A 144,179-nucleotide genomic window follows, 5' to 3' on the forward strand; every position below is an offset into this window, starting at 1 on the left:
CTATAAAGCCTTCTACTGGGATGGAATAACTAACTTGTGACTTCCTTTTGAAGTTTAGGCTCCCCGGCCGATGGTGAAGCTCTTTGAAAAGCAGAAGGGAACATAACTCCCCATAGGAAACCCCCTTCAATTAATAAACACCATTTCTACTTTATTTATCCATCATCTGTTTTACATACAGTAATAGTTCAAATTTATATTTTCTTCATTTTAAGGTGGAATTAAGGCCAGATTCCCATCTTGATTTGAGGAGTTGATCTGCATTGTAGTGCAAGGGGGGATTTCTTAATACAAATTTTAAAAGGCAGTCGCACAGAAAAGGGATACTCGACAGCGTAAAAAACAAGAAACACAACAGAAACAGGATGTGCAAAAATGTTTCCGTGCACCGGATAAACATACAAAAGAAAAACACACAAAAGGCTACAGCAGGGGCTTAGTGGCTGTCAGGATGCAAGTATTGAATGGGTAGAAATACACCTATTGATATGGAAATATTAATATGGTGGGATATTTCTGTACACGGTGAATAAAATATAATAATTATAATAATAATAATAAGTATCATAAGTATCATAATAATAATAATAATAATAATAATTAAAATGATTATAAATTATAAATAATAATTAACATAATTACAGCTGCCGGCATAAATGCACTGGTTCCAGGTGAGTCGTGTTAGTGAAACACACCATCACTTCCTACCGACAAATATTTGAAATTTCCGAGTTCCCATGGCACGTAGCATCGGTCTCGTCTCGACCTGGTGCAGATCCTGCGCGGAGCAACCAACCAATCCCCTCTGCTCGGACAGTCAATAAACGGATTGTATTTCGGGAGTTTGTGCCTAATTTTCCCTTGTGTGCCGTGTCAATGCAATGCAATGATGATGCAGCGACGGAGTGAGGACTGTCTGTGAGCCATCAGCACTCTGCAGTGTTTCCACGTGGCCGTCTGGTACTGTGTCGCGCAATGATGACGCAATGACGCAGTCACAACTCTCTGTGGCCAGTCCCTCTCGTGAAATGCAGCATCACTTCCTGACCGACACGAGTTACAATTTTCTGAGCTCCCACGGAACGCAGCATCGGCTCCCGCCGTCTCTCGCCTCGACCCAGCGCAGATCCTGTGCGAAGCAAGCAACACACACCAATGGAGTCTGCGAAAGCCCCCCCCCCCCGGAGCCACACCCTGCACACATGTTTATAACGAATTGGACGATGACGTCACCACGCGCCCCGGTCCACGACATCAGCCCGCCCCCCCCCTTCGCCAACCCGCGTATCTTCATTCGGCTACTTCTGGTATGTCGGTTCCGCGTCCTTCAGAAAATGTCTTTTTCACTAATTCCTGCACCAAATATAGATTGATGTGGATCAAACTTGGACCACAACATGTCTGGACTGCCCCGAATCCGACGATGCTTCGTTCGTGTCCGTGGGGTCGGCATTTGCTGTGCGCCACGCACTTTTACCAAAATGCCTTGGAGAAAAAAGAAAAAATCCAAACAAATGGGGTTTCAAGTTAAAGAGGGAGAAATGGGATCACACAGCAACAGGTGTGAGTTGCACACATGTTCCAAAATGTCGACTTGGCCTGATGTGCCTATGTGAAAAGTGCGACTGCCAAAACACAGATAAGCTGAATAATTCAGTCATCTAGTGGCCAACAACATCAAATATAAGACATTTGTTTGAAATGGCATGGAGGTACGGACCAAGTGTTTCAAGTTCCAAATGTTCAAGCGGCAATACTTTCGGCCGGTGGCGGCCATATCGTTGGGACTTTCAAAACTCTTTTGATGACATTGAACTATGCGAGTCCAAGGAATCTAACAAAGTTGGTTTGGTTGAAATCGGACAAATGGCCAAGGAGGAGATGTCAAAAATGTGTTTTTCAGAAAAAATTGAAATGGCAGAAAATCTGATTGAGGAAGCTAACCATAATAATGATAATAATAATAATAATAATAATAATAATAACAATAACAATATGTAACGGTAACGGTATGGACCCGGCTAATGACAGACTTATGACTACCTTATTACAGTGTTATTGTAGAATATTAAACAGTTTATTTCACAGTTTTTTCGTGGGTTGTAGTGTGTGTGTGTGTGCGTGTGTCTGTGTGTGTGTGTGTGTGTGTGTGTGTGTGTGTGTGTGTGTGTGTCAAATCTCCAGTGATGTGCAAGATAGAGGCAATTATTTTGTACCACGATGACAGATAGGAAAATAAAATGTCTCATCCTTTAAAAAAAATAGATACAGATATCAGAAGCATCATTTTGTACAAACCAACACAGACAGTATGACCTTGCATGCATCACCGCAGAGCCATTCCATTCGTAGAAGACATTTGAAGGTTACACCATAAAAAATGTCTCGAAAAAAGTTTCAGAGAAGCTCATTAGGCAACGATGAGTTCCCGGGGAGTTTTATTTTCTCCTGTCCAAACTTTTGGGAGGAAACTTTGGGGTACGCTGGCAGACCAGGGGAGGTTGGACGGAGGTTATCAATGGCACAACATATGGGCCTGTTCCTTGACATTCCTACTGTACACAATTCAAAATCAGAATTCAGAATTCCTGCTGCATTCTAACCGCAGCGTGCGGTGCATCCGCTGCACTTGAACAGGTTGGAATATAAAAAAATATATACAGTGTATATCACACGTGCACTATTAGCATTCCAACTGGGAACGGACTTCGTTGAATACAGTGAGACGTAAAAAAAGGAGTTTCTGCAAAAGGAAAAGAATCTGCACAGAGTCAGTGAACATTTCTCGCCTAGAGCTTTGTCACTGGGATACGGTGGCGAAATAGTGTTTGGAATGACAACCAGGATTTGTACAGGGGGATTCAAGTTCCCCAGTCCATATTTCCTTAGCGTTAGTAGCGATAGAAAGAGACAGACAGAGAGAGAGAGAGAGACAGAGAGAGAGAGAGAGAGAGAGAGAGATCTGGGCTCTACTGCTTATCGCTCTCGGCGAGGGGTACAGCAAACATAGGCGTACTTTGTGAGTTGGAAATATAGAAGTGATGAGCTTGAATCCCCCCATTGGATAGAAGCGTAGAGCCCAACAGGTGGATTCAGGGGGGGGGGGGGGGGGGGCGGGGTGGAGGGAGCGCAGCCAACCAGGCAGGAGGATAGTAGGATAGGAGGGACTGGCTGCTTAAATTGGCTGGCCAAATTAGGGCGTGGAGGCATGTGGCGTCGTCAAGTTGTCTGACAGAAGTAGCGATGAATCATTTTTCTGCTCTGGACTTTCTGAAAATGGCAGCTTCATAACACACCGACATTATATCGGATTCATTAATTGTAACGTCCAACATATTTAATTAAAACAAGCGTGATTTAAACCCATTCACAATGCCCCTTTAATTTAGGTGAAATACTCTGTTTTTTCCACTTTTTAAGCTCTACACAGAGAAAGCATACACGGGGTTTCAAGTTCTCCAGTCCATATTTCCTTAGACTTGGTAGAGATAGAGAGAGAGAGAGAGAGAGAGAGAGAAATAATACCTGACAAATAATAGTTTGAATCATAGGACCGAGCAGGCGTACGATCAGTACCTGGCAACCCGTAGAGTCAGCTGTTTGTTGTCTCGCAGCAGTCAGCCATCTTGCTGTCCTTGCTTCTTTTTCTTTTTCTTTTCTTTTTTTTTTTTTCCTTTCCTGGAGTGAAAACGCTGATGTTTGTTCCCATGCCTATGGCGCTCAGGATTAAGCAGCGAGAATCTGCAATTCAAATGCAATTATGTCCTTTTCCCCTCTATGTCTGGAAACTCCATTACCCAATGAAACTTTATCTTTTTATTGGAATTGCGTGGCGGGAGAAATGCCAGTGTTTTCCCAATGATAGACCATTTCATTATCAAAAACATAATTGGACACTTACGGCAGCATGAGTGTATTGTTACTGAGTGTTTTTCATGGCATGGAGTAAGAAAGGGAAATGTTAAGCTCTCAAATAAAAAAAAACCTATCTACTATCTTCAATTGAAGGACCCGGGTTGGATTCATTTAAAAAAAAAATGTTTTGCCCTTGTTGTACAACGTGTGCCTTGCATTCGGTAGTAACACTTTAATAAGACTGTCATAACACTGTTATAACACTAATAAGTTAGTCAAACCCATCTGTTATTTACCGTGTCCTTACTGTTGCGTACATATTATTATTATCATCGTTGTTATTGATCCTGGTCAGACATATCCAACCATGCGCATATTTATATTTGTATAGTTACCCTTACTGCCACTGAGCGCCTGCCATAGCCTTTTGTGTTTTCTTTTATCTTTATCTGGTGCACAGAGAACATTTTGTCCATTCTGTCAATGTTGTAACTTTTGTTTTTGTTTTTGCGACTGCGTTACTTTGCTATGCTCCTGTCTGTTTTTATTGTCATTATTTTTTTTTAATTCATGAATTATTTCTGTACTAAAATGAAAACCGACCAACTATACCGCAACAAGATCCTTGTAAACGACAATTTTGCATTAAAAGAGTTTAACTTGAAAAAAATAAAAAATAAAAAAGACAAATAAAATATAATAAAATAGAATAAACAATAAAAAAAAACCATACATACATAAACATAAATAAAATTAAATATCGCCAAATACAGAGAAATAGCAAAAAAAAAAGAATTCTGATTAAATATCAACAATTATATTCGGGGCACTGTACTCCCCACTGCACCGCACTGCTTCAGTGAGGAGTTCCTGCTCCCTAGTTGACCATTAATGACCACAAATCAAACACCTCTGACCCCTGGTCGCCAGGATGCAGTCATATTAGAGCCCATAATGTGCCACAGATTGGGACGGGCCTCACAACCACCACTTATTGCTCTATGTTTATCGATCCACACACGCACACGCGCACACGCGCACACACGGTGTGTATCCGCTGCAGCATGTTGATAATAATAACCCCTTCCATCTCTGTCAAAAGGTTTGATGGCTTAACCGTGCTGCGCCGGGAACTGCCGGCAAACTAGTTAGCGGGGAGAGGAAAGAGAAAAGAGAAATAGCGGGGGGGAGGGATGGCGGGATGGGGGGTTGGGGGGACGGGGGGGACGTGTGACAGTGAGAAAGACCAAATCAGAGAGCGAGTGTGCGTCCAACCTGTGGCTATCGATCCGGGTTCATCAAGCCGTCCCAGGACCATCGATTTGGACCCACATCCACTGCCATCGATCATCGTCACACCGGGTGGGGGTGGTTGGGGTTGGGGGGGGGGGACAGAGACTTCGACTCAGCAACACTTTATTACTCACCGCACGATGCAGCCTATGATCCATTTTAGTTCCTTCTGGCTGGACCTCCACTAATATCCATCCCTATATATACAGTACATCTATATAGGCTGTATAGGGTTGAAGGGCTGCCCAGTGTAGCTCCATTTCTGTTACATTACAGAGCCGTGTGCAGCGCAAATCCCACCTAAAAAAAAAACCCTGAAAAGATTGCATGTGTTGCAAGATCAAAATTGCAAGGCTGCACCGATTCATATGATTCTACAGTTCCGGCGGAATATCAGAGAGAGAGTCGCTCGGTAGAACAAGTCGTTTTACCACTTTACCGAGTCGACGATTGCTTTGCCGACTCTTTGTTGATGTGATTCGGTCGGTTTGAGGCGCAGCGGACACGCGAGGTGCTGCGGGGAACGACGGACGAGGGTTGACCGTTTTCAGTTTGGGAACTGAGGATTCACTCCCTCGCCCACTCCCTTTGTCAGAGTGGCTCCCGAGTCATTTCAAACATTTGTTCCCTATGAACGAATCGTTTGCGTGTCTTGCACGGATAACGAGTTGGTCATGACAATAACAAGCACGGCTCTACGTGTTCCTGACGTGGGGTATTGTGCCGTGGGATTATTCAATTGCAAAAAGTGTGCCGTGTCAGAAAAAGAAAGGTTTGGAAACGCTGCATTCGAGGACATAATGAGTAATAAGAAATACGGTATCAGAGTTCATACGGTCAAGTACATTTTCATACACAGTATGATCAAAAAAATGAAAATGAAAATCGAAATAAAATAAAAACAGCCAAAATATACAAGACAGAAATGTTGATTGATTATATGTAATAATATGATTATATGTAATAAGTAGACATAATGTGTGTTTTTGAAATGAATGCGAATTGGGGAAATGTGCTTCCACGAGCATCAACGACGGTTTACTAAAATAAACTAAATGAGGCTAAGCTGAAGTGTCGGTGCTGATGGGCTCCTATCTGGAGTGCCGTGTGTTCTACCCACGCTGATCATGTCACTTGATTGGACTCACCGGCAGATTTTTATAATGGCATTTAATATAACATTCTACTGGACGGACCCCTTTGTGCGGTGGATCGATGCAAGCCATAGATTCATTAAGGTGTTGCACTATTCATCTTCCCTACAACTTGCTCAGGGCATTACTTAGTATCTGCTCTCTCTCACTCTCTCTTGCACTCTCTTGCTCTCTCCTCGTCCCTTTGCCCTCCCCCCGCATATAAAGAAAAGTTGAAATACATGGACACAATAACCCGGGGGCAGTTAGCCGGTAATAACGTGAGGATTGTTCAAATATAATAATAATAATAATAATAATAATAATAATAATAATAATAATGAAAATAATAATAATCATCATTATATTATACTCATCATCGTAATGAATATAAATAATATTAGCATTAGTGTTCATATTATTATTAACATTGCTATTTTTTCATAAAGATCCAAGAGAGATCCAGAGAGGATTAGTCTGGCTGTAGTGCTGGTGCCAAGATATTAAAAACATTTTTCTTTTCTTTTTTTAATTTCCCTTTCCATGAATCATATTCTCAATATCTCAGGCAAATGACATCTCTTTAATACAACCCCCAGCCGCCGAGGTCATAAAATATACAGTATATGAATTATTACATTTGAACCTATGCCAAGAGCGAGCGAGCGAGCGAGCTGGAGAGCATGTTTAATAAATGCCTCGGCGCAGACTATTTGATGAACTGGGGGGTCACTGTTTGATCCCTGGCAATAGGCCGGGCCCTCATAGCACGTTTTTTTTCATTTTATTCCTAAGTGTCCTGGTACAGAGCCCAAAAAGGGGGCTGGGCTCGGTGGAGCCGGTCGTTATCGGGGCTGATTGCACTCCGCCTTCGGTCACCATCTGCTCTGAAGAGCCACGGTGACGACACTGCCGGTGCTTCTACATGTGCAACTCACAGCAAGTCAGGAGCAAGAGATAGAAATCAGAAGAAGGAATAGGGGGGAAAAAAATGAAAGAAACTGGTTTGTCAAGCCCGCTTCAAACCGAATCCGACAAACCAGATGTCCTTTCATTCCAATGAAATGAGTGGACTTCATCATCGCACACGAGAGGCTGCGATGCGGAGTTTGCTGTCTAGAGCGTTTTTGGATGATGTTTTAAAAATCCATTGTAACTAAATTTTAAGGTCAATCATTGGGTTTTTTTGGGGGTTTTTTTTTTGCACCTCCAACCAACTAAGCTTTCAAAATTGGGAATCCTGCAAAACCAGCTAACATCGTTATATTGTTTTCTTGAATGCACCGCATTAGGGAATGGTATGTTCCAAAGAATGGTGTCCATATTCCTGTGTCAAAGGATATGTTTGAATTAAAATTTTAGACTACAAGATACATATAATAATAATTACATTAATAATAATAATAATAATTATTATTATTATTAATGTAATTATTATTATATGTATCTTGTAGTCTAAAATTTTAATTATAATAATAATAATTATTATTATTATTATTATTATTAATAATAATAATAATGTTATTATTATTGACAATAATACTATTATCATAATTTATTATTATTATTATAATAATAATTATTATTAATAATAATAATGTTATTATTATTGATAATAATACTATTATCATAATTTATTATTATTATTATTATCATTATTATTATTATCATTATTATATATTACGACCTCGTTTAAACCACAATGTCACAAACACTTTGTAGTTAAAGTTTCATCAAAATCGATAAAAACTACCAAATTTGACCCCGATCACAGACAGTCCAATGCATTTCACGCCAAAATATGTCTAACCCCGGCTCAAAGTATCTGTAACACAACAATGACATATCCTGACACTTTATGATGTCATCATACTATTTACTTTAAATGTGCAGGTTCTGATTCAGAATGTCCATTCGCGCCGTGAACAGTGTGCAGTGAAGACTCCGTCGATCTGTAGTAGTTAGACATTACAAACTATGTATTTACGTATATATTGAGGTACTTTCGTACCTGGTAGATGTCTGTAGATCTGTTGGATTGATATTTTATCTCTTTGGGCCCCATGTTTTTGCGGCGTCGTCTACAAAAACTTGTGACCACGTCGAGTCAAGTCCACTCGAATGTGCGACTGAGTGATGTGTTCAAAATCCAGCGAGCAGTTACCAAGCCGTGCAATGGTAATTACTCACAGAAATACCATAACATTTTTCATATTTCATGGAAACTTGAAAGATTGAGTACTATCGTAAATCTCCGTACATACATAAACCTATGTCATAATTGACGCACACAAGACCCAACGTAACCCACCATCACTGAGACTGCACATGTACTTAAATACAACAATGTAAGTTATGACAATGGCAAGGTTTGGTTTAAAGTAAAAAAACAATCTCTTTTAAAGAACATGTATAAACAGTTTCCTACAGCTAAACGTAGCGGATTTAGATTTATAGACAGAAAGTGTTGAGTGAAGTTCCTCCATAATTACGGTAACACGTACCTAAAATGAATAAAGAGGACCCTGTGTATTTCTGCCTGCAGCTATATGTAGATTAATAATAATAATAATAATAATAATAATAATAATAATATTATTATTATTATTATTATTATTATTGTTATTATTATTTTTATTGATTCATGTTGTCCCACAATGACCGCACAACTGAGATGATAGTTACATCTTTGATTGGAGTGTGGAACGTGTGGAAGAGCTTTTTATAATCGGCAACAATACCATGTTTGAAGATGTAACTTACGGGAACAGCAGAGCACAATATGCTGTTTGCAGGTCGCAGGTTCATCCTTTGTGGCAAAACAACAGGAGCTTGGAACAGGGACGTGATGAGATATCGTCTCGTCGGCTTCAGTCAAATTGCCTCGACAAATGATAAGTGAAGAGGCGAGGTTTGGAAATCAGGGAAGCAACTTCACAAGAGCCTCCACTATCTGCGCGCCGGCAATTACATTCTACTTACCAGGACTCCTTAAGCTTTATGTGTCACTGAAAGAAACATGGTCAGCTTAAAGAAATTGCAGAGATTTCAAATTGAAGACACTTCAAGTCAAAAACAGTTGTCGAGATTGGGCAAAGATTACAGCGGCTTACAGCGAACCACCCAGTACCTACAAGCAATGTCAAAGTTGTGAATCACGTTGGAATGGAACATTTTTAGTGTTTCAACTATAAAAGATGGATGGCCTCACAAATAACACAAACTCTGGTCCTTTTTTTATTTATTTTAATTTTATTTTTTTTACTTAAAACCGAGGTGTGTGCAAGGTGTTCAGCCATGGGATGAGTGATCAGATTTATAGCTGCACTTTTAAATTGGTGTGAGGAAAGGTGTGTAAACAACAGAAAGATGAAATCCACTTCAAATAACTCAAAATGTGTCATCAACATAATCTATCCTTCATTTTGACGTTTTTATTGAATGCTTTCTCATGGTTTTTTCCATCTCTCTGTTTCGTTCTGTTTCCCTCGTGTTTGAGAATTCGCAAGAATATCAGACCTTGAAGTAATGATGGTTATTTTAACAGTCAAGTAAAAGTATACTGTACATGTATGATGGATACGGTAACGAGTGGAATGAACTATACTGATGATATCGGTCCATTGAAGTTAAAATAATAAAAACAATTAGTTGACAAACTAGCTTGTTCAACAGCACCGGGGGGGCACACGTTATTAAAAGAAAACAAAAGTTTTGCCAATTCAACCCCAATGTCGAGTCATGAGTCATGGGATGACATGTCACAAATGTCCACAATACAGTGACAGGCAGGGTTTGTGCTTATCATGATTACTTGACCTAATTTCCATCCAACGTCCCTGGTGCGCACCATACATGAGATATCGCAATTAGATCAACTGTTGAGCTTTGCGTGAGTGAAATGGCGGTTTGGAAACTGCCAAACTGACTTCTCTTCAAATGATCAGAAAGGTCATCTCGGTCTTGCTTGGTGGATATGTGTAAAGCAGACTCGTATGACTGGCAGTGGCCTCACCTGGGCTCACAAAACTGAACAGTGAATCGCCAGCGATATTATCGGTGTTTCCCTGCTGAAGTTGCCATTTTTTGCTGTCTTTTTTCTATTTCTATATTTTTTGTTTCACGAATATAAGTTTGATTATGATACTTTCTACTGTCTATCACTAGTTATAGGGTGAGGGTCTGACACATCCTGTGAACAGATGAATCTGAATCGGACAGCCTTTAATAGATCCCCCCTTGAGGTAATTGGCGGGACTACACCAACTACAGGGTCGTTTCCTACTTATATGTATATTATTATATATTTGAGTATATATTATTATATATATTGCAAAGAAAAATCGTATTTAGGTAAATAGAAATTCCCATAAATACCTAATAATATAGCGCGCCATAACTAAATTGAAAAGAACACCACAAACCAATGACACCCACCCCTCTGCTCCCAGAACTTTCCAAAGGTGACGGGCCCCCGGGGAGCCTGGTTCCTGTTCTGTATCCTCAAGATGTGGGAAGATGTAGATTCATGCAAACATCAAATCCTTTTACATATACATCTGTTAACTGTTGTTCTACGCCGTAGATCACGTGACAGAGACGGTATGAGCTACGCTAATTAAGTGCCGTAATGAAACAGGTGAAAGATGAGCGGGATGAAGAGCTACTGCGCTGTGTGCTGGATCATGCTTTCTGAAACAACATGAGGGTTTCGTAATGACACGCACACACACACACACACACAAATGTCATTAAAAACATGTCTCGTTGTGTAACCGCTGTCAAACACATGATTACAATCATGTGTTAAAGGCCACACTTGTTATCTGCACAGTTTCTACCCCGGCAGAAGACAGACAGACAGACAGACAGACTGATAGATAGATAGATAGATAGATAGATAGATAGATAGATAGATAGATAGATAGATAGATAGATAGATAGATAGATAGATAGATAGATAGATAGACTGACAGGAAGATAGACAGATTGATAGACAGACAGACACACAGACCCATAGATGGATAGATAGGTCGATAGATCGATAATGAGCGAGCACTTTCCTGCTGTTGCTGCAGTGTGATTTTGGAGATGCTGGAGCACTTGCACTTCTCTCCTCTAGGTAGCAGCAGAGGTCCATCCAGGGCCTCCACCAAAGTGCGCTCTCTCTCTCTCTACCTGTCTCTCTCTCTCTCTCTCTCTCTCTCTCTCTCTACCTCTCTGTCTGTCTCTCTCTCGCTCTCTCTCCCTCTCTCTCTCTCTCTACCTGTCTGTCTGTCTGTCTGTCTGTCTGTCTGTCTGTCTGTCTGTCTGTCTGTCTGTCTGTCTGTCTGTCTGTCTCTCTCTCTCTCTCTCTCTCTCTCTCTCTCTCTCTCTCTCTCTCTCTCTCTCTCTCTCTCTCTCTACCTGTCTGTCTCTCTCTCTCTCTCTCTCTCTCTCTCTCTCCCTCAGGACGGGGGACGGGGGGACAGGGGGTGGTCTCAGTGAAATGGTTCCAGGGGCCACATACAGTAGCATCTTTCCTGCTTCCACACCCACGCACTCCCTCTCTCACCCCCCCACATCTCTCTTTCTCTCTCTCTCTCGCTATTATCACTTTATCCATCTTTTTTGACTCTTTTCCCCCACTCTAACCCCCCCATTACCCCCCTTTTGTTGTCAATTCCTCTCTTACCGATGAATTCAATTCAGTTCAAAAGGCTTTATTAGCAAGGGAAACACGTATTTTTATTTCCAAAGCAAGTGGAAAACGACAGGAAAAATATGAGCAAATAATTATTAAAAATAATAATAAATGTATAATAACAAAGATAATTGAAGAAATACATTAAATTAAAACAGAGAAATGTAAATGTTGCAGTCAAAAAAACCCAAATACAAATAAGTCAAGGTCACCTAAAATAAAAATAGAAAAATTTTAAACAATGCTGTTAAAGAATATATACTGTACAAATAGGCATAGTAGATAACCTTAAATCCAAACAGGGGTAAATATTGCTGTTAAAATAAATAAATAAATCTACCTCTATATATACACACACACACACGCGCACACACACACACACACACACACACACACACACACACATATATATATATATATATATATATATATATATATATATATATATATATATATATATATATATATATATATATATATATATATGCACACATATATGCATACAGAAACATTTATAAGTATAAGTAAATGTAAGTATAAGCAACTTAATATATACAATAAAAATGTGTAGGTATGTAAATAGCTATAAGGAGATGAGGAATGGGACTAATGACTATGGAATGCAGATGGACGTGAAAAAATTGCAATTAAAATAATAAGTATTAATGGGTAAGCTCAAATATAAACATGTATTCACTGCATATACATGGAGAAATACAGTGGGTCCTTTGTTGTACTTGAGGTAGTATCATATTTTTCCTCTCCCTCCCTCTCTCCTCAAATCTCCATGAAATGAAGCTGTTTGGAAAGCCGTGCTCTCTGATGTCCTCATTGAGGATGTGTGCGTTGGAATGCCGGGCCATGTGAGGATAGCCCAAATAGTGTTGGGTGTTATAAAGGTATGAAGGCCTAGCCACCGGTTTTAAAAATAGACGGTTTCCCCTTGGCCAGGAAACATTAAACAAATGACTCTTCAGCCGCTGGCTGACTTTGGAAAAACAATTTGGGGGTTACACGATATACTGTTCCAACTAAACATCCCAGACACTTTGTTTTATCTACTGTTTCCTCCTCTCGTTAGGCTGCGGCTGTTTCTGGGTTAACATTTGCATTAAACCATGAGTTGTTTTCTATGTTTGTATCGTGTAGTGTGTGTGTGTGTGTGTGTGTGTATGTGTGTGCGCACAAATCTATGCAACCAATATCTGCCTGTCCTTGATACATTATGTGTGTGTGTGTGTGTGTGTGTGTGTGTGTGTGTGTGTGTGCGTGCGTGCGTGTGTGTGCGGGTGCAAGCACTGCCGTTTTCGGGATCTTCGTTTGCTCCGTTTTCCGGTGTCTTTAGGTTTGACCCCGTGCATCCACTTGAAAAACATCCACCACCCTGGGTTAAATCTGACATTACCCTTTGTTTGGCTACAAAAAGTCTTGGATTAATATCCAACAGCAGGTGTTGGCTAAACAGAAAGAAGGCAATTGCATTACGGAAGGTATTATGGTTTGATAATCCCAGCCTCGGTGTTGGCTCACACACCAAAGAACTGGCATTGCAACAAATCTTTCTCCTTGAGGTGAGCGGTCCACTCTCATATATTTAGTGATTACAATGGATTCCCCAACGGACCATACACAAGCAAGTCATGTACGCCAGTGTTTGGCACACTTTTTACAGTGAAATAACGCCACTCAGAGCGGAACCGACTGTTCTCACTCGTTACACCGCCTGAATTGCACGGACAAAGAGTGGGGAAATTCAACAAATCTTTTCACCGAGTCATTCCAAAAGAGACAAATCCCCCAAAAGAGACAAACCTTTCATCCCTAATGGTTAGTGATTCAAGACACAATTAAAAAGAAGGTGAAGGCGTTTGCCATAATTCATATAGAATGTGACTAATTTACTCTTTGCATTCCACCAAAATTCCCTTCTTAAAAGATTCTTCTGACTCGTTACACCGACGCAATCAAATGAACCACGAGTCTGAAAATCAAACGACTCTTTTAAACTGAGTGGTTCATAAAGAAAGAGTCAAACCTGACATCACCAGCAATAGTTCTCACTTTTAGTGGAATCTTGTTATGATGAAGACAGGGGCTGCTATTCTGGCATCAACCGCTGAATTAGTTATGACTCGCATTTTTGATCTGGCAACACAAGGCCTATTCCCATTTTTCCTTCATGTGGAATTTGAAACATTTCCTTGGCACACCCGGCGAGCTCTCACGGCGTACTAGTGTGTCACGGCACAGGCGTTGAAAAATAGTGAAGTATAGCACATTGGAATCAAATTTAGCAATAATCCCCAAAATGTGCGCGCGGGAGCAACTGTAAATTTTGCAAAACAAGACGAAAAAAATGTACCAACAGAAGTTGTGAATATTTCCTCCCCAAATGTGATTCCTCTCTGCTTGTCAAGCCATATTTGTGACTTGTTTCATCTAGGAAGTATCACTGAATCCTCGCAATTAGGGAAATGGCAGGATAAAAAGAAAACACAACCAAATGTATTCGTGTCGGTATTGTGTATTTCAGAGAGTTTTGTGTGGCAGGAGACATTCCTCTGCTGTCAGGAAGTCGTGCATTAGCGGAGGGCAGTGTCAGCACCCACCAATGATCGGGGCTTTTTTTTCCCGGTGACAAATGGGAATAGACTTTTAATTGGTAGACGCAAACAACATGTTGCAATTATCAACAGCCTTGGACGTCATAAAGTTTGAAATTCGTTCATTTTGATATTTCTCATTGAATGGGTGTGCTTTACATTGCAGCGGATTAATCCTAATAAAAGGTGTTTTTACTTGGAGCAGCTCTTTGGTCAAACCCTCTCTAGCTTCACAGAGGGATCTTCTTCACAAAGGGAAGAGCCAAAACTGAACATGTGCAATTATATTGCACATATTCATTGCACAATTATATTATACAGTAGGTGTATACACATCCATCAGCCACACCATAAACACCACTATTAATAACCACTAATATTGTGTAGCTCCCCCTTGTGAGAGACATGGACTCCACAAGACCTCTGAAGGTGTCCTGGGCTGTTTGGCTCCAAGCCGTTAGCAGCAGATCCTTTAAGTCCTGGAAGTTGTGAGGTGGGGCCTCCATGGATCGGGCTTGTTGTTCCAGCACATCCCACAGATGCTCCATTAGATGGAACCCTAACCCCGCCCGTCCACATGATGTAGAAGAAAACGTTGATTCATCAGATCAGGCCACCTTCTTCCATGGCTCCATGGTCCAGTTCTGACAATCATGTGCCCATTGTTGGCGCTTTCAGTGGTGGACAGGGGTCAGCATGGGCACTCTGCAGCTACCCAGTCCCACACACAGCAAGCTGTGATGCACTGCGTGTTCTGACACCTTTCTATCATAGCAGCATTATCCTTTTTCAGCAATTTGTGTTACAGTAGCCAATCTGTGAGCCATTCTGACCAGTCGGCTAGACTTCGCTCCCCATGCACATCAATAAGCCAATGGGCATCCATGACACTGTCACGTGTGTCCTTCCTTGGACCACTTTTGGTAGGTGCCAACCACTGCATACCAGGAACACCCCACAATACCTGTCGTTTTGGAGATACTCTGACCCAGTCGTCCAGCCATCACAATATGGCCCTCGTCAAAGTGGCTCAGATCCTTACTCTTTCCCATTTTTCCTGCTTCCAACGCATCAACTTCAACAACTGACTGTTCACTTGCTGCCTCATATACAGTATACCACCCCTTGACCGGTGCCATTGGAACAAGATGAGCAATGTTATTCACTTCACCTGTCAGTGGTTTTAATGTTGTGGCTGATAGGTGTATACAGTATACTGTATATACACACTCACTGAACACTTTACTAGGAACTCTATACTAATACTGGGTAGGGCCTCACTTTTCTCTCAAAACAGCCCTAATTCTTTTTGGTATGAATTCCATAAGATGTTGGAAACATTTGTTTTAACTTCAGGATTATATCACGAAATTCCTGCAGATTTGTCAGCTGCACATTCATGCTGTAAATCGTTCTATCACATCCGAAAGGTTTTTTATTGGATTCTGAGCCAGTGACGTCGAAGGCCACTGTAGAACATTTAACTCATCGTCATGTTCATGAAACCAGTTTGAGACGACTTTTGCTTTGTGACACGGTGCATTATCATGCTGGAAGTAGCCGTTAGAGGATGGTAAATTGTGACCATGAAGGGATGCACATGATCAGCAACAATACTCAAATAGGCTGCGGCATTGAAGCAATGATTGACTGGTATTAATGGGCCCAAAGTGCACCATGAAAGATTCCCCATGCCCCTACACCACCACCACCACCGCCACCACCAGCCTGGACTGTTGACACAAGGCAGGTTGGGTCCAGAGATTCACACAGTTGGCGCCAAATCAAGATTCATCAGACAAGGCTACATTTTTTCAGTCTTCAAATGTCCAGTTTTGGTGAGCCTGTGCCCACTGCAGCCTCAGCTTTCTGTTCTTATCTGACACAAGTGGAACCTGACGTGGTCTTCTGCTGTTGTAGCTCATCCGCCTCAAGGTTTGACGTGTTGTGCATTCTGAGATGTTTTTCTTCTCACCACAATTGTACAGAGTGGTTATCTGAGTTACCGTAGCTCCAACCAGTCTGGTCATTCTCCGTTGACCTCTCTCATCAACAAGGCGTTTCAGTCCTCAGAACTGCTGCTCACTTGATGATTTTTGTTTTTCGCACCATTCTGAGTAAACTCTAGACTGTTGTGCGGGAAAATCCCAGGAGATCAGTAATTACAGAAATACTCAAACCAGCCTGCCTAGTACCAACCAAGTGTATGTGTGTGTGTGTGTGTGTGTGCGCGCGTGCGCGCATTGGCGTGGGCTGATCACATGATAGTCGTAATCAGATTTGTATCCCTAAAATGCACCCAAACAGTTGTGATCGGATTTGTTGGTATCAGAAAAAATGGAAGTTGCCGAAAAAAGGCAGTAAAAGGAGCTTCTCACTTTTATTGTGAAAGAAAAACGAGGGAGAGAATGTGAATAATAATGGGAAGAGGTGTGTATATGTGTAACCTTAGGCTATTAGCAGCTGGTGAACCAAATGGTACACTAGCAGGCTAGCGCTTTCTAGCTAATGATAACAATCAGCTAGTAGCATCAGTGCTGCTGCTTATATCCCCCCATCTTAAACAACACTTAACCATGAGATACTCTTGGTCAACAGAGCAGTGACTGGATGATAGTTGTGTCCGTGCAGAAAGCTTTGGTTACATAAATGCACAGTCCCTCACCTCTGGTCTTACCGGCATCATCAGTCCGGGCTGAGAGATGCAGAATGGCCGGCTGGTCCTTGAAAGGTTAGTGACAGGATGAATGGAGATATCTGGCCTGCAGCCGGCATCTCGTCCATTTTGTTCGGCAGAGACCAGACATTGGCGAGGAAAATGCTGGGTAGATAGCTGGTGAGGAGTTAGCTTTAGCCTAACCCTTAGCCCTCCTCTCTTCCCCCGCCTTTGTTTACTGTCTCGATGCGAGCTATTTCGGTCAGCATGGACGGGTTGAGATCACTGGGAAAAAGTGAACAAACAAATATACAAATAACTACTAATTTACAGAATCTGGAGCGACGCTGAGCCTCGCGTTGTACACGTGTCGCCATCTTCCACAGAGCTGAGGGGAGGGACTATGGGTGGGAGGGACTGTATATGCAGCTGTCCTGTCACGTGAGCAGGATCAGATCATGTGACATATTTGTCTTTGACTGACACCAGATATACCCAATGAAACCAAATGAGAAGAAAACTAGATTTCTCCGATCCAGACATAAACTCAAAAGGAAAATGAACGCCAGTCGTAACCGGACAAAACACAATATCCATAACAGATATTTGTCATTTTGTCATTTTTTGTTTTCATAAGACTGTCAAGCTTTTCTTATGTTAAGCCAAATTCAAATTCCACAAATTATTTATATATATATATATATATATATATATATATATATATATATATATATATATATATAGAGAGAGAGAGAGAGAGAGAGAGAGAGAGAGAGAGAGAGGGGCCAAGTACATTTTATATAAAAACCCTGATTGTCCACCTGAGGAGAGCCAGTGTGCGTGTCTCTCTATGTCCTTTTACCACAGAATTACGTGCAACAGCAGGTTGATAATGCACGCTTTTACATGCCCTATAGCTTTTCCATTATACCGCAGGTTCGGTAAAGTTCTGCCGGCATAATGCAGTGCAAATTGTGGGCGAAAGCATGACGGAAACGAATGAAATCAATTACTCTGAGCATGAAACACATCAAAAGAATAAAGGCGGAATCTACCTTAAAAAAAAAGAAATTTGTAAGGGGGGTGACAACACTCATTCTTCAAAGACGAGCTCAAGGATATTTGTAAATGACTCGACGTTGGTTCTTGTCAGTTCATCTGTGAGTTGTTCCGTGGTGGAGGCACAGTATTCATATAGACATGGAGGGGTCTTGATTAAGTCTTTGCACACAGCAGAGCATGGAAGATGATTGGTTTAAGCGAAATTGAACCTTGTGATGCCAGTACAGTCACTGCACATATTACGATTTTCTACAGATTAGAGACACAATGTCTCCCACTGTAATTCAAGGTTTCAATGATTCTATGACTCAACAATGATTTTCATGCATCTCACATATTATGACTGTTTGTAGAGAACAGTTGGATTACATTTGCAACTACAGATTTAACAAAAATAAAAACAAAACAAACAAACAAATAAATAAACAAACAAACAAACAAACAAATAAATAAATAAATAATAACAATAACAATAACAATAATAATAATAATAATAATAATAATAAGACCTTGATTAACAATTTGTCAGAAAATGTGTAGGTAAATGTTTTTCTAAATAACATCAAGTAGCAACTAAATTGTTTGAATGGACACAGAATACAAGTTGAAAGTTTTACATATATATTTATACAACCATGCTTTTGTTACTCATTGCCTCCAAACTTACAATACAATTACATTTCTGAGGGTCCATACCAGCCAGTTTACAGTTTTTCAATAGGTTTAACAATTTTTAGACACCCCTAAGGGACTTATTTTTACTAAAGCAACTTATGACCACTGTGATCAACTCTCCAATAAGGAAAGTAGCTACTCGCTGTCTGAAAACTACCAAAAGTTTCAAGATGACATCAACAGTTATTAAAGTGGCTATTGCAACATTTATAACTTGAATACATACTTGAGGAGAGATTTACCAATAGTAGTTTTGTTCAATTTTTTCAGTTTGTTATGTGTTTTGGTCGGCCCACCAAAGAACTTCTGCAGCTCCCTGAGCAGTGGAACCAATTGCATTGAATAAACTTCTTGCAAGACATTCAGAAAAAGGCACTTAAAAGAAAACCAACCAACAAAGAGCAGTCCAGAGTGAACAGTTCAAAAACACATCCATTTAAATTGACTGGCCATTTGGTGTTGCTCAAGAAATACCTGGACTGTAAAGTGACAGGTGGAAAGCTACTTCAAAGCTGCACTGTGTCATTTTGCCGTAAAGTTCCTGTGGCTGCATGTGAATATTCGTTCCCCCGAAACCAGCTCACACTGAAGCAAACTATTGTGGGTCGAAAACTGCCCTGTTTACAACTGGCTTTAACATGCGTCTTCGGTCACCCGATCACAAGTGGACAGCTCTAAGTACGTCTGTTTACATGTACACCTGGCATTAGAATGCTTCTCCACGTGTGGCTCAAGTAGCCACTTGTGATCGGATCTCACTTCCCTGTATATAATATTTGCAAATAAGCAGGTACATCATTTCCGTTTACAAAGACCAAATGTGAAGACCTCGGCGAGTGGGCAAAACCAAAAAACAATATGGGCCAAAATGTTGGTGCCGTGTGTACTGTAATGTAGTCTCCTGATTTTCTTACTTGTATGGAAAATGAAAAACCTGAAAATAACTCAGTGAATTGGAGTGGAGTTCAACTCACATTCTTTGTATTGCACGTTGAAGTCACCTTCTGACACAACATATCATATTTTAATTGTGGGAACATGTCGAAATATCAACCAAATAAACATTATAACATGAAAATATTAATTTATTGAATTAGTTAAAATACATACACTTAATCAGCGTGAATACATGTACGTGAATTTACATGACAATTCCTATATTAGGAATATTGTCTTGGAAATTTTTGGAATAACTTCAGCGTGCATGTTAACGCACTGAATGTCCCTTTGTCAATTTTAAGCACATTTTTGGAGCTAGATATCCAGTGCAGTTGAGATTCATATTTGACAGAATATGTAGTGCAGGTTTGAAACTGTTTAAAATGCAGGTTGGCTCGAAGGGAGGGGCTAAGGTAATGAAAATTCAAACCGTTTCAGAAGTAATTATGATATCAGGTTGGTGGAGAAAGCCTTGACAAATGTTGGTGTGACGGATGTCACAGATGTCAGCGTGATGTATGTTTCCAGGCCACTTTACACCTGTCTTGTCAGAAAGAGGGAAAGACCGTGGCATCTGATGTTGCCTGGCAACATTTTCCGTCGAGTTCAGCATGGACCGGAAAGATATGAAAAAAATACCTGTGAGCTCAGCAGGTCCCAGTAATATATTATTTAGTCAGTATGAAAACAGACTCAGTGGACAGTAAATTGGCCCACCAATTATTACAAAACTGGAATACATTAAAGAAAAAAAAAAAAAGAAAAAAAACACCCCATGCCCCAGTGTTTACACTACCAGCCGCTGCAACAGCATTTCTGATTTCCTGCCAGACGGGAGACAGAATATTTTGGTTCCTGATTCCATATCTACGAGCACAGCCGCTCCTCTTGGCTGTGTTTTCTCTCCTCCCTTGAAGCAATAAAGTTGCATTCAATAAGGAATTCATATCCTGATATTTGCCTTGAGACTGAGCCATGTGTTTTGTGGTAGGTCTCTCAAAGAGTTGTCATTGAGCATGCTGCAGCTGCTGTCTTAGGTCTATCATTTCTCGTGTCCCCCCTCCACCTATTGCCTGCAGTCACATGTATCACATTCAAAACCTTGCTAGAAGACAAGGCTGTTGTTCATGCTTGGAATTCTACTTCCATTATGTACTTAGCGCTGACCTAATCATCACCCATGTGGCCTTAACTCTTCTTAGCCATGGCACCTCTGTGTAATTACCTTTCCATTATTTTTTTATTGTCTGGCCAGCACTAGCAGCAACTATAAATTTTCTGTGATCTTTAGAAATCACACATACCTTTCACCTCACCCGTATCTAACTCAACTCGTCTGTTCATTATAGCATTGCACTGTCCTAACATAAATTGTACTTCTATGTGGAATGGATGATGAGATTCACAAAGAGTAGGTAGGTTGCAGTCAATAAATGTGACCACATTCCATAAATGAGTTTGTCAAATACAGATATGTAATGGAATAGACAAGGCCATCAGTAGTTGTTAATCTGGACCTCTGGAAATATGTCAGCTGCAGTAACTGGAGTAACTGTAGATGATTCCAGATACGGGTCAGTAACCGTACGTTGTGTTTAAAATCTCTTGCCTTCTTCCTCAGTGGAGGTGACAAAATACATTCAAAACAACACGCCACTCTATTTTGAGTAATGTAATAATGCAAGTCGTAATTGTATCTCCACATGAGGCGGTAGCACAACTGACATTGTTTGTTTCATCAAAGACAGTGGAATATTGTCAACCAACTCAAGGGACACTGGCATTGTCAGTGTCCTTTTACTCCCCACACTGTATCTGCATCAGAGAGTTGGATGAAATATGAAGTGACAGCTTAGTGCCATCTACATTCAATAATTAATAAAAATCTTCTGTCACTCTGTTCTCTTTCTGTGACAACTATGTGTGTGTAAAGGAAAGTATAGCCCCTGCATGGAAAGTGATTAAACAAATATGCATGTTAGGTTTATTAGAAAATTAATGCTCATAAAGCAATACAATTAAATAAAAATCCCCTCTGCGGATTCTCTTCTTTCTTTTGCCGGCACAAATGAGAGCACACACAACTTCAACACAGCTAGCTGTGAATTGGTTCTGCTCGTATATCTATAATAGAAGCTTCTCACTCTCTGGAGGCTTTAATTTCCCACTCCTACCAGTATTTAATCGGGGGTCCCCTAAGGCTCTATCTTGGGTTCCATGTTGTTCTCCCTACTGTATATATGCTCTAGGAAAACATATTCAGAATTATTTATTGGGGCCTGGAACATATTTTCACCTAGGCCAAGTCTAAACAAAACAAGAACCTGGGTGTTATTTTTGATGGTGCTCTTAAGTATAAGAAGCAAATAAACTCAGTTGTGCAGTCCAGATTTTTCCGCTCAGAACTATTTCACAGATTAAACATTTCCTACTGTATCCCCCGCTGAGTTTGAAACAGCATTTCATGTATTGATATGCTCCAGATCTCACGTCTGTAATTTCCTTTACTTTGGTGTCTCCCAGACCTTTATATCCTGATTACAACTTGTTTAAAATGCTGCAGTAAGGCTTTTATCTAAAAGTAAAAAAAGGGACCACGTCACTCCAATGTACAGGATTCAGTTTAAACGCTTACTGCTGGCTTACTTCTTACGGTTTATTTCTGAACTCCTCATGTTGTACCATACCGGTAGACCCATTAGGGTGTCCCAGCTAGGCCTGTTAGTCGTCCCATTTCAGAGAAGTCTATCAGCCGGATAACATTAGATTGGGCCATTCAGTTGGCAATTTCAAAGAATTATCTTAAAAGCTGTGATTGACTTACTCCTCAGTGTTTTGCATTTGTGTGCTGCTTTGTATTTTAAATTCATATTGTGCTACAATTTATGTGTATGAATAATATGTAGAAAAATGTGTGCATCTCTTCAACCATTGCTGTAAAGCACTTAGTAACAAACCTGGCTGGTTTTTAAACAGCTAGATAGATAAACTTGAACTTAAACTAATGTCCACTCTCTTGGAATGATATGACTGAAAAGCAGGCACCAAATAAAAAGTGGTGCATTGTTATATACTTAAGCACGGTTCTGTGTACTTTTGGAAAGGCAACTGTTTGGCTCCGAAAAAGAGAATAACAAATCACACAAACACCCATACACTCAAAAAGAGTCATTATTGACAGGGGAATAGAAAAATAACAGCAAGACCTCGACTTTGCGCTGCATGAAGCAAATTATGTCTTGCTTGCTTGCTGGATAAACAGTTATAATTACTAATGGTTGCCATTTGCTTAACTTGGCATCTATAACTAAAAGCAATCCTGGTGGAGCGATGTTGAGATGTTGATGAATGCAGCGGGGGCTTGGAAACGTTGTTGCAAGCTGTTGTTTATAGTTGGCTTTGTCTTGTCCTGTTTTCCGCCCCCATACTTCATGAATCTAAATTCTTAAAGAATTAAAAAGCCAGCATTCAAATCTGTTCAAACGTACCATACTTGGAACATGGCCCCATTTCATCCCAAACTAGCACAAGCATGTGGAAAGTAGGCTAAATAACAAAAGTCTCCAATCAAGTCATCAGTGACTCATTAGCTCTCCTAGATGGAAACAAGCATCCAGCGTACTAGTTACAGTCCATCTTAAATGTCCATATACTTGACAACGATGACTTTTTGTGAAATTGACAGTGTAGGGCAACCATATAGATTACAACTGCTGTGTCACTTTTATATAACATTGTCACATATATTTAACAATAATGCAAGGTTGACTTTAGTATATAATCTCATAAATAGCATCAACCTGATTTGATTTATAGATTGAGAATAACAACTGGCCACACCCTCACATCCCTACATAGAATGTAGCCGTGACGACCCAGTTAAAAAGGTACAGTAACTAGTAATGGTAAATGATGAGACAAAATATCATTCAGTGGTATTTTCAAACTTGAGAGCCACAAAATATTTTGGTATTGACCACACCGCTAGCTGCATTTGTACAATTTACTCAGGGTCAAAAATGTAGGTCCTGCATCGTAAGACAGGACATAGCACAAGCAGAGGTAAGCTAGAGAATAGATGAAAATATGCAGAGAACTACAATGGCACTTCTGAGCGGCCGCTCCATACTGCTCCATACCGCTCCATACCGGTCAAATCAAACCTGACACTGTTTTGGGACCCACAATTTGTATTTCGGAGAGCAGAGCAGAGATGAGCTCTTGTCAGGGCAAAGTATCTTGAGCACTGGAGCGGAAGAAAAGTCCCATTCTGTCAGCGAGGAGCAAGATTTCCATCTTCTCAACTGCACTCTCATGCTCTGACCCAGGTTAGCCCCGGCAGGGGAGAAGAATGACTGCCCAGACTGGGCTGACCTACAGTCAAAAACCTGCAAAAAAGATCAATAGAGTGTGGACTGTGTTTGGTATTGAACAAAATGCTTGGGCAGTCATTAGTGTGAAGTGAGAAGCCCAGAGTCCAAGTTGAGAATTGTGTCGGAACATTGTGGGGTCAAGTGGCTTCCAGCTAACAAAAAAAATTACAGTGTAGTTTTGATGAAGATCTATAGGATATTCCTGAGGTAGCTGAAATGGGGATGCTGACAGGACTCAAGTTATTGTCAATACTCATCCGCCTTGCAGCAGAGAGTTTGGCAAAGAACTGAAGCATCAGGCTAATGTGTGTACCTCTAAGAATCACCTGGGGGATAATCAAAATCTGCCGGCTGATGCAAGAACTGAGGTAATTGAGCCGTATTACCTGGTGGCTCAACCAGATAGTGTGCATGGAAAACTGCCCCCCCCCCCCCCCCCTCTCTCTCTCTGTACCCCAAAATGTCCTGTCTCCACTGCTAACTGTAATGAGTATAACATTTCCAAAAATATACAGAGCTGAGGTAATTAAGATGCCAACATTAATTGAACAGATGAAGAAAATGGCACTGAGTAACGTCTTGATCAAGCAGCTCTAAAAGTAGTGTAGGGGAAAGAGGGCCAAAAAGCAGGCTGCCTTATTGCTGACTCATGTTGCTTCACAATGCACAGTCATCAATTGTCCTGCCGGGACCAACAACTCTATAATACTGATGCAGACACAGCTGATGAGCAGGACCTAGGAGAGTGTTGGGCCTTGATAAATACGGCAGCATGTATCACAGTTCAATGTAGGAAACCTAGTTGGAGGGAAGTCCATGACATTGTCTGAGCAGCAAGAGCAAGCTTCACCCATCAAACCACTGTGCTGAGGAGGAGGAGGCTTGCTTACCAGTGGAGATTTTCAGAGGAGCCTACATACCCAAAGATAATACTTTCATGGGCATTCATGGGCATTTGTCTGTTCATTGTGTATGAGAAAATATTCTTCACTATCATTGCCTGGCGCCTAACACCGTACCTCCTTAAGAAATTAAACCTCAGAGAGTTGCTGCAGTAGTGGCTGCAGAGTTCAGTAACACCAAGGTATCTCATGCCACCATTTAAGTGAGGAAAGGAGAGCCCGGGTCACAGTTGAACAAGCCAAATCATGTCTGCATTTGGAGTGGCTAGCGACACCAGGGCAGAGAGAATTGGGAAGCTTCCCAACCACACACCACGTCAAAGTCTGGGGCAGAAAAAGACGATAATTGGTCGGGCAGAAGGTGAGAGCTGGGGTGAGTGCGCCACAGTAAGATGGTTGATATGTCCCAGCAGGGTGTGTGGACAAGATGGGATCAGCTAATGGACTGTAACTCCTCCTGGTGTCGGTAACGGCAGATTGAGACCCATTGCATGAAGTTCTTGATCCAGTTGGTCTAAAGCATCCATCCCTCTCTTGCTGGGACAAGGCTGAAACAACTGCACGCTCTCTATACTGCAGAGAGGTGACCTCCCTCGGACATCATCTGCACACCCGGCGTGTTTTGTTTTGAATGTATTTTGTCACCTCCACTGAGAGCAAGCAACTCTGCCTCTGCAGAGGTGTTTTGCTGTTTAGCATTGACCTTGGGAAGCATCTCAAATTCTGAGTTCATCTCAATAACTGCTTCAGCAAGAAATGGTGCTCTCGCCAGTGAACAATGCAGATGGTCATGTTTGAGCAAATAGTCACCCACTTTGCATGGTGTAATTGAATTTTAATCGAGTGAGGCACTGAGATGCGATCATCCCCTTGAAAAGTGAAAGAGGGGGTGGGTATCCAAAAGAAATGCCTGGCATCACCAGACCAATTTGCAAATGCTTATTAGTCTGAATTCTCACTTTATTTTCAATTTCCAAGCTCCTTTACCAACCGGCGCAGACCAAAATGTCTCTGGATGCAGTTGGATAGAGCGATCAGAGCAACGAAACGTGTGACGTGTGACGTGAGTCGGGCAAAAACATCTTTGTCATCAACAAAAGCTTTTGAGAGAAAATATACAGTCCAGTTAGTTTAATACTGTCGCGATACTAGATTCAATAGACCATTGCACATCAGCGCCAGCCATCTTGGTATTTTACGGAAATTCCTCAACGGCGCTCCTCTGCCTCATCAGGTATCAATCCCGCCCCATACTAGATAACTGTTTTTGATTGGCCCGACACTGGCAAGGTCGGGTGGAAATCTTTTTCCAGTTTTAACAATGATGGACCTTAAATTTGATAGACATGTAGGAATTTTCGAACACAATTACTGTGTTGCACGAGATTGTTCCAGCTCAGCAACTGATGGCGAGTTATTTCTCCAGTGATTCGCAAAGTCTTTTACATTGCCTATTTGAATGTATGGACATGCTACAAATACATTTTGTATTTATTTTCTCATGTGAAATACCTGAGCCAATGTACCATTTTCTTGGACTCCCAACTTTCTTCATTGTCACACAATAAGGATGTAGAGCTCATGCTAGCTTTCCTGACATCAATGCTTGTAATAATGTCACTGATTTACGACACAGCTTAGGAGTGGGGCCGTATGTGCAGCTGTCACATGAGTGTGATTAGATCAAGTGATGTATTTGTGACATACAACAGATAAACCCAATGAGCCCAAATGTTATGAAAATATGATTTCTCCAATCACGGATATCAACTTAAAATGCGGTGCGACGGTTATGAAAATGAACATACAAAAGCACCGTTGTAATAAGCTATTTTTGGGGGGGAAACTGTAATATTATTACTGAAATTGTATTAGTAATTTTTTACACTACTCGTTACTGGGAAAAGTAATGTTATTACTGTAACGCGTTACTGCCCAACACTGATGCTGAAATGCCTCAACTGTTTTTCATCTTATAATGGAGATTGGTGTTATGCGCCAACATTGGATTTAACCTTAAACATGTAATTATATTAACTGTATTGTAAACTGCTCTTGCCTTTGCATTGCGTTTAATGAAATAGTGTACAAATCTAAATTGTAGTCCTTTTAAGCCTTCTGCGTGTGCAAAATGCTACTGCTGGAATCAAAACGATGAAAAAAATTCAATATCACCCTCACTCTCTCCTGCCTTCATTGAATTCCAATTAACACCAGAGCAGATTGCAGTGCTTCTACTATGTAATTAAATCTCAATCAGTCTCAGTGTTGTCTTTGAAACTATTGCTTACAAAATACTTTAGGACATCTTGCAAATCCTATTTGCATTCAAGGTTCCACTACTACGACGTACAATATACAGTGTATCAGAAAGAAATCCGTGTGCTCTCTTTTAAAATTCACAGTACTTGCAAACTTGCGGTATAATGAGCACAAGGCTTAGTTCTTAAAGGAGCAATCAGTAACAATGGAGCGATAAAGGAAGCCATACGAACAAAAATTACTTACTCAAATAGAGAGAGAACTTATTACCTGCTACATAAAATACAGGTACTCCTTATTTAATGAGTTCAATTCCTACAACCAGGTAATTTAGCAAATTTGTCGATAAGGGAGGACCCATGTTATTTCACGGTAAGGGGGCGTGGCAATTGCGAAGGCTAGTTTAGTGAATACTGACAGACTGCGGGAACGATACTGAGAAGGCTGATGAGATGAGATTTATACAGTGTATATACTATATATAGTGTATACAGTGTATATAGTATTTACAGTACATATGGTGTATATAGTGTATACAGTGTCTATAATACATATAGCATCTATAGTGTATATAGTATATACAGTACATATGGTGTGTATAGTGTATACAGTGTAAATAATATATACAGTATATATAGTGTATATAGTATATAAAGGGTGCGGGCTTTGTCGCTCAGGTATGATTCCTGAGGGTTTTTGGAAGGTTGCGTTGTGCCAGTATGGTCCAGCAGAGCAAGGATGATCCTGTAAATGGCGCCCCATGAGTAAGGGCTGCTGGGATTGGCTGGTGACGTGGTGGGCCCTCTTCTGCCACAGGTCTCACCGGGGGCTTGGCTAAGAGTGAAAACCCAGAGGGGAAATCTGACCATTATGGGAATGTTTTAGGAAGGAAAAGCCAGGATAACTGTAGTGGAAATCCAATAATTGATGCGTCCTCCCTACTTCCATGTGCTCATCACATGTCTTATTCTTGAGGCCCAGACTTCTTGATGGATCACATGCCTTACTATTTTCAACCCTTACATACAGTATTACGGCCTTCTCTCCTGAACCTTATACATAGTAACATGATGTCCTTTTTCCACAGTGCTCCTTGAGTGTGGAGACATTTTGTATTATCCTGTGAAGGCCAACCCCAAGGGTTTGTGTGTGTAACTTTTACGTAAACAAGCCATACATTTAGGCACATACCACAAAGGAGGAGCCCCTTCTATACTGTATAACTAACCCTCTTCTTCTCATGGTTATACAGTTCTGCATTTTTGTTGTATGCTGTGAAACTCTCTTGAGATATCTCAATAAATAACCTTTGAATTACTGTATTCTGAGACCGAGTTTATTTGTAGAGCTCAGGTGTAAGTTAAGCACCTCGCACGAAGTAAGTCTGAATTTCCACGACATAACCGTTATGGTTCATGAAACCGAGTGACCGAGTAGCTTAGGACTGGGTCCTATTCAGCATGGCCAATGTTTGCCTCCAACAAGCTGGAGGCTGACACCATTCTCAAAATGTGAATTAGCCTCAATGTGGATGTTGGGGCAAACCTGACTAGATGGACAGTGTCCCAACGGAGAAGAAATACTGTACATGCCGAGACCTCAAAAAGCGGGTGTGAACCCTTCAAACATCGCTTGATCATAGACTTGCTGAGAATTGTAGCCCAGTTCGCCACAGGGAGGAACTCCTTAGCTGGCGGTCAAATCGATGACCTTTGAGTATGCAAAAATCACAGGAGGGTTCAATAGGATTGTGCTGACACCACAACCTGTTCAGACAAGACTGGAGGGCGTCAGTTGGTGCAGATGGCAGTGATATTTCTCTCTCTCTCTCTCTCTCTCTCTCTCTCGCTCTCTCTCTCTCTCTCACAGTAAAGACTCATACAGCCAGAGGAGATGAACTCAGTTCCTAATCTGTACCGTCCAAATGGTCTTCATCTGCATGTCATCCAAAGGGTTCTGGCTTTCTATTAAATATGACAGCGAGTCACTTTACTAGTCAGCATGTGCTTATTGTGGTGGTCCGCTGCCGGTGTTAACCTCCCCCGTCAGACCATTTGCCTTTTATAGAGCAGCTTTAATGTTTTTTTCTATAGGACTGTGAGAAACAGTTATTGGTGGTGTCATGGAAGCACTATCATAAAATAATTAAGGCTGAAATAACTAATAATTTAGAACATGCAGTATACTATGTTATGTGACAAAACTATAACAACCATGTGAGAAGGCGTCATACCCCTGATACAGGAGCTCTGGAGCTTTGTTGATATTCCCCTATTTCTAGACCATGTTGACAAAAGCCAGCCCATACATAACGCTCTTTCAGAATTCTGAACCACCCTTTCCATTCGCTCTGAGATTTGTCGAAATACCATACCCCTTCCACGCCTTCTCTTCACTGGAACAGTGATATTTGATGGACAGGGAAGATATGGCAGCATTGAGGTGGTGGGGAGACGCGGGATATTTCATTTATTTTGGACAAGACGGACATGTTGCTTTGCTTCTTAACTCTCAGTCGTCACTGGATTTCTCACGCTGGATTCCTTTTTATCTCAATATATATTTATTTTAACCAGTGTGGAATTGATTACTGAACAGTCGTCAAGCACGGAAGTATATATTCTATCCCAAATGCTATGCGAGGGTGCCGGATTAGCCGACACCAACTCGGGACTCCTGAATCACCGCCCACCACTCCATCCTGTCCAGCATCAGTGCCCAGAGCTCTGCAGTATTTGCTGGCCCCGCTGTCCCACCGCAGTGTCTGGCAGACGCGTACAGGGGCCCGCAACTGTGCTGCTCCTGGGGACTCCCGCCCCTGGAAGTATAGGATTTATGTTTCGGGTGTAGCAATCCATAGTGTCCATTCGAGACTAGGTACAGGCAAGGGTTGCCAGTCCTCTTGCCCGGCATGTGACCCAATCACTTGCCCAAGGTGGACCCCCAGACTAGTGGAGGGAAGGAGTCGTCTTACTTCTCCATTCTAGTTCAGCTCCTGCCAAACTAGCCACTGCCAGAGTTGTTCTACATGTTTAACCGAGTGATCGGTTCAGTGGGAATTAGTGACTGATCACCTGGTATCCAATGGTAATTCTACCTTTAATTATTCATATTTAATTATATTATTACCGTATATATAAGTAATAACCTGGAGCTGCAACTTATCACTGGACCAATCATGTTACTTGAGACCTCCTTGCCCAAATCCTCCATCGGCTTCCAGGCTACAAGCACAACAACAGCTTCCATCTAATTTATAAACGGAAAAATCTACTTTTATATCAATCCACGGTTTTTATCTAAGCCAGCATATACCGCTGCAGCTGCAGCAAGCATGCGCAGTTAGTCGGCTCAGTGCGTTCTGTATGTATCTTCCGGTTTGGTAACCAACCATATGGTGATGGTAATAATAAATAAAATATGTAAAATATATAAAAGGAACAAAATAAAATAAATTGCAATTATTGCATACATCATGTTTTTCATTTCTAATAACATATTACTTGTAGACTTCCTTTAAAATGCATAATTGTTTGATGGAGGAAAGGGACGTTTCAGAAATTTGGCTCTTGCAAATATATTTTTTGTTAATGTGGCTCCTGAGCTGGCAAAGGTTGAGTACAACTGCTATTGAAGGATTTATTGCTTGTGTTTAGTGAATAATACAGAAGATAAGGAACTAAAGAAAATAACTGCACACTAAATCGCAATCCCAATATTGGTCTACACAATAACAAAGTGAGAATAAGAATGTTTGAAAGAACAACTGTTGCACGAATAAAGCTACGCGGTCGGGCAAATCAGGCTCAAGAGGTAGAACTCCCCAACCCCAGACTTGAGTACGATTGTGTTTTTCTTTTTTTTTATTGGGGTTTGTTGCCAGTTTAATAAACCCCAAGCAACTCTAGGAACGGACAACATGCGTGCGACATTCAGCCACATTTGTGGATGACTCACAGATTATATTAGTCCCGGTTCCGTCACTGCTTCCAGTTAAGTGGAATGATGGAACAGGTTTCGCGAGATGAGTCTGGGAGCCCAGAAGAGGTGGTATCTAACTGCTCTGGAGAGAGAAGGAGCACAATCTATTACAAACTAATCTGTCTCTCTCGACAAGCTGGAAGTAGAAGAGCAGCTGCTGAGCAATGTAAAACTACTTTGACTGCCTTCTTCGCCCTTCTTTCCGTTCTACGACACTAAATACCATCGGGACCCCGACATGCGCCCAGTGATTCGACGTCTCCTGTCGATGCCAGGAGGACCCCAGCTAGAGAACAGCTTTAGAACCTGGGCCGCCATTTCTGCCCGTGGCAAATGGCACGAGAAGTCTTTATTTTTCTGCCTTTTTGGCCTCGCAAAGACTGATCCGTCCGCCAAACAGTCAACGTTGATACGGTGTGTTGTTACGATCTACTAGAAATGGTTGACGGGAGGAAAGTTCAAACCTAAATTGTCCGCTCCTTCGTTTTGGGAAAAACGATGAGGACCTCCGCTGCTGTGCTGTGAGAATATATCAGCACGTCCGCTTTCATATTTCACCAAATGATTTCACATGCTCGAGTGCCGCCTTGGCAAAAGAAATGGCCTCCCGTGTGCCGCCGCAGTGAGGGTTGTCAGGAATTAGAGGTTAGAACCGCAGCAGCAGGCAGCAAAGTAGATGGCTTCCTTCTAGATTGTTTTTTTTTTTTTGCTGCCTTTTCTTAATATATCCTGGCATTGAGTATTATTTTAGTTTGCCAAAAATCATAAACAATGAGATCTAAAGAAATTTACAAATCAAATATTTTCTCAGTGAAAATAATAGTAAGGGACAGTGCCCTACTTTTATGACCGTAACTGTTTTTGACAGTGAGAATAGCAATTGTACTTATCTTCTATTTTTACACACACACACACACACACACACACACACACACACACACACACACACACACACACACACACACACACACACACACACACACACACACACACACACACACACACACACACACACACACACACACCAGCATACAGTATACATACAGTCTGTATATATAAACACTATATATGCAGTATAGTCATAATCACAAAAAGGAATCTATTGAATCGTGTCCTGGAGCATGAATCTCTGTCTTTCTCTTTGCGACACAGAACTAAATTTAAACCCATGCATTTCAATCGGGAACATTCCTCAGACTTCTTTCACGCTGGACTGAGCGACATTAAAACAGCATGAAAAAAGTCTGAGAAGTGAAATCCCAATTGAAATGGGTTTAAACGTTGTCCATATGTGTGTGTGTGTGTGTGCGTGTGTGTGCGTGTGTGTGTGCGTGTGTGCGTGCGTGTGTGTGTGTGTAAATAATAACTACAGTTTATCTAAACCCTCAAAAACCCAAAACAGAGCTTTGTTGTCTAAGAAGACCGAGAAGACACATGAAGTCATTTTATCAATGACTTATTTCCCGATACATTAAAAGTAGGTGAAATGGCGGAAATGTGTTCCTATTCGTTATTTCCCCATTTCTTTTGTTGTGTCCAAGTCTTGCAGATTAAATCAAATGTCTCATATTCAAATGCAGGACTCCCCGCACTGGTACCAACACAAGCACTTGGTCGATTTGGGGTTAAAAGTCATCCGTAATCTCTAATGTTATGGAGAGAGAAATTCAAAGTTCAAAGTGTTTTATTTGTCAAGTGTACAGTACAACACAAGGTCATTCGGCACAATGAAATACTTGGGGCATGACAGGCAACAACTATGTAGTGGGCATACAAAGATAAAATAACAAGGCAAATATAAGGAGAAAATTTCACCTACTGTTATGCCATATGACTTTCCATTTAAATAATCAACACAAATGATTCTAATTATACAGCATATGGCTTAGTGACACCAGTAATTTTAGCGGCATCACATACATGGTGTGTTAAAAAGATGTTATTTTAAAATATTTAATATGCCAGCCCCCCGCCCCTCGCCCCCTCCTACTGCATTAATAACGATGAGCTCCTCTCGTCGGAGCCCATCTGCTGGGTTTCCAGGTTGGAAGCCAGGCAACCCTCCCAATATGGAACAGCTCTGTGCTTTTATGATTACTGTCATTAGCACGCACCGCTCTGACTTTGTCATTTATCCTCTGTAGTGGAAATAGCAGGAGCTTGGGGAGTGTGGAAAAGGAGGAAGAAGAAACACACACACACACACACGCACACACACACGCACACACACACACATGCACACACACACACACACACAGACTCCATTGCTCTGTCGCGGTTACACACGTTATGTGTGTAAGTGTGTGTGTGTGCATCGTCTTACCTGCTTGACGTCGGTGGAGCTTTTCGTTTGATATTTTTACCTCTTTTGCTCTTTTTGTGGATAAAGGCATTTTTGGGATTCAAGGAAGTTCTAACATATGAACTGTGAGGAGTCCATGATGCGTTTCATGCACTCGAAACACATCGGAAAACTGGGAACTGGAAATGTATATATAATCACAGAAAGTCATCACCGCGTCATTACGTGACTGGGTAATTGTTGCCCGAGCAGCTCTATTTCCACGGCAACACGGTGAGTTATAACAATGAGAAGTTCTGGTTTACGGAGCAAACGCACACGGTTGTTCTAAAGACAGGAGGGTTGCGCTGTGCAGACCGCATAGTCGTTGCTCAGCGAGACAAGCAACCAGGGGACGACAGACCGGCAGAGCCGACAGACCGCGGGAGACGAAAGACCGGGGGAGACGACAGACCGGGGGAGACGACAGACCGGGGGAGACGACAGACCGGGGGAGACGATGCGGCGTTCAATGTAAACTCGGAAAATCGAGCTGCGCTTCAGAGAACCTGGAAAACTGTAATACGTACCAAACATGACAAAACTTGACCCACGGGGTCCAGTTTTGTTGTGTTTGGTGCGGGGCAGGTGGAAGCAGATGTTTCAACATTACAGTTATTGCTGCCTGCAGCTATATTTATTATTATTATTTATGTCGCACGGATATCGAACAATTTTCATATTCATATTTGTACCCATCAATCCTATTGCTGCTTAGCCCCTTTCATAACCTGTAGTTTATCTTCATCTGGGGGAGAGATCATAGTTGTACATTTTGTACATATTTTTTTTGTTTGTTTTTCTAACTTTCTTTTGAAACATTTTCTATATAACTGTCTTTCCATGCTTTTCTTTGCGTTCTATCTTTCTTGGCAATACAATGCACCAGCTACACCATGGCAAATCCCTTGTACTGTACATGGAAATTGTCCTCGGTCCAATAAACAGATGAATCATGAAGTTTAGTGAGAAATAGAGAATAGAAAAAACCCAACTGTATGCAACACAAAAAGCCTTGGGGAAAAACCAGACAAAATAAATAAGGTGAAGCTGGTTAGCAGTGTGCCGTTGGGTTTTTTTTGGAGGAGCAAGGTGACGGAGCTTATTATAGCCATCAGGAGGCTGTGGCTTTGGCAGGTGGGGTTCTGTGCAGTGAAGGAAACGAAGCCGGTCGGAGGGAGAAGAGATGCTCGGCAGGTGGAAGCAGATGTTTCAACATCCGCCCCGGGGGGAAACACGCAAAGAACTCACACTTGTTATTAAGGGGATTTTTTTTTTTATATCGTCTTTGCGGTAACACAGTGTCCGTGTGGAGCCTATGGTTGAGCAACTCTGATGGCTGCTCATCCGTTTGCTGAGATATCCTCGTTTTTCTTCTCGTAAAACCACCGTAGCCTCTCCTCCTGTCTATCTCTCAACTCTCTATCTATCTATCTATCTATCTATCTATCTATCATCCATCTATCTATCATCCATCTATCCATCCATCCATCCATCCATCCATCCATTTATCATCTATCTATCTATCTATCTATCTATCTATCTATCTATCTATCTATCTATCTATCTATCTATCTATCTATCTATCTATCTATCTATCTATCTATCTATCTATCTATCTATCTATCTATCTATCTATCTATCTATCTATCTATCTATCTATCTATCTATCTATCTATCTATCTATCCATCCATCCATCCATCCATCCATCTATCCATCTATCTATCTATCTATCGTGCACATTCAAATTCTGCATAAATTGCAGGTGTTATTATGATAAATGATTTTTCCTCTGCTGAACCAGAGTCAATAGGAGTGTGACAGGAGCTTAATAGGCCCCGTCCTCTGTCAGATACACAGGATGACAAACCCTGCACTGATGTCGTTCCAGAATTTCCGATGTTTTTGTTTTGTTTGTTTGTTTTTGTTTTTTTTACATTTTCCAGCTCATGGAGCGTGAAGTGAACACACAAGGCGACAGCAAGGTTTTTTGTTTTTTTTCATCCATTTAGTAGTTTTATCTCTAACAGCTTTGCAAATGACGTGCTGTTTAGGCAAACTTTAATGTACACCAATGTACACAGTGTGTTTGTGTGTGTGTGTGTGTGTGTGTGTGTGTGTGTGTGTGTGTGTGTGTGCGTGTGTTCTCCAGGGTGTAACGTTGGAAGCATATGGAGATACATTGTCGTAAAATTGACTTCATAAATGAAATGCAACTTTAAATGAGTAAGTTCCATGAAGTAGCTCTCACTGATGAAACCCGACAAGTCAAGGATGCAATAATCGAATGGACATGCTTTGCAGATAAAAATGACCATTTGGGAGTGTCCAGCATCCAATCCGCCATAAGAAATGAACGAACAAACAACTCTAGAGATAGTAGAGACCAATCTTCTATGCAGCTTTGTTTTTCCTTGCCCGGGTGGAGGCCAGTGGATGCCATAGATTTCTATGGGAAATGTGGGTTTGTGAAGCCATTTGATAGTGTACTATAGGGCTGCGGAAATAAACTCGACTTGAATTGAATTGACTACCGTGTCATTGAAAGTCCAATGTAAATGCATTAAGCTCAAGCATTTCAACTACAAATTTAAACTTCTGTTTCGGAGAATTTCTTTCGAAATACTTCAGTCACCCGCTTGTGTGTGTGTTACCTCTAGCAACGACAATCGAACAATTTGGACGTAAGCTCAGCCAAATCATACACACCCGAGGACGGCTGAGGGACTTTCTCACGACTTTGCCAAGTTTCCATCAAATATTAAAGGCACTAAGCTCGACGGTGGCAAACGTGGGAGTTGTTTTTTTTTCCCACCTCCGGACAGAAAGCCGTGAGAATTAGGAGGCATTGAAGGAAGTCCTTGATCTAAACCAGCTGTCATTTAGCAAATAAAAGTACATGTATTTTTACGGAGCTGGGAATTGGAGACCAAAGCCCGAAGAGAAGTGGCTGCTTGACGCTTGGCAGGGACAACTTGGCGCGGCAGAGATTGCCAGAGGAGAGATTCCCCAAAATCAAAGTGGTTCAGGCAGGAACCTTGAATGGCCTGGAACACTATGCCCTGCCAAACAAATGATGCTTCAGCGCGGCTGAATAGTATAACAGTACGCCCCAATGTCTGTGGATTAAGTAAATAGGAATATGATGAGTCTCAATCCCCCTAGACTCCAGCAAAACAAATAGCTTTCAGCATAGATTATGACAAAAGTAACAATGGATGCCTATCAAATCCATCCTGTTGTGTCCAATAGAGATTAGTGTGTTACCACGACGGAAAGACACGTGAGGAAGGTGCAGAAAATCTCGGAATCCAGCGCCCCGATGATTTAACGCCACCGGAGGAGGTATATTACGTATAATTCCCGCGGCGTCTCTGCTCTGAGAAACACATCTAATTTCTTCTGGGTGAGGGATGGCACTCAACTACAATGGCCTCCGAGGCCTGAAAAGCAGGCGAATTGTCTCCTGTCCCAAAGAACGGCGGGAAATTGCCACAGCCAGTGATCCCCCCCTCCCCCACACTTATTCTCTCTGTCTCTCTCTCTCTCTCTCTCTCTCTCTCTCTCTCTCTCTGTCTCTCTCTCTCTCTCTGTTATTAAGTCTAACTGGATCAGAGCTGCTTCACTCCACATGGCAGGAGGAGGAGGATGAGGAGGATGAGGAGGTTTAGATTCCAGACCGGTCCACCATGTGCTGGATGGAAACAATGTTCCCTGCTACAGAGGTAAATCACCCAGTACGCTCCAGGAAACACACCCATACAGACAGGAAATTGTATTTTGTACCTTGCTGTATAAGTTCAAATGAGACTTAATACTACTTGAAGGAAAGAAAGAAATTAATCTGGTTATTACACGATTTTGCAGTTTGTGCTGTAGCTCTGTAATTGTGAAACATTAGGAGGCAGGTAATAGGGAAATAAGACCTTTTTTTTTAATCAACCAAACCTGGTGTTTCTCCAGCAAAGTGAAATCTTTCAGTGTTTGTTTAAGGATGTCATATGCAGTTGATGAAAAAACTCCAAATAATATGTCTGTTATAATACTGTATATATTGTAACTGTATGGTATATTTTACTATTCTAGTTCTGTTTTAGATTTTTGGCTACTTGTTTGTATTTGTCAATTGTATTTTATATTTTATTTACTTAATATTTATTACTTTATTTATTTATTACTTATTATAATTATTATTCTCCTTATTGTTGCGCTGGGAGGGCATTCACATCGTGCAAAGGTGTGTGGTGAAAACTCCATCGGTCTGTAGTGGTTGCAAACTGTCGGTATGTGTGTGTGTGTGTGTGTGTGTGTGTGTATCGTCTTACCTGCTTGACGTCTGCGGGGCTCTTTGTTTGATAATTTATCTCTTTTGCCCTTTAAATAAACAGATTCTGTTAATATCTAACCTGGTGTTGGATGCAGCGTTGTGTCCCTCCTTATTTTGCAGGATTGGAGCCGTAACATACAAACTGTAGGAGCCCATGAGGCATTCCATGGACTTGGAACGTATCAGAAAACTAGGTGACTCACACGGCCTCAAACGGGCACATGTCCGTCACTGCGTCATCGTTGCCCCGACACAGCGCACAAGGAAATACAAGACACCAACTACTGACATACAAGCAGTTTATCAACTGCCCCCTTCCACAACTTGTATGACGGTCTGGATCGCCGACGCTGAGACGTCATATGTCAGCCTCTGAGGGAGCAGCTCTATTTCCACAGACACCACGGTGAGTTATAACAATGACTGGTTTACAGGCAAACCGAGACGCTTCTTTTAAAGGTTCTTTTTTCGCTTCTTTTTCATCTGCATTCATAAACCTAGAGGGCTTCATTTGAAAAAGGAAGAGGTTTTAAATAGTGACGACAGGACTTGGCGTCATTGCATCAACCAGTGCTGCGCTCAATGGGAAACTCTGAAAATTGTGACTTGTTTTAGTCGTGGTGCTGATGTGAAGATGAGCGACAGTACAAACTGATGCTATGTTCCATGGGAACTCTTAAAATTTGTCACTGGTGTCGATACAAAGTGATGATGGGCCGCACTCGCAAAACTGTGATTCGTATCTAACACGACTAACCTGGACCCCGTATACTGCTGCTGGCAGCTATATTTTATTTTATAATTACTATATTTTTCTTTTTTATTTCTTTCTTAGACTATTGAAGAGGAGCTATTGTGCTCCCTTTTGCAAAAGTTAATATAGGTCTCCTGGGTCCCCAAAACATGTTTTTTAGATTTTTTTTTCCTGACAATACCACTCAGATTATGCGTTCTAGCCATTCTAACATGCCTCTAAATCCATTGTGTCCCTGACACTGGGCTTCACTTCCAGGTTCCGTTGTATTTTCTCAGTAAACTTTCACAGATTTCACCTTATCAGTCCACCAAAATCTGTTTTTGAACAAATCTGAGGTGAGAAATAAACAATCCAGTTGCTGAATCTTCACACATAGATCTATAAGGCCTGCGGAACAAATTAAAAGTTAGTTCCGACTTTCATTGCCGTTCTACAAGCTTGGGGGACACCGCACCGGGACACCACATGCAGGAATTTTTTGTTTAATGTAAACGTTGAAAAAATAAAATAAACACATCTACAATAAAAAAAAACACAATTTGTATTGGTTTTGTTTGGAGAAACGCACTGTGAATTGCGCGTCGAAGCCTACAGTCTTTCTACAGCACATATATATATATATATATATATATATATATTTATTTATCTTTATAAAGAAACACACAGCAGAATTTTTATTTGTATACTTAAATTTCCATCGTCTGCAGTTTGTTTATGGGCAGTTGATATTAATTCCTCATTCTTTTACAAGATTTGTGCTGGTCTTCTAAGTGGCGCTTGTTATTCTCTGTGTTATTTTCTCCAGCCGTGGGTGGAGTTACTCTCAGTTGTAGGGCGGTTCTAATTCTATTGAGGCACCAAATGACGTTGATAAGGGCTGCAAATCTGAACGTTGTGTTTCACCACAAGTTTTCTGAAAGAGGCAGCTCATAACAAACTGAGTTATCATATTTCACAGTTTGTGTGTTAGTAGGCCCATCAGAGACCAAAATGTATGTGCATAAGCTTTGTTTCAAGGCTTTTTGTATCAGCGGTTGTCCCAGTCCTATTCATTATTAATAATTATTTTATAATTATTTCAATATAATATGCATATTTCTTCCATATGGAAAACAAGCTGTTATTCATTATCAATTGCAATGTCATTTATGTCAACGCTTGCTGTCTTAAGGTTGCCTGTTACTTGAACATTTGAGAGTGTTATGAACTCAATCTTGTTCTTGAATCCAATACATATATTTATTACCATCTCCATGGTTTCCAGGTTTTAGACATTTGAATACCAAAAGACTGCTAAAAAATGCATTGACTTATACTTTTGCTGAAGCAATTAAGCCCTACACACATGAACTCCGCCGCTATGCCTCTGCATATCGGTCTTTGGAGAACTATGGATTTTTATTACCCACTGCCGGAATTGGTTCCCGTCGTAGGAAATGTAAGAATTGCTAAAGCTCCAGCGTGCTCGCGGCGACACTGCACATCCTGTGTACTACCAACTTGTTCCCTCCTTGCTCCGCCGGAGGCCGCTCTGCTGAGTGGCCAATAAAACTCAGCTAATATTGCTGCAGATGCTGGTAGACTGCCTTTACAGTGTTATCCTGGTAAAAAAATAAATGTAATCAAGTTGAACTATTTGCACAGAACTGTAACAATATGACACATTAAGAGGATCATTAAATCCCAAAAATAAGACTGACCATGATGTATATATTGTATTCATATTTATTCATCCCGTACAACCTATAGTAATTTTTTTAAACCCACAGCCAATCCTAACATTGATACATTTTAACGTTTAACTTTTAACTTCTTGTGCATAGAATCACTTTGTGTGCTCTGTATTCTGTATATTTTTTGGATATTTGGCAATTGTTGCTCTATATAACTTGTTTTTGCGATTTATGCAGTTTTGTTGTTTTCTTCGGAATGTTAAAGGTGAAGTTTGTAGAATTTATGGAACGGACTTGGCAGAAATGGAATATAATATTAACAAGTATGTTTTAATAAGTGTATAATCATATGTAAATAAGAATTGTTGTGTTGCTGTACCTTAAAATTACACGTTTTTATCTATATACTGTAGGTGGCGGGTACGCTTCATGGAAGTCGCCATGTTGCACCGCCCTGTTTCTTCTACAGTAGCCCAAAATGGACAAACCAAACACCGGCCTTTCCGCATTTTTCGGGAGTTTCGCGGCCACTGTCTCTTCCACAGAGGCCGCCATGTGTGTACTGTTTGTGCAACCTCACCTCAGATAACCACTAAATTCTCCACACAGCACCTTTAAGCTTTTTATTACAACTACCTCATGTATTAAAATATACTTGGCTAACTAAACGGATCTGATTCTGATTCTGATTCTATACATTATGTGATTGCATAATATTTACATGAGGATCTATTTATCTGGGACTACAGTACAGTTAAAAGCCGTTCTACTGAAATCGACGCTATAGAATGAATAATGGGCCGCCCCTCGCAGGAGTGTGTGAGAGGTAATTACACTGTATGTGGAAAAATGGCAGCTCGGCTCCTGCACCTCCCATCAATTGACTTTCCTGGCCGTCTCCTTCGCAGCCCAGAGACATCCGTTCCGTCTTAATTGTCGGAGGCATGCGGGATCCATTTCTAAGTTCTTCCCAGGTAATTGCGATGTAAATGAGGCGCTCCAAAGACATATTAGCAGGCCTGAAAGACAGGCCTCGTGTTCGGTTAGCCGTCGGCCTCCAGGAAGGTGCAACCACGCAAAAAGAGGACCCAACTTTGATTAATAAAACATGGCTGAGGCGTCGCACTGATCTGTTGAAGGACGGCTTTGATCTCTATCTGAGGGCCGGTGAACACCTCCGCTCTGTGCTCGCCATCCTGAAATGACATCCCAAATGTGTCAATTATTCATTTAATATCTACAAACAGTAGTCCTAACAGCGCTCGTTACTCATCTCGGCCGCATAACCGTAAGAAGAATCAGAGGTTCGCCCCTTTGTTATTTTGGTGATTTTCAGTTGCTGTTTGATTTTATTTTTTTAACCTCGGCGCTTTAAATTAATTTTTGAAGGCAAATTAAAAAGCACCATCTGCTCTTTCGTGAAAATATTAAAAGTAAGGTTACGTATTGATGGACAGAATGTATGCCTCAACATGCAGATTTCCTCCCCCCTGGAGTGCGCTTTAAGTTACAATGCACATCCACTCAGCACTAGATTCAAGCGCTCTCATTTAGCCTGTGAACAATAGGTCATTTGGGGTCTCCAACGGGGACTGCATGGAGAGAGTAAATTAATTCATGTTAATTTGTGCATAAACAATGTTCAACTGTGTGAGCTGCAACGCATTTTAATGAAGCTGACGCCGCCTTGTTGGGCGACTGAGTGCGGAAAGAAGGAGATGTTTGGTTTGCTTTCGTTTCAGTAAAGCTTTATTTAGCCCTGGGAAAGCCACGTATACTGTACAGTGTTGATGATGGAACTACAGGTTTGCGCACTACAGATTCTAAAGGAAGCGCAGATGAGAAATTACATAGTGTTCCATATTCAATTTTGTCTATTGGTACACTTACTAGGACACATAGATGTTCTTAAGTTCAAGAGGTTATTTGTCACATACATAAACATACGGTCATACATATATGCAGTGAAATGTCATGACACCCGGTGATTACGCACAATAAGCTCTATAAACTTGAGCTTGAACAAATTTAGCTGCGATGGCTCAGATGCAGTTATAAACAGCATTATAATCATATTCAATTACATTTAGTCCACTCATTTTGATACTTGACTTTATATTTCTGGGTAACATATTTGTGTAAAATCAGCTGGCAATTGCGAATACTTGCTGATCAGGCATCCGGTGTTCTTGGAATGCAACGGCAGTAATTTGTGACGTTTGGACACTTGGCTTGCAACCACAGAAGGGAAGGGGGTGATGTTACCTCGTCTAATGTTCTGCAGCGATGGACTGAAGCTCTGCTCTCCAGCTCATTAGAGCTGAGCCGCTGTGGTATCAAACAATTAGCGAAAGGTCACGACTGTCAATACAGAAGCCCTCCAATCTACATATGGCTCCCTGCCAAAGGTTTGGCATAATCAACTCCAAAATATGCCATAGTCATAGGGGGGTAGCAGCAATCATTGATCCATATTTATACTGCGGGGACAAAATAATTATTGTGCTTTGGTGAAGAGGAGCCAAATCCGGTGTCAGTGAAAGCTGTCAAGACAAAATAACTCATAAAGGCAATATCATAATAAAGAAATATTAAGTATTAAGTATTTATTCTCTGTGTTGACTTTTTGCTGGCTGACAGACTATTCAAGACTACCTGATAAAGTAGCAATACATGCATGTTTCCTATTCAATACCTGATAGGATAAGCAAGATCTATGAAAACCAACTTGTCCGTCCTCTAGTAAATTAGTCTTGAGCAGACAATGAAGCAGTGTTTAAGACAGTGGAGTCATGGGCATTAATCCCATTGATTCTGGAATCTATGTAAAGCATGGTTCGAGCACCTCAAAAACCTTAGATAGATGGATGTAACCCTCGCAGTGGTGGAAAACAATCGGCTGTGGATCGCCACTGGATCAGCAAGAGACCGTAAGGTTGTGCCGTCGGAGGTCGTTTGGAAGTGTCTGTCTCCAGAGAGGTTGCATGTTCTCTCCATGTTTACACGGGTTTCCTCAGAGTGCTTCAGTTTCCCCCAAAGACATGCAGTTTTAGCTAACTGGAGCCTTCATTTCCCATAGGCGTGTGCATGTCTGACCCCGTGATGAACTGCCATTCCTTTCCGGCAGTATCCCTGCATTACATCCATAGTCAGTTGGGGATAGGCCCAATCTGGCTTTCCCTCAGGAAGGTCCAACATTTACGATGTTGGTACTGTAAAATGTATTTATAGGTTCTGTCCTGCTATGGAAAACTACCCGCATAAAATTCTCACATTCACATTTCTGCCTGTTTTCAAGGGAAGCGTCCACAAACTCACAAACTGGTCTACTCTGAGGGCCTGTCACAGGACATGTTTTTGAGAGCTCTTAATGAGGAAACAGGTCGTTGAAAATGTATTTTGCAGCACCATTGTATGTTCTCGGGCACTTGGGCAGACCATAGTAACCAGACATGGGGACAGGTTTGGCTGTCCTCATCAAACTTGCCATATGATACCATAGAGAAGGCGATGCCTAGTCCTTGAAAATTGGCTGCTCAGATTCAGACATCTGCTCAGTGTGCATCCTCAAAATTACTACCTCCACACAACCTGGCACTGTCCACCTGTACGGTATCTACGGCAAAACAATCCCTCCTTTTGGAATCTACCCATTCTTGTGTTTGCTGGGCAGCCACTCAATATTAACTATCCATCATGACTGTAAAATAATTATCCTAATGGTCATGACCACAATACCATCCTACTGAATTGTATAAAAAAAAGTATAGCACAATAAACCAACTTCTTCACATAATACTACATACAGTATATGGATAAAATGGCTGCTTCTATTTACAGCCAAAGAAATCTTGGGACATAATCATTCATACACTGTTAAACTAGGTTTTTGCAGTAGCCTTCACATACATAAACACACCCTCGTACTTTTGTGCCGTTTGGGAAATGACCTGTGCACGTACCTCCTGAAGTGCGCTGCTGGTCTTTAACGTTAAATGTTTTCACTCAGTCTCCGCTTGGAAACCTGAGTGGAATACTCCTGAACCTGCGGAGAGCCTGAGTTGGGAATTACTGAATCCATCGAGAGCCTCGGTTGGAAACTACTGAACCTGTGGCGAGCCGGTGTAGGGTCTCCAGTTCAGTACCTCTCACTCGTAATCCAGCATGTGATCCTTAGTCCTTTGTTTGGTGTCCATTGGCTCTGAAGGCTTTTCTTCCTACGCCTCATACCGAGAGGAAGCCAGACCGCAGTTATTATATCCTGTCTCCACTATGAGCTCTTTACTACTATTGTAAGAATCCTCAATGTACATATGATAATAAACCTCTTCTTCTCTGATATTTGCCAAATGTATTGCTTAAAGATGCTTCATCATCATCATCATCATCATCATCATCTGTTTTCTTCTTCTGTTCCTGAATGAGCAGAGCAGCATTAAATCCAGTGCAGCTATTTATTATTAATCTCAAAGTTGGCTATCACAGTGTGGTTATGCCCATTGCACTTATTTCATGGCTTTTTTTTGTGTTAGCGGTGAAGTCATGGACACACACTGCGCTCGTATTGACATATACTGTAGGTTCATAGACTAGACGCTCTATTGCTAAGGTAACAAGTCTGCCAAACTTGTTTAATATATAAACTAATACTGAGTGGGGCTTTCTTCAGTGTGCTACTCCTTCGACGTCCTATTCATGTACATTTGTGCTCAAAATTGATATTTTTCTGCTGCAGTATTTGTGTTAGAAGGATATTGCCCAACTACAAATACCGCATAATGTTATTTTCTGCAGTGCATCCCCATATGGTGGCTCTATAAGTATAAATGTCAACATGCCACTTGGGCATGTGGTCACTCGGGGAACTCTCTGGTCTTAAGCTGCCAAAATGAGAATGAACAAGGACCCTCAGGTGGTACCACCCAGCAGTAGCGGCTGTTAATTTTTATTATTTTTTCGGCTGAACAGCTCACCTTCCCATCAAGGGTGACCCCGATGGTGCCACTTTAAATCATTTTTTTTAGATTTTCAACACAAATCCATATTTATAGATGCACAGCATTCTTGCTTTTAGCTTTAGTTTGCTTTTAGCCAATGTGTGCTTCTGCCATGCATTGTGTTGTTTTAATTAGTGTGCTGTGGTTTACATTCTAAATATGCAAATGCGTTAAGAGATAGAAAGGGAAAAGATGGGAAATCAAAACACAATAGTATTTAACATTTCCGAAGACAGTTTTTGGTGCATGCCAATACTCCAGCTACAAAGTGAGAGTGATCAGGTTCAGTTTACTAGATTCACTGTGCAGTACTTGCATGTGGCTGCATAAAAATAAATTTGATTTTCCAAATAAAGTGTAGGCGGAATCATTTCTTTTAACCTGCTACGATGAACACAATTATGTTTATAACCCTTGACAGCAGCTTGGGAAAAATTGAATCAGTGCATTTCGACTCCTTATTTGACACTTGCTCAGTGGGCCTGTAGGTCTTCTGCCAGTACATTTGTTAGGATGCGTATCCAATTCAAATGTTCATGTGGGTGTTTTCACTATGAGAACAATGACAACAATGATACGAAAAGGTATCAATCTTGGCAGGCTACCTCTCGAGCACTCTGCCAACGACGCCTCATGTGTCAAACATATTCAAAGAGTGTTCGAGATTCAAGATTCAAGAGGTTTATTCGTCACATACATATACATACTTTCATACATATATGCAGTGAAATGTAATAGCTCATGTCATGATGAATCGCAAATGAGTAAATAATGAGTCAAGTATAATCATTGTGCATCCGCATGCTGTCGCTTAACTTTAAATTTGCAATAATGAAGACCATCAAAGCTGCAAAAATGAAAATGGGTCAAATATGTCCTTTGTTGTCATCAAGGACCGCCCAAATGGAAAGTGAAATCTGGACAGCAGGGAAGAGTTAGCAGTTGGAGCTCAGGAAAAAAAGGCGAAACAGATTGTTCTCTCTGCGTCTGGGAGATCACAGGGCGATTGATCGATTTAATTCGGTAAAAAAAAAAAAAAAAAAGGGTAACGATAAACTCTTAACCTAAGGTTTCGCAATGACGAAGTAGAATTAAACACAATGAGGAAAACAAAAAGGGAAGGCGAAATGACGATCCCAACTTTGGTGAGAACTGATGTGGAGGCGGAGGCTCCAAGAACAGGTGTGTTGTGCAGGTGGCACATTTGCAACAAAACTTATGCCGTCGTATTTGTTTTTCCCTCGTGCCTTCCGTGAGCCTATCTTTACAGGGTGGGGGAGTAACAAGGATACAAAATTGACTATTTTTGGCTGCAATGATAGACTTTCAAAAACAAAAAGAAGGATGAGAAAGGGTGTGCAGGTCCAGGTTAAGGAAAGGATATTTTCATCTGCAGATGACAAGAACAATTGCAAGTGTCCTAAAATGATTTTATTTGTGTGTCTTGGCATCCATGACAATGTGTCTTTCGAGCTTAACATTTCCGTAAAAGTTTTGTTCCCCTCGTTATTAAGCAGAAAATTCACCAACAAAAGTGCGCAAGTGCATTTCTGACTTGATTTAGTTGTTTATGCCGTAATTAAACGCCAAAATGTGTTTTTGGACAGACTGCATGATTTACAGTCAGATGGCGAGGTAGGAAGGGTTTCGGTCGTTGCTGCGTGTCGCACCAGCACGGGGCGCCACCTGCTCGGCGGCACGTCCGCCGGGAATCGCCGCGATCCCTTACAAGCGCTCTCGGGAGCACAGCTTGTCTGGCTCTCCATGTCCGCTGGATCATTTGGAAAGCCATCCCACTGCTTTGGAAACATCCAGGATGTTTAGACTTGGGAATAGTTCACGTTATATATTGCAATTTCCGCCGCTTGCCTAGTACAATAAACATAAATATGAACGTGCGGTAAATATTGAAGAATAACAAGTGAAATCCAGACAGTGTAAAGATTGTACTATGTAGAATATTAGTTATATTGGCGCTGAAAGGGGTTTTTTACAGTACAACCTTCCACTTACAAAATGACAAACTCAATGTGGCGGGTTATAAAAACCACCGAGGCAGAATTATCAGAAAGCCAGGCGAGCGGAGGATCTGTTTCAACTGCGGCTTCAATAAAACTGCTTGCGATTCCCGATACTTCATCCATTTGTTAGGAATCAAAAAGAAAAATAACAGTCGGTCTGCTCAGCACGCTAAATACGCTAAACACAAATAGACGATGTCAGATGTGTTGAAAGTTAGCCCAAATAATAAAAAGGAGGCAATATGGAGACCAAAATGGAGTTTCAAGCCTCAGTCGCACTATAAATACTATAAAAAGACAATGTCATCAGCAAATATCAACATCCTCTGTTCTTTCGAATACAATCATTTATATACAATCTTTGTTGTAAGATGATTTATGTGGGCTCCGTCAAATAAGAAAAAAAATACAATTTGAAAAGAATCCTGAATTGTTGTGAAGTGCTGAGGTGTCATCTCATCGTATCTTCTAACGATATGCTGAATAAATGTGTAAAAACTGTAGTTCCGTCAGTGCAACACAGTTGTTATCATCATACCCAACCCTCAGACGAGGTCCCCAAGGTTATTTTTCCATTTTTCCACCTTTGTTACTATTTGACATGTTTACTGATGGACATCAATTAACTGATATAGCGCATACTTCTCGCGTAACTAGAAAGTTGTGCAGATTCGGATCGAGTTTACGGAGCTTTAAAGGCTTGAAGATAATTAATAAGTCCTTCATACAGAGAAGACTAACCATGTTCCCGATCGGAACTAGCATCATGTCCATGTTCCCAATGGCTTTGCACAAATGACGAAATGGTACACACGTTTTGTTAGATGGGATTTCACGAGTTGGAGACCACGGCACAACAAAAAGATTGAGTTTGTCGATTCAGTTGACGATGGGAAGCAAGAAATATGGATGTGAGTGAACGAAGATAAAGTTTAGGTGATGATGATGAGCAAAAAGCAGAACAACCCGATGTCAAGTGGACCCAAGAGGTATTTATACAAAGTGTTGATTGGTTGCAGATTGGTGGCAGGTGTGGTTGGGTTGTGGTCTCTTCTCCTGAAATTCAGTTATTCTACCTCCATATAAGAGATAGACATACAGTGGTACCTTGAGTTACGAGCGCACTAACAGACAAGTTGTCCGAGTTACGAGCCGTCGTTCCGTCGATTTTTTTGTGTTGATTTGCGAGCAAAAATGTAAGTTGCGAGGAGCGAGCTTCGGGTGCCGCCGCTAGTTAGCGTGGCCAGCGAATGCGGCCAGCGTCCCGCGTCTCTCTCCTTCACTTCACGTGGTGACCTGAGCGTGGAAGCATCGCTTTTGTGTTTTGTGCTCGCGATTCGTGCTTTTTGTGCAGTTATTTTGCCAATTATTATTTTTTATTTTTTTTCCAAGAATGGGTCCGAAAAAAGTAAGTGCTGAGAAGAAGAAGCGGATGATGTTCATTTACTTAGAGCGCAAAATAATAAAAAAAAACATGAGTGAGGTGTGCGTGTGATGGAATTGGCAAGGCAGTACGAGCGTAGTACTTCTACCATATGTACCATACTGAAGCAGAAGGAGACGATAAAGGGTATTACGCCAGCCAAGGGCGTTAAAATAATGTCTAAGCTGCGGACCGCTGTCAATGAAAAGATGGAGAATCTGCTGTTGGTGTGGTTGACGGAAAAGCAGCTTGCAGGAGATAACGTGACGGGTATCATCTGCGAGAAGGCAAAAATGATCTACACCTTCTCTTTTATTATGTTTTATTATGTTTTTATACAATGTTTGACCCTAACCCATAAATACATTATTTTAATGTATTTAAAATATTATTTAATTAATTTAACCGGATTAATGGCATTTCATTTAATTTCAATGGGGAAAATTGATTTGCTATACGAGCAGATTGAATTACAAGCTCTGTCACGGAACGAATTAAACTCGTAAGTCAAAGTTACCACTGTATGCACATTTGGTTACAAGTCACATGAACAATTTTCATTTTACACATATCAAAGCTGTCTTTTTCCTGGATGACTCACTCATTATAGGTAAAATACAACACAAAGCTACGGGCACGTACGTCGGGGGCACGGCCTTCGAAATCGGTTCCACTCTTATTTACAGCAACTCTGTCGTCTCCCTTGGCAACTCTGGACTCAGTTGCACTTGTCATCTCAAAGCGACTTTTGTGATTGGATGGGCCAGATGGGAATACAGGCCCGGTGTCTAGACCTGACACTTGAATGCGAACTCTGTGGCCAGAACTGTGTTCGGATTTCATGCTCCCCCGCAAAATGTTATAATTACTTCATGGTGAAATGCCACTGGATACAAGGGAAGCCCTGCTGTTCTCCTGTTTTGTTTAATGTTTAATGGATGCGCTCCAACCGTGTCACTATGGTCCTGTGGATCTTCTCCCGCCAGTGCACTGAACAAATCAGTTATTGTATTTCCTCCTACTAAATAAAGACAGAACTGACATAATTGTCTTTGCTACTAAACAAGAAAGGATGGATATTACTACTCTACTTGACCTCCTATCTGCATAACAAAAGCCAAGTAAGAAATGTAAGCGGAAATATAGACTCAGAACTAACTTACTAAACGTACGCATGCCAAACAGCACTTTGACGACTGCAGCTCACTCAGAGCGCTGCTGATCGAGTGCTGACAACACTGAACACATCACACCAATGCTCAGGTCTCTGCACTGGCTTCCAGTGTGTCATAGTATTGATTTTAAGATACTGCTGCTCATTTAGAAAATTCTCAGTGGCTAAGGGCCAAAATACAACTCCGATTTGCTCGTTCGGTATGAATCGTTCAGACCTGCCAGGTCATCTGGGACTTGTCTGCGAACTGTACCTAGAGACCCAACACAGAGAAGCAGCTTTTAGTTATTATGATACACATTGTTAAAAAGATCTCAAACTTGCCCAAACGATTACTATTAAATTCAGGCTCAAACTCATATTTGACGTTTTCAGTGCCTTTAATCACACTTTGACCTTCTATGTCTGATTTTATTTAATTGTCTTTTTATTCTCGTTTCCTTATGCCTTTACTCTTCTTTGTTTTGGTGTATTTTGGGTATTATGTACAGCATTTTAAATGAGCCTTGTGTATAATATATGTGTAGCACAAATAAACTTGCCATGCCTTTTGAAAGTCTAAAATAGCACTAAAAGTATAATTGTGATGATTATGTTTATGTGTGATAATGAAGGGCAATCAACAGAGAGACTCATCAGAGAGTGGGGAGAGAGAACAGTATAAAAGGATATAATGAGGATGTGTATAAAAGGCCTTTAAAAAAATCAATGACAAGACTCCATCAGAGGGAAGGCTATTAGAATTTTTAGAGAGGTGAACCTCCATCCTATTTCACACCATTTTTGGGCTGCCAGAATATAAATTGCTACACAAGAGACTTGCCGCGTTTTTCAGTGAATCATGGGTGCAGCAGTAGCGTAACTCTGTTCCCCTGAATTGAGTTTTACGGTTCATACATGACATATAACATAGCTCTCTAACCTGCACGCATATAGCCTTTGCAAAGACACACAAAGGAATTTCACACAGCAAATTTCTGGTTTTGACCTGGAGGCCTTGGGAGCCTAATTCCAGACTAAATCTGAAAACGGATTTGACAATTACATGTATGTCTCGAGACGTCTAGTATTGTTTTGTTTCTCGGCGTGCGAGTCTATTGAGGGGGTCAATGTATAAATACATTTTCCCTTCTAATAAATGTTGCTTGACATGACTATGTGTGTCAGAGGTCAGACCGTGGTCAGACGTTGACGCTCCACCTGTCATCCCATATGACAGCCAGTCCACAGGGACAGGAGAAAAGAGGCAAAAACCACAAACCAGCCCTGGCAATCGTCTGCGAGGGAGAGGGAAGTCTCCCTGCTTTGCATGGCAGTCCACGTCCTAGTACATTTCCTTCAAGAAACACAATGGAGCCACCAGGTCCTGTAAAAAAGTACAGGGTCTTAGAGGTAGCGCATAAATTGTACTTAATCGTTGGTGACTGGCAATTTCTTTCAAAGGAAGTGGTTCTACAAACCTAAGGTGTTACCTGCCCTTGACTGGAAAGTTTAATTCATGTCAGCTTCGCACGGAGTGATTTATGATGTTTTTCTTGCACGGACCAGAAATAATGCAAGAGTTCAGACATTGGCGGGATATCACCTCCCTCTATAACACCGTCTGGTGCTATATATTAATGGAAAAAAAAGATGTGCTGGAAAGTTACCATTTACATTCACACAACCCTCACACACACACACACACACACACACACACACACACACACACACACACACACACACACACACACACACACACACACACACACACACACACACACACACACACACACAGACGTTCATAAATATACAAAGTATAAATGGCTACAATGGCATACATATATATGAGCAGTATCTTTAAGAGCTTCTCGATTCCCATAGGCAGGGTTAGAGATTATTTTAAGAATATGCATGTTTGAGATGTGCAGGAAAGGTTAATAGGTATTTTGTCAAGCTAGGTCCCTGTGGCCTATTTTAAAATAATAGAGGGGGGAAGGCTTTTGCTTCAACGGAATCAGTGCTCATGCTCACAAAGCTTAATGTCTGATTTAGCAATGGAAATCAGGGTTTACACACATTTGAGGTGAGCAAAAAAAAAAAATGCATTTTCACGACTAATTTTTACATTATTTATAATAATATATCAATGTAATTTCTATACCAAGGATAGTGGAAGGAAAATAACATGGAATCCTTTTATGAGATATTTTGGAGTTGGTCAACTTCAGGAGAACTGAGCACAGAATGAGATATTATCCATGCACTGTATTAGTGCTTGATGGATAACTCCACCTTTCTGTCTTTCTAACCAATACAACACACACAGAGCATCTATAACTGCGATGACATGGATTATAGATAACATGGATTCCCCTGAAGGCTTTCGGGGGCTGCGCTTCATTCTACCCTGAATTTACTGCTATTGGCAACGGTGCTGTAATGAAATTGTCTGTCTGCTTTGAAAGGAGAGGAGTGTCTTGGTGAAATCTCAGAGGAGGAAATTACTGAGCATGGGGCGCATGGTATTCAATTTGTAAATGAGTGGGTAAGCTCATTTGTCAAGCATTTGTTTCTTTGTAAGAAGGATGTATTTTACTCTCAGCAAGGAGTCAAGCTATACCAATTTATTAAAACAGGAGCCAGAAATCTTGTGAGAAGCCCACTGCAAAAACATGCATTTTGAATTAAGGGAACAATTATGAAATTGCTATTTTGATTTGCAATAGAGAAAGGCAGCTTCATTGCGAGTCCACTTACTTGCATTCACACATGACATCATAACAATTCAGCACTGCCCGCCTGCTGCTGTTAATTGCTTACCTTTATCAGATTCACAAAAATATTTTCTCAGCATGCAGACAGTGGTTCAAAAAACAGCGGAAATTGAATGATTGAATACCAAAATTATGAATAGAAATTATTATTTATTTTGTATTTATTTATATATTTGTTTGTCATTTCTAAAGTACAGTTATTTCTTATGATTTTCTTGGTTAATGAATTCCCATTTGATTATTTTTTTGAATTTCAAACTGGGAGAAATGGGAAAATAGTTACAAATAATAGAAAATCAAAAAAATTGTATATAAAAGGGAAAATCTGTTCCCTTAATATCTTTGAAGTGATGACGCCACACTTCCATTCAACCACCGTGGGCATACAGTATATATCGGCTCTACTTCCGCTTCCTCATCTTTTAGTTCCCTTTCACAGAGACTGCGATCTATTACTCATGGGGCCATATCCCATGACGGTTCACGCAATAACGTACCCCCACTGGAGTGTCTGTCCAATACACATCAGTGGACATCCTTATGGGATACTTTGTGTAACTCCAAGACGCTCCAAAACACATGACAGGCTCCTACAGGCCAAATCTATGGCTTCCACCAGCCAACTATGAGCGAACTACTCCTTCTACAGTGGCCTACCCTTTGGTTAGGTGCGGAACGACACAATCAACTGGTCCTCACACCTAAAGCCCTTAGTGCTGTCCGCATAACACTGCAGCACCCTAACTGGGCATAAAGTGTAAGAGATAAGGACGTTACCTCAATGACCTGACTCTGAAACTGAGTGGTAATGACCTTCGGGGTGAAAGAAGCATTAGCACCCATGACCACTCTTTCACCTCCACCCACAAACTCTATGCAGGATGGGTGGACAGACAATGCTTGCAGTTTGCCGATCCGTTTCGTCAAGGCGAGAGCCCACAGCAAGTCCGTCTTCAGAGAAACGATCTGTGGTGTGTAGCAGCTGAAACGCAGCCACTGACTGAACCTGCAAGACTACCAATAAGTCCCAAGAAGAGATTAGGGACGTTGTACGCCCAGCATAAAGGCAGATTCCAGAAGGTGACTGCCCGATGTGAAGCCTTCCAAGCCCACATGACATGCAGAAAAAGCTGTCAGATAGACCTTTGGTGTAGTGTCTTCCCCTCAGCAAAGTCTTACTGCAGGAACTGCAATATTGGCCCTATAGGGCAGTTGGAGGGGGCATGTCCCCGCGGTTCACATCACTGGGAGAAAATACGTCACCTCAGTGTGTACTGGGAGCGCGTAGAAGACGCCCTGGTGCTCTGTATAGTGGCTACCAACGCATCCTAACTCCTCCCTCTCAAGCTACATGCCCAAAGGCGCGTGTTGGGTGTGTGTGCCAAATCGTTACATGCGCCTGCGTGTGGCTGCAGCCAATGGCGGCTGGTCCTCCCCCTAGGAAGAACCAAAACGTGCACTGAGTCATCTCTCGCGATACAAACAGGTCCACCTCCGCCTGGCTGCAAAGCCTCCAGATCTCCGCCACCACCTGGGAAAGAAGGCGCCAGTCTGCCGCCTGGGGATCCTCCATGGACAACAGGTCTGCCCCATGGTTGAGGAAGCCATTTATGGCATTGACATTATCACTGATACATGCAGCTGTTACCCGACCTACAAATATTCACTAACCCATTTATGCAGGCTGTTTTTCACCTTGCCTGTTTGTCTTACTGCTTGTGTATGCTACTCCTGTTCTGCTGTTTTGCCTGATGCTGTTGTCTGCTAGCTATCTTCCCGTTGCTTGTGTGCTAGATGGCACTTAATTTATGTTATGCTTGTTGTCACATATAATACCTGTTTGTGATTGAATGTAGGTAGTCGGTGTGTTGGAAATGTTTGGATGTGTGCTGCTGTCTTTTTAACTTTTCTTTTAACTGCCTTTTGAAGGCCGCTGTTGTTAATGAGAATTTGTTCTTACTGACTCGCCTGGTTAAATAAAGCATAATTAAAACAACAAAAAAATACTCCTTCCTGGGAGTGGCTGCAGATGAGCCATCAAGGTAGTTGTAAACTCTCACCCCCGCCTGGTGTAGCAGTGCTATCGCTGCTTCTACACATTTTGGGAAGACCAGTGGGTCGGACTAAACCAAACCGGAGCATGAGGAACTCATAGGCTTTCCCCTAAAAGGCAAAGCGTGGGCACTTACAGTACCGGGGTTGAAAGTATGTGTCTTTCAGATCCAATTTCACAAACTAGTCGTTTGGTCAAATAATCCTCACCCACTTACTTGTGGTCAGCACCTTGAATTTCATTTTAATCGGATGTTTGTTCAACATCCGTAGGTCCAGGATCGGGCGAAAATTACCATCGTTTTTGGGGACCACAAGGTATCTGCTGTAGTGTCCTAGCGCCTCCCTCTCTAACGGGACACTATGTATTGCTCCCATTTCCAGCAGAGAAAAGGGAGCGACAAATGGTCTGCTTGTGTTTTTTTAACTCTAAGCGTGTGCCTTCTGGTTGTAGACATGAGGAGAAAGGAGGGACAGGACAGCTCTCCTGCTGCCCCCCTGTTTCCTCCGAGGTTCAGGTTGCCCTGCTGCAGCCTCAAGCTAGACCGGGAATGGTCCTGGTGGCACAGCTGCCTCTGCTGCTCCTGTACTTGGTTGTGGAGGCGGAACGTGTTCCCGGGTCCTTGCCCGTCGCTTTTGCTGCCCCTGGGAGCTCTGGGAAAGAGGAGGGCGAGGGGGACAGAGGCCCCTTTCCACCTCTGCGGCTTCGCCTCTGCAACACGTCTACTGCCTCACCTCCTCTACCTGAAAGCTATGTGGGGGATCCAGGACTGAAGAGCCTCCTGGCTCTTCTTATCGTGAATCTCGCTGTCATGAGGCCCATCGCCTCACCGAAGGTGCCAGTGGGGGACACCAGGGCGTAGAGCAGTGCTGCCTTGTCGTTGTCCTGTGGTCCGCTTAGATCCAACCAGAAGGACCAGGTCAGCGCCACGCAGACTCCCATGCTAAGTCTGGTAGCCTTGGCCATGCAGTAGTGGAGCAACGGGAGAGGTCCGTGGCTTTCCGCAGCTCCACCAGGGTTCCCTCATCCATTGTGCTGAGCCAGTGGGAGTGCCTCCCCAGGCCCAAGCCCTGTCCCGGGACAAGTCAACCGGAGATGGGTCCTTTCACGGGGTGGAAGGTCAGGTAGCCTAGCTCCCGGGGCTGTTCCATGCTTATCACAACCCTTTTTCAGCTCTGCATGTACTTTGCAGAAGAGTTGAATGATCGGAGCAGGTTTGTGAGGGGCAGGTGCATAGAACTCCACCTCCAAAATGGACACAGCTGTGTCCGGGACTGCTGCAGTGGGGAGGTCAAACTTGCTGGCCACGTGCTGGGGGACCTCCAGGAGCTCGCCCTCCAGCAGCATCGGGGGGGGCCTGGGCTGAGGACAGGCTGGACCTCACCCAGAAGCTGGGGAGGTTCCGATGACTAGCACCAGCAGGAGTGGCGGCGCAAATGGGACCAGCTCCTGCACTAGTGCTAGCCGGGGGAATGGGCTCATCCTACGACCTCACACCCTCGTCAGCATCCTCCTCATACCAGCATGTCTCCTGACGTCAGCCAGGGAGAGTGGGCGCAGGAGTGCTGCCTACCCAGGCAAGCGGTGCAGGACCTATGGCGGTCACCGTTTTCCCTGAAGTGTCTGCAGTCTCGATTTTATTTTGGGTCGGAAAAAAGAGAAGTTATGGAGATATAAAAGAATGAATGGATATACTGCCTCACCCAACGCTGACTCACACCAACTCAGACAAGTGGGAAATCCGAGAGGTTAAGCAGTTGTGGAAATACAAGATCTTGTGGATTCTTCTTATGGGAAGTAAGAGGAGAGGAGGAGGAAGCAGATGTCGAGGCGCGATATATACCCACATAGATGGAAGGAAGGCACTGCGTTGTTACATCCTCTGCCTTTTCAGGCATGAATGCAGAGAGTTTTGATTGGATTACGTGATCTGACGATCAGTCCCATAAGTCATAGATTGCAGTCCCTGCGATAGGGATTCCTCGGTCCCTAGTGCTTCTTCAGTACTAGGGCAACAGGACAAGTTCTTCAAGGGTCCAGTTTTTGTTATAGAACAAAAACTGGACTGGAGTGTTTACTGGTTAGAGAAGATAGCGAACACCACTGGCACTAAGCAGAGTTGTGTCCTTCCTCAAACTCTACCATTTTTACTGTAGCCATAATAATGTGCTAGAGGTCTGGAATTCTGTTGCACGCCGGAACTGTTTAACCTTGGTCATCTAAAGTCATCTAAAGTCAACCGCATCGGAGTTCACCAGCTTCTCTATGCAGATGATTTCACTATTGTCTTGACGTCAATCCTCTCTCAACTGCACTAGAGCTTGTAATGTTTTTGGCCTGATTAAACCTAAAATGTTGTCATCTCTCAAGACACTTCCAACCACCGATTATTGTGATAAATAGCTTTACCCTTGGGGTGGTTGATAAATTAGTGTACCAAAGCTCAGCAGTCAACAACAACTCATTTGATGACAAGTTCATTTTCTGTGATGGAAAAGCATCAACACCTTGTTTTTAATGGCCCTATTTTAGGAATATTCTGAAAAGATATGGTTATTAACACAAAGATCTGGGAAATAACAGGTGCGTCTGATACGTACACCATGGCCACAACCATGTTTTTAAGACAGGGCAACACCACAAATGGGTGGTGACATAACAGACTTCCTTTGTCCTTGGTGTATCTGAAGCTGGAAAAGGACGTTCTAAAATCTGACCTCACAGCCTTTGACATCCCTTCAATTTGGGGGCGACAGTTCTGCTGCTCAGCTCAGGAGGTCGCAGACATCTGGTAATCGGAGGATCGCTTGTTCGATCCAGATGGAATGTCAAAGTGTCCTTGAGTTAGACACCGGACCCCTAACTGCGCCAATGAGCAGGTTGGCAGACCACTTCCGTCATATATGAGGTTGTATTAATGTGGGGATTGGAGGCATCATTGTATTGTGCCTTTGTTGTCCCCTGAGAAAGGGTTGTATCAAATGCAATCCATATTTCATCCATTTCCTCATCTTGGGAATAGTTTGCTGTACTCTGCACGGGATCGCATGGAGCTGCAATGAGCTACATTGAATTGTATACGTGGGAAGGTAGATAAGACACCTAAGTACAAGCTGTTTTCAGCCTGCCATGCCCCTTTACAGATACTCTGTACTATTCACTATCCTACGTGTCATGTTTCGTAGTGCCACCGCTGATGTGGACTCCTCCACATCACACTTGGAGATTTTCTCTGACTCAATAGAGCTGGAGGTAATCTTCAGATTGGCACCAACATTTGGGCTCCAAACACCAGCCACTCTCAGTGTATTCTACCTACAAAGAGTCATTGTTTACTCTGCTAAATCTTAATGATGCAGCTACTTCAATGATGTTGTGGTATCATGGCCCATTCCCATGGTATCGGGATTGGAGCTATTCTTTTAATTTTTTCATTGAGACAGTGAAAGGAACTGTCTGACAGAACATTTTATTAAAAGTTTCTATTATTACATTTTCTCTGATGTGTTTTAGTTGAAGGGCAAATCCGTTGTTGTTTCTTTGGAAACCACACAGACTGCAGAAGGTCGCTATTTTTAGTTGAATCGCACAGTACGCTGTATAATGAACATATAAATCACTTTAGAGACTTGAATTTAATTAAGGACGTGGAGAAGGATTTGCGTTGAAATGACTTCACCAAAATATATTTGTATTTTACATATATTTATAAACCAGGCATAGTCATCATGATCCAGCGACTTGTTCTAGCTACTAAATCACCATAGCGGCATTCACATGATGTTAATCTCCCTGTATGTTATAATGATATTATAAAGTTTAGTATCTCTTCTGGAAATCATGCAAACGTTTTAATTGTTTGTAAAACCAACAATGACAGTGACATCGAGAATATCTTCAAAGTTAATTGAGGTTCTCGAGGAGTATTGTTTGTATATTCCATTTTAAACACATTAATAGTTTCTTTATGTCTTATTTTTGTATCAGCATTGTGTACTGTGAAGTTTTACACAAAATGTAATAGTAATATGATAATGGTTTTGTTTTTTTCTTTTCTGCTACCTTCTACCTTTCTGCGTAAATTGCTGGGGCACATCTGACATTTATGACAACGTGTTTTGATTAAAGTGCCAAATGGGACACTCTATTCATCCAGATCAATTATGTGTGAGGTGTACTGTAATTGTTTATTCAATGAGCGCCGAAGATGCTGGTGGTGACGGGAGCTTGACTAGGTCAGATTTCTCACGTCCCATTTCTATGCGTCAAAATAAAAAGTTTGTAACCCGAGAAGAAGGATTAACAGGAAGTTGTCCGTTTACAATACTCCTCACAATGCTTTAGGATATTTGTCATTCTCAGGCCCAGTGATCACAACGCAGGGAAGAACCAACATCCAATCAAGTGCTCAGCACACAAAGCCTGTTCAAAAACAGTCGGTGAAACAAAGAACTGGACTTGATTTGATGTGCAGAAAGCTCCTCTCTGGCTGAATGGATGAAAATGTTAGTTTTAATTTCTGTATGATTACTATATATATATATATATATATATATATATATATATATATATACACACATACTTTCATCAGTAGATAGCTGTTACTTCTGCCTAATACTTCTATCTATAGGCTATAGCTATTATAAGTAGATATATCTATCACACACACACACACACACACACACACACACACACACACACACACACACACACACACACGCACGCACACACACACACACACACACACACACACACACACACACACACACACACACACATGTTCTTAGTGTTCCTGATCATACCTGATCATTTGTGGCTCGGTGGCACAGTGCAGTGCATTGCACTGCTGCCTCACAGCAAGAAGATCCTGGGTTCGATTCCCTGTGTGTGTTGTAGTGTGGTGCGCTGTTTGACGATTAAAGATTGTTCTTCTTCTACCATGCTGCTACCCTCACAGTCAGGACACTCAAAATTATACCTGTATGAAAGTATACGGCTGGTTCCACTTTCTTGTGGTCATCACTTTTGTATTGTGGCAGGAGTCAGACCTGCCTTTCCAGAGGTTATGCAACTCACCAGTAATCTGTCATCTCTACAAGATCATCGCAGATGCAAACATATTTGAGGCCTGAATGTGAAAAGTTTTACACAAGGCATGTAAGGAAGTTGGTATTAGTAATCAATGATGAATTTAGGACATTAAATTATTCTTAGCATAGCATAATTTACCTTCAGCCTGTACATGGTACATGGTTAACATTCATATTGTAATTATGTTAAAGTATGTAATAACTTATTTGAACATAATGTAAGTAATAACAATAAATAGTATCTATCTATCTAGCCATCCATATATCTATCCATCCATCCATCCATCCATCTATCTTTGACTGTCAAAAAATACTAAGACATTTGTGTGTATTCCTGTTGTCATGGTAACGTATTTCGCCTGTTGCTGCACTGTGGAAATGTATTTCATTCACATCTCAAGGCAACAAAATCACAAAAAAAACCACTTGACTATGCCACAACACTGTTACAGTCTACCGATACTCCGTACTGGCAAAATTGGACAGTGTGTACTTACCTAATTTAAGCACCGTAAATTGATAAGGAAATAATATGGATTACTGGTTACAACCACAATCACACCACAGAGACACCGAGTGCTGCCTCCAGCACCACCATTGCCATCTGTCTCTGTCATTTGTCTTTTTTGTTTTGGCAATGCACTACACACCAGGATTACAGATTGGTGTTTTTGTTTTTGTTTTGTTCTTTTACTATTTTGCGATAAATAATTGAGCCTTAACATTGACATAATATCCCCATTTATGAGTTCCAAAAATGACAATTTAGCGCCAAATCATCTGACTGCATAAAATGGTTCATATAAGTCCTTTACAGATTGACTCTTTTCGGTGATTTATTCCTTTCATCTAAGTACATCTAAATGTATTGAGTTTTCCGGGTTTATCGGGTTCAAGTTTTTTGTTTTTTTGGATTGGGTGTTATACACCTTTTAGGCCACCAGGCAGGAAATGTGCGTAAATACCTATACGTTTATATTAAGTATTATTTTTTCAAGTAAACTCACAGTACCAATATGGAACAGTGACAAAGTGCTTCACAAAAAATGAATGATTTCACGTAAAACATTGATACGAGTACTATGCCCACGAAGACTGACTTTTGAATGTTGAAAACGGATACATTTCTGTATTATCTTTGGCATTCTGTACGATTTTTGCGTGGCTTGCGACTGAGCAGAGGGACGTATTCATTCAAAATCATTCATTCCTTTGTTTTTGTCCAGGATTAATCCATATGCAGTTTACATTATGCTTCTATGTATTTGCTAAATTCCCCGTTAACACTGTTGCTGTGTATTTGATTGACCGGCTCGTTTGCTAACAGAGTTGTTATAGATTAGGGGAGGATACATCAGCGATACCGATGACTTGTTATTGTCACAAATAGCGTGCGGGCGCTTGCGGTCCCATATCTGTTGGCCCTGTGATGTAGGGTGTAAGAAGCAGATAACCCTGTTCCTATTCCCCTGCGGTGCCAGGCTCCACATTAAAGCACGTTTTGAAGCAGCCTCATAGAGCACGGCACCCTTTGCCTTTCTTGTCCTTTCCGTCCAAATCAGCGCTGGTGGAAAGAGAGATGAGAGAAGAATATTGCTAAGCACGTTGCTAATGCTAATGCTGAGGACATCAAAAAAAACAAAACTGCGTGGAAGCAGTGTGTGTGCATTGCAATGCTGCCTCACAGCAGGAAGGTCCTGGGTTTGATTCCCGCCTGGTGTGCTGTTGGCACAGCGCTCCGGCGGGTTATCTCCTGATTAGGGGCCTTTCTGTGTGGAGTTTGCATGTTCTCCCCGTGCTCACATGGGATTTCCTCCCTGGTACATCAGCAAGGACCCCCACCAAAATCACACAGAATATCGTCGCCTGACCAGCGATGGACACTTGTAATTGGTCCCCGGACATCGCTGTACGCTGCCCACTGCTCCTGGCTGCCCCCCGGAGGAAGGACACGCCAAGATGGGCTAAAAGCAGAGAACTCATTTCACTGGCCACTATTTGAGTGTGTGTGTGTGTGTGTGTGTGTGTGTGTGTGTGTGTGTGTGTGTGTGTGTGTGTGTGTGTGTGTGTGTGTGTGTTGGTCACCCTTGCCACATGACTGCATGTGTTGTGGTGTGTGTGCCGTGTGATAAATAAAGAATCTTCTTCTTCTAATTGGGTGCATGTTGCATGGGCCATTGTTGCAGTGGCCCATTATTCGAAACCCGAGTAGTCCGAAAAACGTCATATTGGACATGTCAGACATGGCCGACACCCTAAGCCTAACCATCTCTAACCTTATACCAAACCTGGTATGGCCCCTCCCCTAACACTACATAGGCGTGTTAGGGGAGGTCACTCAATGGGGACGAGTTACTACAGCCTACGCTAGTTTGCTTTCTAGCTATGGCGTCTTCGCTCCACAAATGCATCTTCCCTTGGTGCCAGAATGTACATAGCAGCTTGATGTCCTTGTTTACATTTCCCTTCCGTTCTGCAATGTGTGGGCTCCCCCTCCAGCTCTGTGTGCGCCGCTGTCCCGGCTCCCTGGGCACACAGGGGAGCCCACGCAGCTGAGGGGGGCGCCAAAAATTCCCTTCCTATCATGTTCAATTGTTAACTTCACAACAAAATCAAAACCTCTAAAAACAGCCCGTTATTGGTTTCCTGATTTTGGATTTATATATGTATGGACTGGATTAGTGGTGTTTGACACTTGGGAGAGGCTGCACCTGTCCCGCGATTGGCCGTGGTTTTCGCACCTCCAGCGGACAGAGGGAACTGCCTTTTTTTTTCTATGATTTTGATTGCAGTGGTCTGTTTTGCTTTCCCAGTCTGTATGAATGGCAAAGCAATGGACTGCATCCTTTATAACGCTTTTCCAGTCTTGCAACCACTCAAAGCACTTTACAATACACGCTTCACATTCACCCATTCACACACTCATTCATACATTGATGGCAGTGACAACCATGCAAGGTGCACACCAGCTCATGGAGAGCACTTTAGGATTCAGTGCCTTGCTCAAGGGCACTTCGACATGCTGCCAGGAGGACCGAACCAGGATTGGATCCAACCCTCTGATTACTGGACGACCCGCTCTACCTCCTGCGCAACCATCGCCCACAATGTATGTACATATGACTAAAAACATCTTGAAAATGGCCAAATTTAAATTTTTTCTTGAACCCATTGGCAATCGGGTGTTTTCCAGATTGCCTTTATTACTGGTTAGCTCCTGATTGCATGATGCAGAACAGCGTTTGGTCTCATATGAGGATCACATTCTTTAAACCGATGAGATGTCTTGCTGCCAAAAGCCCTGCAGAAAATACCCGCAGAAAATATAGGTTAACTCCACAGGGAGCGTGGACTGCATCGACACAGTTGGTGTACCCTTCTGACCCTACTTTACAGAAGGGTCCAGCATTGACGAGCACGGTTGGAGTAATTACAAAGTACCACGTTAGAGTACTCACATTACTTTTATGTTATAACGGGTAACATAACAACGTTAGTTTTGTAATTCAAGTAATCAGTTATTTCGCTACATTTTCAAAGAAGTAATCAGTTACTGCTAACATTAATTTCCCTCTTCCTTTTGTTGCCACAAAAAAAAGAAAAAACAACATTTTCGACACATTCGGACCAGGGTTTCTGTGAGAAAAAATTGGTGGTATAATAACTGTGTTTATTGAGCTTAAATACAATTGATAGGCAGGCTACATAAAAAATGACATCAAGGCATGTATATAATTATTATTGAAAATAAGGCCACATGTGGTCACCATATTTCACACAATGGATGTTTACCATCTGCTTTGGGTCGGAACTTAAACATCCAAAAAACCCCGCCAAACTATGGTTGTATGTGTCCCTCATGTGTCAACGACACATCTTCTTTCTCCTTCTCCTCCAAGTTTTGGGCGCCAGTGGGTTCATGGTGTGCATGTTTGTGCAAGCTACCCATAAGGGAGGGGGCGTGGCTTCTTTCTGTAGCGACAAACATGATTGGCTCGAGATGAAAGGTCAGCTTTTGATCGCCCAAATTGATTGGCTTTCCGTTGCCACTTGCCCAATGCGCCTACACACACATGAAGGTCAGATAGCGAGATGGCAACTAGGTCGGCCTATACGTCGGGGAGGTACGTGCATTATTTTGAATTTGTGGGTTCTCTCTCTCCCTCTCTCTCTCTCTCTCTCTCTCTCTCTCTCTCTCTCTCTCTCTCTCTCTCTCTCTCTCTCATTGCAGTATATTAGAGATGATCAAATGAAATTGAATGAAATATGAAATGATCCAATGTAGCCAGATCTTGATAAACCCTAGGCTTAGACTATGCCCAGTTCACCTCAAAACATTTTTTCTCAAGGAGAATAGAATAATACGTCAAATGTGTGTCGTAATTTTTTGAATCGCCCTCTTTTGTGTGCTTGGTTGAGAATCAGAGCTGGATAGCAATCTTCAGTTTCTTTGCTTTCATATCTTTGTGATGGATCCAGATTAATCCTGATATCTGACATCTCTGATTCACCACTGGCTGCCCTTGATGCCACCATCAGTTAGTCTGACTGTTCTTTAAGTCTTACTTAGATCTATGCGGGGATTAAACACAGCTCTACCAAAAGTAAAATATTAAGGGTTTTTTTTCCCCTAATTGTATTAAGACGTATAACTTGTCTTGAAATGCTGTTTTGCAGTTCTGCAGGATCGTCATTTTCCTTTGCAGATAAAGGGCTGGAATGATTGAGGAGCCAGGCAATTTCATGTGATGCAAATGATGCAACATATCCTATGTAAGAATCTATTGATCTGTCGTGTTTATCCCAGCAGAATGCACCACAGGCTCAGCCACTTATGTGTGTATGAGTGTAGAAGTAAACCGCACCCAAAAATACACATTTGTTTGGATGGCTGATCAATCGGTCACTTAAATGAAAATCAATTGCGCTGTTTAACATTAGGATTATTGTTTTAAGAGAAATGGCCGGTTTAATTAACTCGTAATAATACAAAAGGTGAGTGAGATAGTTTTCAGGCCAAGGTCGAGAGCCGCCTGCATTATTTGTTGCCACTTATCAATTCTTCATGAGGCGCAATTGTCCAATTCACCAGCCTTTATTAAGAATGGATGAACTCATTTCATTTAGAAAGGAGTAAGAGCAGATTTTGAATAAGAGCTGCAGGCCTGATTTATGACGGATAGGACCTGAGCGATAGGAGAACAAAAAAATTAATCTGTCGTCGAATAAAAAAAAAATAAAAAAAAGGAGAGTAATCTCAGCCCCAGAAGTTGGAAACCCCATCAACATCAAGCACCCATCCCAACATGAGTGAATCAAACTCCCAAGAAAGGATTTTTATTTCATTTCATGCAAGGTCAAACTATATTCACCTCTATTCAAAAGATCTTGTAAATACTATTTAGCCCTGATTTTATACCATCTGATTCAATGATGCAACATATAGTATGATTCAGTGATGCGATACTTTTGAACCATCCGTTCATCATGAACAAAACTTGACTCAGGCGTCTCGACCCACAACTCGGATGATGCCGCCAGAGACATGGTACTCGAACCCCCAACATAAAGAGCGGTGGGTTGCGAGTCACACCAAGCATTAAATAAACAAAAAAGGGTGAAGGCATTCGGCGTAATTCACATGGAATGTGACAAATTTACGCCGTGCATTCCACCAACACAAACAACTTTGACTTGATGTGATTCTTTTTGAGAATTCCGTTCACAACTCAGAGCCAAATCAACCGTTCTGACTCGTTACGCCGACCGAAAAAACAGAGGAACGAGAAGCCAGAAAAATTGAAACAATCTTTTCCTGAGTCACTCGAAAAGGGCAGAAGCTCCAAAAAGCAGACAAACTTTTTGTCACTATTTTACTTCTTATACTGAAATATCCACAGCTGTCGAAATAAATGTGGGGGTTTTTTTGCAACTGATTCCAGGTTTCATTGCCTCCAAAGCCTTAAGTACACAGAACATGCATCTGAACAGTCTCTGACTTGGTAATACTGTCATTGTGATGCACGACATCAAGCAGCTTGTTAGCTCTAATGAAATTAGTGTGGATGTGTTGTGTTGACTGATGACAGTTAAGTAATCACACAGATGCCGTCTGTGCTTAAGAGGAATTACAATGAGGATATGCAACCCGACACTTCTTGTGCTACACTATACATATTAATGGCGGCGTCTTAATGTTTTGGAGCTTTTCAGCTGTTGAACCACAACAATTAGGTGGATTATTCCGAGTGGGGCGGTGCTCGTCTGGGTTCAATCGAATGCAAATTTTCAGCGTTCAAATCTACAATTAACATTTCATTCTCGAAATATGTTAGACAATTGTCTGTGATTAAGAATAAAAGGGAGCAGTAACGCTATGTTAATGATATGGACTCATGTGGGAATTCTTCGTGAGAAAAAGGTGAAAGAAATTGAAATATTATGTTTTTAATTTTGATGCAAAGAGGCTCATCAACCATTTTATTTTATGATGGATTATGTTGTTATTATGAAGCTAAGGCAATATCAGTAAATTGTCTATTATCTTGTTTATTTATTAACATTTTCATATTTGAATGCTGTATGATGTTGTACAAAGGTCTATTCAAAAAGGCTAGATTTGGTCATTTTGAATTGTGGTCAGTAGAATGAACATTTCTCAATCGCATCACTAGTCTTACAGAGTGATTCCAGATTACTATCTATTACAATTTAATACAAAAATATATCCAAATGTGATTTTTGCACCACACTATTCCTCCTTCTCATTTACTTCTGTCAATTAGATTCTGTTAATACACATTTATTTCCTGATACAATTTTATATTCCATGTAATGGCTATTGAGTCCTCTGTGTATGAAATGTGATTTTGTGTATGAAATGTGCAATTTAAATGAAGGTCCTCAAATCAAGGCCTCACCATGTACTAAGGCTTTATCATATTTACATTAATATAATACATTCATATTTTTAATATCAGCTTTTACAGAAACAGTCTCTGCCTCTTTTCTGATTTCAGAAAAAAATGTTTTTTTTTGCTGTGCTGTTGCTTTTTGTTAACTATGTTGATGTGTGATGGATAAATGTACTTTACATTAATTTAATATGGTGCACTGCCCCATCGACGCTTATACAAACAAACCAATCCTTGACACTACCACTTCTGAGCATAATGGACGGATACTCTAGGCTACTGTAACACTAAAACAGAGCTGTTTTGAAACAAGTGAGGGCTTTGTTGCCAGCAGGCCACCACTGTGATACCTTGTTTAATGAATGTCTATATTAGGCCGTATAATCTATTTCAACACAGGAAACAAGTCAAATAATGCCATTGCCAATATGATCACTTTAACCTTGAAACTTGAAGGACTTACTCTTCAGTGCAAGTCTATAAACAATTAATAATAACATCAGATACTGACTGCACACATTTTCTACTTCTAAAGTGCAGTTAAACAAAGAAATTATATTTAAATAAACAAATAAACTTTGAATGTCTAAAATTGAACAAAATGTAAGTACCGTATTGCTTACTATAAACAATAAAAATAATTTCCGACAGGCCTTCAATGCAGTGGTGCTATCTTTGAAGAAATTCCCTCGCAACTTGAAAAAGCAAACGCTGTTGCGTGCCACCAGCAGTGCTGCTGCCGCTAGTGCTCGCAAACATATTCACTTATCGTCAAGCAAGTTGTAGCATCTGCTTGAAGTGACTAATTTTCCCTTTATCGCTACCCTTTTTCATTGGAGCCTTTCCTCCATTCTGACCGACTTGGTCATGAATCCACCTGTTCGCGTCCTCCTGTTGACTGCTGGGATGGGGGGGCTTTAATTATGATGCCTGGTGCATAATCAAATTGGGCCGACGAAGCAGATCTCTATGATCTCTGTCGCTCTTGTTTTAGTTTAATGGGCTGCTCAGGCGGCTGCATCAGTGCTTCTGATGGCCAGTCTAACCATGGGTCAATGACTACATTGATGCATATTCTACACTGATGCACATATACAAACAAGAGAATCATTGGTTTGTTCCTTAGTCATACGCATATGTATTTTATTTTTTTTCTTCGCTGGTAAATTTGAAAATTATAGACAGGCATAATTAATATTGAATGTGACAGATTTAAACTCTCCATTTCACAAAATTTTTATTTTTTGATGGACTGAAATTATTTTTGGGAGAATTCCATTCAACACTCAGAACCAAATGGACTCTTCAACGTTCGACCATTGACCAGAAGTCATCCCTGGCTCACCGCACTTTACACCAACTATACCGAACGAATGAGAAAGTCAGAATTTCAACTATTTTTACAGAGTCTCATAATAGAGCAGAACATTTCATCACTATTGGTGAATAAGCATATACGGTATGTCTGCAAGACGGCACAGCTGTGCCACTCCACTGAGCGACTATAAGGTCTGATCGACGTTACTGAGACTTGACACAGTCTGGACACATAACAGTGGGCTCTACTGATGCAAACTGAATGCGTTAAGCGGCGCAGTCCCTCGTCCGCATCCACTTCAATTAGATGCCTGAAAAGCCTCCCCCTGAAAAAAAAAAAAAAATCCACCTGATGTAAATTAGTAGAAAGCAAAATTTAGTGCGGACAAATACGATAGAGGATAGAACGAGCCTTTCCTTTGAGCATCCAAACTGTCTTTCAGGTGAGGTGAAAATACTGTTCAGAGGCAGCAGAGACCAGCGGCAGTAGCCTTCAAGGTGCTTGGTGGAGGCAGCTCTGTTGACTATAATTTATTTGTTTAATTAACATTGAAACATTTTAAAGACTAATCAAGGTCAAGATTCAGGGCAAAAATGTGTAAGTAGTGCAGCAGTCAACTGTTGAGGATGGTGAACAGTCAGTTTTTAGGTCAGCCGGTTATAAGTCATAAGTTATTACAATGCATGCACAACAAAAGCACCATTATAACAACCGAAGATGCTATTTAAGCATTTTTTTAAGGTTAATTAAGGTAAACAGTAAACAGTTTTTTTTAGCTTGTCTCCACTCACAGAGGACATGGCACTATGTGCCATTGCTAGTGTACCACATTGGACATTTTCAAATTTAAATGCTAGAAGAAAGAATATTTCTGCCTCTCTACTCCTGGATTACTGCCATGGAAATATAATTCCATATAGGAACCAATCAAACATGGTAAAACAAACAAAGATTTAGCTAATTAGCCAAGATTAAGCCCAGGAAACAATGGGCTTCAAATGTTTGCTTTAGGATGGATGTCTCCCGAAGAAAATAATTAAATGGAGGAATATTAAGGATCGGATGATTATTATGATCAATAATTCTACATTGAATGAATGGTCATAATTTCAAAATCCTGGCAGATGCTGCATCAAATGGTCCCTGATGCAGTCACACTTGAAATAAACAATACACTATAAATCATAATTATGGAAGAAGGGAAAAACTTCAAATCCAAACAGGGTGAGAATCTCATTAGGAATATATCAGACATAGCAGTGTACTCCCATTGACGTACATAGACAAATTCTGTCCTTGACGTCTGCTTCCATTAGGCTTAATGGCATACATACCCTGCACTGTGAACAAAACCTCTGACCTTGTGCCTGTTATAGAAGCCAAACTCTCCCTCTCGTATTTATATATATACTGTGTAAACATAGATATATATATATATATATATATATATACACATACATACACACACACACACACACACACATACACACACACACACACACACACACACACAGAGACACAAACACACACACACACACAAGGGCAATAATGACTTATTTTAGACGTGAGGATTCGAACAGAATTTTCCAGGGAAAACAAGGACAGATGCTTAACGGCTAATTACATTTTGATGGCATTTACAGAGAAATATCGACCCATTTGTCTATGTCAACGCAATTTCTGAAAATCTCGGCATTAAATAAAGTTGAAACACCAAACAAACAAACAAACAAACCAAATAAACAGTAAAAAAAAAACAAAAAAAAAAAACTCTACTGAACTACCATTTTACTAAATTCAATACAGATTTTTCAATTGAATAGGGAATTCAGCTTTGTATACCCAAAGATTAAATCTGGAATTTAATCGACTTACGACTGCATCTACTTCCGACTAATCCAAGATACGAGTAGCGATAGTCGCGAAAATTTGTATCGACTTGCGACCGACTGCTCCAAGATACGACCGTGGAAATTTGCAGTTGGCGCGTCGGCAGCCAGTCAGCAGCCAGTCAGCAGCCAGTCATTCAGCAGCCAGTCAGCAGCCAGTCAGCAGTCAGTCAGCAGCCAGTCAGCAGCCAGTCAGCGGGCGACCTACATGGTGTGGGCACGTAGTTCGTGGCTTATCGATATTTTTTTTCATATTTACTGTGTTTGTGCTGTGTATTTTGTTTATTTTCAACCTTCATGATTTCATAATTTATATGGGAAAAATTGCTTCGACATACGACTGTTTTAACATACGACCGTTCTTATACAACGAATTACAGTCGTAAGTCGAGATACCACTGTATCATGTTTTATTAATCTCTCTTGCTGATCACATTTTTAAATATTTCATTTGTGAGATAGCTCATGAAGAAATCATGTGGGAGCAGTTGTAGTGTTTTTTTGGACGAGTGTATAAATTTACTCAGGTTGAATTTATTCCGTGTTTTGTGAGAAGGTCGGCATATTGTATTATTCACCAAGAGGGAGGCGTGCGTGCGAAGACATGTTGATTTAAACTTCTGACATTGAAAGAATATAAAATAATAAATCACAGTAAATTAGCCAACAAAACATTGTTTTTTGACTTTTTTTCCACACAAGTTTGTTTCCCATCACTCTTTGAAATGAGTGATTACACTGTATATTATTAAACATTGCATGTAATTACAACATGAAGGCATTACTTTTCCGGGAGGTGTGTGAGGGAAGCTCCCATGCCCACAGTTTGTTTAATTCAGCCTCATATTTTCACTATGTTCGTTAAAATTGATGTTTTTACACACTACATTCATAATTGACATGCAAAGTTAAACAAATAATAATGACACAAAGGTTTTGTTGAGAAGGACAAGAACTCCACAGCTGCAGGGCTTTGCGATGTGGAGGAGCCCATTAAGTTTGACCTCATGGGGTGGATGCTTTATTTTGTATTTACATTAACAATATTCCATTTTTATAGAATAATGTTTTGTATTTAATTGAACTTATTTAAACACGTGCAGATGTGTTATTTAGTCCCTCGTTTAATAGTATTTAGAGTTAAATAATTTTTGTTTCTGATATTTCTTTCACCCCTCTAGGGTCTTTTTGGTTTGGATATTTCCCTATATGTATGTTCCCTCCTGTTTCAATTAGTCAGGTCCAATTGGTGTGTCTTTAGGTTGACCTTGTTTTAGTTTTATCATACTTCAGTTAATTGGTAAATGTATCCCCTTGCACTTTCTTTACAACCATTGTAAGTGGATTGTTTTGGTCAATAAAACCACATTTTTGTCTCAATCTACCTGTGACTCCTGTGTCTGACGGCTCGGTTCCTCACAGGAAGCTTTTTTTTCCTCACATTCTTGGGATTATAAAATATGTGACCCACCGCATACTTTAGGTACATTTGGTGGTTTTTGTCTCTTTTTTTGTATCAGTTGAAAGTGAGGAATCAGAGCTTCTAAACAAGGTGTCACTTGTGTAAATCAAGCAAATATTTTTAAAGCTATGACTCGTTAATGAAAAGGGTGTAGCAAACTGTGTTTCTGAGATAATCACCTTCAAAGTTTCCCCCCACATTTGATTCATTCAGCCAGCTCCCAGAATGCAAAACGGTTGGAGCAACCAACACAGCCTAGTTACTTGTCATGTCATACTTCTCACGTAATCTATGCATTGTTATTGTGTTTTGAGGGAATGTTAACAGCGTCATCGACACACAACATCTTTTGTTTTAAAATAAAGCTTTTATGTAACAGTGAGAATATACATGTTTTATAAAAGTGAAATTATTTAGGAGTTTAAAAGTGCGGGACAACACAACAAAATGTAGTCTATCAATAATATGAGTCTCTGTATATCAGCCTCGGTGTGTCATTAAATATATAAATGTGTGTATGCCAAATATCTTCAAAGTTCCTGGAGTTATTATGTGGGCTAACCCCAACCCTACCCCAGCTACACTATGAGAGCCTGTTTGGGGCCTCTTTTCAATTTATTTTTGCCCCTGACTGCATTTGCAGGTAAACTTGAGAATCTGTGCATTACTACTTCTTCATAATCAGCATCACCAACCTCACAGACTTCATTACGTTATCATCTTCTTCCGTTGTAACAAGAACAACTGGTATGTCGTTGGTCTTCTATGGCAGCTCTTGAAAATATTCAGTTTCATCGTCACATTCAGGTTGAAATCCGCTGTTTGAAATGTTCTCCAAGTCAGGGATAATATCAGTTCTTAAATCTGTCCTTCTCTGTGTCGCTATCGGAGAACTGCCTATTGCGGAAAAAGTCCGGTACGCGTTGCTTACACTGACTTGGATCTATCGCACTGGTCAGATTAAGGTCCCGATATGATTTAGATCTTCCGCCACCCGCTTCTTGTTATCCATAACAACACGTAGATGAAAGTTTTCACAGACAAGTGAAACCGAAGGAGCCTCGTCTTGTTTACTGAAGTGACATCAGACATATTTCTTCGATGGTACATATTGGAACACGCCCCCTCCACAATGTTGTCTCTGTGTGTGTATAAAACACGTAAGACTGTTTAAGATACTTTTAAACAAGGTTGAACTCTATCAAAACGGTTTCACATTGGGACTTCAAATCAAATGGAATATGGAGGAATGATCTTCACCTGGACGGTTTCTACAACAGAAGCTCAATACTCGGACTACGAAACTCCAACATTTCAAAACATCTTTCTGGAGTTACGCTGGCTTTGGAACCCGAAGAACTCGAGGAGCTAGGCATTCTACAGTGGCAAGACCCAGGGGTCAGCAAGGTAGCAGACCCCCTTCCCACCACTGGCCGACACTGGAGGCGGCGCAAGCGGTCTGCGAGACCCAGCAAGCCAACCCTTACATACTTGCACTTCCCTCTATCCTGCTATCCAGGGGGATAGGGGATGGTAGCTCAGGAGGTAGAGCTGGTCCTCTAGTAATCTAAAGGTTGCTGGTTCGATCCCAGGCTCCTCTTGCTAGCATGCTGTAGTGTCCTTGAGCAAGACACTGAACCCCCTAATTGCTCCTGATGGCTGCGTCCGTCGGTGTTTGAATAATTGTAAGTCACTTTGGATAAAAAACAGTTAAATGCCGACCATTCTACGTGCCCAGAGAATTCACAGCCATCTACATCACAGCTGTTTAGATTCCACCCAATAGGATAACTAAGGACGCACTGTCTACACTGTATCAATCTGTGAGCTCAATGCAGAACTCTAATCCAGACTCTGTCTATATAATTGCTGGTGATTTGAATCAGGCCAAATTGAAGACAGTACTTCCACATTACCACAAACATGTGAACTTTGCAACCAAGGGAGAGAACATTCTTGACCAGGTATACACCAACATTAAACAGGCATACAGAGCTGTTCCCCACCCCCACCTGGGGAACTCAGACCATCTCTCTGTTATGCTAATGCCATCTTACAAATCACTTCCAACCAGGAGTAAGCCGTCTGTGAAGCAGATCAGAACATGGCCAGAAGGAGCAACATCAACTCTCCAAGACTTTTTTGAATGCACAGTTTGGCCTGTTTTTAGGGAGGCTGCCACTACCAACCATCAACCTAACGGAATATATTGACTCTGTGACAGGCTATATACACAAATGCATGGACGATGTGACCGCCATCAAAAACATCACTACCAGAGCCAATGACAAACCCTGGTTCAACAGGGAGGTACGTGCACTCCTGAGAGCACGGAACGCTGCCTTCAAGTCCGGGGACAAGGACGCCCTCAGGGCTGCTAGGGCCAACTTGAACCGGGGCATGAGAACAGCCAAGCGTGCCTATGGACAGAAAATCCAATCACAATTCACAGACACAAAAGACCCCAGCCGCCTGTGGCAAGGCATCCAGTCAGTCACCGGTTACAGGCCAACACCCCCACCGTGCGAGGACAACACAGACTTCCTCAACACACTTGACACATTCTTCAGCCGGTTTGAAGAAAACAACACCACCACAGCAACAAAAGCCCGGACCTGCCCGGACAATGTAACACCTCACCTGGACCTTACTCAAGGTGAACCCCAGAAAAGCTGCAGGTCCTGACAACATACCGGGGTGTGTGCACCGAGACTGTGCTGACCAACTTACAGATGTTCTCACAGATATCTACAACACCTCTCTGAGCCAAGCCATCATACCAGCATGCTTCAAAGCCACCACCATCATACCGCTACCCAAGAAATCCCCAGCCTCAACACTGAACGACTACCGACCCATAGCACTCACGCCCATCGTGATGAAGTGCCTTGAAAGATTGGTCAAGGCCCACATAACATCCAGTCTCCCCACTACACTTGATCCATTCCAGTTTGCATACCGTCCCAATCGCTCCACCGATGATGCCATAGCAACAGCACTCCACCTATGCCTGGCTCATCTTGAAAACAAAAACAGTTACGTGCGGATACTGTTCATTGACTTCAGTTCCGCCTTCAACACAGTCATCCCCCAACACCTGGTAAACTTAGCGAAATAGGCATCAGCCCCCCACTCTGCAACCGGCTACTGGACTTCCTTACTGATAGACCAAAGACAATAAGAGTTGGCAAAAACTGAGCAGAGACCATCACTGTGAACACTGGAGTCCCCCAAGGATGTGTGTTGTCCCCTCTGCTGTTCACACTGGTGACGCATGACTGTTGTGCCAGATACAACTCGAACCACTTCATTAAGTTTGCAGATGACACAACAGTTGTGGGCCTCATCAGTGACGACAACGGCTCTACGAGCCTACAGAGAGGAGGTACATCAACTCATCAACTGGTGTGACAACAATAATCTACATCTCAATGCAAACAAGACAAAAGAAATAACTGTGGACTTCAGAAAGAAACACTGCAGTGGAGTCTGTGAAGAGCACCAAGTTCCTGGGGCTGCACATCACAGACGACCTGACATGGTCAATCAACACCACCTCCCTAGTAAAAAAGGCAGAGCAACGCCTCTACTTCCTTCGCCGGATGAGGAGAGCTGACCTCCCCCATTCTGCCCTCACCACCTTCTACAGGGGTGCTATTGAGAGCATTCTTACCAGCAGCCTCTCAGTCTGGTATGGCAGCTGCTCTGCTGCTGACCAGAAAGCCCTACAAAGAGTGGTGAGTACAGCAGAGAAGATCACCAAAACAGCACAACCATCCATCAAGGACCTGTACCCGTCTCGCTGCCGCAAGAGAGCCACGCATATCATCAAGGACCACACCCACCCAGCACACAAACTGTTCACCCTGCTACCTTCTGGCAAGCGGTACCGCAGCATGCGGTGCAATACCACCAGATTCAGGAACAGCTTTTTTCCAAAGTCCATCAGACTACTAAACTCGCCAAACACGACATGAACATGACACCCACAAAGACCAACTGACTGCACAATATTTACATTTTTACAATACATATGTATCCCATTGGTATACATATGTATCCTCTTGCTGCTAGCTTTGTACTGCACCTTATTACCTTAATAACATACCTCATTTGACTTCTTGAGTATATTAAGACTATCCTTAGCCTTGTTGTGTCTTTTTGCATTTTCATGTTATATGTTGTGTGTTACAAATATTACTTGCACATTTGGAGTATGGGGAAACGCAATTTTGATCCTCTGTGTATTTACGTGTTGCATGGTACGATTGACAATAAAGGACACTTTGAATTTTGAACTTTGAACTGCTTTAAAGGAAACCATTGATCAGTGTTGTTCAGCGCTATTCAGCGTCTCAATGAGTGAGCTGTGTTTCCCCAAATTCCACGATTTAAGATTGTTCTATGATTTATATATGAAACTCGGTTTTGAAAATACATTGAGAGATAAAAATATACGCAAAGGAACACGAATCTGGGAAAATCTAATTTTTCTTCAAGTAAGGTGTTTTCAGCTTATTTGGCTGCTCCTGGCAATTTGAGAAATGCGGGTGTTGCTGTGGTGGGTCACATATATATAGTCATATATATAATAATTATGAGAGTGCCCCTGTCACAAATCCTTCCTGATCTCCCAGTATTTATATTTATGTAGTGCTCCTACCCTCTATAAATATGTGTGGGCAGAGCCCTGAGTTCTTTTCCAATAAAGTTCCTCAAATATTAATCCTATTATCTTAATCTTTCTTTTGTTCTTATTTTTTGCTAGTAGATGTAATTATTTTACCTTAACAAACCGGAATATACTACCCCTTGAAATCAAAATGTACATCACTAATGTGATAAAAGGCTTACAAATGAAAAGGAATATGGCAAATGTGGTAATCTAAATATAAAATAAAGTGAATGTAAAATAAGCAATTAGTGCTATGCAAATTAATACAAACACAATATACAGTTTTATCCTGTGTATGCTTCCAATTCATCAAATCTCAGTGGGCCGACACTGGAGCACTCACACCAAAAAAGTACATTTATACCTGCATGCTAGAATTTTAAACATGAAATACATCTCAATATTTGTATTACTTTGTTGAAATATGAAATTACTTCTAACCCCAGATTGAGTAATTATGAACAATTTTTATTTAGACCAATGGATAATATTTTTCACTGGGTTACATTTATTTTCACGTTTTATTTTCATCTGGTCATTCCCTCATGTCATGTCACTAACATCCATGTCATTTCAGACGCTCCCACTCCCTTTTTCTTTGCTGTCACTCCTTTCCATTCACTTGGTTTTCCCTGCCTGCAGCACTTACTCTCTAAGTCCCTGAGTATAAATACCAGTCCACTTCTGTTTGTTCCCTGCCAGATTGTTTCTTGCATTACACTTATTATTCCCTGGTTCCTGATTCTAGGCCTGTTCCCTGCCGGTAAGTTTGCCTTCTCTGACTGATCTCCTAGTTTTGACCACTGCCTGTTTTTTTTAATAAACCTTGTGGACTTTGACCTCTTACCTGGTTGTTTTTGTGTCGTGCTTATATGTTCACATCTGTTCTGAGTCAGTGAGCGTAACAGTACAATCTGGCCAGAAATGAACCCAGCCGACTCAGACTTTTAGATGAGAGATGGAGGCACAGGCTTGTGTTCTACACCAACACACAGGCAACAACTGACTGCCATTGGGGCTTTCCAGTAATTCTCCACATGCCATGACCAATGTTTGGAGGCTCTCTGCAACCACGTCCAGTGGCTCACTGTGGTCCGTCAAACAACGGCTGTTGCATCATCTATTAGTTATCCTGCTCGTTCCGTTTCCAGTCAGGAACCTCACCTCTCCGGTCCCAAATGCTTCTCAGGAGCTCCATCTGGTGATGGGTATTATTTGACCCTATTCATTTCCAGCTAGAGCGAGCTTCTTCTTTGTGGGGGAAAATGGACAAGTCACTGCAACACTGCATTGACTACCATGGTCTGAACATTATAACAGTGAAGAATGAACAGGTACCCCCTTCCATTCATGTGTTCTGCTTTAAACTCATGCAGGGGGCAACCATGTTCACCAACCTGGATGTCTGGAATGCTTATCATCTAGTTCACATCAAGAGGGAGCCAAATGTAAAACGGCTTTCAACACCCCCAGGGGACATTGTGAGTACCTGGTATAACGTAAATACCTTCTTTAATATTTAATAATGGTCTCGTTCAGGGGCACCACCCCATTTTTGGGTTGAGGGACCTCATGAAATTTACTTAAAGCATAATTTATCAATCTCATAACTTAAAGTATGACGTTACTCTCTCGTTCAAGGATCCCTCAAAAACGACTTGAAGCTAAACATCACAAGACAACGACCTTCAAAATAGATTTATGGCTAAAATGCTTGGCAATAAAGACATGGTAAATAAAGAATGTTAATAACAAGAAATCAACAAAACAACAGGTAAAAGAATGGAGTTCTGGTAACTAGTAAATAAACTCGTCAATAATTTGGCCGTGAGGGAGGTTTTGTGACTTGTAAAGAATAAATTAAACAAAATACTCAATGAAGTTTCTAGATTCTAATCTAAACATAAGGCTATCCGACACCAACGCTTAATCAGAGATGGAACAAAAGAATCTTCTGTTGATTTTTCTTGTAACGGGTCGTATTTGTTGCTCAGCTGCTTGAGAAGAAATTTAGCAGAGAAGTTCAGAATGGTGCGGATTTCGGATCTTCCTTTTTCCCATTTCAGGGCAGCGTGCAGAGGTGGTGTTACAGCACATTGGGCGGTGGAACACTGAAGGTCGTCGCGATGCTTCAGTTGTTAGGCAGAGGCCGGGTCCTAAACTGTTTATATCTAACTTGTTTTAAAATAAAGTTGTAAGTAATGTCATTGGCTGTTCGACAATAAGTAAAAAGTTATTATTAACTCAATAAATTTGCTGAGTTACTATATCTAACCAGAGAACATCAAACTATAAAAAGAGTTAAGAAAAGCAGAACTACTGTACGTAGCACATTTGTAGGTCCGGACGGTGTTAAGTAAATCCCGAAAATATGTTAAAAGAACAAAGAACAAAAACTGAACTGACTCGGAAAGCGTGATCTGCCATTTATCAGCAGCGGAAAGGGCCGTGTCCTTTACACCGACCCATGGATGCGGTGTCGTGTTTTCGTGTCCGGAGTTTGTTCACTCTTGTAAAACAATTTGATTTAATCAAACGCGGAATGTTAACACAACTCCTCTCATCACATTCAATTCATGGACTTGAAACAATAATTTTAACTCTTCCTAAAACAAATCATGAATCATCGACTGAATACCATTCAGACATTCTACACATTTTGACCACATTTGTGATGAATTAAAAGAAAAAAAAAGATTCCTAACTACTCAACGTAACAAATTAATATTTGTATGATTAATAACGAAATAACTTAATCAAACACTTAATTTGAGGAAAAACACGAAACACAAAATACAGACTTCAGAAAGGCATTATATCTGGGAAGAACTTTTAATCTTTGGCCACTTGGGAGGAGTGAGGGTACATGACAAGGGTTCACATAGATTCTTTCATTTCAACTCATCAGGTATTTTACGACGTATAGAAAAATCATGACACGCATATAGACGTGGCTTTATGACACTGAGTTGGCCATCTGATGATATACGAAACGAGAAAAATGATTTTGTCCATTAAATTTATGTTTTTCGATTAAAACATGTGCATTTTAAGATTTTTTTTGTTACAACGTGATTTAATTAATAAGGTTGACACAACCTTGCACTCAACGTTTAGAGGAATGTGGTCCTCGTTTCATGGCCAGGTACTTGATGAGTTTGCATGTAGATGAAAATTCAGGAAGAGACAGAAGGGGTGTGTGTGTGTGGGGGTGGGGGTCCTCTGTTCCGTAAGTGGCTACACATCTTCCTGCTAATGTCCTTATCAGACCTGATTATTCGTCGGGCAGGATTCAGAAGATGGTTAAACACAGGACAGGGTCTGGTGATGAAATCACAGTGATAACACTGTCTTTCATCTCCTTCTCTTCCAAGTAGGAGACCGAGGTTAATCAACTCATCTGAGGCATCTGAGGGGCTGTGAGGGTAGTTCCGCTACACTAGTACTGGCTTTTGGTCTCACCAACGCTCCTGCAGTCTTCCAGGCCATGGTAAATTATGTTCTCACAGAGTTTATTAATGTAGTTGCTGTTGTCTACCTGGATTATATCCTTATCTTCTCCAGATCGGCACAGAAGCCCGTCCACTATGTCAAGTGTGTTCTCCAGAGGCTTCTGGTGAAAAAGTTGTTATGGCCGAGAAGTGTGAATTCCATGTGCCCGTGGCCTCCTTCTTGGGCGTTTTTGTTGCTGAAGGGAATGTGCAGATCGACCCAGCCAAGGTTCTGGCAGTCGTTGACTTCCTGGAGGCTGTAACTGTTAAGAAATTGCAGCAGTAATTAGGGTTCACCAACTTCTACGGAAAGGTTCATCCTGCTGCGGACAAGGCCTTCAGAGAGTTAAAGAGTTAGTTCACCTCCTCAGTCAATTTGTGGTGGACCACAATGTCCCAGAAGGCTTCTGTCGACCTAAAACCTCACCGCTGTGCAGAGCGCAATTATGACAGTGGGGACCAGGAGCTGTTGGCGGTCAAGATGGCGTTGATGTAGTGAAGACACTGGTTGGGAGGAGCAGAGCAACAGTTCATTGTCTGGACTGACCAGAATTACCTTGACTACAGCCGATCAGCCAAGCAGCTGAGTCCCAGAGAGGCCAGGTGGGCACTGTTTCATAATGGATTTCACTTTTCTTTTTCATATCCCCTGGGATCAAGGAACACCACATTTTTCTTGCGTCTATCAAGCTGAGGGCCATCCTTCACAGCTAGAAGAAATTCTGCCCCAGTCCTGCATAGTCAATGTGGTTACCTGGGAGGTGGAGTAGAAGGTAAAGGACTCTCTTTCTAACCACCCATCTCCCAGCACTTGCCTTGATAGTCGCCTTTTTGTTCCAGCCGATGTAAATTTTCAGATTCTGCACTCATCCTAGTTAGCTTGCCATCCAGGGGTAGCCATTACTTTCACAGACAAGGTTTCTGGAGGGAATCCACGCATCGGGATACCCAGTAGTTTGTGGCCGCATGTCCTGTATGCTCACAGAACAAGAACTCCTGTAAAGCCCCAGCTGGTCTCCTACAGCCTCCGCCCATTCCCTGTCATCCGTGGTCCCTCTGGACATGGTCACTGGGCTCCCCAATGGGCTCCGGCCATACTCATGCTAAATCAAGTGTTTAGAGAGCATGGCCTCCCTAGAGATATTGCCTCTGATAGGGGGCCTCAAATCCCTTCTCCTTTCTAGACAGTTTTGCAGTCCGTTGGGGGCCACAGTCAGCTTCTCTTAGGGTTTCCATGCCCAGTCCAATGGCCAGAGGGAGAAGATGAACCAGAAGATGGAGACCATGCTGCAGTGCATGATTTCCCGGAATCCTACCTCATGGTCCAGACAACTGTTTTGGGTAGAATATGCCCATAACACCTTGCCCAGCTCTGCTACCGGCCTCCCTCCATTCTAGTGTTCCTGGGGCTATCAGCCTCCTCTGTTCCCCGAGCAGGAACGTGAGGCCAGCGTCCCATCTGTTCAAGCCTTCATCTGGTGGTGCCAACGTACCTGGCAGCTGGCTAATGCCACTCTACTACGCAGCTCTGACCACTATCGTTGATCAGCCAACCATCACCACACCCCAGTGACAGTTTGCTGACTATGGGACAGAGGGTATGGCTCTATACGTGGGACTACCCTTTCCGGGTAGGGCCCAGTAAGCTGGCCTTGCGCTTTGTAGATCCATTCCCCATAGCCAAGATCATCAACCCAGCAGCTGTTTGCCTGCGTCTTCTCAGGTCTCTCCGCATCCATCCACTTTCTACGTCTCTCGACTCCGCTTAAGGAGATTCCGCTTCAGCCCTCCTCCAGACCCCCACCGCCTCCTCGGATCATTGATGGGTCTCCCGCTTATATGGTCAGTCACCTACTGAGGTCTTGGCACAGAGGGAAGGGGTCTCCAGTGTCTGGAAAATTGGATACAGACCTGGGGACAGGATTCTGTCATGAATCCTCCATGATCTCCCAGTATTTAAATTTGTTTTCATGTTTTATTTTCATCTGGTCATTTCCTTATGCTATGTCACGAACCTCTATGTTATTTCAGATCTGCCCACTCGTTTTCTGCTTTTCTGTCACTTCCTCCAGTATAAATAAATACCTGCCCACTATTACTTGTTTCCTGTAGCTTGTGTCCGAACCTCTGCCTGATTCCCTGGACCCTGATTCTCTGCCTGTTCCATGCCTGATAAGTTTTTCTTCTCTGACTGATCACCTGGTTTTGACACCTGCCTGTTTTTGGAATAAACCTTTGACTGTTTTTGTGTCGTGCTTATGGGTTCACATTCAATCTGAATCAGTGAGCGTAAAAGCCTCAGAGCAACATATGTTCCTGGGTGTTAAAACAGAATAAATGTGCAAACTTAGCATTCTCATTAAATGCAAGTCAACTCTTGAATTCAAAGGGAATGAAAAAAGGTTTTTCAGACTGTAGCTCCCGATCATTTTGTTGTATTTTACTATGCATATCTTAACTGTTATGACGATTACTTATAACACAATATCTACCATAAAATGACTTAAAAAGGGTTGTATTTTGGGCAGTTAAGTTAATTAAATATAAACATGTTTCTTTTAAAAAGTATAATGACGATTTAACATGAACATAGATACTGTATGTTCTTTTTTAGTAGTATTAGTATTATTATCACATTCATATACTGTATGTATGCATATTGTTGATATTGAGGTTTATTGTTAAGGCTTATTGTGAACATTCTATTGCTTTGATTTCTTTGTTATAATTGTTCAATATTTTGGTTTATTTTACTGTTTATTGCTGATATTTAGTTTTACTGTTTATGGCCTAACACCTCTTGTCTCTTATTTACTTCAGTCTGTTTGCTTGTTAAAACATTTCTATCCATAGTCATTCTACCGTTAACCTTCCAGGAATGTATTTTAATATTTTAATACTATTCGTCCTATGAATAAAGTTCAGAGGACATGTTTTGGCCATTTTTATTTTTGCCTATAGGGAAGGTGATCCCTGGCCAGAACCTCCAGAGACCGCTGCCTCGCTGCTTCCCACCGTCACACCGTACCAAACACAGCGTGCCATTATTTCCCCGCTGCATGGACCTTCGCAAGGACTTAAACTGACACAAGTTTAAAAAGAGAACATCACATGACGTAAAATAAGGACACAGTCAGAATAAAGTGTCAAAGGATTTGTCTTTTTTTAATTTCAGCATTTATTTTCCAGTGCAAAGTTAATGGTCAGTCATTAGTGAAAGAAACCCCCCAAAACAAACAGTTTCATGGCCATCATATAATATATAAGAAGAAAACAAGATTATGATGCAAAAAAATAAGCTTATAAAAACAGCAGAGTGGGTCAAACCCAGAGAGAGAATATATTTTACAATAAAACAAAACACTCCAATGAGGGTAGGATCCTGATCCTGTTGAAGTGATTTCATGTGGGATGAGATAGGGATCTTGGTCACAATAAGAGATGGAAATGGAACACAACAAGCCAGTATTTTTGTAGTAATTCACATAGAAACAGCCTTTAGAAATAAGCATTTTGAAGGCAATAAGCATTTCACTAATGCCATAGTTTTGATGCAGCTCACACATCCATGCTGCAGTGGCTTGTTAGTTTGAATTATATTAATGTATTGTACAGTTGATTGAATGGGATTACACATTCATGTGTTCTGTATAAAAGTAACCGTAATGCTGTACATTGTCACCAGTAAATAACCAAAATATTCCTATTTTAGATACCAGTGTTGGATGAAAAAAAGGATAGAAAAGTTAAGATTGGCTATACCAGATAGATCATGGAGATAGATAGATATAGACAGACAGACAGGAGGAGAGACAGATAGACAGATCGATAGATACTTTATTTTTTCCAGAAGGCAGTGCAATGTCAGTAACAGCTTATATAAAGAAATAGGCAAAGCAATGGAATAAAATAAAAGTAGAAAATGGCAATATATGGAAAAATGTGGAAATGTGCAATAAAACTGGTTCACTGTACACAATAAAATATGACAATATCAACTAAACCTAATGATATATAACAAAATATATAACCTTAAAAAAGTGACAAAATACAGAATAAACTGGAGAAAATTGGTTTTATACGAGAACTTATGAAAACAAAGCTATGTGAATCAGAAAGCTGAACCTAAAATGATAAAATAATTGGTAATCTACAATAAACCTAAAACATCAAATACACAGTAAGCCCAAATAAATGGACTAAGCCAATAGAAAGATAACCCTACATTAAACAGTTACAGGATGGAATGGTACACTATACTGTATATGCATTGTGTACGCTCTTTTTGTTTGCTTGGTCGGGTAAAGAAACATACAAATTTTAAATGATGAGTACAATCTGTACGAACCCCTCGACTCTTAAATGGAGGAACCAGGTGCCGTGGCCTATTTTGTGCACAGAACTTTAGTCTCGAAATAGCACCTTGACATGCGTAAATGTATAATTGGAAAATTGTGGCACAGGAACAGCAAATATGTCCTTCCTATCGAAGTCATTTGAGCTTTTCTTTGCACTGTTGTCTCCTAGTTGAACACTGTGTGTAAATCCACCTCCTTAGGTCTAATCCTAATAGAGTCTTCTAGATCACACTTTTTTTTTTTTTTTTACCCCCCCACCAAACCTAGAAGCCTTTCTGGGATTACGTTCAGACACAGCCTTTGGGCCAAAACATCTAAAGAGCCGTATGAGAAATTAGGTTTCCTCAATTTCTCATTAAGCTTTGCAGATGCACCTTTTGCTGCAAGTCTGATGAGAATTTCACAGCAATAAAACGTTTAAAAACGCACACTGTGATTTTATTCATTTATTTATCAAGTTATTTATTTATTTGTTTATTTATTTGTCAAAGTTACTTTATTTTCTATTATTTTCTCAGACGACTGTAGAGGTTAGAAACATGGAGACAATATGGCTATTATTAGGACATTAAAGCAGCTGTCAATACAAGAAATTAGATAGTGTTTTGTCAATTTATATAGTGTTTAAAACATATGTGACAAATAATCTCTTGAACTTGAACTTGAATTTAATTGATTATTTTCAATCGTTCTATTTTCCAGAAATACATAAAAGAAAATAATCATAAATAACAATTTCTTTAATCTGCCAAATATTAATCTGCCAAAATATTTAAGCTGTAGATGTAAACAAAACATAGTTAGGTATTTTACATGATCAAATCTCTAGTATTAATATTAATTATCTCAGGAGACAAAAGCACTGTTTCACTATTTGCTACGCATATCACTCTGGGTGTTGACATGTTAAACACTTAAACAGGAACAAAAAAAACAAACAAGTTTCCAATATGAATAGAAATGGGAACAAAAAGCTTTGTCTAAAGAAAACGAAGAGAAATACAATTGAAACGATTGGATCGATAAGAAATTGTTATAACTTTTATTTTGTTTCATTAAAAATATATAACATGTTTAAAAAAATAAAATAGGAAATTGGAGCCACAAGATCTCAACTGAAACTGTATAACATAAATAAAATTAAACTGAATCATGAATTAGATAGATGTAGTCGTGGGTGTGGACATATTCAGAGAAAATCGTATTAACCGTCTCATGTTTTGCTTTTTGTGTTTGGTAAATTGGATGCAGGCTGCATAAGATAACATTTAATACACTATACAACAATTTGCACCAAACTGCATCACATATATACAGTATACTGTATAATCTATACAGTATTTTACTTTTTACAATACAAAAGATACAAACAAAGATGTCCCTACGCAATTATCTTTTTTTTCCAATTGTAAAAATAAATATATATTATATAATATATATTAAAAAAAAATTATTAAAATAAGATTAAATGACCCTACATAATGCTACAGTTGCTACTAATTTGTCAATGAATAGTTAAATGTTTATTTTATGTTTTAAGATGTCTCATGTGCCCAAGACAAATTTCCCCTCAGGGACAACAAAGTTTATTCTATTCTATTCATAATTAACTTTGCACCAACCTGACTGTATCAAATAATTTTACACCAATTAGACATATTTAATTGTTTCTGCAATTTCTTTATTAATATATATTTAATTGTTTTCCCCAATTAAATCTGCCTTAATTGTCAGACAATTTTGGAGCCAACTGATGATGAAGCGCACAGACCGCTGAACTAAAAAGTTCAGCTCGGTTCCGTTCTAATTTCAATCAAACATAACGGTGGATCCGACGTGGTCCGCTGTGTGCGCGCATGAGTCACTGTGGAGTGTGTGGAGGGTTGGGGGCCACACTCCCGCTATCTCTCGCGTAGTTTTAGTGGATTGACTTTGTGTTGCGTGCAGATTAGCCAGGGTCAGTGTGTGGATGTGGGAGAAGCGTTATCAGCGGCGTCACAGTGAAGCTGAGGCTGCAGCGCCTCCTAAATGGTTCCCTTTGTCAAAGTCCATTTCATGTCCCGTCGTCGCTGTTCTCAGAGAGGCTGCGAATGAGGGACATCTCATGGAGTCTGGTGGAGAAGTTGATTGTTTCAGAACTAATTGCAAAGTAACAAACAAATAAGTGACTTCAATACAAGTAACACATTTAGTTTTACATAAACTAAGTCATACTTGGGAATAGACATTAAATAATTAATTTTCTAATAATGTAATTAAATTATTCAAATTATGAGGTACAATAATAATAATCTATATCAAACACATATATATATATATATATATATATATATATATATATATATAATCTATCTATATGTACACACACATACATATATCTATACACAGACACAAACACATATCTACACACACACACACACACACACACACACACACATATATATATATATATATATATATATTTTTTTTTTTTTTATTTATTTTTTTTTTTTTTTTATTTTTTTAAGAGAAGAAACAGTCTTTATTAGTCACGCAACACACCACACTACAACACATGCTTGCACACACACATGCACATGCTTTGGATGGTGGCCGGTGAAATGGATCCTCTGCATTTGACCCATCCTGGCCTGTCCTTCCTCCGGGGCCACAGCCAGGAGCAGTGGGCAGCGTACGTGGACGCGCCCGGGGACCAGGTGATGAGTGTCCATCGCTGGTCAGACGATGATGGGTGCATGTTTTTGGTGGGGGTCCTTACTGACGTGAGGTGGAGGAAACCCCATGTGAGCACGGGGAGAACATGCAAACTCCACACAGAAAGGCTCCTATTTGGGAGATAACCTGCCGGAGCACGGTGCCAACGGCGCCCCAGGCGGGAATCAAACCCTTCTTGCTGTGAGGCAGCAGTGTAATGCACTGCACCACCGTGCCACCAAGCCAGTGGAGGATGCGGGCCTGTGTGTGTGTGTGTATGTGTGTGTGTGTGTGTGTGTGTGTGTGTGTGTGTGTGTACCTTGATTTACGAGCGCGCTAACATACAAGTTTTCCGACTAACGAGCCAACGTTCCGTCTATTTTTTTGTGTTGATATGCGAGCAAAAATGTGGGTGAGGAGGAGCGAGCTTCAGGTGCCGCCGCTAGTTAGTGTGGCAAGCGACCACACCCCGCGTCTCGCTCCTTCACCTCACGGGGTTACCTGACCGTGGAAGCATCTCTTTTGTGTTTTGTGCTAACGTTTCGTGCTTTTTGTGCGGTTATTATTAATATTTTGTTCTAACCATGGGTCCTAAGAAAGTAAGGACACACAGGACGGCAAAAATGTTGCAATGCACCTTTTAATAAACACCATTGTACACGTCTGTCCCCGTCAGGCACTTATTTAACGACGGCAGCGTCTGTTAGGCAGATATTCACTAAATCGCCTGCCTCCCAAAAAGGCACCGCCCATTGGCCTCGATGGTGCCTCGGGCAGTACAATTTGTCCGAATCAGAGTTTTTTCAGGAGGGAAGAAACCGCCATGCGCGGATTTTAGAGAATGAAGTTAAGTGCGTGCAAATGTGTTGAAGAATCATTGAAGTGGATCAGGAGAGCCCACACCGGAAAGTACAAGTCAGAAAAACCCCACAACGTGAAGCCCATCACAGAACCCTCAACCTTTTCTCACTGCTTCTATCAGCTCTGAAGCTGTTTCCCACACTGACACTTTGCTAAACTTTTGCACAACTGTGTCTGTTAATTAGCGTTAAGGCAAAGACATAGCACATAAAGGGAAAAATAATGACGTAGCCCTGTCACAATTATAAATACAATTTGGTTGACTAGTAAATGTCATAGAAATAATTAAGTTTCACGATTTAATTGTGTATTTTTTTTTCAGTTCATGTCAAAATGACAGTGTTAGCGCAATAAAAGCGTAGTATTAATAACCACACCTTATGAAGAGGAAAAGCAGATGATAACTGACAACTTGAACAAATAAATAAAGACATTTGCTGTTGAAAGGCTTTAAAAATAACAGCACAAAATATAAATATAAATATACAATGTAATATACACTACAGAAGACATAAATTAAATCGATAAATCATTGATCGCTGTCACAGCAGATATGGCCAATTAAGCCACTGCCGACAGACCCTTGAGCAATGTTCTGATTGGTCAACAGGCGCAATGACATCAGAAAAGACGGAGATGAGGATGAATGGATTAATGATGGACAATCAAAATCAAATGACAATATTCCACATTATAAAGGTAATATTAAATTATAATAGCGGATTGCAATTATTGGAGTAAAAACAACATTATTCATCCTTAGGGGAAAGTCAGGTGTTCAGCAGCAGATTGGGATTGGGTACAGGATTAGCACAAAACAAGTCACAAACATTAAGACAAAGCAGCAATTAAACTAAGTGGCAATGAAAGCACAACACGTTAAAACAGGGATAAGAGGAAAGGTGATAAGAGAGGTTTGGGAGGGAGGAGATACGAAGATTATTTTCCGCTTTCCTGATCCACTTCAATGAGCCTTCCACAAATACGCACGCGCCCGACGTCATTCGTCATTACTGCCCGAGGCTCCATAGAGGCCAGTAGGCGGTGCCTTTCTTGGAGGAAGGAGATAAAGTCAATATTTGCCTAAAAGACACCTGGTGGCATTTATTAAGCGCTTGACAGTGGCAAATTTATACAGTACAACTCCACCCGGCGTATGGTGCTTATCAAGCGCTGCAACAATTTGTGTGTTTTTTTGTTTTTTGTTTGTTTTTTTTACAAAAACACACCTTGTGATGGCGAAACAAAAAGACGATTAATGACCCCTTTGGCGTTTGTGGGAGTCTCTGCCCACAGGTAGGGGTTTAGGGAGGGAGTCTAGGAGTCTTTTTTGATGTGGGTTGCCGACATGGTGAGAGTTTGTATTATACAAACTGAACAAAAGGCTCGCTGGCCCAAAAGATAAATGATAAAGAATAATGCGTTCAGGCTGACGAGCCCGTGCGCCGATCTCCTCTGCAAGACAGACAAACATTAAGGAAGCTCCCGGCGCGGGGGCTGAGTCAGGGCAGCTGTGCGGTCGCAGGGAAGGGAGCCATGCTGCCGTCTGCAGCTGTGGCTTAGCCATGCCCACCACAGCGTTCCATAGCCCCTACAAACACTCCTACGCTCACATCCACAGCCCTGAAAGGGGTGTGGGTGTCAACAGCAAACACCTTTCAATGCACAATTCACAGCGAGGAATTGGATGTGTTGATGACGGTTCTATCATGCACCTGGCGCATCATATAACAGTCATCACAGGCAGCGTCTTTACCACCTCAGGCAGCTGAGGAAATTCCGGGTCTCTGTGAGAATCCTCAAGTCCTTCTACTCTGGAGCACTGGAGAGCATCCTGACAGGCAACATTACTGCCTGGTTTGGGAGCTGTACTGCCCAGGACAGGCGGGCCCTGCAGAGGGTGGTGCGTTCAGCTGAACGTACCACTGGAACTACCCCCCCCCCCCCCCCCTTGCAGGAGTTATACACCAGGAGGTGTAGTAGCAGAGCCCGTAGGATCATGAAGGATCCTCATCACCCCAACAATGGACTGTTCCAGCTGCTGCGGTCAGGCAAGCGCCTCTGCAGTCACACAGTGAGAACAGAGAGAATGAGACAGAGTTTTTTCCCGCAAGCCATAAGAACTGTCAATGCTGACCTCACCAGGGGTCCTAACTGAGCCATACACTAGGCTCCACTACCTACTGTACTGTATGTAGCATACTGTACCGCATACTGTGTCACTGTTCAGGGTTGTTCGTGATGCCGTACTGCTGTGCTGTTGTATACTGTGCTTTATTATCCCAAACACTACCTCACTTTATTCACATGCCACTTTAATGCACATATCTGTATATACATAATTGCCTATTCCATATACATAATCCTAGGACATATTGTGTGTTATCACTGGGTGCGTTGCATTACATTTCACTGCATATATGTATGAAAGTATGTATATGTAAGTGACGAATAAAAAATCTTGAATCAACACGGCCAGTCCTCCAGTGGGATCATATATATAAACATACATACATATACATACATATATATATATATATATATATATATATATATATATATATATATATATATATATATATATACATACATGTATATATATACATATACATATATATACATATATATATATATACATACATATATATATATACATATGTATATATATATACATATGCTGATGGGAAAGGGAAAAGATTTCATCGCATACGCCCTTGCTGTGGATGAGAGCAACGACACTCTACTCTGTGAGGTAAGGGCTGGAGTAAGTTCAGGTAAGTTTCATTTAGGAGGATTTAAATGTACACAGTCAATTAATTCTATTATATTCTATTATATTCTATTAGCCTCCCCTTGCGGCTGCCTGCGCGAGCACCTTGTGTCGATTACACACATTTTGGTATTTTTTTGTATTTTAAGAGCTTATAGAGCTTATTGTGCGTAATCACCGGGTGTCATGACATTTCACTGCATACATGTATGACCGTATGTATATGTATGTGACAAATAATCTCTTGAACTTGAACATATATACACACACATATACTATATATATATATATATTTACACACATACTGTATATACACGTATATATATATATATATATATATATATATATATATATATATACAGTGGTACCTTGAGTTACGAGTGCACTACGATAGGAGTTTTCCGAGTTACAAGCCGTCGTTATGTCGATTTTTTGTGTTTTGTGAGCAAAAATGTAAGTTACGAGGAGCGAGCTTCAGGTGCACCGCCGCTGATGGGCTTGGTCAGCGAATGCGGCCACATCCCGCGTCTCACTCCTTCACTTCACGTGGTGACCTGAGCGTGGAAGCATCACTCTTGTGTTTTGTGCTTGCGATTTGTGCTTTTTGTGCAGTTATTTTGCCAATTTTTTTTTTCAAACCATGGGTCCGAAAAAAGAAAGTGCTGAGAAGAAGAAGCGGATGACGTTCGTTGACTTAAAGCATGAAATTATAGAAAAACATGAGCGAGGTGTGCGCGTGATTGAATTGGCAAGGCAGTACGAGCGTAGTACTTTTACGATATGTACCATACTGAGGCAGAAGGAGACGATAAAGGGTATTACGCCAGCCAAGGGCATTAAAATAATGTCTTAGCTCCGGACCGCTGTCCATGAAAAGATGGAGAATCTGCTGTTGGTGTGGTTGACGGAGAAGCAGCTTGCAGGAGATAACGTGACGGGTATCATCTGCGAGAAGGCAAAAATTATCTACACATTCTCTTTTATTGTGTTTTATTATGTTTTTATACAATATTTGTTATTTATAAATACATTTTTCTTATTTAAAAACACGTAACAAAAAATTAATTGGGGTGTTTTTGGGGGCTGGAACAGATTAATGGCATTTCAATTAATTTCAATGGGGAAAATTGATTTGCTATACGAGCAGATTGAATTACAAGCTCTGTCACGGAATGAATTGAATTCGTAAGTCAAAGTACCACTACATATTGACACTTATATATATATATATATATATATATATATATATATATATATATATATATATATATATATATACACACATATATACACTGAAAACAAGTATGATATTATTTGTATTATTTAAATTGTGTGAATGTTGAAAACCGGGACATTTTAGTGTTCGGGACTCGGGACACAGCGCCGAAACAGGGACAGTCCTGGAAAAACCAGGACGTCTGGTCACTGTATGTTAGTTTGTCACTAAATGTTAGTTAACATTTCCCCCTCTTCAACCCCCGCCGGCCTCCCCATCCATTTAAATCAAACACGTTGACACACAAAATTATTATCTCATCTTTTTCTTCCCCCAGAAGATGGAAACAATCTTCCTGTACTTCTAGGTTTGATCCACACTTTGCAGGAAATTCGTTTTTGCAGGTACATGAAAAGAGATTGTAACCTTTCACTTTTACTCTTCCTTTGTCTGTCTTTTTTCCATTATTTATTTATTTTTTCTTTCATTTTTCACAGGTCATTGAAAAAGGCACATGTGTTTTGTACAAATAAATATATCCTGCTCTTGTATTTATCTCTCCAAATAGCATTTCAAGTAAAGTATTCCACTCTGTTAACTGTTAACAGAATAGTAGCATGCATTTAGACCATTTCTATAGAAGATCTGGCTCAGGGCAGCATAGTCATACAGCTTTTGTGCAATTTTATTCAGAATCATTTCATTTTCATGAAATTTCCACTGTATAGTTTGTCACAGAAACATTTTGTGATTTATTTTTATATCGAATTTAAAAAAAAATTGTTAGTGAACACGATCTAGGAGTGTTTTATAAGGTACTGTGTTTTGTACACAAGGTGATATCTTATGCGAGTGGCTTCATTTCCATTTTTGTTCCTGCAATACAAAACACTATAATCCAAATTCATAATTTCCATTGTATAATTCCATTTGAATAATTGTATTTTATTTTTGCCAGTACGGAGTCGAGGTCTTTAAAGGGGTGTTTTAATTAAATTGAAGACCTGACTGGATTGGTATTGCCAAATTTGAAACCTGAACTTGAAATCTTTGCAGCAAGTTAACATCACACACACACACACACACACACACACACACACACACACACACACACACACACACACACACACACACACACACACACACACACACACACACACACACACACACACACACACACACACACGTTGCCAATTATATTTTCTAAATTAACAAGAAATTAACACGTCTCAAAATCCTCTCTGCAAACTCCCCATGACTGTTTAAAGCATTCGAGTAACTTCTTTCATTTGGGATTTAGGACATTTTTTATACTCCTACTTGGGTGTGTAACAAAAGAGAGTTTGAGCATGCAAAATTAGTTATTTGTCAATTAGAAATAAATGCATCACATTAAATGACAATTCATTTTCATTCATAAGAAAAAAAAACTAAATCCATCCAAACTTGTGTGTGAAAATAGAACTGGTCACAGCTCAAAACTAAATATATAAACTGTATATACTTTTGCTTTTCCAATATATATCATTTTTGAAGAATTCATTTTTGTTATTTTGTTGTTGTTTTTTTGTTGTATGTTGTATTACTCTAAATGTTGTTCCATCACATTGACACCCTGTTTACATCTGGGATCAAAATGCATCTTGGGTGATCTGATCCCAAGCGAACAGCTCTAAGTGCAGGTGTAAATGCACCTAAACCGCATTGAGGACACATTGAGATGCGATCGCCAGGACTACATTGGTAGGTGGTCTTACATACAGTATGGCCACATTATTTTAACAGTGTAAACGTGAATGTGTCCTGGGTCACATTGAAGGACTGTCTACTCAACTGACATCCTCCACGTAAGCAGGAATATATACTCATCTGAGCCACAACAGCACCATATCAAAGTCTGGTCGGATAATAAGTATTTACACAAAAACATCCAGTTTTTACTAGGTTGAGTCCCATAGCAGCATAAGGCAATTTGCTTGACGCAGCATGGGACATGGGATTTTGTTTTGTTTATTGTCTACGATTTTTGTTTCGTTCATTCCATAACGCAGTGATGGGGACAGTCCCTTAACTCAGTTTTGTTTAAAATCTTTGTTTCATACAGTACAAGTAGGAAACTAATGGAAATAAATAGATGTAAAATAAAAACACATTGTTTTTATTTGTTTTGGTTGGAGACACGGGAACCGAAACATGCAGTAGACTAGAGATCACTCCCTCTCCATTATGCAGTGATTGGGACAGTCCCTTAACTCAGTTGTGTTTAAAAAAATAGTTTCATACAAGTAGGAAACAAACGGAAATAAAACAGATCGAAAATAAAAACACAGGAAAAGATCTAGGCTGCGTAGGTTACCATGGTTCTCTGAAGAGGGACCAGATCTATTACTCATGGGACTGAAAGTCAGATCACATAATCCAATCGAAACTCTCTTCATTCACGCCTAAAATCGAAAGGAAGTGACAACGCCACACATCCGTCCCACCCCTAGAGGTTGATATTGCGGCTCGACTTCCGCTTCCTTCTCTCTTCGCGGCTGAGCCCCTCGGAAGGGCACCGTACCGCAGTGCAGTAATAAATCTGGTCCCTCCTCAGGGAACCATGACTGCGTACGCAACCTAGACGTTCCCTATCGAAGGGATGACACATGGGACCATATACCATCACATGATAGTATGATGATCACCCGAAGGAGGTTCATGTAATAATGTACTGGTCGGTCTGTCCCAGACACATGAAAATCTCATGGGATACATTCTGTAACACCTGCATGCTTAGATCTGTGCGCCAAACACAGCATGTGACAGCGCAGACTTAACGTAACGTCCAACATGTAAAAACGCACAAATGTGTGTGGGTAGCTCTAAGACGCTACCTGACATATATCCTCCACCTACGCCCAAGATGACAGGCTCCTAGAGGCCAAGTCTATGGCTTCCACCAGCCAATGAGCCAACTGCTTCTGGAACAGTGGCCTACCCTTTGCTTGGGCGCCAAAGCATACAAACAACTGGTCCCCGCACCTAAATCCCTTTGTGCGGCCCATATAACATTGCAGCGCCCACACCGGGCACAAAGTGTTAAGCCTCTCCTTCTACTCTGACTCAAAAGGCGGTGGAGAGAAGGCTTCTAACTCAACGACCTGACTCCGAACAGAGTGGTAATGACCTTCGGGGTGAAAGAAACATTGATCTATGACCACTCTATCCCCTCCACCAACAAACTGTATGTACAGTAGGATAGGTGGACTGACAGTGTCGGTAGCTCGCCTACCCATTTCGCTGAGGCGAGTGCCAGTAGCAAGGCCATTTTCAGGGTGACTGCCTGGTGTGAAGCCATCTAAGCCCACATGACATGCAGAAATAGCTGCCAGATAGACCTTTAGTGTAGCGGCAGCTTTCCCCTCAGCGAAGAGTACCTGCAGGAACTGCAATATACGCCCTATAGGGCAGTCGGAGGGGACCTGCTCCTGCTGTTCACACCACTGGGAAAAAATACGCCACCTCAGTATGTACTGGAAGCACGTAGGGGGCGTTCTGGCGCTCTGTATAGAGGTAACCACCGCATCTGAGAGGCCCGAAGCTCGGGGTTTCTCCCTCTCGGGCACCAGACCCGAAGGCACCATAGGCCCGGGTGCGGGTGCCACATAGTCCCACATGCCTGCGTGAGTAGATCTCGCCGGAGGGGGAGCTCCCACAAGGGGCCCACACTCATGTCACACAGATCTGTGAGCCATGGATTGCTGGGCCAATAAGGAGCCAGGTTGTCCTCCCACACCCTGTCCACTACCAGCTGAAAGAGTGCCACAGTGGGGAAACACGTAGAGCAATGCCTCCAGGCATGGGTGAGCCATTGCATCCACGGCCAATGGTGGCCGGTGCCCCCCTAGGGAGAACCTTAACGTGCAGTGCGTCTTCTTTTGCGACGCAAACAGGTCAACCTCTGCCCGGCTGAACCACATCCAGGTCCCCTCCACCACCTGGGGGTGAAGGCACCAGTCTGCCGTTCGGGGGTTCCCCTTGGACAACAGGTCTGCCCTATGGTTGAGGCAGCCAAGGACGTGGAGCGCCCGAAGGGAGTGGAGGTTCTGCTTTGCATACAGCAGTATTCTTCGCCATCTTGCACAGGGGAAGGAACAGCACCCCGACTTGGGGATGCTATTGCCGACATGCCATCTGACCTCATCAGAACATGTTGACCCTTGAGGGCTGGCAGGGAGGGCTTAGGAGCTAACAGCACTGTGCGTAGCTCTAACATGTTTATGTGGCGTCTCGCCTGTGTCATCGTCCATCGCCCGTTGGCTGTTGCGCTATTGTAGACGGCTCCCCATGAACGGGACCAGCTCCTGTGCTAATGCTAGCCAGGGGAGTGGGCTTGTCCTCGGACATTGCTCGACTGGTGGTGTCCTCCTTGTGCCAGCGCACTGCCCCTCTCCTGGCATTAGCCGGGGAGAGCTGAGCGCACAGCAGGCACTCCACAGTGTCCTCCAGACGCGCCGCCTCGGTGTGCTGCCTACGCAGGCACGTGATGCAGGACCGATGGCTGTCGCCTTTCTCCCTGTGGTGTATGCAGTCTGGATACGACCTCCTCGACACCACTGCTCTATTTCCTCGCCGGAGGAGAAATGAAAGAGAAAGAGAGAGAAATAAAATAAATGTAATATATATATATATATATATATATATATACTGCCTCAACGAACGGTATTGAGCTGGGGATTCCAACCAACTCACACGAGTGGGATCTGTGAGGTGAAGCAGGCATGGAAATATGAGTGTCTCATATGGATTCTTCTTACACAAAGTAAGAAAAGAGGAGGAAGCGAAAGTTTAACCGCAGCATATACTACACGCTGGGACGTCATTACTTCCTTTGTCTTTTCAGGCGTGAATGCATAGCGGTTCGATTGGATTACAGGATCTGACGATAAGTTCCATGAGTAAGAGATCACAGTCCCTGCGATAGGGAACCAGCGCACACCGGCATGCACAGTGCACTGCCGCCTGGATCAGGTAAAAAAAACTCCACTTCAATTCTCTGAGTTAGTTTACATTTTTAATTTTCCATACAAGTAAGAAACTATGGAAACAAAACAAATCGAATTTGCATAGAGCAGGGGTTAGTGAGTTCCGATCACAAGTGGTTACTTGAGACGCATTCTAATGCAGGTATAAACAGGGCCTGAGACTTTGTTCCATACAAGTATGCATGAGCCAGAGTCATTTTGAATCAAAATTTACATACAGTACAAGCAGGAAACTAATGGAAATAAATTGATGTAAAAAAGCCCACATTGTTTTTATTTGTTTATGTAAATGTTTCTTAATGTAAATCTTTGAGAACCAGCGAATCACTTTGAAACTCATAAGGAATAACGTTGTCAAAACTGGATTGCATTTATCGATTTTCCTGCCTATTTTCTTTTTCACAGATTAGGTGCTGTACAGTAGTATTATTAGATGACCTATATTAAAAATCCAATTATTATTCTAACCCTTCACTTTAATGAAGAGTAGTCTAGTTTGTACCCCTTCTAAACTTGTGGAGAGCTGTTGATACCAATGAGTCGTACAGAAGCAAACACACTGAGGCCAAATTGTGGGTGGTGATAAGCCAATAAGCAGATTTACTGCCTCCATTATAAAATAACTAAAATCTTATACCATGACCAAGTATTATTTTCAAATTAGTTTGGAAAATTAGAATATGCTAATTTTAATCCATGTTATAGTGTTAATACAGTGGCCGGGGTTAGGGCCTTGTTCTGGGTGTCACTGTAGTCAAACATAATCTATTGAAGCACATATTGTAGTGTATCGGGTGATTCCACGATTAGGGCGCCATTTAGCCCTTGTAACTCTTCAATATTAAACTTTATTTTTAACCATTTCTCAACACTGAATGGAAGAAAACATGCATTTAACCATTCAAAAATGTCTTCACCCATCTCAGGTAAAAATTTCCCATTTTTAACGAGGTTTCTTTGCTGAGGATGGCTCAAATGAGCAACAGAGTTGAAGTAACAGGGTAATGTTTTTTGGCATAGAATTAGCAAATATACAACATGTGACTAACTAGCATTCGTGCTAATGGCGTGAGGACAATAAGGAACTAATGATTTACAAAAATTATTTTAACAAAATAAATGAATTACTTTCATCCTATTATTTTGGTAACAGGGTTGTACTTTAGAGAGTGACCTCAGTCAACATTACAATATCAGTGAAAATACAGTAAAAAGAACGAGACAACTTACCCTCAGAAAATTCTAATTCAACATGAACGTGTGACTTGTGGAATATTACAAATATTTCATCAGAGTGAATATGAATTACTGTACTTCAAATTACATTTCAAGCATGAGATACCAAATGGATTCACACAGTAATGCAACAATAATACATTTTCGGAAGGATTTTAATGATTATATTTCAAGGTAAAGGTTGGGTATAGTGTTTTCATTGTTTTTTTCTTAATGTTTTAAGCTGTTCATCTGAAACTCGCATGTAGGTTGTCGTATTGGACAGTTAATTTAAGTGTAAAAACAATTTTACCTTCACTTACCATGCGTATTTGTAAATTCATGGAACACAAATGGCATCCCCAATCGTGGAATCACCCACATATATATTATATTATGTATTATTATACATATAGCAAAGGAAAATCCATTCAATATATAGCATTTTTCTGATGCATTATATGATTTTCTTTGATTTAAATATTAAAACATGTAAATCAGGCCTTTAGCGAGAAGGGGTTCAAAGAAAACACAGCCGGTATCCTATTATTAATTTCCTGACTAGTCAACATTTATATTAATGTGGCGCTGTTTATCATGATCATCAGAATATTTTTATTTATCTCACTGTGTGACGTACCAATCCTATACTATGCTGTGATGAACTATCTCCCAACACAGAATAATTGTATTTTCTGTTTTGCCCCAGACACAAATTGCATGAAATATATTTTCAGTTTATGGTTTCCAAGAGGCCTGGAGAGGGTTGTACATCATTACTTTCTAGCAGAATACGACTGCTCTGCTTGAATGCTGGAATACTCAAGCAGGCAGTCCATGACCGGGTCAATGTGGGAGATGAAATTGTTGTAGGAACATTGAGTCACAGAATGGAGAGCTGTTTTATTATCTATTTCCGTTGCGAGTCACTAACAGTACTTTGGTAATATTCAACTTGCTGAAATATTACATTTCTGAAGCATGAATCAAGATGGTGTGAATCTGACGAGATTGACGGCTTCTATGTATGTCTCCATGGACATTACTCAAGTTTCTATGAAAATGTTTATATCATTAAACTATAAAAACTCATCCAACTGTACATCTGGCAAGGAATAAAGAACAATTGAGATTTGAATGAACAACAAATTATTTTATATTGATTCTATGAACTAAGTGAATTCTCTGTTTGAAATAAACAGTAGAGCCGCCACCTTTTAACTTTATTTAAGCTGATTTATGATTAAATAGCAGCCTTCTATGAATTGGTAGAATACTTAAGTTATATTATGAAAAATCAATTTGACCTCTTCCCAAAAAATGTCCGGTTTCTCTCCTTCACACTTACTCTATATTGTCAAATGTGTGCAGCATTAAAAAGGTCAACAAGGTCCATGTACAATGGCGGTGATTTTTGTGTGCTATTGTACACCTGGAGGTATGGACATAAGGGGGGAAGGTTTCTTGAAAACCCAAAAGAAGTAAGGATAAAAGAAAATATTGTAAATTAATGTGGGAGGAATATTTGAAGAGAAAACGCAGGCATAATTCAAATATTGTTTTCCATCATTACTGTTCATAGCACAAGCTCATCCAACGCTTTACTATGGAGAAACGTACCACTCTGCTGTAACTTCTGACTATGTTTAACACAGTCTTATCGGGCAAACATTTAAGCCTAACTAACACTAGATGGCTGAAACATTATGCTGAGTATGAAGCTGATTTAGACTTTATCGCTGCAGTCTGCATTTGCATGATCTACGCGGATGTCAAAATTTCATGAGCACCCCCCCAAAACTATAAACTGGGGGTCGGGAACCTATGGCTCGTGAGTCAATTATGGCTCTTTCGATGAAGGTATATGGCTCGCAGACAATTTTGAGCTAAAATATTTAATCACAATTAACAAGTAATAAATAATAATTCTGTGTCATTTTAAAGAAAAACAGGTAAGAGAAATAACAATTTTGAAAATAAAATTCAAAATATAAACGTGGCGGACAAAGGGGCGTAGTCAAGCACCGGCTGCGGACCACAGAAAGACTCCAGGGCGCCTTTTACTCGGCGCCCTACCCCTCCCGGGTCTCTGCTCAGGCGCCACTTGTGGGAGTCTCTGCCCACAGCTGAGGCTTTAGGGAGGGAGATGGAGTCTCTCTGGCCGTGGTGCGCCGACATGGCGGGAGTTTTATTGTTCATGTCAATATGCGACACACAGGCCACAATTATATATATCACTGAGGATTATTGTAATAATTGTGGATAATAATGATCCTCTTGGCCGCAGGAGGAACGGCGTTCCACTGCTGAGCTGCTTACGAGCCCGTGCGCCGATCCCCTCTGTAAGACAGAGAAACATTAAGAAAACTCCCTGCCTCCAGTCGGACCGATCAGCTGAACACAAGTGGACAGAACAGGAAAAAACTTCAATATGTTTGTGACAAATAATCTCTTGAACTTGAACTTGAACCTGAAGACCAGCTGATTCTTAAAACTTGGAACGAGCTTCTCGTCACATAGCAGACAATGCAGCGTGTGAGTATGGCCGTATTGACCATGTCTGTCTCTACATACGCAGGTGAGCAGTGGTTCTGGCATCTGAGAAACATTAAGAGCAACCTACGCTCATGTCCAACTGATGGAAGCCTCAAGGTCTGCATGAAGCTTAACCTCACTACGTATGAAGCAGACTACAAGGCCATCAGCAAAACCATGCAGCACCAGTAGTCGCATTAATGGTAAAAAGTATTTCATTTATACATACAGTATAACAACAATATTATTAAGAATAATAAAGAGAAATGTACTATATATAGCGCTTTTTTAGGTACTCAGAGATGTGTTATACGTTAAAAATGTATGCCTTACTTAAAAAATGCACGCATTAAGTTGCATTCAATTTTATTAAATATTATATGGTTCACAAGGAAATACATTTAGAAATATTTGGCTTTTATGGATCTCCCAGTCAAAAAGGTTCCTGACCCCTGCTATAAAGCATACCCTTAGCACCCCGGGAAAAAAATAAAAAAATAAAAGAAAATCATGCACCGTGCCTGAAATTTTGGCTTTGCCAAACTAAATAAAGGTATAATTCATACTCAATTCAATGGTTGTGTATGGTTATATAGATGTATGTGATTAATAGATGAGGTGATTACATTTTCCAAAATGAAGACTATACACTGAAGGTTCCTACATATGATCAGCGTTCTGCTCTTCCCTCACCACAAGGTAAGGGGCAGCAGAGAACACAATGTCAGCGTCTAGTCTGTTCATATGCTTTCAGTAATGTATTTTAACGATGAATCTGAATTCAATGATGATTGCTGTGTATCACAGCGTCATAAACACAGAAGATACAGAGTGCGTATTACATTATTGCTGCTTGCTTGAGTTGCTTTGGTTGGTTGCACTTTGAACGGTAAGCTGGTCAACAGGTTAAAAGTTAAATTATTTGAAATTTCTGTGAAAATTTCGAGCAGTGCACCACACAATATCACACTGCCACCACTCCCCCCATAAAACCAACAGCTCAGCCTGTGTAATACTGGTGGTGATCATGTGATCATGTGTACGGACAGTATTCTCCACTGAATTTTTAAATAACTTCTATTGAACAAATGATCAATATGACTATTCATAAAAGCAAAAATAAAATCTGTAGCGATGTCACCAACGTCATATTTAATTTTATTAAATTTTTTAAATTGGATTTAATTGTACCTTTATTTGGTGGCGCAGTGCATTGCACTGCTGCCTCACAGCAAGAAGGTCCTGGGTTCGATTCCCGCCTGGGGCGCTGTTGGCACCGTGCTCCGGCGGGTTATCTCCCAAATAGGAGCCTTTCTGTGTGGAGTTTGCATGTTCTCCCCGTGCTCACATGGGGTTTCCTCCACCTCACGTCAGTAAGGACCCCCACCAAAAACATGCACCCATCATTGTCTGACCAGCAATGGACATTTATCACCTGGTCCCCGGGCGCGTCCACGTATGCTGCCCACTGCTCCTGGCTGTGCCCCCGGAGGAAGGACAAGCCAGGATGGGTCAAAAGCAGAGAATCCATTTCACCGGCCACCATCAAAAAGCATGTGCATGTGTGTGTGTGTGCAAGCATGTGTTGTAGTGTAGTGTGGTGTGTTGCGTGACTAATGAAGACTGTTTTTTCTTCTTCTTCTTTCTACTAGGAAAACCCATTGAGACCGAGGTCTCATTTCCGATTGTGCCCTGGTTACAATGATCATAGAGTACATAAAAATATTAAAAGACCATAAATACAACAACAACATCGGCAATTAATAAATAAAATAACAACAGAAGTAAAACTTTTAACTAAAACATTTGCAGATCCTGACCTCAAAATCACCCAAAGGTTTCTTAAAACTGCACAAATGGACTAAGGCATCCAATCTGTAAGACTTTTGAAAGTCATTCCAAGCTTTTGGGGCATGGTAGCGGAGAGGAGTTTTTCCCAGCTCGGTTTTAACTTGAGGGACCTCTAGAACCAACCAAAGCTGAGATCTTGTCAGGAAATCAGTTTAATTTCATTTGATGAGTGATGTCAGGTAGTTTGGTAGCTAGTGTAAGATCGTTTTGTAAGCAAACAGGAGTAAATGCTGCATTCTCCTAGTGGCCAGGGACAGCAATCCCACCTCCCAAGGGCTGAGTGATGAAGTGCCAAGCAGTTTCGGAGTGGTAGAGGCAGTGTGCATATCGATAATGTCACCATAATCAAGTACTGACAGGAATGTAGACTGTATTAAAGCTTCCTATTTCACACAAAAAGCATGATCAATTCTTAAAAGGAACCCAAGTTTCACTCTTAACTTTTTATTTAGCTACTGAACATGTATTTTGAGAGACAACTTTTCATCAATAAATATACCGAGATACTTGTAGTGGGGCACTCTCAGTTTCAGCGCTATCAAAAGTGTTAATACAGCGGTGAATTTCGTTCAAGTTGTGGGATCTACAGAATTGCATCAAAATCAAAATCTGTCTGCAAAATATATATCCCTCCAGATGCATACAACACCGTGTCATCTGTGTAGAAATGAACCATATAGCCATTATCAAAGGAGATGATAATATTGATATACAGTGTGAAAAGTAAAGGACCCAAAATTGAACCTTGCGGCACACCTTTGGTGACCTTTGAAAAAGTGAATTGAAAAGACAAAACAATACATTGGGTTCTATTTGAAGGAATGTTGCTTAAACACTGGCAGGCATTCTGATCCAGGCCAAAAGAGGCAAGTCTGTCTATTAAAATTGAATGGTCAACCGTATCAAAGGCTTTAGAGAGGTCAATGAACAAAGCAGCCCACTGTTGGCCATTTTCAAGAGCCCATACAATATCATTCAGAGCGAGAGATGCAGCTGATACAGTACTGTGACCAGTACTGTGACCAGATGTAAAACCAGACTGAAATGTATTTAAAATGCAATTTCTAATCAGGAACAAATTATACTGCGATTCATTGACCTTTGCTAAAGAAGATAGCTTTGAAATTGGGCGGTAATTATTAAGATCTGCAGTCACCATCCTTGTGAAGTTTTCCAAATCTTAGGAGCAATCCCCAAGCTAAGAGGAGCTGGATATTTCTCAGACATATTTCTGAGTATAATGTTAATCAATGAAGATTTGGAGCTACATTTTACATTAGGACGTGTTGGTTTGATTATTAATTGAGTCAGGTTTAGATTGGTGAAGATATATTTGAAGCTATCTGACGTTTTTTCCCCAATCAAGGTTCATGTCACCCATACGCAACAATAATGTAGTTGTGTATGAAGAAATAATGTCTACTAAGTTGTCAATGGCACAGGGAAGGGTTGAAGGGGGACTATATGCCCCTATCACAGTCACCTGTTTTTTTTCCCCAAGATTTACAGATAGGGCCAGACATTCAAACTCTTTTGGAACAGAGGATGAGACTAACACAGATACAGGAAAACATGCTTTAACATATTATTGCTACACCACCAACTTTCCCTTTTCTGTTCACTCTAAAAAGGTTAAAACCAACAAGACCGAACTCAGAATCTTTGAAGATTGATATTTTCAGCCACGACTCAGAAATAACTAAAATATCAGGATTGGCCTATTGGATCAGAATATTGATATCGTCCAATTTAAAGACCAGACATTTATGTGTAGCAGCCCAACCCCATCTCTGATTTAAAAAGTGGTAATGAATCTAGAAGAGAAGACTTTGTATCAGCTGATACAATTGGACTATTCTTCATTATAGGCACAGGTGTCAAATTGCCAAATTGTGTGCTGTGTATAGTGTGAGGATGTGTGGGACTCTCTGACCGTCAGGTGGCGAGTGCATTGCAAGAGTGCAGAGTGAGTCCAATGTTCATAGAAAGTAGACGAGATCCTCCATGGCTCGGGTTGAGGAGATTGTCCTTAAAAAGATCCGCCCCATTGAAGAAGGTGGTGAACTTGTCCACGTAAGGGATGCCTCTGTGCAAATGTGTAGCTGGCTTAATCAGCTAAACTTTATGTCGTCGAAACAGGGGGAGGGCAGTGGGCCTGATACAAGGCATTGTTTGTTCGAGTTCAAAACACTGATTATGAGGCACACAAAATATTTTTTGAGTTTTTCTAATTGCTGCATTTTAAGGTCACTGGTGCCCACATGCACCGCAACAGCAGTGACATACGAGTGATGACCAAGCAGCTGCAGGATGGTGATGTTAATCTCCTTGATGCGTGCACCTGGGTGGCAGGAAGTTGGCAGGTGGTAAAGCCTGATAAAGCGCTTTATTTGCACCAGCTCTCTGAAGACAATCATGCAGTGTAGCCTTTTTATTTTTGATTTTTGGCACAATTACCACGAGCTCATTGCAGATGGTAATAATTTCACTCTAACTACGTGTGGCCATTGTGCTGCTGTTTGCAAATTGGACATTTTTTACAACAAGGCTCATTTACATAGAAAGGGGCCGATTTTGCGCCAAATGTATGAAAAATGCCTAACTTAAATACACGCAAATAGCACAGGTGCAACAAGACACAATTTGCGTGGCAGTGCAGTTAGTGGTGCATTTCCTCGTTTGCAGGTGCTTTGAGAATTAAACGCTCACTTTTCCTGTTATTTGCACTGGTTTAGCAGCCACGAAAGCCACACAATCGCTTTGTGAATTCGCCCCTCAGTGTACAAAAACAGTTCCTATCACAAATTTTCCAATTTAAGAATATGCAAACATGCAAAACTGATATTGGGAACTACTACTTTACAACTTGAACTAAGAAACAAATCAAATTTTTGTTCAGCCTTGCGGTTGTGTGCTGTTTTGATCTGACATGAAGAGAACGTGCAGTGTGGAAGGAAACACAGAAGCAGTTTACCTTTGCAGCTCAAACCCAGACAACACCCTGCCAGGCCTAGCAACAGTGCTCAGTGACAACACAGGCTTTGCTTCCCCGCAGTTGCTCCCTCAAATAGGAAACTCTTTCAGATTTAGCAACTTGCTTCCACTTGCTTGTCAACCAAAACACTGAGCCCATGGACACCTTTAACTTTTAATTGGATGTTTAAGACACAAACAAAAAAAAAATGCTAGAATACCCCCCCCCCCTCAAAAAAAAACAAAAACAACAAACCAAAATCAAAACAATACAAACCTGTCATTTTAATTGTCGACTGTGTCATTGACTTGAACCCAAAGCCACTCCAGTGTTATTGGTTGAATGCTTAGAGACGTTGTTCTCAAGGCATAACTTGTGATTTGAAAACCATTACCAGCATCTCTAGACATACATGCATTAGGAGACGTGGCTGCACCGTACCAATATGGCGGCTGTGTTGATGCACAATATTCAACCGCGAGGTAATGGAGCGAACAAAATGCAGTCGAGTTACATTTATTAATGTGTTTCATTCCAACTGAGTGATAGAACTAAAGAAAAATGTCTGACACAGCTCCTTTGTTTTAAGTTAACCATATCATAGTAGCTACTTACTCAGGGTCATCACCACATCCATAGATTGCTTCACAAACACTCGTACCGACAATGTGTGTGGGGTTTTGGGGAGGCAGTGGACCAAACCACTGTGAGGCACATGAGGGGAGGATGCAATCCTTCGCAACTGAAAAACACATTGTTTTGCGTCGGAAATTAACACAAGTGCTTTCAGTCCATACTATTATATTTTTCCAATTATATAGTTATGTTCAAAATTATATTATTGGGGGGAGAACTCTGTTTTTTCCAGGAAGGGGGTGTTTGGACCCCCCTATAATTTCCAGCGCTGGTTGTCATACTAGAAGAGGAACCTTTGTCCGGAGCAGGTTTTCATCAAAGATAGCTCTGTATTTTGCTCTGTTCAACTTTCCCTTCATACGGACTAGTTTCCAGTTCTCCCAGAGAATCTTGTTGCTGATGGTCTGAGTCATTTAGGTTCCTTTTGGCAAACTCCAAGTGGGGTGTCATGTGAACTTGTCCACGTAAGGGATGCCTCTGTGCAAATGTGTAGCTGGCTTAATCAGCTAAACTTTATGTCGCCGAAACAGGGGGAGGGCAACAGGGGGAGGGCAGTGGGCCTGATACAAGGCATTGTTTCTGATTGCTGCATTTTAAGGTCACTGGTGCCCACATGCACCGCAACAGCAGTGACAGACGAGTGATGACCAAGCAGCTGCAGGATGGCGATGTTAATCTCCTTGACGCGTGCACCTGGGTGGCAGGAAGTGCGGCACCTCTTGACCTGGACATGATCGATCATTGATGATTCAACTACCAGCATGGGGGAACAGCCAGCATGACTGTCTTCTGCAGCTGCCACGGAGAATGTCCCAGGGCGTGCACCGGACTTCCCACGATGCACACCGACAGAGGAGTGAGGTGAAGGTCCCACGTGGTGCTCGGTCACTTCAGGTCCCAGACGAGGAGATGTTTGGTAGTTGTGGAGTGGAGCCTGCCTCCCAGGGCGATGGACGGACTGCTGGATAGACCGCCAAGGCATGGACCCGGAAGAGGAGAAGGCTGTTGGAGAGTTGAGGCTGTCTCAACTGTTGGACTTTTATACGGATAGACTCCAATCAAGTTGGAGAAACATCTCAAGAATGATCTATGGAAACTGGACGTCCCTGAGCTTTAATAAGAGTCTCAGTAGTGTACCAATACGCATGGAAGTAAGATATTCTTTTATTTTTAATAAATCTGAAAATATGTCTAAAAACCTGTTTTCAACTTGTCATCATGGGGCATTGTGTGCAGAACTGATCATCTCAAATTTTGCGACGAGCTGAGTTTATAACTTTTTGGATTGCTTATGGTACTGCTTCTCGATCCAGTTCTAGTGACCACTAGAGTCTGAGGGACATTTCTGTAGCACAACAACACAATCTAACAAGTCACCATTGCTGTCAGGACATAGAGGTCACTCTTCTTCTGAGCCTTAACCACCGCAAACAAAACCCACAAACACATTTTTAGTCTTTTGTACTGCTTCAGGTGACTGTGGATTACAATGGAATGAGTTTGATCTGCAAATTTAGCTTGTTTGCTAGAACAAACAAACAACAATTATTTGTTAGGCCAGATTAATCTCTCTCTCTCTCTCTCTCTCTCTCTCTCTCTCTCTCTCTCTCTCTCTCTCTTCGATGTGTTGAACAAACTGCATACCAAAACGCTTTGCAGATACAAAAACACAAATACAAAAGCCACATTATGGAAATGTAGCCACAACACACATACACCCATTTATCTGCAATCTAATATAAATGTATCCAATCGGTAAATTTAAAAAAAACTCGTGGGTAGAGAGTCCCACAAGTTGTGAAGTCGGCAGGATGCGGGAGGGGCAGGGCGGAGGAAGAAAGGTGCCCAGGGGCCGATCCATTGACCGCGGAAACGCCTTGCAGACCTGGATGAGCGCGACTTCCTCTGCTGCCAGCTGGAGTGTGTCCTCTCCTCTTCCTGGAAGGACAGAGCGTGGATGGGGACTTACAACATACTGGTCGGGGCACAAGGGGGTAGACTTAATGCTTTGCTGGACTCTATCTGTTCTCAAACGATGGTCCAGCAACGCCTGGTTCAACTCTGAGCTTTGTTTGAGGCATCACGGCTTGAGATTTGGTGTGTGCCTGCAGATATTCAGAAATATCTCGTGGTCGTAGTTAAAATCAATGGCCTATTGATGCGCTCAGATGCCACAGTCACTGACCCGTATTCTTTAGTGATTAGGGACAGGTTCCAACAAGTGAGCCGTGACACTTAGTCAGGAGAGGAAATAACCCAGTTGTTTGTGCCAAAAAGCCCTCGGGAAATGCTTTTCGAGGCAGTACACCATAACCCGATGTGTGGGCACCTCGGAGCACGATAAAACACTGCATCGATTAATGGCCCGGTTCTATCGGCCCGGCATTATGGCAGGTGTGCGTAAATGGTAAGCCGTGTGTCCCGAGTGCCAATAAGTCAACCCTCCAGTTATGCCAAAGACCACTTCCCCTAGTTGAGGCGCCGTTCTAAAGACTCTGTATGGACCTCATCGGACCGTTAGACCGCAGTGCCAGGCTCTCGCAGGTATCGTTTTATATGAGTCCTAGTGGATTATGCAACCAGGTACCCCAAAGCAGCGCCCCTACGCAATATTACGGCCAAAAGTGCGGCGCAGCCACTGTTCAGGTCATATTCCGAGTCGGGATTCCGAAGGAAATCTTGTCCGGCCATGGCACTTCCTTTGTGTCAGGTACACTTGGGAAACTTTACGAGTTATTGGGCATCCCCTTAATTCGGAGCAGAATTTACTATCCCCAGACCGACGGCCTGGTGGAGCGCTTTAATAAACTGCTGAAAAACTTGATTCGGAAGTTTGTTCATGATGATAGCTGTAAATGGGACAAGTGGTTGGACCCCCTGTTGTTTGCGATGCAGGAGGTTCCCAAGGCCTCCACAGGATTTTCTCAGTTTGAGCTCCTTTTCGGCAGTAGACCCCGGGGCGTGCTAAACCTAATTAAAGAAAATTGGATCCTAGGAAGGTCCTAGCACCAGTAAGAACGAAGTTCAGTATGTTATGGACCTGAGAGCCAAGTTACACGTGCTGGTACAGCATTCACAGGACAATTTGCTCCAGACCCAGGCAAGCGTTTTTGTTATTATTATTAATAAAACCCTGGCCATGTACAGTATGTACTCCACTGCCAGAAAGACTCTGCCTCCCTCCCTTAAGCCATACCATGTGGGTAGAGACTCCCACAACAACTTTCTCATCAATCCACGTTTTTTGTTCAAGCCCTTTAAGTGCTATATTCCAAAGAAAATGGCTTCTACTGACTCCGTGATAGTGCTGTGTTGTTCGCGAACGATGCAAATCTTTTGGGTGAAAAGAGGGATTTGTGAGTGTATCCCTGCGAATGAATCAGTGATTCACATATATATATATATATAAATATATACACTCTCACACACACACACACACACACACATACATACATACATACATACATACATACATACATACATACATACATACATACATACATACATACACACACACACACACAGTATATACACACAAACACATTTCTACTGTATATATATTGTGTTTTGTCTATTTGGATGTGTTTTCATAAATTGCAGTTATGTTGTGGCTTTTGCATTTTGTCTATCCACATGTGTTTTCTTAAGTTGCAGTGCGTTGAGCTATTAGGGCCACCGTAGAAACAGTACTTCTCACCTCAGAAAATATACTTTCTTTGTGATGGATATGCAATGAGCCAGGGGTGCACATATGAAATACAAAAGGGAAATGCTAAGATGTGGAAAAAAAAAAAAAGGGATCCTTCAGAGTGTCAGCACTCAGATAGGCTGGTGTCAAAGAGCTACACCGAAGCTTCGCACCAGTCCTTTGTGAGCGAGAGACGGCAATTTGCATCTCTAAGGTTCCTTTCAAGCAGGAAGGGATGTTTGCCTTGTCAGGCATTGAAAGATAAAATTGTAAGGGGGAGAAAAAGTTCTTCTTTCAGACTCTGCACCTGAAATGAAACACCTTGACTGTATGTGTGTGTGTAATATATATATATATATATATATATATATATATATATATATATATATATATATATTATTATTATTTTTTTTTTTTTTTTTTTTTTTTTGCACATAAACATGTATGCATGGAATCCAACAAAGATAGTGAGAGATTTTATTTAAAGGCTCATCTCATTGGCAAGTGGGCAACTAATAGATTTTTATATACACACACAGAATCAACCAGACACACACACATATTTTGTCAAGTTCCTCCAGTACACCTGCTATGTACTAGCTGCTTATTTAGGAATTTAGTCGACTCCTGGTCACCCTGAACAGACGCCCCGGCCACATGATGTGCGTCCCGCTTCACAAAGCTCATCCCCACTAACAGCAGGACGCCCAGACGGACACATTCCAGACGCTTGTTTCTCATTTATTGGCATGTATTCCAATGTGGCTCTTCTCTGTGTGTGTCCTCAGGTACATCAAGGAAATAACTTCTTTGTATTTTTCCCACTGGGCATACAAGAATATTCTAGAATTACACCAGAATGCCTGTACATTTAAAAGGTACAGAATACACGATTGTTACGTTTAGTAAGCTTCTCTTGCACGAAACAGCACATAATGCCATGAGCCATAATTTTCCGTTATAATGAAATTAGAAAGTTAAGTAATTGTAAATTATACTAGTCTAAGCGGAAGTCTTTTCTTTAAAATAGAGTGTTCACCTTGGAAATGTTTTTTTAATAATAGCTCCATTAATATGCTTTTCGTAGCCTCATTGTCAGTAGAAATATCATAAAACAATTGTTAATTTATCCTTAATTTAGAGTAAAATAAATGGATTGTCCCACTTTGTTAATGACCATTAAGACAATTGAAAAGAGGCGTTATCAATTGGTCATCCGTACAATGGCCGTTCAATTTTCAGTTTTGATAAAGGAGCGAGTAGCACAGTTAGAGGGTGGAAAGCAAACTGTATTGACTCCCCATTCATCAAACGCTCTCATTAGTGGAGACAATATTGATCTGAGATGCCGGAAAGGTAAAGCCAGTGGGAATCAAGGGGCAATCTCTATTTTTGCATTCTCCATGCAGTGCAGCATTTCGTTTTTCCTTTTACCCTCCATCTAATTAGATGTCTGGGTGGGAGACTTGGATTCATTGTTTCTTTCTCAGGGCCTATGTGTGTGTATTTCTGGCTGCGCATATACTGAATGAAAATCTAATAAATTAAGTCAAAATCAGTGCTACGTTTTTGAGCCAGTAGAAGTTTAGGGTTTCACCCGAACTCTGGAACAGTAGCCAGTGAAACCATCACCAACCACCGTGCCCACACATCGTGCCCCAGACCAGACTAAAACAAGTTTTGTTGACAAACTATAAAGATTAAGTGATGCTAAAACAGTTGTTTGTTATATTTCTTCAACATTTCAAGTTTTGTATTATGAAAAATTAAATACACAAATCAAAAACACATTAAAAAAAATGGGGACCTTGTGTTTGCCAACTTGGTACATCTTTCACCAAACACACACACAGACACACACACACACACACACACACACACACACACACACACCCACACACACACACACACACACACACACACACACACACACACCTAGAATTGCCGGCCAGTGACAGGTCTGTGCTTATCTGAATGGAATGAATGGATATACGGCTGGCAGCCGGCTGAGGGCCGCAATTCTGTGTGGCTGGTACTGTATGTATGTATTTTATATATTTGACTATTTCTGATCAGTTCTGTTGGCTATTTTGTTTATTTGGCTTTTTTTTTTCCAGACAGCTTTTTTTTTTTTTTAAAAGCCAATCCTCACCACGACAATCTATTTTATTAACTTAAACTTAACTTTATGCATCTGCACATTATCAGTTTGTTTGTATTATTTATTATGAGACAAATCTCACAGCCTTCCATCATCTACAATTACATGCTGCAACAATGTGGCATTTAAACAAACCCACAGCTTCGGTGCGGGAAAGCCGGTGGCCTCCGATTTAAAGACTGTTATAAAGGTCACACATCTAAACAAATGCCAGCAATGCCAAAGTATTCTCCCTTATGAAAACACTCAAGCCAAATAGAGGCTCTGCGGCGCACACGGCCAGAGACACGTCCGCCTAAAAATTACTTTAAGTAAGGGGGAGCTTGGCTTTTTAACCAAATGGGCCAGGATTGATTTTTGGCCACTGCTGAATAGGACCATAAAAGAAAGTAAGCTTTAGCGTGAAACAAATACAAAAATGTAGGAACGAGTCAATAAATTACATGGAGATTTAGCGCAAGTTCAGTCAGGTAGTCTACCTCCTTCACAGCAGGCGGCATTCATCGGCTCCGGCATGCAGCCAACCAATCAGAGCCGGCCACACCCCAGGAGGAGCCAATCTCAAGGCTCCCCGCCTGTATTTGTACAGCTGCTTGCTCCCCTCTCTGTGTCATTTCGGATGCGGCGCTCAGGCGTTCTGTTGGAAGACAGTCCCTTGCGATTCTCTGACTCCAGCAGGGATCCCTGTCCCAAATGCGCCACCGCTGGCAATCGGTGCAGGAGCGCCCGTATTGCGAGGTACTTTTCACCAGGAGGCCAAGCAGCAGCAATCACCTGCCAGCTGAAAAACCAACCACTGCCTCCCCGGGTCTCCAGCTCTCCCAGTTGAGAGACCAAGCTCAGCTGGCAGGCCTACCTGGTAGCTAGAATCCGGGAGGAGCCTCCACCTCAACTGCCAGCCGCACACCCAAGCCAGCCAGGCTCTCACCTGAAACAGTTGCGGAAACATCGGTCACTCAAACACGCTCTGCCCTTTTGAAACAGTTTTTGGAATCAAGTACATCCAGCAGCCACCACCCCCACCCGCCAATCTGACGGCAGGTTGCCGCACCTGACAGGTGCATAAGTTCGACAACACGCAGATATGCAACAATTTTGACGAAAATATTTGCACCTATGCTCGCGGGCTCTTTTCTTCATATCTGTAGCCAGTGCAAAGACGCACACCCAAGATCCGTCTGTCCTCGCCATGCGCAGCCAAATTGTTTGGACAGGACGCGTGGTACCATGAGGTCCGGAAAAGCCACCCGTCCACTCCAGCGAACATTAAAAAGTCTTTCCTCCAGTCTGTTTCATCGCCCCCGATGCAGTGTTTGGTAGACCACCTCCCCTCAGGACTTTCCCATGGTTTCAGGTTGGGAGTTTTATCGTCTCCCAGCGAAACATTTCTCTCTGAAAAAACCTCCAATCTGCCCTCAGAGATGCTCAGTCTGTCTCTCAGCTATTAGACAAAGAAAGAAATAAGGGCTATTGAATCGGTCCATTCACTTATTGTCCGTTCCCCGTGTTCCGCTGCAGTCCCATCAGGATCGCAACGTGGAAGTGTTCCAGGAAAAAAAAAAGAGGCTGATTTTCGACCTGTCTGCCCCACATTCAGGTGCCATGCAAAGCATTAACAGCCTAACACCATTAAACTTGCCATTAAACAATAACCAAACAAAACCTGCCTTACCCTGCCTAAGCTACAGTAAATTCAAACCTGTGCGCGAGGACTGACAAACCGGACCTGTAACACTTTTTAACATGCTTACTTTTTTTTTTACTGATTATATAAAGTGTATATTTAAAAAAAATTGTTATTTTTAACAAGTTCAATGTGGTTTCACGAAGATGTGAAGAAATGTATTAACCAATTTGAAATTAAACCCATGGTGAACACCGAAAGACCACTGACAAACTCTTTCTATCCAATCCCAACGAGTATGAATTAGGTGGCGGATAGGTAATCGTGGCGGGCCGAGGGGGCGTGGTCCAGCCAGGCGGTGCAGGCTCCCATCCAGGGGCCGCTCAGCTGCTGGGGATCGGGCGAATCAACGGAGGGGCTCCGCTGATTCATCGGGGACCGGGAAGTCATTTTTTGTTTCGTTTTTTTATTTTGTTTTTCCCCGCAGTAAGGGAGGTGCGTGGTTTGGAGACACGCGATCAGACCCGGCAACATGGACGCTAAGCGCAGCTAAGCCGGCCAAGATACGGCGGCAGGGCACATAAGCGCAGACGCTCCAAGCTCACCCTTCTGTTTGCCAGCGAGCTTATGATTTTTCCTTTGGCCCCACAAGTCACCTTTTTGTTTGAACTATAATAAATACATGCCGACTGGTGCTGTTTTGCCTTCGCCTGCCTCTGCTTGCTCATTCCCTGGTCCGGGACACTTGTTTACTGTATTTGTTGGTGTTTTAGTGCCCTAAAAAAATGTTACTCAGTAAAGATAAATGTAAAAAATAAGAACACACCCAAAAAGGTGCGAGTCATTGGCTCAAAGGCATAGAAAAAGCACTGGGAAGTCAGAATTATCATTATTAATAATGTTTTCTTTGTTGTCTTTTTTCTTGCTCCAGAGAGGATCATTGACAACTTGTGAATCTTCAAGCAGAAATTATGACACCTAACACACATAACACCTGCTCAAAGTCCCAATTTCCTGAATATCGTACCATGTCTGTAGGAGGCTCGTCCTGTCCCACCTGTCTTCAGTCAAGTCTGGACCCGATGCCTCAGACACCAGTCTTGTCAAGGGAAATTAGAGGTAAGCAGCAGCTGTATAGTTCAGTGTTGCAAATGGTAGGTAGATGCAAGCATAACTCAATCTTCACTCAACCGATATCTACCAAATCTTGGGCCATTGAACTTTTCATACATACATTAAAATAGTTTGTGCGTTGGTATTTGCTTTGGTATTGACATATTTGGATGTGTATATCATCAATTGCAGATCTTTTTCACCACCGCCATGTATTTTGCAGGTTTCTGGTCAGTGTTGTAGCAAACGTGGTGATTGTCTGCTTGCTTGAGCGGAGTTATCTGTAAATTTAGGCTTCAAGTCGACAGAGTTGTTTTCGTTTTAGTCTTTTTCTTTTGTATACACCCACAACAGCTTGTAGGTTGTCTTCACTGCAGTGTAGGAGCTGCAGCTATCCAACGAGCTAAACCGTTGCTTGCAAATTGATAAGTTGAGTTGTGGTGAGGTTGACTCACTCTTTGCCGGGGCTCTTGCCACCTTCCTACACAGAGTGAAAATAGTCACAAGATAACCATTTTGTTGGAAACATGTTTTTTTTCCCCACACATGTAAGTACATGTAAATGAAATGTTTTTAATTACAGCCAAAACAAATGCCTTTTCATGCAAATAACATTCTTGACATGAACGTATATGCGCAACAATGGAATTATTTTCCGACGACTGCCTCTGTGGCGTTTACCGTGTGGATTAGGGTGGATATAGAAAGGCATGTGGACGGATTCAGCTGGCTTCCTCAAAAGACTTACAGGAAGCAGGAAGTGATCTTTGCAAACCCTGAACTCCTTACACATGACAAACACCGATCAATACAAAAGTCAACACAGGGCATTTATTATTTACGGGAAAATAAACAAATAAGACAGCAGGAAAGAAGAGTAAAATACAAGAGAATCTTTATAATCTCTATATTAGATTTTTATTTTACATTGTTTACATTTCAATTCCGTTTGTATGTGTTTATATTATTATTATTATTATTATTTTTATTATTATTATTATTATGACATCTCAGTTTGGCCATCTTAATATAATATTTTATGTCTGTATTTCCACTGTGTGCGACCGATACTATTGCAGTGTGTGTAGAACGCAGCATTTTCAAGTATAATAATAATATTATTATTATTATTACTATGATTATTATTGTTGTTGTGGTGAAATCCGGGACATTTTAGTCCCAGACAGACCGGGACGTCTGGTCAGCATAGTTAAAGTCTCATGTGCTGTAATACATGCAGCCTATACCCAGACCATAATTGAATAGGTGGGGTGGGGCGCAACCATGGGATGTCAAACTTGTTTTAACATCGTTACACGCCAGCAGACTTCCTACAGGGACTTCGCCTGCAGGGTGGACTCACTGAACGGGTCCACTGCAACAACGAGTCGCTCGCGACCGTGACAATCCCCGGAAATCGTTTGCGATTCGGTGAACGAATCTTTATGGTCAACTGAATCGAAAGATTTGTGTCCCTGAAAGGATTTGGAACGCCCGCCACTACTTCCTGCGGCCGCACAGCTGCCCCGAGATCGGCTGGCTTAGGGCACGAGCGACGCTGATTGGTCCGATCCGGGGCAGGGAGCTTACTTTATGTTTGTCTGTGCGGCAGAGGGGGATCGGCGTACAGGGCTTGTCAGCCGATCAGGAGCCAGTGACGCCGGCCTTCCGCTTGCTTACGGTTTTTATTCTGACTTACTGTTGTTATTATCATTATTGTTTATCGTTTTGCAAACGAGCCTTTCTGTTCCCATTCATGTAACAAAAACCTCTACAGCCTGCAACTTCATGTTTTTTACTGCTTACAGTAGCCTGTCGTATCCCATATTCCCCGGAGATTTACAGTTCAAATATCTCTTACACAGTGTCCAATGGACTAGGAGGAAATGGAGGCAAACATTGTGGTGGCTTTTGCCTTCTGCTCAAAGTATGCCCCAGACAGGGTGGGCGGAGGTGGTAGAAATACACTTTCTTAAAGGTCTTTTCTCAAAAACTTTCCGTTTGATTTGGTTTCAAAAGTGGGGTCCGAGTTCCAGACAGTTTTGTGACTTGTGAGTTTTGTGACTGTGAAATTGATTTTGTGAATTCATCTCCAAAAGGTTTTGTGAATCCACCTCTTTAAAACAACAACAAAAAAACCACCAAAGTAAGCAGCTTCTTTAAAAAGGTTCCAATGAAACCACTAAACATTTGTGGATTCCAGGTTCACTAAGATTTCAACAATTAACTTTTCTTTGATCATGCCTTAAAATAAATGCTTTGGATGTGTCTGACATTGGATCTTGACATCTGTCCAACCTTGGTATGACATCATCCAAGTTGCTCAGTATGTTGATTTTTCATTTAGAACAAAAACGTGGCTGTTAAAAGTTTGCCATGCCAACAAAATCCATACTCCTGAAATTTCCTAACTCTTTCTTTAAAGTTGGAATTTGGGTTTTGACGGATATCCGGTTCTGTTTCCCAACCACAATTCAACGTCTTGACGGATATCCGGATATTCGTGTGACCAATGTTAGAGTCTGACTTTAAATTGATTTCCGGTGGCAGCTGGGTGAGCTAAGCATTCATTTGATGGAAAGGTAGTAGCTTAACATTTTGTCTTTGGTAGGCTTATGGGACAGCAGTACAAGTGTACATAAATCACTGAAAATCCAATTCATTACTTAATTTCACATTTAGTTGTTTCGGTCTCCGATTAATCATCTTTACTCATAGTTGCACCTTTTATTAGGATATTGTCTTTGCTGGAGACTCACACCCTTCTGTGACCTTTAAATTGCCATTGGGTTTTTCGCACTCTGTCTCGGTTGTGATCATGTACCTTGTAGACAGGGAGGAAATGAGGCCTGCAGTGGTGCTTGTGGAAAATGAGGAATTAATTTCAAAAAGCTGTGTTGCTTTTCGGAAACTTTACATCCGTAATGGTGCTTTTTTGTCAACATAACGAGGGAGTAAATGATGTGCGGTAATGACTAAATTTGTTGATTGAAATGGAAAATGGAAGGGTGATTTCATATGGGCTTTTTCCAATTTCTGCTATGTTTTATGTATTTCTATCCACCATCTACAAACAGTCTCACCATAACTCTTTTCTTTTTTTTGTTGTTTTTCTTTAAATAGCATCCCCTTTTCAGTCCATCTAAACTGATTTATTTTTACTGTGGGTGTAAAATTCAAAGACATTCATTTTGAGAACATTTTGTCAACACCGAATTTAAAGAGTAAAAATAATCCATAATATGTAATACCGGACGCTGACACATAACCAATCGTCCAAAATATTTTATTTTTTTTCAAAGTGTGCTTTGTACATAGGCCTTGGAGGTTTCTCTTTTTCACAGTTGCCATGGCAAAGGATTTCAAGAAAAGTAAGGGCAGCAAGTTCTTTCAAAATGGATGAGCCATAGGAACGGCCATACATAATGTAATGAAATGTACACGTAACGGAATAAAAGTCTCCATCATAATTTTGATAGATTAGCCAACAAGTAACTTTTTGACATTTCTAAGTGGCCTTAAAGTAAAGCTTTAAGTTAGTAACATCACTGAGAGAAAGGGTGTGCAAAAAATAACAGGCCTGAACAAAAATAGATGGACACATACCGTAGCAGTGCATTTATTTACAAAGGTGGTGGCATCACACTGACTTAATAAGATGATTTGTGAAAATGTGACGGTGTGAACATCTGTGGTTTTTCACCTTGTCTGCGTGGAGGAGAGAGCATCTTATAACGATCACACCTTTTATTTTCCTTTGCTTATTTTTGTCTCTGCCATTTTGTCATTGTTGCAGGAGGCGGGAGCAGTAATCAAAGTAATTCAGAAGTATAGTGCAGTTATAGTCCTGGCCACAATGGACCAATGTTTAGATGTGACTGTTTAAAACCCCCACTGACAGAGCAGGAGAGATAATGGTAATACATTCATTACAGGTGAATTACATACACGCACATACAAGCCCAGTTTAGCCCAAAAAAAAACACTCACACTTGAAACACCAATATTTTCCAGCATCACTCATAACTACAAATCATGTATTTTGAACTCTCTTTTTGTCTTTTTGAAAAAATAACTTTAAAAAATAGATTTTTCAATTTGTCTCCCTGTGTTCATCTCTCAGTCAATCTTTATTTGTGATACATTTACACACATCCTGTCAGGTCACATCATCAAATTACTGTAGGAAACAAGGCCGACATGGAACAATGACCTTGCTTCATACGGGTCCTTTAAATTTGTGCCTGTAGAGGGCGAGTGAGCGCGCTGTCACTCGGAGGTCATCTCATGATTATTAATTAGATAATTATAGCTAGACAACTCCCTCAGTTCTTGAGATGATTGAACAATATTGTTATGGTAAAAATATAGAAAACAACATAGAAGCAATTTACTCAACACCGGTTGCATCCAGAGTTGAGTCAAATTTTAACTTTACTGTTTTACCTGAGATATAATTCCTGTCTTGATGTGGAATGTACAATATACGGTACATACCAATGATGTAGCCATTGAAGTAATGAGCAGCTTAGCCTGTAAAAGTTGAGATCCTTAACAATTTGTCCTTAAGGGGGTGGTAAGAGAAGATTCACCAGTCCTAGATAATTGCATTGCTCCTACACCTTAGAATTGTTGTTGTTACAAGACCCATGGTCAAATGGCTTAAGCCTGACCAGAAATATATTAAAGCTTGCTTGAGGAAAGAAACACATTCAAAAAGAGTGTGTGGCAGCAAAGCTTGGATAATCAAAAAAAGGATTGGGTTTCCAACTCTCTTCCCGAAGATCTCTCCTTCACTTCACTTTGTCAGGACTCAGAATTTTTTTAGAGAGCTTAAAAGGAAGAGACCTGATTTGCAACCCCTTATGAGATATTTAGCTACGCTACCTATAAGGCTTAGGAGTCGCTCTTAGGAATACATGCATCCTTAATTCAAAAAGCTTCTCTAACTTACAGATCTTGAAATGCTTGGGTTTGGTATACTGTACAATATATTACTGCATAATACTGGAATTGTGACGCTTGCCCTTTCAGCACCATGGAAAACACCATTTGAAAACCAACGGTCCAATGTTTTACCAAGATAATGCCCAAGAGGCAAAACCGGACTAAGATTTGTCTATAAATCCCTGAATGAATGCCCCTGAATATCCCTCTGTCCTTCAGATCAACAAAGAGAATACCTAAGTTTCCTTCCTGAGACATGCCCATCATTTCTCTGTGCACTGATTTGCCATGCTTGTTGTGGCTTCATAGTAGCCGTCAGTAACACTGCCATCATACGGTATGTTGCGATGCAGCGAACTTTAGAAATATTGTACTTTACAGTTCTCTATTCCCCAATCGCCCTAATCAATTCTCGATCAAACATAAAATTTCTCAACTGCTTCCATGTACTGTACCTTTGGACACCCTGAACCTTTTTTACATGTAACCTGTGTTTTTTGTACTTTGTTGTTTGTAGCAGTTATTGAATGAAAGTAATGTTCACATGGGTTTCCTCCTGATGCTCCAGTTTCCTCTGACCCAAAAGACCTGCATGTTAAGGGGTAGACACTCCTGCCGATTCCCCTGACCAAGTTATTGGCTCTGGCTCTGGAGTTTGTCCCTGGGGGCCGTGCTGTCGTTGCTAACTGCTCCTAGTTACTGTAGGATGGGTGAAATGCAGACAACAGATTTCCCCGTGGGGCTCATAAATTGATTCTTCTGGAATACATTCTTGAAATTCTGAGGGAGATAAGAAATAAGCATCATCATGACCATCGATGGAAAGAGTGTGACGAAATTTAAGAAAATTAGAACTTGAGCCTGAACAGAAGGTTCTGGTTCTACTGACGACACACGCCAGTAATTTGCGGGTCCATTTACAGCAGTGAGGAAGTCTGGGCCTGTAGCCTATTGGCTTTCTAGAAAATGTACCGCCCAACCAAGCTGGTTTATCATAGCCCTACATAGCCCGATGGATAGTTTTCTGTTCTGTAAGAGACCCATAAAATCGGTATGATTGAAATTAAGTAATTAAATGCCATTTAATTTGTTAATTTATTCATATTTTTATTTCAATTTTGAATCAAAAATCAATATTTCAACAATATGTGCATCCACAGTTGAATCATTTAGTTTATTTGTTTTTGTTTTTCTTCATCAGTTGTGCCATACACAGTGCCCGTTTTGGATGGGAGGAGGGACTTTGCACTTTACCCTTGCTTTGAAGATTCCACTGGAGAAGAGGGATGTGGGCCCAACCTTTATCGTCCCTGTCAAGTCAATTCCAAGATTTGTTTCTAAACATATTATACATGTTAGAAAATAATTTCTTAAAACATGTAAAAAGACTGAACTATGTAGGACTGAATTGTGGAATTGGACTGCAAAACTGTTTTTGTGGTCCTGACTTTATGGGAGGGCCTAAATCAGGGACGTGTGACGTAACATGTTTCTACCTGACATGGCCCCTCCCCTAAAACTATAGAGATATAAGAGTAGAGCGCATTCGTCAGTGATTCTCTCACTCAATGGTGACAAGTTACTACAGCCTACACTAGTTTGCTTTCTAACTATGGCGCCGTCGGCTCAGCAAATGCATATTCCCTGTACGCCAGAATGTACATAGCAGCTCAGTGTCCTTATTTACATTTCCGTTCTGTTCCGAGCGTGGTGGCTCCCCCAGTTCGGTGCGCTCCTGGACAGCGGGACGCTGTCCCGGCTTGCCCTCTGCAAGCCGGGCGTACAAGCACAAGGAGCCGGAGCAGAGTCCCGTCGGACAGCTCCGCGCATGGAGCCGCACGGAGCGCGTGGAGCTGGGAGAGCCCCCACGCTCCCCGCCACAAATGTCCCATTATATTTTTAACTTCAGAACACAATTAAACAAACCAAAAACAACCCGTTATTGGTTTTCTGATTTTGGGTTTTTATATGTATGTATGTATTGAATTTGTTGTTTGACACTTGAGAGAGGCTCCAGTGGTCTCACCCTCAGTGTCTCAGAGCAGAGGGAACTGCCTTCTTTTTTGAAACCTAATTTTATATACTTGGAGATTTTGTTTTCCCCAATGTTCCCAAAATATACTTGATGGCAAAGCTGTACTTATTTCCATGCACATTTTGTGCTTAATACAATAATCTACTATCACGGCCACCGAGAAAAGAACCACGCTTGGCAGACGTTCCACAGCCAATTAGGGTGCAGTGTAAAGCCAGCCTGGAGCGATGGCCTGAGGGCCATAGTTCAAATTCCTGTTTCAGAGGACAGTAAGGACAGTTTAGAATGATATTAGAAATTCTAATAACCCGCTTATCATAAATACAGTATTCATGAGCTAGGCATTATTCACCCCTGTGATCTAGGCTGCCTCTTTCACAATGTTTGCAGTGCTGTTTTTATTTCACAAGCTAAGGTTGCCAAATCATCACATAAGTATCTCAGTTACTTGTCATCCTCCATCATCTCAATATGGGTGTCATTCTGATCGGCAAATCGAAAAGAAACTTCTATCTTGATTATACTCTGAAATTAATTTAACATTAATAACATATGTAAGCGGCACTGATCTAAAACGCCTTGAGTTTTCTGTTCAGGCAGCATAGACAATAGCTCAAGAGAATGATGAGGAAAGCTGCAGAGCAAACTGTGTTTGCTGTGCGTTTCATATCATGTCAGACCAGGGCTCTATTTGGCTTTGTTTTGCTGAGAGATAAAGAGAGAACCAGAGATGGTTATCATACATGAATCATTATTATCTGACAGTAATTTCTTAATTGCTCTATCAATTGGCGTCGCTATGTTATACAACGCAGAGTCATAGTGATCATAGTGAACACCAATACAGCCAGTGAACAGCTCAGCATACCTTACTTTGAATGTTGTATTAAAAATAGCTTGTGTTGTTGGCAAATGTGTTATTGCAATATAATCTCCTCCTGGAACATTATCATTTATTATCCCAGACTTTTTCATATCCGGATAAAGATTATTTCCTGTAATCAAAACATCCTCGAGGTCACTTTGTTCCCGTGTGTCCATGAATGCACACATTCTGAATATTATTTTTAAGAATTGCTGTTAACCTAATAGCAGTACACTGTTTGTTCCTTGAGTCTTCAAATTGTGAATCATCTTGGTGAAATGAGGCTCTTAACACTGACATGTATGACAAAATTATATTTAAAGTTTTGTCATTAATATTAATCAAAACATCATCTTGGTCATTTTGTGTTCATGTGCAAACATTCTGAATCTTGTTTTTCAGAATTGCTGTTAAACTCATAATTGCATATTGTTTATTTCTTCTACATTTTTTTTTTTTATATCGTGACTGACCTTGACGACTGGATTTTTGGACAATGGCTTCTTTATTGTCTAGGATTTCCAGCTGTTTTTCAGCATCTATAAGAATAACAAAAATAACTTTTGTAATTACTTTTCATAACAATAACAATAATAATATTTAATTAAAAGATATATAAAAACATGTTATTTTTGATTTCTACTTTATTGTACTTTTATGTTAGTAATATATGATTGGAAAATTATGTTTAATAGATTACTTGTCTATGTTGTAATGGAGATAACATTTATATAACTTTAACATTAATTTTAGTATTAGAACAATTTGAATTAATGTGGAATAATTCTAATTGTGGAACACTTTCTGCCTTTTCATTACAGTTTGTTAAGTGTAGTTATAGGACAATGTTCATTCATGATGTTTAATACCAAAAAAAGTCTTATTTATTATTTTAAACTATATGTTTTCATTGTTATAACTTACCTTGCTGCATTCAATTACATCCGGAGTTTCTGTGACAGTAGATGTGCCTTATATGTCAATTATGACGTATTTACATCGATTTACGATGGCAGTGTAATTTACACAATCTTTTGTAAATTTGTGTTCAGCTTTTTAGTTGGAAAACATTTTCAGTAAATTCCGTTTCCATGAAATTCAAAAAAGGTTGTGATATTTCTGTGGGAAAATTGCACGGCTTCCAATTTTCCGATGCCGCGATAGAATTTGAATTCATCACTAGTTGTTGGACATTTTAGTGTTTTCAAGGAGCGCGCTGACGACATTATAAGGATTAGTTTTCATTCTCTTTTTTATTAAGCTATATAAATATACACGTAAATCGATAGTTTGGTAACTTCTAAAGACTACAAAGTCACTGAGTCTAGACCTCACAGTGGACACAGTCCAACTGGACATTCTCAATCGCAAACACTTATAGTTAATATGATGATGTCATAAAGCGTCTTACTGTAAATCTCATCTCGTTCATTTTAGAATGAGACGTGGTTTTTCATTAATATCTGCTCCGTATGTGGATGGATTTGGATTTCAATCATGTTTCTAGCTCATAATTAGTGTTCCGGCAAACTTAGCCCGGTCGGACATATCAATTGCTCAAAATTTGGTCAGTTTTTCGCTAATACTTGCTCTGTATGTGGATCGATTTGGATGAAACTCTAACCACGAGGTCTTTGTGACGGTGCAGTTCCAACAAGACATCACGTGTTTGCGTGCCAAATTTGGTTTTCCAGATAGTTTTAGGCTTCAGAATTCCTAGAATCTTTTCTCGAACAATAACAATTAGGGGCTGCCGAACAATTACCTGCGGGCTGGACCACTAATAATAAAAATAATAATAATAAATAGATCATATACTGTATAAATAGCATATAATACATGGAAGTAATGTGAAATTTGGTGTAGCATTCATATAAAAATATTTCCTCAACTGGAGACAGGGATATATATCTTATACCAATTCACCAATCATTTGAAAATTCTTAGATAGCAGACCATTAAATGTCATGAATGGAGAAAATAACAGAGTGGAGCAGGAGTGTGTGTGTCCCAGAGACCCTTTTGACCGGCGCCTTTATGAGTGCAGTAAAGAAGCAGGTCAGGAGCACAAGCACAGCCACTGATGATATAGACATCACAAAGCTTATCAATGGCCACTCCTACTCTATTACTGCAGGAGATTTTAACCACCCAGACTTTCGTCTACACATCCATCTCCAGAATCACGTCACTTTAAGTGTCACTTAAGCGCCGACGCAGCGAGGGGAAAGAGGACGTCTTCTTTTGAAGGGAGTCTCGAATATAAAGCTGAGGAGTTTTACTTCCACTCAAGTGATGGAATTTCGCCCGATGTGGAACAGGAGGGTACAATCCGTACAATTGGTGCTCAACATTGCTGTTTACGCTAGTTTCCAAATGCCACTGGGAGGGCCATTACCAATCAAATAAGCGGAGTGACTGAGTGCAACATCACTTCCTGCTGAGGTCTTTGTGAATGCAAATGAGAGGCGTGATTTCCTTAAGACAGCATTGTTTGGGAATCTATGTCCCAGAGTCAACAGTCCAAAATTCAGAAAGCCAAAAGCTTTCCAATAAGTCAATCATGCTTGGACCATCCACAATGAAAGTGCCATGGAAAACACATGGAGTGATAAGCTCCTCACTGGATCAAGAGATGACAGCTGGGGTCCTGGCCATAATGCATCCTTTGGCACCCACCCTCTGCTTGACACAGATCACAAGACGATGGTGTTGAAGTTAAGACCGGCTACTTGTGTTGGAGTGAATATAGAGATGCCTTGCCAAGCTCGCAGGCCGCAGTGTCTCCATCTGTCTGCTACTGCTATTTAAAATGGATAAATCACACCTGCATGAAGATGAAGAAGATGAATTGGTAAATGGAAGCATCAGGGTTGGCAATCCTGTGCCATCATATTATACTTTAGGTGTAGCCATTGACATTTAAAAGCATTCTGTAGAAGTTATATCATCTTGCTGTTTGCCACCATTAATTGGTAAATAATGAGAAGAACATTAATCACAAATGAACATGCTCTCAAAGATCTGAATGTCAAACTCATCTCAGATTTCTCACTTACAAATAATGGTCAGTTTTGAGTACTGAAAAATGCATACAATTGATCATAATGAGCATAATGTTCACTGTGGGAGTTTCTTCCCACCGGTAAGGGTTTGGGGAGGGAGGCGGAGTCTTTCTGGCCGTGGTGTGCGGACATGGTGAGAGTTTTATTGTCCATTGGCAATATGTGGCACGCAGGCCACTATTTTATATATATACTGTATATGTCTGACGAGTCTTATATTAATGGAGGTTAATAGTCGTCCTCTCAGGCACAGGAGGAATGGCGTTCCTCTGCTTGCTGCTCACGAGCCTCTGCGCCGATCTCCTCTGTAAGACAAGACTAAACATTAAGAAAAGTCCCTACCCTGGGCGCTGATTGGGCCGACTCAAGGCAGGTTGGTGGCTGCGGGAAAAGGGAACCATGCTGTCATCCGCAGCCGGTGCTTGACCACGCCCCTTTGGCCCCCACATTCACATAAACTTCACGTCATGTATTTTAATCTTTAAGTGATAGCATTTTTCTCGGATTTATATTAGGGGTTTGATTTATTGCAATGCTATGATACAGCATTTGTCTGTTAGTTTCATATAAAAAATGTCAATTGATCTTCACGCTTTTGGTCTTGTCAGCAACCATAACAACTAGACATAATAGCGATTCAGAAAATTAAGCTTCTGCCATGCTGACCGACTACATTTTCCCGGAGAGTTGAGAGTCGTGACAGAGTCACACATGCACCTGCAGCCCAACAAGCCCAGTGAGGGGGCGAAAGACGGGCGAGTTAATCTTCTACTAGCAAACAGAAAATAATTGCTGAGGATTAAATTCATGTGAAAAAAAGGTGAAGGCATTTGGCATAATTCATATTGAATGTGACTGATCTACAATTTGCATTCCAGCAAAATAAATAATTTTTACAGATTAAATTATCTTCACACCTCGGAGCCAAACTGACTCTTCTAACCCTGTTACATCAACTGAATTCAGTTCTGTACTTATTGTGCATAATTTACGGGTGTGTCGCAATGACATTTCACTGCAAATTGTATATGCATGATCGTATGAATTTGTATGTGACAGATAAACCTCTTGAATCTTGAATCTTGAATCAAACGAGTCTGAAAATTGAACACATTCTTTTGCAGTGACGTGAGTCACTTGTTAAAAGCCGAATCTCAAACTTCTCATGACCATTTATAGGACGTATCCAGTATTTCAGCCTAAATGCCCTCTCTCCTCCTCCCTTGTTGCAGTACCAGATGGTCGTTGGCCGACTTTGTGCTCCAGGTTTAGCCTCCGGGCAAGAGATCATTGGAAGTCGCCGTAGATATGCTGCCTGAAAGGGATTTGATCTTTCCCTCACCTGGAAACCAGAAGGCGCACTCTGGAGAATCACCAGCTCCTTGGGATTTTTATTAAGCTGACTGATTGCTTTCAACTGCACCTCATTACCTCGTCTAGATAAGCCTGGCCTTGGGTTAGAAACGTTGCTAAAATTGGCGAAAGAAGCATTAAAGAAATTAATTGTTGAACTCAATATCAAATGATCAAAATCAGAGGGAAAAGGCATAGTGTGTAAGAAGCTTAAACAGCAGAGGCAACAGCATTAGGATAATGCAACAAAAGGGAAACATTTACACACAATCCAAAGCAGAGTAGGTATGTTAAGAAGTTGGGGAACAAAACTAAAGGGCAGGTAATAATAAGCAGGATGAAAATTGGGCACAGCAACCTTAACGGTTCACTTTTCATAATAGGAAAACATCCAACGGGTCTTTGCGATCATGCCATGAGGCTGAGACAGTAGAGCGTGTCCTTTTAACATGCAGGAAATTTACACAAAGACAAGAAATGATAAGACAATTACACAAAATAGGCCTGGTAGAGGACAAGGTTAAAAGTATATTAGAGTGTGGAGACAGTGTTGAAGGGAAGAAGTGGTTTGTTCGTTTTTGAGGGCCACTGGGGTGGAAAAACGTCTTTAAATGAATGGACACTGAATTAGAATAAAACCTGAAGGCGGCAGTACCGCTACATCATGGATGAAAACTGCTGTTAAAGCCCAGATAGTGCTGCCACCACACCCTGTGAATAGATACTTGGAGATATCATTCGTAATGATGATTTAATGACATCACTTTTCACTGTCATTGGTTGTGTAGTATCCAAGGATTCTTCATTCCCAATGATCGCATTCGAATCACAATAGGTGGAGTGGACATTTGGCCTTTTCAATTCCTGCTTCTATATTTTTCATGAGATAATTTAGGCTGCAGGTCATGTTTTAAAGGGGACATGTTTCCCTCCTCTGTACACAAGTTAATTTAGATATCTGAGGTCCCCAAAACATGTAATGGGCGTTTGTTGCTGAAAATACCACTCAGATTATGCATTCCAGCCGTTCTAACATGCCTCTATAACCCTCCTGTTCCAAAACGGGCTGTCTAAGTGGGATGAACCACACTCACGAAGCCCTGAGGTTTGTGAGCCAGTGGGGTTTGGGCCCAAGTTCCAGGTTCTGTAAGCCAATGGCGTTTGAGCATGCCCTCCGGCTTTCATTGTATTTACTCTGTAACTTCAGTCCACCAAAATCTGTTTCTGAACAAATTATGCAATCGAGTTGCTGAATCTTCATTCATGTTAGATCTATAAGGCCTCATTTAAATGTTTGTTCGGACTTTCGTTTGCCGTGCTCCAAGTTTGTGGGAGACACGGACACCGCACCACCACACACTCTCAGATAGGGGGGTATTTTGTTTCATGTAAAGGCTGGAAAATAAAATGAATACATCTGCAATAAAAACACTTCTTATTGGTTTTGTTTGGAGAAACGCATAATGGATGGGATGGAGCAGATGACCATATAAAGAAATACGTGACGATCTGACATCAGCTCATGCAGTAATTCAAAAATACCGTTGAAAACCGAGCGTTCAGAGCACTTTGTTCACAGCGATTACTCTTTCATTAGTTTACCTCATTATTTTACACTTTGGCCATGTCCATTATGAACATCCAACATTGTAATATTATATATATGACAGAAAATTGCAGTTGCAGGTCTGCAGCTGAGTTTGAATCTCTAAATAATGGTGTGGCAGATGAGGGGGCGTGGTTAAGCCACGGTGACAGTGCTAGCTTTTTCCGCCACAGCGCAGCTGTACCAGGTCCACCTAATTCAGCCTAATTAGAGTTGATTGTTCGGACCCGGCTGGGAGAGTTTTATGTGTCGTTTTGTGTTGCAGTGGGGACCGCGTCATGCAGGACGCGGAAACGCCTGTGGACCAGACCGCGACCAAGGGGAAACAGACAGATTATTCCTTTTATTTTATGTTTGTGTCTTTGCCAGCGAGCCTTTTTGTTTATGGTTTCTATTCAAACTCACGCCATGTCGGCGCCCCACTGCCACAAAGACGCTGTCTCCCTCCCTAAACCCGTACCTGTGGGTAGAAACTCCCACAAATGGATTGTTCAAGACCAAATCGTTTTATTTTACCTAACAATTAGGTTGTGGATACAGTACTATGTAACAATGAATTACTTGATCACAACTCAAGTATTTTGAGTACTCAGATTAAGTAATTTGAAGGAAATCAAATTGTTCATGAAGGACCAGTTTATTAATTTGAGGATAAATAAATCCTGTGACACCTACAGAGCCAATATTAGCAATTATCAGAACTGTGCTGGCTATACGTGTGCTACACTTATATTAGGCTTGTGGTTGCAGGGGTGATGTGACAGTGTGGGCAAAGCTACATCTATCAGATAAAGACACGAGCATCCACGTTCAAACAAGGTTGATTTTTCAGCTGTTAACATTCTGCCTTGGCCCTTGATGAACTGCTTCGTTAGGAAGCTCCAATTCATGCAGAAGCCTAAACAACATACCTACTGCAAAAGCCACATTGCCAAACCCCTTAATCGTCATCACACCTTCCAGGATGACCCCTGGTTCATTAGGCTCTGGCGTCATCCCTGATGACAGCTATCTGGGGGGGTTGTCCTCCTCCCTATCCTTGGGGGACATGACCAGAATAAAGCTAAAATACATTAGCTTAACACTGAGACTATTACAAGCCAGTGATAGATCATGACCGTCAACATCCCAAAATATTGTCTCTCTTCTCCTTTTATAGCATTTGACATATACTGTACCTGGCCCATGTCATGGTCATTCTGCCTGTCAAAGAAATAAAAAAACATTGTTTATTTTATTGATTGTTTTTTGGAACTGGACTTTTTAATAATGTTCTGATTTTGTTATACATGAACTTACTTCATGACTTAATTCTTTTGTCTCCTTAGACATAATTTGCTGTTGCTTATGACCATATTTAGCTGTGTTTCCTTTATTAGCTGGATTTGTTCAGCTAAGAAGTGTTAAATGTCAAGTTGTGAATAAATACTGTGGCTGACCAAGGGGGCGTGGTCAAGCCGTCGCTGCAGACAGGCGGCGCAGGCTCTCATCCTGGGGCTGCTCAGCTGCTGCGGATCTATGGAGGGACTCCGCTTTTAAGTGACCATCTCTCTCCTGGCCAGAGTGCAGAAAAACGGCAAGCGGCAAAGCGGCAAAGCGGTGCTGCAGCGGCGGTTTGCCGTCGTGTTCTCTCCCCTGCACAGCCATACGCCCCTCATACTCTACCATGTGGAGACAACCCCGGGGGTGAAGGTGCGCCCCCGGCCATATCGCCTGCCTGAAAACAAACGAAAAATAGTGCAGGCGGCAGGCCATGCTGGACACTGGGGTAATAGAGGAATCTATGAGCTAATGGTCCAACCCCATCGTGTTAGTGGGTAAGCCTGATGAGCCGGTGCAGTTCTGCGTAGATTACCGCAAGGTGAATGCAATGTCAAAGTTCGATGCCTACCCGATGCCCTGCGTTGATGAGCATCTCGACTGGTTAGGTACAGCCCTTTTATTTACGACACTAGATTGAACCAAGGGCGACTGGCAGATTCACTTGTCCCGGCGGTCCCAGGAAAAATCAGCCTTCTCCACTCCGCAAGGCCTTTACCAGTTTCGAGTAGTTTCTTTCGGGTTTTTTGGGTTCCCCGCGAACTTTCAGAGACTCATGGACTGCGTCCTGTGTACTTATGCAGCATTTGCCGTTGCATACTTAGATGATGTGATTATTCATGGAGATACATGGGAGGGGCATCTGCAGCATGTGGATGCAGTGCTAGCGTCCGTGAGGCGCGCGGGGCTCACCGCCAACCCAAATAAATGGTTGGGCGGAGGGAGGTACGGTGTCTGGGTTACCACTTGCGGGGGCCTGCTCTGACCCCAGGGGGATAAGAGCGCCGCAGTCTAAAACACGCCGAGACCCAAGACGAAGAAGGAGGTAAAGCAGTATTTAGGGCTGGCTGGGTACTGCAGGAGGTTTGTGCCAGAATTTGCGGCACTGTCCAACCCCTTGATCGACCTAACTCGAAAAGGTGCTCCAGATCCGGTCCAGAGGCCAGAGCCATGCCGTCAGGCATTTGTCAGATTAAAGGCAGCTCTTTGTGAGGAGCCTGGACTGCACATGCCTAACTTTGATCTTCCTTTCTGTCTGCAGACGGACGCGCCGGACAGAGGGCTTGGGGCCATTCTGTCCAAAGATGTCGAAGGTGTGGACTGGCCAGTGCTGTACCGCAGCCACAAGCTTGCAGAGCGGAAGACAAGGTACGGCACCGTAGAGAGGGAATGTTGGGGGTCACCACCCTCCGCTATCACCTCCTGGGTAGGGCCTTCACCCTCTGTTTGAACCACGCCCCACTACAGTGGCTCCGACGCATGAAAGACAACAATGCGCGGATCACCCGGTGGTACCTGGCCCTACAACCATTCAACTTGCTGATGATCCACAGGCCGGGCGAAGAGATGGTCGTAGCAGACTTCCTCTCCCACTCCAGGGGTGGAGTCAGCTCTTGGCCCGACAGCACCCGGACTAAGTGCGGCAGTGGGGGCATGTGGCAGACCATGGGGGTGTAGTCAAGCCGCCGCTGCAGACAGGCGGTGCAGGCTCCTATAACAGGGCTTCTCAGCTGCTGCGGAACGGGCAAATCAACGCAAGGACTTCACTGATTTATCCGATCCCAAACCAAGGACTGGGCGAGACGAGGCCGCTACACAAGCCGCCAGACATGTAACGGCGGGGGCTCACTGATGTGCCAAGCACACACATTAAGTACACGACAACTGGCCCTATTTCACCTTTGTCTGCCTCCTCTTTCTCATTCCCTTGGCACTGCGCCAGAACACACCTCCACAGTTACGTTCTATTATGTGTGATTTGTAGTTGGTGGTTTAATTATCAGGGTACCAATGTCTGTCTTCTGTCAATGTTTAAATATCTCATGAATATTCAACATGGTGAGAAACATACTCACTAGCGAAACAAAGTAAATGTTTCTGGTGATTATTAACAGGTTTATCACTAATGTGAATTGACAACATCTTCAGTGTTTCTGCAAAAGTTCAGCTCTTTTTGGAGATTCGGCTCTGTACAGTATGGGTGACTCAGTAAAAAGAGTCGTAAAATTTCAGACTTTAAGTTTGTTTAAATCAGTTGGTGTGGCGAGTCAGGAGGGTTGGTTCTCTGAGTTGTGAATGGCATTCTCACAAGAATCATCCAATTCTGTCTAAATTGTTTATTTAGGTAAGTAAGTGTAAATCAGTCGCATGCATCACGCTGGGAAGTGCATCTTCACGCCGGGTTGGGCGTCTGGTTGGCTGCGGTGGGGCGGGCCTCGCCCTTACGTGGGTCGTGGGTGGGAATGGGGTTCCCGCAGGCTCGCCTGCGGGGTGGGCGGTTTGGGCGGGGTGTTGGTCTGTCGGCGCGGGGCTGGGATCCGAGTTCTGTGCCTGCGGCTGTGTTTTGTACCGACACCTGGTGGTTTGTTGTATGTGTGCACCCCTGGGGTGCAGGGTCTCCTCGTGCTCCCTGTGACTGGGTTACGCTCCTCTGGGTTGGGCGTGGGGGTTGCTCCACGGCCCTCTGGCTTCTCTGGGGGCCTTGTGGTCTTCTGTGGCCGCAGGGCAGGGGTTTTCCTGCACCCGTAGGGTGTCTACGCAGCTGCAGAGCTCGGGGGGCTTCGGGGTCCTTTCCACTGCATATGCACACACCACCACACCTGCATCAAGTGCACCCCAGCACCCTCCTGGTTGCATTCCTCTCCTTTCCTCCCTTATTTACTGCCATAACTATGACAAGAAGACGGCATGTGACCAGTTGTGGTTCCAGTTTTGCTGGACCTAATTATAACTGTTTTTCAATACATGGTGTCATTGTTGTTTGGTTATATGATTATTTGCCTCACCTGTGATGATTCTCCACCTCTTGGAGTAGTGAGCAGTTGTTTATAGACCCAAACATGATAAATATTTCTCCAAAGAGGGGGGTTGGTGGTGGTTCTCTATCACCAAAAACTGTGCTCTTGTCGTCCTACAGGTCGTCCACAGGACAGAGTTATTATTCTTGATGATTTAAGAATTAAAGAAAGAGTTGCATTCCAGGTTGAGAACTTGAACTCCAGTTGCAGACTAACTCTGTCCTTGATGCAATGGCACAAATACTCTGTGTTGTATGCCCAGCATGCTGACAGCACAGGTTAAAAATTGTGCATTATGCCAAATGCCTTCACCTTTTTTCCCTCGTTATTTTAGTCCTCATTAATTGTTTTCTGTTCACAAGCAGAAGATTCACTCACTTGACAAACTTAGTGCATGCATGACTTGCGACTCCTTTGTCGGAGTGACTACTGACTCCTGAGTCATTTCAAAGATTGGTTGGCTTTGGCCAAACCGTTTGGGAATCTTCCATCACTATTACTGGAGTGTTTGCTTTTTCAATTAGTTTTATTCGTTTTTTCTTTTTTTTTTTTGCCTGTGCTGTCAGCATGTTTGGCATACAACACAGAGTATTTGTGCCATTGCATCTAGGACAGAGTTAGTCTACCAGTGGAGTTCAACTTCTTAAAATGCAATGCAACTCTTTATTCATTATTTAATCATGAAAAACTGCTGCAAGAACTCTGTCCTGTCTACAACCTGCTGGATGAAAAGAACCCAACTTTTTGTTACACACAAATCCCCCTCTTTGGAGAATGATCTTAACATGTTTTGGTCTATAAACAAATAATCATCATTACTACTCCAAGAGGGGGAATTACCACTGGTGAGACAACATTGGAATTATATCGTAGTGCCTCCAAGCAGTGGAAGAGTCCCGCAGCCGTATAGGCACTCCATGAACACAGGAAAGCCCCAAGGACCCTTCCCTGTAGCCACATAAGACCCCCCAGCCCCCAGAGAAGCCGGGAGCTAGCGGAACAATATCCACGCCCGGCCCTGAGGAGCATAAACCAATCTCCGAGAGCGCGAGGAGACCTGAGATGCACATATACAGCCCACCCACACGTGCAGGCACAAGACGCAGGCGCCAAACCCGTGTTGCAAAGGCCATGCACTGACCATAGGCCCGGAGCCAGGTCCTGCGGCAACAGACCAACACCGCGGCCGAATCACCCGCCCTACCACAGCCGGCAAGCTACAAGCCCAACCCAGCTGCAAGCCCGCGCAGGACACCCAGATGTCAGCCCCCCCCCCGTTGATGCAGACAGCCAGATACCCACCTCCGGCACCTGGAGCACAGAGAAGCCACACAGTGGGCGCAAAGGCCGACAGCCTCCCCCCACACCCCAACCTATACCAACGACAGCAAGCAGCCTCCAAGGGGCCCCGGAAAGCACCCGGCTGCACTCCCTGCAGACCCGAACCAAGCCAGAGATGGGACCCACCTGGTCGCCCCCTGGCAACCACACCCCCACACCAATCTATCAGTGCCTCCCCATCCTGGAAACCCCAGTGCTCAATGTGTGCTGTTAGTAATTTCAGTTAAATTGTGGGGTGTGGGGTTACGAGTCCTCCAAGCATGTCGAACCCAAATCAATCACACCCCTCCTGCCCCGCAGACCCTGGTCTGGTGGAAATGTTGTTCTGAGTAAGATTTATGTGCAAGTGTATGTATTCTAAGCTAATATGCGTGGTATTATTGTAAAACTGCAGGACGGACGAGAAGCACGCTGGGGCAGTAGCGCAAGAGGCAAGATCGCAGATGCCCAGCACATCCCTACCCACAGCGCTCGCACTCCACCCGTCCCGCAAACCCTCTGCCTATTCTATTGTGTGGTGTATGCATTATGAGCACTTTGAGTTCTGGCACTGGGAGGGCCAAGCACAATCAAATAAACGCAGGGGTGCAGTAGGCTGGGCAGCGGACTCACAGACCCCACCCTGGACCTGACCGTGCCCAAGCACACTCCCCCCTGCCCCCTGTACCCGGAGGCACCCAACCCACAATGACCAGCCACAAAATAGTTAATTTTTACCTCCTCAGCAATGATAATGTTACACTTTTAAGAATAGATGAAGATGTTCAAACTACAAAAGGCTAGAAAGCAAAACCAAAGACTTTTAACACATATGGACCAGATAAAGCCCTCCCCCCCAACTCCTATGTTAACACAGAATTTCTGCAAGAATTTGCACAAACGTTAGCTATACTCATGAATATAAATATAGACAAATCTTGTTGGAATTAATCTATGATTTTTTGCTGACCAATGCACTCCACTCCACAACTCAAATGCAAACCGTCAAGTCTTTTGAACTGTCTTTTTATGAATTCATCAAAATGCTGCAGGAACCAGACGTGAAGCTCCAAGACAGAGGAGCTCATTGATGCTTCGGCTGAGTACGTGGACTCCAGCCAGATCACACTCTCTCCCCCTTGTAAACACTTCGGTCTGCAGCTTAAATTGTTTGAAGGGGAGATAAGTAAAGGGATACCAAGGAGCCAATTAAATACTGTCAAGTTCATAAATATACAGAACCTCCATCTTTGATTCTGGGTGGCACATAAGGCTCAAGGCGTTTTGCAATCTCATTGCGACCCACTTATAAAATACCCTTTAGAGAGTTTTTAGATGTTTTGCCGTGCTCAAACTATATGTTTGATATTTTAGGGGTTTTAGGAAAACCAGCGGTGTAGAATGGATATAGCTAGTGTTTATTTTTACAGATGGAGACTGTGGTGCGGGGACCCGTCCTGGGTCTTGGTAATTGGGCCCAGGATCTGTGTGTCTGTACACATGTTGCTCGATGATTGGTCTAATGCGCAACAGGTAAAACCCCCATCACCACACATACACAGGAGACACCTTCTCATGACATGTCCATTTGCTCCAGGGCTCATTCCATCTAGCCCACTCTCTACAATAAACTTGTGATTTATAACCGGTCGTCCATGTCTCTGTGCCGGAGGTCCCTGAAAACGCCAATCAGGTGCTGTGTAGCAGGCGGAACTGCCACACTGGCACCTGAAGAGGGACTCTCTGGTACGAGAAAGGGACACAGACGAGCCTTCCAAAGATGCCCTGGAGCCAACAGCAGGTCAACAGGCCAGTGGCCAGCACCAACCCTCTCCCGACTGGCAGCAGCAGCACCCAGGCTGTCCGGCAGGTAATTGTGCCCAGGATCAGTGCGTCTGTACACCTGTTGCTTGTTGATTGGTCTAATGGGCAACAGGTAAAACCTCCATCCCCACACACACACACACAAAGGAGAGGAGCCGTTGTCATGACATGCTGTCTATCTGCTCCAGGGCTTCTTCCATCTGGCCCGTTCTCCACAATAAACGTATGTTTTCTACCCCATCGTCTGTGCAAGAGGTCCCTGAAAACACAACTTGGGTGGTGTGTGGCAGGCGGAACTGCCACAGAGACATTAAGGAACTCCTGATCTCCAGTTTATATATTTTTTGGATACTTTGATCTCATATGCAACTTGTTTGGAATCGAGGGTTAATCATTTTAAGAATTGTAATTTCCATCAAACAAGATTATTTGTTATGATTTGTTGGCTCCATGCCAATATTGCAACAGCCCATTATTCGAAATCCCAATGTTCAGAAGAATGTTCCACTGGACCGAAAGCCCGCTTGTCTGACAGCCCGTTATTCTGAAAACAAACGCTGATTGCTCTGAAGGCCCGTTGCTCCAATACCCACTAACTCGTTAACCCTAACCCTAGCATAACCCAAACTGCTCTGATGAAGCCCTGTGCATCCCGTGAAATGCTCAGTAAAGCAGAGGTTCCCAACCACCAGGCCATGGACCAGTGGTTAGGGCGTTTGCCATCGGGCCGTGAGAAGGCGAGCGGGAACTTTTTCAGAAGCGATCTCCTCGGTTCCTCCTAGCAGATCCCCCAATGGGCATTTGTTTTCAGGATAATGGGCTGTCAAACAAATGGGCTTTTGGTCCAATTGAATTTTTTTCTGAATATTGGGGTTTTGGAATAATGGGCCATCGGAACAATGGGCAGTCCCTGATTTGTTATGATTTGACATCTAACAAGCTAATTTGATTTATGTAATTTTTAACGTGACATTAATGACACCATTTATCATTGATATCAGAAACAACAAACAACACACAAATACTGTCTTTAATGGTGATTTTTTTTCATTGGAGTCAAACTAACTCTGTAGCCAGCATTGCAAAGTTCTACACAGCGCACAGCCAGTTTTGCCAGATTGGGCGGTTTTTCACCCAATTGGGCTACTTTTGGTGATATCAGGCTGGACAAAATAGCATTGGGCGGGTACATAGAAGTTAAGCTGGTTTGTGAAATAATTTTGGCTAGTTTGTGAAGCAACTGGCAGATTGTTTTCTTTTACAAGAGGGAGCGATCGTGTCCCGTGTCCTTTTATTGGAGATGGATTATATTTTACTTAGTTTCCTCATTGAACGAAACAAAAGAAGCATTCCGACTTTTGGGGACTATTCACTCAGTCACTCTCAGGTTTTCTGTTTCATTGGTTTTCAATGTCAACATGAACAGGATTTTTATACACTCCTCACGTGACACTATCCAGGTCATAGCCTACAAGTACAACAGGATTCCCGTTGGAGATGCCCTCAACCCCCTTTTCTATGCCTCCTCCAATCGCCTGGACAGCCCTGAATCCACGACGTCATCAGGGAATAAGGATTTAATTCTACATAGACAACCGAATGAGGGTTTTTTCGGGGTGGAGGAAACCGCAGTTAAGTATGTAGTTAAGTGCATATGAATGTGTTGAAGATTCTTATATCCAGGTCCAGAGACGCAGCCACGAAATGGGCACTTGCTCAGGAGGTAGAGCAGGTCATCTGGTATTCAGAAAATTGCTGGTTCCATCCCAAGCTCCTCCTGGTAGCATGTCGAAGTGTCCTTGAGCAAGATACCAAACTCCAAACTGTTCACAAAGAGTAGGTTGGTGCATTGCATGGCTTGCATGCCACTGACATTAGTCCATGTATGTGTATGTGAATGTGAGGCATACTGTAACTGTCAAGTGCCTATGTGTCCCTGGACTAGAAAAACAACGATCTCAAATGTACTCTCTTTGCATTTATTTGGGAAGTTATGAAGTTGGCTCCAGACATTTTGAAAAACATGAGAACATTTTTGCCTCGTTTGCTCCCATTCCTGTGTCTTCAAAATACTTATGCTACAGATGAGTGGTACTAGCAACGTTGTTGGCAGTACTATATGCACAGCAGCGTCTTGGACGTCAATGGATGTTTCTGGATCATCTGTTACTGCTGGGTCCTCAGCGGGGATGAGTGAATGACTCGTCCAGCTTTTAGACCAACACCCACAATCATGCTGCGTAACGCTGTGAAAGTGGCATCGCATGTTCCTTGTCATGGTGAGCTCAGTGTGTTCACATTTGTAGTTTTCTTCGAAGATTTTCCCCCCTCCCGGGCAAGGCTTGGCAGGAGGGAGTGGGATTGCTGTCTAACAGGAGGGCGACAGACTGGCCCGCACTAGCCTTTATCTTTTTTGTCTTTTCAGCCAATCAGAGAACAGAGTTAAGTGGAGTGGCGCCCTGCTTCTGAAGAAGCATTGGGAGTCAAGCAACAGTTTGTATACTCTTGATACATAATTCGACATAACTTCCCCCTATATGTACCCTATATGTACAGAACTGAATATATATTCCCAGCCTTTGAGTTATCAAGTACATCTTGATTCAATATTTTATATTTTCTATATCTGTGTAGGCAGAATGGTAACAATAAAAACACCCATAGAAACTAAACCATGCAATATGTTACATATTACTGTGTCTGACTAAAACTTTCCAGTGAAAACACCTTATGCAATTGTATGGCAATTTGTTTTGTAATGAGCAAAATAATTAGCCATCTGAAATAGAATTATACCAGCATGAATAGACAATGTTGTTTTCCACTACTTTCAGCAAGGAAAATTTGAAAAAAAAATTGGTTTATCCCTGAACCCATTTATCAAAAATAAAAACTGAGTTGATTATGATTCATCAAAAGAAGGATAATAGATATGTATTAATATCTAGGGCCATACTTTATGGTTATATTCTAACAACGTGAAAACATATATGACAAATTTACATTGAATATTCACATTTGGAATAGCGTCTTGATTTATTTGGTTTTGCTATAGAATAAGAATCTATTCTGGTTATGGGTGTGCTATAACTTAGAGAAATAAACTGTCAGAATAATGAAATATGTAATCCTAAATCATATTTTGTGATTTTTTTTTACACTATTCATTATTCTCCCAAATATTGTTCCAATAAGCTTTATACGTTTATCAAAATATGTTTCATAATGAAATGTAACAGAGGAATTTCATTAATGATGGAGAAATTTCTGACATCTGACATCTGATATTAATGATACAGTTCTTATTGTAGGTTTGATGAATTTGATCATTATGCCATTTATAATTACTTGACAGCGATATATTTGTATTTTCAAATCAACCAATGAGATGTTACTTGATATAGAATGTTTTATAAAAAAAACATTATCAATGCACAGCAAAATCATAGATTGTTCCCTGGTTGTGGTGTTAATCGCTAACTTGGGGTTAGTACTACTAGAAGGTCCCCTCTTGTACGAACTCTTGTACTGACCAAAGAGACATTTATACACAACTAGGAGCAAATTAGCACAGCAAATTATCCTTCTAAAAAAAAAGCTGTATCTTTTATCTGACCTGGGTATATTCATACATGCATTTAAAATGAAATTCCTGATGATGCCTCAACAGCCCTGTGTAGTTCAAGCATGATTCAAAACCTGCCTAAGATCGGGAAATTGTTTTTTTTCTCCTGACCCCAATTAAGTTATTTAGAGCAAATACAAAATAAGATATGATCCACAGGATGAAAGCAGCCCTCTTTAAAATATATACTTCACCATTCCACACAGGTCATAAAAATGACCTACACAAACACAGAAGAATATAAATTCCCCTCACAGAAAATTAACATTTGTGCACCAGTGGAATAAATGTTTGTGGCTTTGAGCTGCCACACCTAGGTGGTTGGTCATGGTGATCTAAGTGATTGGGTCAGGGTGGCTGCATACCTGTTGCTCGTTGGTTGGGCTTACGAGCAACAGGTTAAAACCCCCATCCACACACTCACTCAGGATAGGAGCCCAGTCATGACATGTTTGATCTGCTCCTGGCTAATTCCACCGACCCTCCTCTCTACAATAAACTGGTGTCTATAACCCCACGTCTTCTGTGTCTCTGTGCTGGAGGGCCCTGGACACGCCACTTGCATGGCCTGTGGCAGGCGAACTGCCATAATGTTTAAAATGTAACTTCAAGAATATATTTTATATAAGTGAAGCCCAAAAGTAAATGTGGTTGCTAATACTGCAGTCCTTGATATTTGTGTTAGGGATGATGGTTAAGATGAGCCCAAACACAGGACGCACGGCTTTAGGAGTTTGTACAAGTGTTTAATGGGTAGACAGGCAGCGAATCAGGAACAGGCAACAGAAGGGCGTTCAGGACCGGCAGGGACTCATGACAGGGAAGGCAGGGACTCACAACCAGGCAGGGGAATCAGGAACCAGGAGCAGAGGAGCCGGTGGAAAATCGGGAATCAGGAGTTCAGGGAACACACCCAGGGAAACAGATAGGAACATAGACGTCAAACACATGTGAGGACACGCGCAACGATCCGACACCGACCGAGTGAATGGGACCCGGTTAAATACCGAAGGAGTGACGAAGGTGGAGACAGGTGGTGGGATTACTAACTGGGGACAGGTGTGTAGTGACAGGGATGTGACGTGACACCAGACACAGACAGAGACAGCTAGAGAGGGACAGTGGGACCTAGAGGCAGGCAGATGGAGCTAGGGAAGGCTAGAGGGAGACAGAGACAGATAGACCCAGAGCAGACAGAGGGAGCCAGAGAGAGACAGACAGGGAATCAAGGCAGGGGAGGATCATGACAATTAGTGCATGCAGCCAGGTTATTTCTGATTTGCAGGTAAAACATTATTTATACTCAATTAAAGTGACCGTGATTATTTTCAATATTTGTATCTCAGAGAAATGTTTAGATATTGATAACATTAAAGTTAAAGAAGTCATTATTGAAAGAAACAAAGAAAGTACTTGCAGTAAACAAACACTCATTAGCTGAAAGAATGGGTACCAACAGTTCCACTGCAATAAATGGTGGCCCTGTCTTTCTTAGGTAGACATTGTTGACATTGTAGAAGTCCCCCCTTGGCTATTTCTTAAAAAAAAATGTAAAAACCACATTTGCAGTAATATTTTGTGAAAATACCTCAAATGTAAATATTCTATTTTTTATTATTATTATTATTTTTCTTCAAAATGACCAGAAAAAGAGGTTCACAGTTGGTCTAAGTAGATCGATAGTCCACTGTTGGTAATATAGGAATATGTGTGTGTGTGTGTGTGTGTGTGTGTGTGTGTGTGTGTGTGTGTGTGTGTGTGTGTGTGTGTGCACGTGTGCCCGTGTGCGTGTGTGTGTGTGTGTGTGTGTGCGTGTGTTTGTGTCTGATGGTCATTTCAGGAAAGTTGATGACGAACAGAAACATTTTCATTATTTTAAGCTGATCCTTCCTCCATCCTTTCCTTTCCTCCTTACATCCTTCTTCCTTCCTTCCTGCCTTTGTTCCTCCCTTTTTCCTTCCTGCCTTCTTCTGTCCTTCATTCCTTCCTTCATTCTTCCCTCCTCACCTCATTCTTTCCTTCACTCTTCCCTCCTCCCTTCATTTCTCCCTTACTTCATTCCTTCTCTCCTTCCTTTCTCCCACCGTCCTCCGTCTTTCCATCATCCTTTGCTCCCTTCATTTTCTACTCCATTCTTGTCTCCTTTCTTCCTTCCTTTTTGTGTTTCATTGTCCCTTCATTACCTCGTTCCTTCCTTCCCTCCTTACATTTTTCCTACCCTCCTTCCTTCCCTCCTCATTGACCCTAATTCTTTTATATGGCAGAATTATGTTGTAAATAAAAAAGAGAAATGAATAAATAAATACATCCAAATGAAAATAGAATAGAACATTTACTTGAGAATAAAAAATCTTTTACCTGAAAATCAGAAGTTGGCTGCATGCGTTCCTAAGCCCAGACCCCTTAACGGTGTTTTGGAAAAATTGGGAGGCGATCAAAAGAATGGTGTGCGATGCAAATCCAAACGCACGAACACACACACAAATGGACCTTCTCCCAATTCTAGTAGTGGGATGGGATGGGATTGTTAGTAGTACATTATGAGTTAATATTTTGGATTTTTGGATATTTTTGGAAAGCTTTCTACTTGGAGTGCTAAAATCCAAATCTTCACCTTTCATTCCCACGCTCAGTTAAGATATAATCCCACCATCTTTGAAAGAAGACAACAAAACAAATACCCGCGAAATGATAACTCTGTATGTACAGTATACAGTATGTCTTTTAAGGTATTAAGTCAGACCAAAATAATCATTCAATCTATAGACATCTATTTTATATAAGAGGAATTGAATCCAAACAAATTAGACTCTTCATGCGGAAATAAATGAAGAGTCCGGATAGAAATATAGAAATATGCTGTTGGCTGAAAGTGTGATATTCGGATTCGTTTGTTGGGAGCGTTTTTCATCTATTCCGTGTTTACCCAGCAACACTGATGATTCGCTTGTTTTGCACGAATGAAGTCCATTTAATGCTTGGCTGGACCTCAGATTCCAAATAGCAATTATGGAAATGTTGCGCTGGTCCTCCAAGCCTTTTTCTATATTTGTGACACTGTAAATGTATTTAATTCAGATTTCATTACGGCTCCAACTCAATCCACCTAAACAAAAAGCCAACGAGGCAGCGACTCAGGCCTCCACAAAATATCCTGTAAAATATTTATGTCATTTAACTGATTGCACCTCTCAGCGATATGCCTCACAACCATGCATTTTTAATTTTCTGAATTAAAAAAAGGAATTGAACCTGGAATTGGGTCACATTTTACTAAATTAAATATAACCACGGTAATGGCAGTTTTTGAAGTACTGAAAGCATTGTTATTCTGTAATTATACAAAAAGAGTCCTGTAGTATTCAACCCATCAATCTAGAATAACAAAAAAAAACACTTTACCATGCTTGAAATGGATGAATTCATTATTCATAATTGAATACCCAGTCAGGGGAATATAAATGGCCGAAATGGGTAGATTATTTGGGGTGTGCATCTCTCCCTTTTTAGACGATCCCGTACGTATCTAGATATATGGGCTACAATGCCATTCAGGGACGATACATTTTAATATGGAATGATTCGATGCGATGCAATCTGATACAGTTCTTAACATTTGTTTAATGTAGACATTCATTTTACATTATAAATTAAAATAAAAGTATGATTCTTGAAAAAAAAAGAAAACTTAAATTGAACTTAGAATGGAATAGATAGAACTTCTATAAGAGTATATCTTAAATATCTGACAATTTCTGTTTTGTATTCATACAAATGATATATATATATATATATATATATATATATATATATATATAACATTTTAATTGTATTTATAGTTTTATTTTTTTCCAATTTCATTTTATTATTTTTTTTTATTCTTCTTTTTCCAGACTGTTAAGCTTTTTTTAAGTTTTAATGCTTATGGTCTGTACTGAAGTTCACCAAACCACACTGTGGTGTGGCGATGGGATGGTTTGAGCAGCCACACCTGACCTGGATCTACGTGATTGGGTCAGGGTGGCTGCATCCCTGTTGCCCAGTGGTTGGGCTAATGAGCAACAGGTTATAACTCCCATCTTGACACTCACTCAGGAGAGGAGCCCTTGTCATGACATGTTCCATCTGCCTCTGGCTAATTCCACGTTACTTTATGGAATTTAGATATAATAATATCTAATCTATTGTAAGTGAGATTTCATAATGTATTATATTGTTATGACCATGGATGTTTTGTATGGTCAGTTGTTGGCGGTTCATAAGTCTCGCGAGTGTGTGTGTGTGTGTGTGTGTGTGTGTGTGTGTGTGTGTGGGTGTGTGTGGGTGTGTGTGTGTGTGTGTGTGGCGAGACAGAGTTCACAAGGGCGAGCACGAGGGAGAAGTGTTTGGTTGTCGGTTCAACCGCATGGAAGTAACATGACTTGTAACATTGGATCTGTGAGTCTTCTGCAGCAGCTTAGTTTATACTGAGGTAGAATTAGCTGCAAAAGCTTCAGTCAACCGATCCTTAACTTTAGAATTGGGCCGGTTCATTGTACATTTAGATTGATCCAGGGGCTGATGTCGTCCCATCTTTAAGGTTAAAACCGGTTTTTGATTCGTATCGGTGAATCGCTACTCCCCTACTGTATATATTATAAATGGTGTTCTAATGCAGCATTTGATAGTAATACCTGATACCTGTTATGGGGCACGTAACA

This window comes from Zeus faber, assembly GCF_960531495.2.
Source record: "Zeus faber genome assembly, chromosome: 17".
In the NCBI taxonomy this organism is placed as follows: Eukaryota; Metazoa; Chordata; class Actinopteri; order Zeiformes; family Zeidae; genus Zeus; species Zeus faber.